The sequence below is a fragment of the Grammomys surdaster genome, unplaced genomic scaffold (genome assembly GCF_004785775.1).
Source record: "Grammomys surdaster isolate TR1022 unplaced genomic scaffold, NIH_TR_1.0 126298, whole genome shotgun sequence".
NCBI classification, from domain to species: domain Eukaryota; kingdom Metazoa; phylum Chordata; class Mammalia; order Rodentia; family Muridae; genus Grammomys; species Grammomys surdaster.
Genome location: NW_021621098.1, coordinates 8,202,681 through 8,329,317, shown reverse-complemented (window position 1 = coordinate 8,329,317; position 126,637 = coordinate 8,202,681). Strand labels below are relative to the sequence as shown.

Below are 126,637 nucleotides of genomic sequence, written 5' to 3'. Positions count from 1 at the left end.
AGAGAGAGAGAGAGAGAGAGAGAGAGAGAGAGAGAGAGAGAGAGAGATTGATTGATTTCATTGGTGCTCCAGTTGTTAGCAGTAGTGTCCAGACTTCCTGTTCATTCTCATTCATCACAGTGAGTTCAGTAGTGAGAGGGTTAATTTCTGGACTACTATGAGTAAGAATCTCCTCTGGTTTAGGCCCTCCTGTCTTTTAGGTTTGGGGTTGTTTGTTGTTTTCTGTTTATCTCTCTTGAGGTTAAGGTATTGCTTGGTAGTCAGGTTATCCTGGAACTCACTACCCAGGCCCGAACATACAATTCTGCCTCTGCCTCCAAAGTGCTGAGATTATGGGCATGTGTTACCACACCTGGCTTCTGTTATACTGGTATATTGTGTGTGTGTGTGTGTGTCCTGTTCCATGTTGATGTTTGTAGAGTACAGATATAGTCACTAAGCAATTCAATTGAGATCATTCAATTCAGTTAATGATCACATTGTTCTGTTACTCTCTGAAATGGCCAGTTTTGGTTGTCAACAACCACATCTGGAATTAACTAAAGCCTAAGCAGCTGAGTATACCCATGAAGGGTTTTCTATGAAGCAGGAAGCTTTTGCTTTTTGCCTGCTTACCCCCCACTCTCACTGCAAGTTCAGTCTTTCATTGGTCTTAGAGTACGGAATTCTGGCATATACTAAGGACCAGCTGAGACATCCAGCCTTGTGAACCAACAATTCTTGGATTCTTGGACTTCTATCAGGTACAACCATTGTTGGCTTGGGACTAGCCAGACTACAGCCTGTAAGCTACTCCAAGAAATCCCATCTTTATACATAGGAATCTATCCCATCAGTTCTATTTCTCTAGAGAAACCTAATACACTCATCCACCTTCTTAGTCTTACTCTTCCACCCATAGTCCCTTTCTTCCAGGGAGCCAAAGGTTTACAGGTATTGTTTCTTGGATTTTGTGTTTTAGTTATCTATTGCTATGAAAAAGACATCATGACCATGTCAACTCTTTTTTTTTTTTTTTGGTTTTTCCAGACAGGGTTTCTCTGTGTAGCCCTGGCTGTCCTGGAACTCACTCTGTAGACCAGGCTGGCCTCAAACTCAGAAATCCGCCTGCCTCTGCCTCCCAAGTGCTGGGATTAAAGGTGTGCGCCACCACCGCCCGGCCATGTCAACTCTTATAAAGGAAAACATTTAATCTGGGCTGGCCCACAGCTTCAGAAGTTCAGTATCATCATGGTGGGAAACATGGAGGCACACAGGCAGACATGTTGCTGGAGGAACCAAGAGTTCTACATACAGATAGCCAAGCAGCAGGAAGAGAGTGACACTGGGCCTGGCTTGAGCAGTTGAAACCTCAAAACCCACCCCAAGCGACACAGTTCCTCTAACAAGGCTACACCTACTCCAATAAGGCCACATTTCTCAAGAGTGCCACTCCCTGTGAGCCTCATGAAAATTCAAACTACTACATTCCACTCCATGGCCCCCATAGGCTGGTAGCCATTTCATAGTGCAAAAATACATTCAGTACAACTTCAAAAGTCCCCATAGTCTAACAGTCTCAACCTTGTGTAAAATGGTCTTGCCCCAAGGTAACTACTCCACTTATTCAACTTAGGATCAGGCTTTTCTTTAAACTTTCCCAGGTGCTCCTTTTCTCCTCAAGCTGTACATTTTATATTTTTTCCTTGCGTGGCTTGCTCTTTTCATTATAGATCTGCATAAGTGTGGCTGCTAATGACCAAACACCACAGTTAATAACAGGCTGTCTGGAAACCTCCTCTCAAGTCAATCTACAACTCAATTTATCCTCAGGCAGAGTTTTGTGGATAAGGGCAGAAAGCAGCCGTATTAGTCACCAAATTATCACAGGAATAGTCTTTAGGCCACATATTAATATTCTCCTCTGAAACCTCTTGAACTAGATGCTCACATTTCAAATTCCCCCTAGCACCACTGTTTTCCACGTCCCAATTAAGCCTCACTTAAAACATTCAACCATTTTTCTAGTCCAAAATCCACATTTCTCCAAGTAAAAGCACAGCCAGGCCCATCACAGCAATAACTCAGTCCCTGCTACCAACTTCTTTTTATTGTAAGGAGACACTATTGCCATGGCAATTTTTAAAAAGAAAAACATTTAATTGGGGGGCTTACTTACAGAAGTTTAGTCCATTATAGCAATGTCAGAAAGCATGTTGGCATGGTGTTGGAGAGGTAGCTTAGAATTCTACATCCCTATCTCTAGGCAGCAGAAAGAGTGACACTGGGCCAGGCTTGAGCATTTAAAATGTCAAAACCCATTCTCCAGTGATATATCTCTTTCAACAAGGCCACACCTCCTAACAGTGTCACGACCTATGACCCTATGGAAAGTACCCACTGAAAGTAGCAATTTGTTTTGCTTAGTCATTTTACTCCATCTTCCCCCCAGCCTGTTTCATGAGCCTCAAAATTCAAAATCTGCTTTTGAATTTTTCATTTCGGGTCTATGTCCATATATATGTGGTATCTTTGTGTGTGATACGTTTAGGAGGTATTCAGCCTTCATTATTTTTAGTACTAATTGATTTTTAAAAAAGATTTATATACTTCAGTCAGGGTTTCACTATGTAGCCTGTGACTAGCATGAAACTACATAGATCAACTTGGCCGCAAACTCAGTGACATACCTGCATCTTTCTCCAGAGCACTAGGATTAAAGGTGTGCACCACCAAGCCTGCCAAAGACTTTTTCTTTTATTCATGTGCATATGTGTGCACCTTTGTGAAGCGTGTGTTCCATCTCTCTAGTCCCTTAAGAGTATTTAACAGCAGTTTTGGAGTCACTAAAAATCTGTGTTAAGTATAAGAATTCCATAGGCCCACAGCATCAGTACTACCTAACAGTTCCTGAACTAGAATTGACAAAGCATTAGCTCTCCTGGCTAAAGGTGGGACACACTGGAATGCCATACTTTTTTTTTTTTTTTAACCATCATCTTAACAGGCAGTTAACTTTACTGCTGTGAAAATGCTCAGTGTTCAAGTGTCTCCCTCTCTCCTCTTGGAATCTTAAACACTATGTTGCCTTTTTCCCTTAGCAATATGCATGTTTCTTTTTTTAATTTTTCATAGCTTAATATCTTATTTCTTTTAGGTGCTGAAGAGTATTCTATTTCAAGGAGGTACCACCAATTCCATTAAACTATCCTGAAAGAGAAAGACTTGAGATACTCTTGAGAAATCAGTAAGTATCAGGAGAACTATCAGACTCCAAGCAGCATGCCAGATATTACAGAGGGAGTATACATGGAGTAAACACTCCCAATGCAAACTCTAAAGACACAACTGTCTATTTCACAGACGAACTCCTGAGCTGAGACAAGTTCCTGGGAACAGAAGGTGTTGTTTATATCAGAAAAAAAAATCAGAACTGAAATAAGTTATTAACTCAATAATACACATTAAATAGGCATTGGACAAACAAGAATAAACAAAACCTAAAAGCAGTATACAGAAAGAAATAATTTCAGGTCAGAAATAGGGCTAGGGAAACTAGGAAAATAGGGCTTAACTGACCAAGTGGAACATGGAAGCATGAGAACCGGAGTTCAATCCCTCGGTTCCCATGTAAGCAAGCCAGGCACAGAGATACTGCCTGGGACTTGATGGCCAGCTAGTCTAGACAAATTGGTGAGTACCAGGCCAGTGACAGACCATGTTACATAAATAATGCAGGCCACAATTGGAAAAACACCCAACGCCAATCTCTGTCAGCTCCAAGTGCTCCCACAGCCCCATCTCCCTCAGGTGGACTGTTAAATCCATTAGTTGTATCTTCCAGGAAGAGTAGAGAGAAATATAGAAGCTGTAATACATTTCTTAGACAACCTTGAGCTAGGGTTCTGGGTAAGACAATGTTTGGCCAAAGTGGTTTTTTGAGGAAGGATGGACAATGATTCACAAGTGTGGGTATTAAGTTCTTAAGTGGCAAAAAGTACAAGGTGCCAGATTGGTCTGTGGATGTAGCACACACTTGCAGCACTGTCAGGCACCAGCTTCTTGGTCCAGCATGCTCTGGCCATCACAGAACTGGAGTAGGCTGGGAATGTAAAGAAACAGTTCTTCTGCAAGCCAGCCTTAGGAGACCTTCCTCAGGACTCTCAGTTCTGAACACTGTGATGCTCAGACTAATATTTCATTAAAAAAGACACCTTTATATTCAGTATTAGCTGTATTACTATGAAAATAAATGTAGTATTTCATTTTTTAAAATTCCTTGTATTTGTATTAACTGTGCTGGCTGCTATTCAGCCTTGACATACTACTTAATGAGGATGGCTCTAAGAGTTCAGTAAGTGAACAGTCAGGTGATAAAGATTCCATACCCTGCAGCCCATCTGCAAGTCACAAGTTAAGTTTATCACAGTTCATAGTTCTTAGGAGACAATATGAAGCATGTGCATGACCGAGAGAAATGAACACTATTTTACTCACAGCAAGAAGCATGAGCTTCCTGTTCCACCAGCTCAGGGTGGGCAACGGAGCATAGCTCAGGTGGGTCATAAACTCAGGATGGTCTTGTATAACAGATGAGAGAACTACAAGCATAAGGAACCAATCTTTTTTGTTTTTAATTATGTGTATGTATGTATGTGTATGCTACCTTTATGTCAAAGAGACCAGAAGAGGGCCTCAGATCCCTTGGGAGTTAGAAGTTGTGAGCTGCCTGACATTGGGTGCTAAGAACTGAACTGGGTCCTGTTACAAGAAAGGCAAATGTGGTCTCAACCAATGAATGATCCCCTCAGCACTGGAATCTGAAATTTTTAATAATAAGCTTAAACAAACTGCCTGACCTCTATAGGGAAACAGTCTACCTTCTAAGGCTAAGGTGGTTGTTTGTATGGTATTTGTGATGGTCCAAACATAAGTTATCACAGCCTCTGCTCACAAGACGTACAGAACTGCAACAGACCCATGGAGAGTCGTTTTCCAACAAACACTGGCCATCTTTTTTACTTGAACAACAGCACCTATTGTTTTAGAGCCCAAGCCAAGTTTTATCTTTAAAAAACAATTTTAATCTATTTACAAAATTTAGCAAACATTTGTATACAATCACTGAATAATTTTTAGTATGCCATCTATTCATTCCAGCCATGAAAAAATACCATAGTAGTCAATATTAAAAGTTATCTATCCATAAATTATTTTATTTCTCATTAAATGAGCACAGAGCCATTAGCATATTAATAACAGATATGTTTATTATTACATATCCATCAGTGCGGCTTTTAATACCACTTGAAACATGCATATAACCCTAGAGAAGATTGGTTTTTTCCAGTGCTTACTTGATACACATTACTGCAAAGCCATTATAAATTACTGAGGAGGTATTTGGTTAAAAAAAATAAACAATAAATCACACTGCCCATACACATCAACTCTTGTTACCAGAGGAGAGGTGAACAGTATTTATATGGTAATTCCTATATTAACTGGAAAACATCATGGATGTATTTCATAATTCTTTACTATTGGTGCAACTCTATATGATTTTGCAGATAGTTTCATTATTGTAGCAGGTAGTTTGGTACAAAGGTTGTACTCAATTTATAAAAGTCTGGCAAACCTCTTTATTTTAAATTAAACCAATTACCAATGAAAAACACATAATTTTTTGTAAAATCTGTTTTCTGAAAAGTCTGTACTTATAAATTATGGCAGTAAGGAATTCTCTCAAATTAAGGCACTAATAGGGTAATGCAACTCCCACTGAAAGTGTTCTAAGAATAATTTACATTTCAAACAGTGCATACATTTTTATATGTTAACTTAATGTCTTTTCACTTAAAACCACAAAGAAATACATTATATAATTACAGAAATGATGTACCCCACAAAATGCTTTTTAAACTTGGTTCTCTTGTACAGTTAGTTCTTTATGTCTCTAGTAGTAAAATAAACCGATATGGCTTGGCAAAAATGCATAGATAAATGTAATCCTTTCATCTTCTCCCAGTCCCCAATCTACAAACTTGCTGAAACATATACAATATTTTGTAAAGCATAATGTAAGATATTTAATTTCTCCATAGAGCCCACTGTGGGCAATTGACAGTAAGGCTTTTAATTCTATAGTAAGGACACTGAGTGTCAAGTGACATCACTGTGTTCTTAAAACATTTCTGAATAGTCTTGCAAGAGCACAAAAAACTTAGTTATTAAAAACAAAACAGAAAAAAACTTGTCTCATTTTGAGATATGTTCTTTACTCCTTCCACGATCTGATCTTGACAGTGATGGCCATTCCACTAACAGTGAAAGTTCCTTCCTCTTGTTCAGATGAGGAAAACTGTTCTATCACAATTAAAAGGCATTTCCTTATAAATTCAAAAAGGCAGCACCTTAAAAAACTATCTAGCAAAGCTTTCCCCAATTGTACTTGCATTACATAGTAATAATTAATCTAATCTACCTGTAAGCAAACCCGCAAGAAAAAACAAAAGCAATCCTCAGTGTGCTTTTTGTGCTGAAACAAGAACAGAATAACAGCAATCTTAACCCTGAAAAGCCTGTGGTATTTGTGTCAAAAGAAACAGCCTGTCTGCTCCACACAGTTGAACAGCCTGCTTTATCAGGTAGCATCCCAACATGATTCCAACACAGCAGTAGGTCACATGGTTAGCTGTTGAAGGAAAAAAAAAATCTTGTAATTTAAGAAAGATGCTTGGTTCAAAACTACAAGCTACAACAAGAGCTGGAAGGAGGGGGAGAGTGTGGCTTAGTGGAGACTATTTGGCTGGCATGCATGAGGCCCTGTGTTCAAACCCCATCAGCACCACCCCAACTACTCCTAAAAACTTACAGAAAAGCAAATACGTACACTCACACAAAAAAGTAAGAAATGACATAAAGTTTAGTTAGAGAAAGCAGAGGAAAGGAAAAAAACACTTATGATTCCTCTTTGTATTTCTAAAACTTTTTCTTACTCACTTATTTTAAATTGTTTTACTCCTAGTTTATACCCTATAGTTAGGTGGCTGAAACAGCATTCTACAGGGTTCAGGTAAATGCTGTGATATAATATAATAGTATAGAGGCTTGAAAATACAGAAAAAAAAGGGTATCTATCATTTCATTACAGACAGAAGAGAGTGAAGAAAGTAAATGAGTTAAGATAGATTCAAGCCAAGTGTGCTGGCCCAGTCTTTCATCCTAGCACTCTGAGGCAGAGGCAGGCGGGTCTCTGGAGATTGAGGCTAGCCTGTTCTACAGAGTGAGTTCTAGAACAGCCAGGACTACACAGAGAAACCCCCTCAGTCTCAAAAAAAAAAAAAAATGGGGTACGGGTAGTGTTTAATCAGGTCCTGTAACAGTTGTAGCATATAAAATATTTTTGAAAAAAGTCCCACCCACCAAAGACTTAAAAACAGGGATTTAACTGAGTTCATTTGTAATACACTATTCATCAGTACTAACAAATGATGCTGAGTTTCAAAAGAACCCAATTCCAAAGCACTGTAAAAGATGAGGAACATTTTATAATGATTCATTTGCATTTAAAAATGTAATTCTAGTGGGTTAAAATAACAAGGGATAAAGTATATGTTACATACATCCTAACCTGTAACAGTAACTGGGTATGAAAGTGTCCTACATAGTAATTTCTAATAGGAATCAATTTAGCTTACGTATAAAACTCAGCAAGTCATATATTAAGGATTAAGGATATATAAATGATGTTTTCTGTGGTGAAAATAGTTGTTTCTGATTTTAGTATGTGTGCTACTAAGGGCTTTTAATTATTAATATTAGTAATGGTAGTATTTGTTTGTTGAGACAGAGTCTTCCTATTTAGCTCTGACTTAGAACTTGCTCTATAGACCAGGCTGGCCTCAAACTCACACAGACATGTCTGCATCTCTGAGTGCTGGGCCTAAAGGTGTGGCCACCATGGCTGACTAGATTTCTAATTTTAACAGACAGGTTCCAACAATTTTTATATGACTATAAACATTTTAATATTTCAGCTAGTTTTAACTTTACCTAGTTTTTCCAGATGTATTTTTGACTACTTTCCGGAAAGACTGATTTGCAGTGGATCTTGTTGACAGCGTTCGAGGAGAGGCACGGACAAAGCCAGATGGTGGGTTCTTAGGAATCTTCTTTACTAGATGAGTTACCCATTTTTTTTGTTCATCCTGAGAACATGCTAACAGCAGCATATCTCTTGCTGATGTTACATCGTAACTTACTACATTAAAAAACAAACAAGAAAAATCCATAAAGCTTTTATAATTAAAACTATAACATAATATTTAAAAAATTACATTCATAATTTTTCATGTTTTCTTTCTTTTTTTTCATGTTTGCTTTTCTGAGACAGGGTTTCTCTGTGTAGCCCTGGATGTCCTGGAACAACTTCTGTAGACCAGGTTAGCCTCAAATTCACAGAGATCTGTCTGCCTCTGCCTTCCAAGTGCTGGGATCAAAGGCATGTGCCACCAACACCTAGCAAGTTCGTAATTTTAAAGATACTGTACTTAATTATACTTAGAAAGTATCTCTGTATCAGTTTGACTAAGACTGAATTTTTTCCTAAAAAACAAAAAGATCAAAACCAATAGTCATAAACACAGGAAAAATAGTATAAAATTAGAAATATAAAAGATACAATAAAACAAACAAATATATCTATAGAACCTACATCTCTTATTTAAAAACAGTGTATGTCCGCTTCCTCTGGCTTACTGTCTGTGAGGGGCACACTGGTGAGATACATGGAAAATACGGAGGGTGAAAACTCAAAGGGGAGCAGTAGGAGTCACCCCAAGTTTTTCTCTCAACTGATAAGGTTTTCAGCGGCCTGCCTTTTGAAAAGGGGATGATTTGCTTTTATGACTGCTAAAAGGTGAACCACTAGCTCTGAGAAAAGACTGCGGCATAGTCCCTTAGGAGTACATTAGAACCCACCTGCAGAAACCGTAGCACTGAGTCATGTCACATCCCGCACCTTACCTTTGCACGGGGAAATTAAGTCCTCTTTCTTGTCTAGATGGTCCCTGTGGCACTTAACATGACATCTTCGACACTCTAGGGCAGGTGGTGGCTTAAAGACATGCCACAGAGGTTTGGCACAAGCCTCACAGTTGGCAGGAAAGTGGTAGAGTGTAGGAATGAATTCATGGCCTTTGTGATTCTGGAAATTAGTTTTTTCACCTTGCTGAACCGGTTCCACTTCTGTATCTTTTCTACATTCACCTTCATTTGCATATAGTATCTAAATTCAGGAGTGGTGAAGATTTAAAAAAAAATTAATCTGTAAATAAAAAATTCTACACGCAACACTGATACCTATTTCACAAAACACTTAATGGTTAGGTAAGAGAGCTTTAAAAATTATAAATATAACATTTGTACCTGGAATATTTTAGGAATTTCTTCAGTTTCAGCTCTGTACACATCTCCTTGGGTTACAGGTCGGACATGAAACAATTTACTAAGATAGAAATAAATGATATAAGCTCATTATAAGAATCTCATTGGTAACAAAAGACATACATTTCACCAAAGAGAATATATAAGTGGCAAAGAAGCAAATAAAAAGATGTTCAGCATCAATAATCGTGTGTGTGTGTGTGTGTGTGTGTAAAAACATGTCATGGTATACCTTTTAGAATTTTAAAAGAAACAACAGGGGCTGGAGTGATGGCTCAGTGGTTAAGAATGTATACTGCTCTTCCAGAAGACCACAGTTTGGCTGCCAGTACCCACATCTGGTGGCTCACAATTGCCACTAATTCCAACTCAAGAGGCTTAAAAGGTTCCTACACTCATGTGTACACACCCTCGCATATACACAATTAAAAATAAAACTCTAAAAGTAAAACAAATGTTGACAAAACTATATATAGAAGCTATATCACTCACATATTGCTGAAATGCAAGAGTACAAATCCACTTGAAAAACAACTTGGCTACTTGTTTTATAAAACTAGACTCATTCTTGTTCATCATTCATAACTAATACTTAAGGAAGGCAGTATGAAATATTACCCGAGCTTGCTCAATTTTGTTTACATTCTAACAAGTACTAGCTCCAAAAATATTTATGTAACATGAAAACATGTTACATTTTATGTATGGGTGCACATGCCATGGTGTTTGTGTGGAAGCTAGAGAACAACTGTCTGAGGTTCATTCTCTTCTTCCATCTTGTGGATTCTAGGGATCAAACTTATGTTATCAGGCATGGCAGCAAGCGGTGTTACCCACGGCGCCATCTTGATGGTCCTTTTATTAAACTTTATATTTGAATAGCACTTGCCAAGTCTCATTTTGAATTTATATTGTACACTTAAAAATTTTTAACTAGTTGTTTCTAAGGTTCTTAAATATAGAACCTAGTTTCTTTATAAATCATCTCTATAATATAGACAAATGGAATGTGAATGAATACACATAGAAAAATCCACTATATATTATTTAAAAAGAACAGCTATTTGTTTACATTAATTAACATTAAACCACTGATGATGTCAGCATGATGACCAAATGTTTAACTTAAAAAAAAAAATTGGGCATTGGAGCGATGGCTCAGCAGTTAAGAGGACTAACGGCTCTTTTAGAAGACCTGGGTTCAATTCTCAGCATCCACATGGCAGCTCACACCTGCCTATAACTCCAGTTCCAGGGGATTCAACACCTTCCCTCACACAGACATATATGCAGGCCAAACAACAATAAATACAAAGTAAAATTAAAACAACAAAGGATTTCCTGGAAGAAGTGTTTTGCTTGCATGCATATATGCGAATCATGTGTGCACCTGGTACTTATGGAGGCTAGGAGAGGCTGCTGAAGCCCCCAGAACTTCATCCATATAACCATATGGATGAGCTACCATATGGATGCTCTTAACCTCTGAGAGGCCTCTACAGCCCCCCAATTTTACTTGGAGATGCTCAGGGAACTCAAAACAATTCATAGAAATTTGCTTTTCAAAGTACATAAATCTTGTACATGTAATTTTTCTTCTCATGTTTTGCTAAGGCTAGACTTTATTTAAATTGTACATGTGTGCTTATTTGTGTCAATGTGGGTACAAACATCCCATGGTGAATATATGAAAGTCAGAGGAAATCTCTTGAGTGTTGGCTCTCATTTTTTCACCTTCTTTGAGACAGGTTGTCTGTGTCCCTGTGCAAGCCAAGCTAATTGGCCTTCAAGCTTCTGGAGATTCTCCTATTTGCCTCCCAACACTCACCTTTTACATGGGTTCTAAGGATCAGAACTCAGGTAGTTAGGCTTGTGCAGCAAATGCAAACCTTACCCAGTGGACCATATTGTTTAGAATAGGTAAACGGACAAGCAGTTCTGAAAATAACTCATAAGTAAAAAGTCAAACAATGAAAAAAATTTAATCAAAGGCAACTTACTCTATGTCTAACACCATAGATGGACTAGATTGTTCCTTATCTTGCTCATCATTATAGAACAAGATTTTTTTGCTGCTTACCACAACATACTGAAATGATAAAAAGAGAAGAACGAAAAGAGCAACATTAACTTGACTAGCATAATATTTTCCATTTGTGTTTACATTATACTGAATTAACTTAAAGTCAATTTTAGTAACAAAACAGTTAAGATTAACAACTGGTAGTAAAACATGTAACAAAATTATCAATGAGAAGAAATTAGATACATGGTACCTGTTTCTTCCAGCCATATCTTTTGATATTTCCTCTATTTGGTACAGAAAGCCAACCTTCAATTCTTGACTCTAGGAGAAAAAAAAATAGGTATAGTAGTCAATCTTAAATTTTAAAATCAAAGGTAAAACTATAATTGGTCTGATAGCATGCAGCAACAGGCAACAGAAAACAGATAAACAAATAAATGCTGTAATTTGCTCTTTCATGCTTCAATCACACACATTAGTTTTAATGGCCAAATAAAGACTGCAGAAAAAAAATGTAAAACCTCTTTCTCCATAAAATTAACATTTAGTACTCAATTGAAAACATATGAAATAACAGTGTCTTTAAGAGCCAGGCAAGACTGGAATGAATGACAGCTTAAATGGAATATGATATATTTTAAATATTACATGACATTCATATAAAAATTGCTCAGCAAAAGAAAAAAAAAGAAAAAAAAAAGCATCATGTTGAACAATGCAGAGCCATGATTTATGTACATAAGAGCAGGCAGAAGTACTGAGGTGTCCTATTACTCACAGAAGAGCAGAGGATAAATAAATAAGGGATGCAGGCAGAGTCAACTAGATACAAAGAATAAGACACAAGCAGTTTGTTTGTTTTCTCAATAAAATATTCTAATAAATAATTGAGTAAAACATGCAACAACTTCAGTAAAATTCTTCAAATTTGGTTGGGAGGCACTTAATTCTACATATAAGTCTAATTCCAAACCTTCTCAAACTAATAAAGTATGCTTTTATGCTTATTTAACTCAATAAACAGGAAAAAAGCAGAAATAAGTAGGTTAACTGCTAGTATTTATACCATAAGTTCATGACTATAATTAAAGGATTTTATAGCAACTGTTGCTATTATTACATAATGTTTATTCCTTTCGTGGTACTATGCATCAAACTCCGGGTACTGGGCATACTCAGCCAGTGGCCAGTGGTCTACCAGACTTATATCACCAGCTTCTAACTTCTTGAGACAGCCTCACTATGTATGTGGCTTAAACTTACCATGTGGCCCAAGCTAGCCTTGATTAATCACCTAGGTGTTGAGATCACAGGTGTTAATACCAAATCTGGTTAAATACATCTAAAGTTTATTACAAGTGTCTGAGAAATAAAGATGCTTCTTTTAGAGATGATTATATCAGGTTGAAGGTAAGAAAACTCAAGCTCTTTCTATATTAATCTTATATTTAACACATTAAAAAAAATAGAAAGAAGGTAGGGCTGAAAAGATGGATCAGTGGTTAAAAGCACAGACTGCTCTTCTAGAGATCCTGAGTTCAATTCCCAGCAACCACATGGTGGCTCACAACCATCTGTAATGGGATCCAATGCTCTCTTCTGGTGGGTCTGAAGAGAGAGAGACAGTGTACTCACAAACATAAAAAAATTCTCTCTTCACATAAAGTTGAAAGCTCAGTCTTACAGGAATAACAACAGGTGTCACTACTAAATATTTGATTGTCAAAATGCTTTCCAAGTGATACATCATATTTAAAATTTGTACAGTCTTGGATTATAGGATGTATTATTTTTTAAAAACTATTTATTTATATATATGCGGATTCTACCTTCACAGACACCAGAAGAGGGAATTAGATCCCATTATAGATCATTGTGAGCCACCATATGGGTGCTGGGAATTGAATTAAAGGACCTTTGGAAGAGCGGTCAGTGCTCTTAACTGCTGAGCCATCTCTTCAGCCCCAGGATATCATATTCTTACATATAGTTCTATTTTCACTCTCTACTTAAAAAATGGGGACACCAAGGCTTAGGAAAGGTGCCTCCTCTATCTGTATCTGTAAAATCTCCAGGGCTCAAACCCCCTATATCTTAATGTCTGAGTTTATGTTGCTAACATACAATCATAGTCTACTGTCAAACCAGTCTCACATGATTGTTACTGTAGTATTCCTGCTGTTGCCACTTCCACCAGTTAATTAACATCTCCAAGCCTTTGTCTGTATTAGTTGCCCTCATGAAAACTGTAGGGTTTTTTATTTTTAAGTTTTTTTTCAGATATATTTATTTTATATATGTCAGTGCACAGTTGCTGTCTTCAGACACACCAGAAGAGGACATCGAATTCAATTATAGATGGTTGTCAGCCACCATGTGGTTGCTGAAACTTGTAGTTCTTTAAATGAAATTGTGGTAAGTTAAATTCACGTTTTCTGTTTCTACCTGGCCTTCTCTTAACTGCTACTATTTACTTTCTCTAGCTCTACATTTGACTTGAGAACTGAACTAAAATCAGTCATTATAGATTTAAACTCACTCTCTCTCTCTCTCTCTCTCTCTCTCTCTCTCTCTCTCTCTCTCTCACACACACACACACACACACACACACACACACACACACACACACGAGATGGCTCAGCTTAGAGGCTAAGCTCACAATACAGCAATCATAACACTAGCTTCTGTTTCCTATCCTTATTAACAATTTGCCACAGAAGTATAAAAACAACCTGAATTTTATATAATGTATTTATAAAGTAATTTTAACTTAGAAAAAAAAAACCCATGTCTGTAGTACTACAACACCAATAACTGACTCTTCTATCCAAATGACAGACTGATGTAAAATAATAATTTACTAGATGTAACTTAACAGCTAGCAGAGGCAATTTAAATATCAAAGTCATTTTTAAGACTACCAAAGTTTATAATTTAATAGAGGTAGAGAACCACTATGCAGTGTTTTAGTTATATTCAAAAGTGACATACAAAGCAAATGCCATCAATTAATGCTCAAATACACAGAAGCATGGCCTCCGATTCACTGACTGGGTCCGGTCAGAAACTCTCATATACTTGGAAACTCACTAAGTGACTTATGAAAGTTACAGAGTACGAGATCCAAGAGAATGAAAAACAACATGAAGCAGATAAGAGATAATGAGGATTGACACCAGGTGCTTTCCTTTCCTTTTTTTTTTTTTTTTTTTGTTTTTTTTGAAACAGGGTTTCTCTGTGTGTAGCCCTGGCTGTCCTGGAACTCACTCTGTAGACCAGGCTAGCCTCGAACTCTCGAACTCAGAGATCCACCTGCCTCTGCCTCCCAAGTGCTGGGATTAAAGGCGTGCGCCACCACCGCCCGGCTCCTTTTTTTTTTTTTTTTTTTGGTTTTTTGAGACAGGGTCTCTCTGTGTAGTCCTGGCTGTCCTGGAACTCACTCTGTAGACCAGGCTGTCCTCGAACTCAGAAATCCGCCTGCCTCTGCCTCCCAAGTGCTGGGATTAAAGGCGTGCACCACCACTGCCCAGCCCACCAAGTGCTTTCCTAATGCTTTATACCCTACATATTCTTCAGATAACAGTCAACATTTCCAAAAGGTAAGAGAAAGACTGAGAAAGAAATCTTTTTTTAATGACTAATTTATTCTTATTATATTTGCATTAGTGTTTTGCCTGCATGTATGTTTGTGTAAGGGTGTTGGATTCCCTTGGAATTGGAGTTACAGGTAATTGTGAGCGGCCATTCAGATGTTGGGAACTGAACTCAGGCTCTTTGGACGAGCAACCAGTGCTCTTAACCGCTGTAACATCTCTCCAGCCCCAAAAGAGGCCATTATTACACAGAAGCTATTTGGTCATTTGGGCATAAAACAAACTGTAAGTCTATGGTAATCTCCATATTCACAGTCTGCCAGATGACCACCTAGGGAAAGGATGAAAGCAGAACAGAACAAGTACAGAAAGAACTTCAGTGATGAGAGAAGTAGCTTACTTTTCTAGGATTTTTAGAATTCAAAAATTTAGGAGAAACCTAATCTAAATGATGACAAAATACCCATGAAAAGCATTATAGAGGTTGAAAACTAGACATCTAAGAATTTCTGTATTAAATGATATTTCAGAGAAATAATGTCACATCATTCATACAACCATTTAGAATGCCAAATCATTTAACTAGTAGCCTGTACTTAACAAAAATGTCACTATTTTAACTTATGAATCACTATCCATTCAAAGTTTTCCTTTTATAATATGCAAATTCATTTACTGATCTTTAAAAAAAATGTATGTATGTATGTATGTACGTATGTATGTATGTATGGGTGTTTTGTCTGCATATATATCTACACAACAGAAGAGGTCATCTGATTCCATAGAATTCAGTTATAAACAATTGTGAACCACCACATGGTTGCTGGGAATGGGACTCAGGACCTCAGGACCAGTGCTGAGCCATCTCTCCAGCCCTCAACTACTAACCTGACATAGAAATAAAATTTTGTCATCTTTAGAAACTATCATAGACAAGTGAATGATACACCATCTATATTAAGTATGAATATTAAAATACTTTAGAGAATTTCTCCTAGATATTACTATAAAACCTTACTTTCTGTCAAAAAAATATTTTTAAACAAACAGTACATGGAAAATTTAGTATGAATGTTCAATAGCGGGGCAAAGAGGGTAAAGTAGTTTACCATTAAAATGCTGGGAAACAGATCCAAGTCCTCTGTACAAGCAGGAAGAGCTCTAATCTACTGAGCTATTCTCTGGCCTGGAGGGAAAAGGGATTTTGCTAAAGATTACCCTTTAATGTCTATAGCCAATAAGAAAGTCAGGATTTAGCTTGTTTTATTTTTTTTTTCTAAAGTTCCAATACTAACATAACAGTGATGATGAAGAATACCCAAAAGTACTTTGACATTGATACTCAGAAACAAAATCTTCAAAAAACAAAAACAAAAAATGTAAAACGGGGCCAGTAAAAACATTTAAATCCTTTTGTCGAATGATTCCTGTGTTTATCTACTAGATCAGGATTCTGAAATCAAAGTGGATTTCCTTTTTTTTTTTTTTAAAGTTTCAGATGTTTTTATTCAAAGGTTCTCAAAAGAAATAAAACAGAAAAAGCTAACAATCTGATCAAATGTACAGTTCAAAAATGTCTTTTGGTGTTTAACAAGTCCTAGGAAAGAAAACTACAGAGTCATCTTGAACCGGTAAATAAGTCACCACTGCCAAGTATGTAGCACTAGTAGAACAAAAATAAAAAATTAACTCTCTTGATCATATAGATATCTCTATGAAAATCTTTTTTTTTTCAATCTGTACAAAAGGTTTTTTTATAATTTAATGGCTGTCTACTATGTGATGGTAAACTTCCTTTTTTTTTTTCTTTTGTATGTACAGAGGTTGTTTCCCAAATCTGACCCAGATGAGTATGGCACTTAGTTCAGACATACCTAGCAGCAGATCTCCCCTCCCCTACTGACTGATATCAACTTTCTGTCTTAACTACTGGAAAAAAATATCAAGTAGTGAGAGTCTCGGCTGATAAACATACTTGGTCTATGGAGGGTGCTACCTTCAGTCTGGACTTCACAAAGCAGAATGTTTTAGGGAGCGTAGAATCAATAATACCACAACTTCTTAAAAAAAAAAAAAGAAAAAGAAACAAGAACAAAAACAAAAAACTACATTTCTTGTACGACTATGTAATTTCCACTAGAATCTACACTTTCAGAGCAGCAAGGACTTTTGAAATCAAAGTGGATTTCTAACATAAAGCCTGCCAATCAAACTACCTCATGTGTTTGGTCAGTCTAGATCTCACCAATTTATATTTTTTTTATATTTTGATTCAAGTCTTCTAATTATAGTCACTAATAACATATAAGTCTCTGAAAATTTAGACAAAACCAGTAAGATATTCTAAAGCTAATAGAAATGCATAGGATAAAGAAAAAGCCCTATTCAAGATTTAAATAGACACATTTACTCCATAAGTATCCTGTGTTTAATAAAAAAAAAAATGAGTTTGCAAATTTCATTTCAAAAACTAAATCACTGTTATTGTCCTGGCTGTCCTCCATTCCGTTAACTGAATATACACTAGAGTTATGTGTTAAGACGAACCCCAGATGAAAAAATCCTTCTGTTAGATTGCCTACAGTCAAGTCTGAAATGCAGTTTTCTTAATGAATAACTTCTGTGGGAGGGCCTAGCTCACTGTGGATGGCACCACTTCTGGGCAGGCAGTCCTACACTGTGTAAGAAAGCAGGCTGAGGCAGCCATGGGAAACAAAGAGTAAACAGTGTTCCTCCATGGCTTCAGTTCCTGCCTTCTGGTTTCTGCTTGATTGAGTCTTTCCCTGACTTCTCTCAGAGATAGGAGTGTGACCTGAGAACTACCAAAAATATTTTATTTATTTATGTAGGTCTAGGAATGTTTTGCCTGCATGTTATCTGTGTACCTCGTAAGTGCCTAGCGTCCAGAGTCTTGGAAACAGTGGGCTCCCTTGGGAGTGGAGTTACAATGTTTGTGAGGCACCATGTGTATGCTCTGAATGGAAGCCAGATAGATCCTCTAGACGAACCAGCTGCTAGCACTCGAAATCACTCAAACACTTCTCTAGTACCAAGTTGCTTTTGGTCATTTTTTTTTTTTTAAATCACAGCAATGAATACTTTATGGCAACAGTCAAAGACCTCTCTACAGTCATATTCTTTACTAAGTCTGACCTTAGATATTTAAACAGCTGAAGCAGTGGCTCTTATTAACCCACAGTCATCTTCCTATGAGGGAAAGCTAAAAGTTTCCAGAGGCAGACGCTGTATAAAAGGGGCAAACACAAAAGACAGAAGGAATTCCTGATTTTAAGAACATGAAGTACTGTTTCTTTCCACCTATCCTCACAGAAAGCTGATTTGGTGCGAGCAAAGATAGTAAAGCATGAGGGCAGAGATCACATGATATTAAGTACATGGTCCCTTGAGTACTACTTTCCTGAACAAACAAACAAAAATTCTAAAGTCTATCAACTTTATGAAAATAGAAACTATAGTATATTCTGGTGAAATGTATTACTTGTCTGGCTTAGTATATTTTTACTCATGAAATATACTAAATATACCTCAGAAAATATACTAAAATATATTTTCAATTACTTTGTTTAAAAAATATAAAACAAAGCACTTCAGAAACACTGATCTAGAAAGTTGGCATAGCAAATATGCATAGTATTTATAAATGTATGTTTCAAATTTTTTTAGAATCATCTTATTTGTGTGTATGTGTTTTGTTTTTTTTGCCTGCATATATTTTTGTGTACCCTGTCCAGGTCTGGTGCCTGTGCAGAGCCAGAAGAGGGTGTGTTAGACCCCCTTAGAACTAAAATTACAGATGGTTGTGAACCATCATGTAGGAATGCTCTTAGCTACTGAGCCATCTCTTCAGCTATACATTTTAGTATTTGTATCCTATACACTTCATCTGAACTCCAATTATGCCAAGAATGTGTATTTATTCATTTATTTTTTTTTTACTTTAATTAGAAAAAGAGAGGAAAAAGGAAACATTAGGCATTTATTTCTACTCAATTTTTCTTGTCCCCCACCCCCACGACCCACCAACCCATCTTCTAACTGTACCTTTTCTTTATTTTTCCAAATCTTGACAACCTCTACAGAAGGGTTCTGACTAATATATTGGATAGGCTTCTACTTATAGCTGCTATAGTTCTGGTCGGTCTGTGTGTGTGTGTCTGTCTCTGTCTCTGTGTGTGTGTGTGTGTGTGTGTGTGTCTGTCTCCCAAAATACATAAACATTAAGCACCGAGTACTCATAAAAACACATTAAAGCAGACAAAGTGGTGTACACCTTTAAGCTCAGGATGGGGGTTGAGGCAGAGAGGCAGAGAGGCAGAGGGGCAGAGAGGGGCAGAGGCAAAGAGGCGGAGGAAGCAGAGGCGGCAGAGGAGGCGGAGGCGGAGGCGGAGGCAGAGGCAAAGGCAGAGAGTTCTATGAGGCCAGCCTGGTCTACAGAGTGAGTTCCAGGACAGCCAGAGCTACACAGATAAACCTCATGTTGGCAAAGAAAACAAAACAATGTATTTTCTTTAAACATCTTCAGGGGTTTCCTCAGGTACAGCCTCTTAATACATTTGAATAACCTGTTTATTTGAACAAACCTGAGTGACAGATCACAATTCTTACCTGGAAGGTTTCCATCAGTCTCATCAGCACTAGGAAAACTAGCAATACTAGTTGAATCCGAAAGGTCCAAAAGTTTTGCACGCAACTGCTCAATATCACTCTCTTTGCTAGCCAACTGCATTTGAAGTTCATTTCTATGTGTACATTCTTCTACCAATTGCTATTGTTGGAAAAAAAAAGATAATAAAAATAATCAGACTCAAATAATTGCAACCTTAATAATTGAAATGTAAATTAGTAATTAAAAATTGTGAGTGTGAAACATGTTGTACACTATGGATGTTATTACTATGCTTGGGTTTTCTTTTGGAAATGTGGCTGGCCAGGCTGGTCCAGAATTTAGCTCAAGCAGTCTTCCTGACTGTTCCAAGTAGCTAGATCAGGAGTATGCTACTGTGCCTGGCAACTGCCACAGATGAAGATATTCTGTAGAAATTAGGTTCTTTCTCAGTTCAGTGCTAAAGGTAAACAAACTACTTTTCCCCTTATTTTTTTTAAAGATTTATTTTACCTTATGTGCATGAATGTTTTGCCTGCATGCATATATGCATACCACGTGTGTGCCTGTTGGATCCCCTGGAACTGGGGTTACAAATAATTGTGAGCCAACATACGCTAGGTATCAAACCCAGGTCTTCTGCAAGAGCAACAAAACTCAGAGACATCTTTCCAGTCCATAACCTTACTTTGTTAAGAAAACTTTCTTTCTTCCTTCCTTCCTTCCTTCCTTCCTTTCTTTCTTTCTTTCTTTCTTTCTTTCTTTCTTTCTTTCTTCCTTCCTTCCTTCCTTCCTTCCTTCCTTCCTTCCTTTCTTTTTTCTCTCTTTCTTTTTAAAATTATGAGGTATGAAAAAGTACTTAAAACATCAGTAAACTATTTTCTGGCTCCAAATGAATTGAATTAATTCTAAAAGCACAAAAAAGATAAAATCATAAATGACAGAATCAAAGCCTGGATGTAAATGAGTCAAGAGAATTTTATGTTATTGTCATATGTTAAATTAAATGTCAAGTATAACTTACTGGTATTTTGACTTTAGAAAAGTAGATATTGAATACTTATATCAAAACCTCTAAACTAAGCCTAATTGGTATAACAGCCATATATTTCAAATTCAATTGCAATTGAAAACCAAAAATATTTGAATGTCTCGTTCAAACTGGGGCCTCTAATCAAGCTAATTAATAAAAATAATTCAAGTCATGATAACTTAGAGGAAAAAAAGAGCATCTTTAAATTCTTTAAAGAGAAATGTTAGTATTAGAGCATATGATTAGAATGTAAACACGATAGATTAAAATACATACTTTACCACAAGTCTACTTTAAGCACGGCAGGTACCAAGTCGAGACTGACACCATGGAGGAGGTGATCTCCCCAAGCTTGTGCATATACACAGACCTTACCGCTTGCATGTCGTTCAGCTCTTTCTGGTGTTTCACCACCATTTGGTTAAATTTTTCTCTTTCTTGGTTAAGTTCCAGTTGTAGCTTTCTATTTTCCTTTTCTTTTTTTCTCAAATCTTGAGTATTAGCTTTCTTCCTATCAATTTTAAAATCTTTGCGATTCATTATTTCTGCCAACTTGTTAACAGCCTGTTCAAATATTAAAATAGTATTTGTAAGAATCAATATAGTATATTCAATTTTAATCTCTATTAAAATGTATTGGTTTTCAAAGTTATGAAGAAATTTTTTCCTTGTCTCTGTGTGTAAACTTATGTTTCTACAAATACAAAACAAACTAATCAAGGCTAGGATATGAATAATAGTTCAGATAACTAAAACTGATGTCTTATCTAGTACAATGTAAGAATCAGGCTTCTAAAAAAAAATCCATTGTTCAAAAATACTGTAGTATATTACTGCACACAGGATATAAAAGAAATATAACTATGCTCCAAATACTCTATAGTTGGTAAAGGAGGCAGACACATAAGCTATACAGAACATGAGATACACACAATGGTGCTATGGAGACAGTCTCCTATGAAGACCCCTAGAGAAGTTAAGAAAAGCTCCCTCGCCGGGCGGTGGTGGCGCACACCTTTAATCCCAGCACTTGGGAGGCAGAGGCAGGCGGATTTCTGAGTTCGAGGCCAGCCTGGTCTACAGAGTGAGTTCCAGGACAGCCAGGGCTACCTACACAGAGAAACCCTGTCTCAAAAAAAAAAAAAAAACCAAAAAAAAGAAAAGCTCCCTAGAATGTGCCATGTTTCCTTTCTTTTCTCTCTCATTCATTCCCCACCTCACCCTCATCACTTGAGTATGTAGGTAGTTGGCTTGGAACTTATTACACAGATCATACTGGTCTCAAAAAGAGAGATCCACTCGGCTCTGTCTATGAACGCTGATTAAAGGAGTGTGCCACTGCATTCAGTCCCACATGTTTCTTAAGAGGACTGAGAGATGGACAACCAAGCGCATATGAAGGCAGTGATAGCACTGTAAGCACAGGTTTAAAAAAAAAAAGGCCATAGAGATCGCTTTCCTTTGGGCAAGTAGGAAAACAAGGAGACCAATCACCTAATTAGGTCATATAGATATCTATTTTCTTTTGCCATATTTGTACTTGTGTGTATGTTCATGTGTATATACATGTGTACAGAGACCAAAGGTTGATATTCGGTGTCTTCCTCAATCATTCTCTACCTTATTATTATTATTTTTAAAGATTTATTTTTATCATATGTGTACCCATTTGTTTACTTGAATGTGTGTCTACCATATGCATGCACAGTATTCATGGAGGCCAGAATTCATGGCTTTTTTCTATAGGAATATAAAAAATGAAACTGATAGATCCCATCCCATTAAGAGAGGAAAAAGTCCTAATTTAGACCTCATCTAAATCAACTGAGTTCACTTTAGGATGAGGTACCCCTGAATAATTTTTAATGTATATTTAGAGTTTGCTATAATAAATCTAACACATACTTTAAAAATAAATTCAGAAACATATTATGAAGAATGAAAAAGTCAATGTAGCGCCACATTCCTCAAAGACAACCTCTACTAAAGCCTTCTGCATTTCTTTCAGTTTTCTGGATGCATAGCTAAGCTTCTTAGGCTTCCCATGTAGAAAAATAGAATATATTCTACAACCTAAATATTATGCCTAATTTAAATTTCTGAATATATGGCAGTTAGAAAGATGCCTCATTATTGTTTTAATTAGAAAAGCAGTCTTTTTATACATGCATGTGTGTCAATGTTTGAGTAGGAAAGTGAGTGTATGCAGAGACCACAGGTGTCAGGTCCCTTGAGCTGAAGTTACAGGTGGTTTTAAGTCACTCAGTATTAAGTGCTGTGAACTGAATCCAGGTCCTTTACAAGAGCAGTACAGTGCTGAGCTGCCCTTTCAGGTCTTGTTTAATTTCTGGTTCCTAGTTTATTATTAAAGTTAAGTATTTTTCAAATGTTTGCTAGACAATATTTTTCTTATTGTACTGGTGTTTTTATTTATAGATGTTAATGCTGGCAAGTACTCTCTTCAGTTTGTCTCACTTAACCTTCTGTTGATAGGTCCTCCACAGACACATGAATTTTTATGTGATAAATGCATCTTTTCTTTCATAGTCTCTGTTTTATACTAAAGGTTAAATCTATACTCGAGGGATTTAAAAACATCAAACACATTAAAAAAGATTATTTTTAGCTGCAATATAAAGGATCAATAAGGATAGATTAAGAAATGCTACTAGTAAAGTTCCCCTGAAGATGAGGCACCCACCTCAGTAATTTTAATACATATTTAGATTATTGAACAATAAACCTAACATGTACTTACTTAAAAATAAAATTATTGACTGTCCTCAATTATTTAATTAAATTATATTAAAAGCAGAGAAAAGCAATTACTGGTTTAAAAAAAACCCAAACAACTGAAGCACTCATTTCTGGCCTACTGGGTAACTTAGTATAATGATAAGACACATTTTTTGCCTCCCCCTTCCCTACCTTTTTTGAGATAGAGTTTCATATGAAGACATTAAGTTTCAATAATAAAATCAAACAAACAAAAACTGAGCTAGATGCATATTCAAATGCAAAACAAAATGATAAACGACCACCCTACAATTTGTTTCTTATTCCCAAACTATCTCTCTGGCTTTTGATCTAATACATCTTTTCTTCTTGTTTCCTTCTGTCAACAAGAGTCCACATCACATTCTTTCTTAGAGTGTTAAGGATGAAACTTAGGTCTTCACACATACTAAGCAACTGCCCTGGTACTGAACTGTGTCATGATACACTTGTCATAGACTAGTGATCACAGTCTGATATATACTGTGATCAATTATACGTCTCATGTAAGTCTTCTATAACTAACAGGGATACACTTTATTTGTTCTAATAAAAAGTTAAACCGTATGACTTTCATTTAGTAAAAACATACATAAAGAACAACTGTTAGTTTTCTGATTATATCATACTCAAATGCAAACCAACGGGAAGGGCTGATGGCACATGTACCTGTGTTTTAAGGGTCCGTTCGGTACTGATATTCTTTTCAAAGGCAGCCTTAAGATTATTTATTTCTTCCTCCTTCTTCAATTTATATTCTGCCAATAAATTATGTAAACTGTTATTGTGCAGCATTAAATACTTTTATATGCATTCCAAACTAAGAATGTCCTCAATTATTGAAATTACTATACACTACACAGTAATACATGGTACCTTTCAGTTATTTCATTATGGTAACTGGTTGATTTTGTTTCTTTTTAAATACATGTAAGCCCAGGCTGCCCTTGGACTCCCAATTCTCTTGTCTCTACCTCCCAAGTGCTGGAACTGCATGAATTTACTAATTGTCCAGTTCATTAATATAACCCTTAAGGGTACATAAATTAGTCAATATATAAAAACAAGCATTTAAAACCCCAAAGTAAGGGGCTGGAGAGATGGCTAAGCAGTTAAGAGCACTTCCAGAGGTCCTGAGTTCAATCCCCAGCAACCACACAGTGGCTCACAACCATCTATAATGGGACCCGATGTCCTCTTCTGGAGTGTCTGAAGACAGCTACACTGTACTCATATACATAAAATAAATAATTCTTTAAAAACAAAAACAAAGTAAAACATAACTACAGATTAATCTCAGAATTAACTTTACATTTCTTTTCTTTTTTGACAGGGTATCAACCAGGCTAACCTGGAACTCTGCATCATCATGGATGGCTACATTGTTTCATGAGCCCACTCTAACATGGAGCATTTGGAGACAATTAGAGAGGCCAGAAGAGGGTATCAGATTCCCTGGAGCTCGAGTGACAGGGGGTTTTAAGCTGTCTGATGTAGGCGCTAGGAACCAAACTTGGGTCTTCTAGAAGAGCAACAAGCTCTCTTAATGGATAAGCCCTCATACCATCTATTAAAAAAGAATAAAGTTAATTATCATAAACTTTAAAATTATTTTATGTGTATGAATGTTTTGTCTGCAGACATGTAACATGCATACGCCTGGTTCCTTCACAGACCATACGGAAGCTGTTGGATTCGAGCTGGACCTGTAGATGAGCTACAAATAACAGAATCCAGCATGTGGATGCTGGAAACTGAACTCAGATCTTCTTTAAGAGCAGTGACTGCTCATCATCACTGAGCTTTCTATCCAGCTCCGCACTGCCATCTGCTAAGGAAACTATATACCTTCTTCTGCTGTCCTCATTCTTTCATTTAGCTCTTCATTTTCTTTTCTTAGTCTTTCAATATCTTTGGTTAGCACACTGTTTGTTTCTTCAAGCTAAATAAAGCACACAAAGATTATTTCATCCTTAAAGCTAAACATCTTTAAAATCTTCTGTAACATCTTCTAGAGGTGAAACAGGTCAAACAATTGCTTAAGTATAGAAAATGCCTAGTTTCCAGTTAAAAATACATGAATGAGTCATCCATATGGTGACACACACCTTTAATTCTCAGCACACAGGAAACTGTCAGATTTCTGAGTTTAAGGTCAACCTAGTCTAAAGAGTGAGTTCCCGAACAGCCAAGACTATACAAGAAACCCTGTTTTTAAAAACCAAAACTAAACCCCCAATAAGAAACTGAATATATAATTAAGTTATAAATGTTTTAGGAACAATTAACTTCCAAAAATGGTATGTGTACACACATGTGTATGTATGTATGTATGTACGTGTGTGTGTGTATATATATGTGTGTATGTGTGTGTGTATGTGTATTAAATATGTGTATGTGTGTATGTATGTGTATGTGTGTTAAATAAAGTAAAAAATATGTATTATAAAGATTAGTAGATAGAAGACTAGGAAACTGCACTTATTTCCAACTCGACCAGTAACCCATGTGATCCTAAATAAGTCATTTTCCTGTGACTCAGTTTCCTCACTGAAAATGATGAAAATATCATGCCCAGCATCGTCTATTCTAAGTATATTGTTTTTCTTTAATCATTAAATAATGATTTATGGAAGGATATTATCTTCCCCCTCTTAGATTGGGTAAGGGAGGAAGTGGGGAGAGAACCAGTTAAGATAGAATCTAGTAATACAGTCCATTTTGGCCTGAAGCTACGTAACTGAGGCTGGTCTTAGACCAGTTGATCAGTCACTAGTTCTGGGAATAAAAGCCATACACTACTATGTTTGGTTTTGTGTGTACGTGTGTGTTAAGAAAATAAAAAATGAGTTTAAAATAAGTGGGCTGGAAAGATAGCTCAGCAGTTTAAGAGCACTGACTGCTCTTCCAGAGATCCTGAGTTCAATTCCCAGCAACCACATGGTGGCTCACAACCATCTGTAACAGCTTCCAATGTCTTCTTCTGGTGTCCCTGAAGACAGCTACAGTGTACTCACATACATACAATAAATAAATCTTTTTTAAAAAGGGCATTTCTTCACATAAAATATATCTACAGTAGGGAAAAAAGCCTAGTGCATCGGAAAAGATTTTTATCATTACCAACTGTTTTAGATAAAATAAACACAAGTATTGTATTCATGCACATACACACAACCCAATACTTTAAATTGTCACTTACCCGACTAACAGTATGATCTTTATCTGTAATCTCTTGTCTATTTCTTGAAGCAGCTTTCTTGCTTTCTTGAGTCAATTCAAAATACTGTTCTTCCAGAATTCCTCGAGCCAACTGCTCAGACTCAGCTTTTGTTTCTGCTAAATCCAACTGAGTAGAAAGAGATTCTCTGCAACAATTTTAAGTGAAATGAATAAAAACAAATTCAGTTTATTCTCCTTACTTGATCAGGTAAATGAAAACAATGACCTTGCTAGACATGGCAGTCTACATCTGTTAATTCTGACAACTGTGGTCTTAAGGCACAGGGATTGGGAATTTAGAGCCAGTCTGGACTACACAGTGAGAATCTCTCTGGAAACAACAACAAACCAAAAAGTACCCTTCCTGCTTCAAAAAAAAAATCCATACAATTTTCTCGAAATGACAGAACCAAGGATTTTACTTTTTAAAGTAAACTTTAAATCCACAATTTTTTAAATACAGGTAACAACTTAACTTCTTAAGTCATTTAATTTTAGAAAGAAGACTGTTGTGGGTTTGGAATAAAACAGCAAGGCAAGACTGAAAAGCCACTGGTACACCAGGAGGCCAGAGTCAAGACACTTTCAATCCCATTTTTACTTGGCAAGTTCCTTATACTTCCTGGAGCCTAATTTGATCAAGTCTGTAAACTAAGAGACTAAACTAAATTATCTGATATCTGAGATTATGAAAACATATAGATTAAAACCACTGTAAAAGATTTGGAAATGTTATTAGAAAATACACTTTGAAGCTTTTCAGAATTGCTGGAATATAGTGGTCATGTCTAGAATTCTATCCACTTGGGAAGTAGAGGCAGCAGGACTGATCAAGGCCACCCTTGAGTACAAAAGATTTTTGTCTCAAAACACTAACTTTTCAGAACTGGCATTTACACTGAGACTAGATTACTTTCATTTGTCTGTTTGTCCCTAAGATTCTCTTCTAGACAAGCCATCTTGGTTATCTGTACACTTCCTTCATTTTTGTAGGTCCTCAGAAATTAGTGAATTAGCCCTAATCACGACTACAACTACCTCCTCTTTTTTTGTTTTTTACTTTATGTGTATTATTTTTACTTTATGTGTATGAGTATTTTACCTGCATGTATGTAAGTGCACTAGTTGTTGCATGGAGCTCACGGTGGCCAGGAGAGCGAGCAGATGCTCTGAAACTGGAATCTTAAGGTAGACTAGTCTGATTTGATATCAGCCCAATAAATTAGCCCTATCAGAATGATGGCACCCTTACTCTTTATTTTTCAACTTAAATTTATGAATGCCTTTCCTGTTCTATTCCAAAAGAAAACAGACATACTTTTCACTTTGCAGCTCCTGTATTTTCCTTAAATTTTCTCTGTTTTTTTCTTCAATTTCTTCTTTAAGTTCCTTTACCTGGGTTTTATAAAGTGTCTGTAAAAACAGTGATAATTCAGGAATTAAGAGTTTGTGGTGAGTTATAAACTGTTCAGCAGTTTCATCTTAAAAGTTTAAAAAGTTTTATTATCTTAAAACAAGTTAAACCAGGAGTAGACAGTACATCAGTTTAAGAGCACTGGCTGCTCTTCCAGAGGACCCGTTTCAATTCCCAGCAACCACATGGCAGCTCACAGCTATCTGTAACTCCAGATCGAGGAGAATCAACACCCTCACACAGACATACATGCAGGCAAAATATCAATGTACATAAATCATAAAAAACAAACAAGCTGGGTGGTGGTGGCGACTTTAACCCCAGCATTTGTGAGCCAGGCAGGTGGATTTCTAAGTTAAAGGCCAGCCTGATCTACAGAGCAATTTCCAGGACACCGAGGGATTCCCAGAAAACCCCTATCTCAAAACCAAAAACAAAACCAAAAACGAACCAAAAGTCTTGAAAAAGAAAAACCCACAAACAAACAAAAAACCAAGTTAAATCCATGTATTTAATTATAAGGAATAAGCCTTGCAGGATAGATGGTACTAGAGGGCACAATCTGATATATATTATCAGGACCAGAAAACTCTAGGAACCCCATCATAATCCTACCTTAACCTCCAAGTGCTAGACATCAGGCATGTTATTTCCATGCAACAAAGTCTTTGCTTAAGTTAAAGTCTTACTCCGTAGCCCTGGCTACCCTGTATCCACCTGCCTGTGCTTCCACAGTGTTGAGATTAAAGGCCTGCATCACCATGCCCAGCTATTAAACTACTATTTACAGCTGTAATTTGAGGGAGAGTAATTGCTGAAAAATTGTACAAAAAAGGTCTTTTTTTTTCCCTCCTTCACAATTTAAAGACCACAAACCTTGAAAAGAAACATAGTTTGCAGAAAAAAAAACTCTAAAAGGTTCTTGTTTAAGTCAGTTTTTAAAATCTTTATACTAAAAATAATTTTCACTTACAGAAAAATACTGCTCAGCTTCAAGTTGATCTTGTAACTCCCGCATTTGCCCTTCATTTCCTCTGTATTGCCTTTAAAAGAAAATCAGTAATTAAATTTTCTTATTTATGACAGATTTCACTGAAGTTGCTAAAATACAAAAGGTTCAATAAAATATTTCAGCATCATGTTATTTTTCTAGCTCATCTGGTAAGGTTGTTATCTTGCACCTATAAAGTGATAATGAATCTACATTAACTGTGGGTCTCTCCAAACCATCAAAATGAAATCGACAGTGCTGTGGTTTGTTTGTAAACCATGTAAATAATTGCAGAAAAAGGCAGAAATACAGTTTAAAGGCAGAAACATCACAGAATATACTTTAATGTCTTGTGTAATAAACAAAAGCAGAGGTCATAAATTGTTTAAGTAAAAAATAAGGTGTAACATACTTTGGCGAGTATATAAATAAATACACAGGGAATATAAAAGAAAAGGAAGAGTAATAAACTGGTAAGGAGAAAGAAAAAATATGTATACATCACAAACGTACAGACCTTACATGAAAAAGGACACACTCAGGAAAGGAAAAGACTCAAACACACAAGAAGGCAATAGACTTCAAAGACCCAATTTTATCCTAGGCTGTAGGTTTAATATTATATACTAATTACTTTGTAGTTTAGTAACAAGCCATGTAGTTGATATAAAGTACACACTAAATGTCCACTGAGTGCTGAGAGAGTGAGTTGCTTGTGGGAACAAGTATTACGTAATTAACTGGCAAAAATGGGGCTAGTAAACGAAGAAAAAAGTTGTCAATATAAATCCAACTCAATAAAAACTGATAAATTATCCCAATCAAACAGGTCTAAATGATAGGTGTTGGTGGCAACACGCCTTTGATCTCAACATTCAGGCGGTAGAGACAGGTGAATCTCTAATGTATGATTAACATATATCTGGAGGAGATAAAACCACAACTTGGTATAAAGAGTATCTATTTCTCATACTATATTTGTAAAACAGGCCCATATATGTTCTAAAAGTAATGACACCCTGTCATTGTCTTGATCTCAAGTGAGCAGGCACATGACATCTTAGCAGTAACAGAAGAAATAAAAGACTGTACAACTTTGAAAGTAACCAAACTCCCACTCCCAAGATTATGTCTAATGTCTAAATCTCTAAAATAAAATGACCTGGAAAACTTCTTCTCAGGTAGGGTAGCCTTCTTATTGTAATGCTAGTCTTGAGAGATGTAATGATGAAAAGTTTGGAAAAACGGTTATTTCCATCATCAACAGACTGTAAAGCCAGCAGTCTTGCTTATCTATATTTCTTCCTTTAAGTATCTATAACTTTAACTTAATAAGCCCATCCTCCCAAAGCCTGTAAATTCTTTTATCATAATTTTTGTCTTTTTCATAAATTGAGATGATCTGAACATATAAAATATCAAGCATCTATAAGCCAATGAAAACACAAAAAGATATTTTTAAGACTTACTTTGTAAGCTGAGCTAACTCAAATTCTAACAATCTCTTTGCTTCCAATAAAGTATTTATTTCCTGTTTCATCTGTTTCTCTAAACCTTTTAAATTGTCTGCTTCAAATGCTTGAGTCTTCAATTCACTCTGTAACAAGAGCCGTTTATTTGATTCCTGTTCCAGCTGCAGGGTGAGATTCTTAACCTATGAACGAAAAAAAAAATTGGCATCTTAATCATTTTAATAATTTATTAGATACCTAAAAGAATATTAATCAATCTCAAGAACATTATTATCCTTTGTACCACTCTAATTTCTCCTTGTGTTTTTTACTAAGTGAAGATAGGATGTAAATTTTAGGTATCAAAATCTGTGGGGAAAAGAAAAACTAGTCTAAAAATTTGGAAAAATAATGATAAAAATCGTCTGAGGAAGATATTCCAAATTTTAATTTACCTGTTAACCCACAAATGTTTATACATTCTATTCTATATATTCATAAAACTCAGAACATAGTTAATATTAAGTACTTATTAGCCAATCAGAACTCTTGCACCAGTTTACAACATGCTCTTTTTAAAGATTTATTTATTTTACATATATGAGTACACTGTCTCTGTCTTCAGACACACCAAAGAGGGTATCAGATCCCATTACATACGGTTGTGAGTCACCACATGGTTGCTGGGAATTCAACTCAGGACCTCTAGAAAAGCAGTCAGTGCTCTTAACCACTGAGTCATCTCTCCAGCCCCACAACATGTTCTTTACCTGCTATCTGCAAAATGATTACCGTAGAAATCATCAAAGGCACAAAGTCCTTCACCCCTGTCTTGTGTATGTACTCCTTTCTGCCGCTTCCCTGGATGGTTGAACACTATAGAATGATTGAAGACTTAATGAATAATTTTAAACTCAGCCTAGTCTTCAGCTCCCAAATGACAAACTCATAGCAAGGCTTTCCTAACTTCACAGAATCCCATATCCATTGGAGTTCTTGTATGCAGTCTTCCTACAGGTTAAGTCTGGTGCCTGGATCCCCTGGAACTGGAGTTATAGATAACTGTGAGCTGCCATTGAGGGTCCTGGGTTCTTCTGAAGAGCAGTTGATATCCTTAATGTCTGAGTCATCTCCAGCTCCATCTTCCAAAGTTTCAATATATAGTTATTCTGCTTGCTAGTTTATTTCTAGTCTCTTTTTGTCAATTCTATATACAAATACATTAATTTTCCCAAGACTGTTTTCACCTATACATTTCTGTCCATTTTAAAAGAACACCAGTTAGTTTAGAGCCCAAGTGTCAGCTCCATGTGAAAGCTCCAAGTTATTTTTCCTTCTCTGATTTCACTTCCTCTTACACATGACTTACCTACCTTCTTATCAAGTAGACAAACTGTACTGACAGTCCACCAAGACAAGTCTTGGATACTACTTACAAATAATTTCTAAAACTCAGACAGTAACCACCAACAAACATCTTTTATCAATAATACTATAAATACATGTTTTCTATTAATGTAAGTCACTCCAAACAGCAGATAATTTTTTTAATGCTTTTTCAAGTAACATAGATAATCTTTGATAGTTTGCTCTTTTTTTTAAGCAAACAATTTCTTCAAGGAGGAACTAAGACATTTTGATACAGTTGCATGCACTGCTGTAATACACAATGGAACAGATCCTAAGGAGTGAATGTTTAACAGCTATTTGAAATGAAATTGTAAGTGCTGGGAACACATACTTCATTCAAATCTTCTTCTGTGTTTCAAATATACACAAGAGTTCTCCAGTTATAACCTAGAATAGTTTTTCTTAAAAGATGGAAAAAATTAGCACTATGTCTTACTTCATCCTCCATCCTTTCTTTATTTTCAGTCAAATGTTCGAGCTTCTGCTGAGATTGTTTCAGGTCAACATCTAGCATAGAACATTGTTTCTCAGTCTCAACAACTCTATTTTCAGCCTTCTCTCGAGCTTCTCTCTCTTCCTTCAGCTTTTTTTCCATTTCTGCAACAGAAAAAAGTTAGAAACATACATTTAAAGAGCACTTCAATTATTTTCACTTTAAATGGTTTGAAAACTGATCTTTAAAAATCTATGACTTATTCTACAACTGTAATAGATATTAATTTAAAAATTCTAAGGACATTTGAGTAATTTATGTAAGAATCTCTGAAGAAATAGTTACAAGATATAAAAATAATTTTTAAAATGCTTCAATCTAGCCCTTGCCCAAAAAAGATGAAAAATTCAATACCATTTAGACTAGAAGATTAAGGGAGTACTCGGAAAGAATAGAGTAATAAAGAAATGAAATGGCCGGGCAGCGGTGGCGGATGCCTTTAATCCTAGCACTTGGGAGGCAGAGGCAGGCAGATTTCTGAGTTCGAGGCCAGCCTGGTCCACAGAGTGAGTTCCAGGACAGCCAGGGCTACACAGAGAAACCCTGTCTCGAAAAACAAAACAAGAAATGAAATGAAGGTAAGAACAGAAACATATGACTGCAGTTATTAATCTCTATCTTGCATTGGTCTGGAAATTTTTCAAAGAGGCTCTTAGAATAGGAATTCTGTGCAACTCAATGACAGGATTCTATGGTAGCAGAACCCCTCTTTCAATTGTTATGAGAAGATTCTAGCCTTTACCAGGGTACCTGATTCTAGAATATTTTAAGTTTAAGAATTTTAGCATTTCCATAGTCATGCCAGTAGAGAGTTGCATAGTTAAGTAAGTCTTTTTGCTATTTTTGGAGCCTGCTCTTGAGGTGACAAAGTGGAAGTTTACTTTTTCCCTAACCTTATAAATTCAGCTGTACTAACATAATCATTACCTCCTAACTCCCTTCTTTCCAACCTAATATAAATTCATTTCAGTTATGCTTTGATTCCAGATACCTATCCTTGAGTTTCAGACTTACACTCCCATTGAGTAATATATCCATCTAGAGAGCCATCTAAAAAAATTATAAAAGTTGTTGTTTTTGGGAATATGTTGAGGTTTGAACTCAGAACCTCAAGCAGGCTCATCATGTGTTTTGCCATTGAAGCACATCTCTGACCCCCAAACTTAACATGTTGAAAGAGTTACTTTTCTCTGTCCTCGAATCACTTCTGCCCTACTTCTATCAACCTCTGTAAGCTATAACCACTGATTCATTTGTTCTAATTAAATGCCTGAGCCTTTCTTCCCTCCTGTACTGTCCACCTTTCATCACATTTTGACCTCTACGCTGATTTGCCTTCTGCTACCACCTACTTCCACTGCTCCTTTTTATAAAGCGTTCTCCAGATAACAAGAGTAGTCTTTTAAGAATATACACTACAATTGTCACTGGCGATAATATAGTAGACTAATATTGATCTTAAGGACATTTGAAATAATAAAATGAGGCAAATGGTTGGTCTAAACTGCAATTGTGACTAGAAGCCATATAGCAAATATAAAAAACTGAGGCAAAAAAAAGCAGTTAAGTAACAATGAGGTCCAGAATGGATAGTGAAGAAAAATCTATGGGTAGATTAAAAACTGGGAGAATAGAGAGTCTACTGACTTTGTTTTCTTCTAGACCCAAGCCCTATGCTCGAAACTGCCCTGCCTTAGTTTAGATTACAGGTGGGGGCTACCATGCCTAGTATGAGTTCACTAACTTTTATAGTAAAGACATAGTAGGTAAAAGAAAAAAAACTATAAAAGGTAAATTTGTGATAAGAGATATAATAAAAGGTATTCTCTTCTCAGATAATGTTTATTTATACTCTCTACCACAGAAGATCAAAATCAGACTTCTCTAAGTATTATTTAAACCTAATAAAAAATATGCTCATAAGTGAAACTTACCACACATGGCAACAGACTTTGCCTCTTCAATAGACTGGTGCTTGTCAGTTAGCCGTGCTTTGGTTACTTTGTGTTCATTTACTTCTTGTTCTAACCTCTGCTGTACAGACTTGAGCTTGTAGTTCAAATCTATCTCCAAATTATTCTTTTCCTAAGAAAATTGAAATAAGAGTAGTGTAATATAATAAACTGTCCAAGAGGCACAAAATTGACTCTTACGTTCCTCAATATTCTACTGGAGATGAACACTTTCCTAATCACCCTTTCCTGAACATACACCACAGCTGATGTAGAGCTCCTTGTGCTCCTGGGTATATTCAAGATAGTTTACACTACAGTAACAAATAAGTGCAACAATCATTTGTTATTCCATTTTTGTCTTTAAAAACCTCTTTTAAAATGTAAGAATCTATAGTTTTATCTAAATTCACATTTGCTTCCCCTTTAAAAGATGAAGCATCTTGGGACAAGGTAGTGAAATGTTTAGGTGAGAACAGTAAGAACAGATTCCAGTCCTTTGAAAGTTTATTCTTTCTTCATCCTATTTCACATTGGCTTGGCTAACAAAAACTACTCTGAAATAGAACATGCCAAAGTAGTTGCTTTAAAATCATTTTCCTGAGGGAGACACTGAAATTAAGACCGAGATCTATAAAGTAATTGATACTTTCTTCAGCAAGGAAGGTACTTAGCAGAGAATTTTTGATAACATTCTAAATAAATATAGAGTCAAGAAGAAAGACCCCACTGGGTAAAGACACTTGCCATTAAGCCTGATAACCCTAGTTACATCCCTGGAATCCATATGGTAGAAGCAGAGAACCGAAATTTGCCTCCCCCCACCAAGTTGTTCTGACTACAAATATGTGCCATGATGCATGACCCTATAGGAGGAGGAGGAGGGAGGGAGGGGGACAGAGGGATAGAGGGAGCCAATTACTTTGGCCTTTTTATATTTTACTTTTTACTAACAACATAGAATAAGCATACATGGTGTGTTAAGGTCCAGTCCTTTACTTTCTCTTTGTGTGATTTAACATACAAGGGTTAATTCCTTCCTTGGTTACTTCCAGACCAAAAGTAATATAATTACCTATTAAAAATCCATAGTACAAACAAAAATAATATGGTAACAAGATGTCAAATACATCATGAAAACAATAAAAAATAAACATTACAAATGAATGCTATAAAATTACCTTTTATAACCATAATATTCTATCATTAGGACAGTAAGTCACTTACCTTTTCTGAATGATTAAGCATGTCTTGAGCCTCTTTTCTTTCTCCTTCCACTCTTTCAAGATTATGTTTGAGATGCTTCACCTCTTCTTGTAAAGATGTAATTCGTGCTATGAAGGGAGGGAAAAAGTTAAAGCAAAACTAATTCATGGTATTATAAATCAGAACTGTGATTATTTGTGAGTAGGTGGATGATAGAGAAATTTGATGGGACTTGTTGGTGTTTGTTAATGTTTAGTTTTAAATTTTTACTTTATGCCTCACTTGTGTGCAGTGCCAATTGGAGGCCAGAAGAGGGCAACATGTCCACTGGGACTGAAATTAAAGATAGTTATAAACTGCCAGACGGGTGCTGATAATTTAACCCAGGTCCTTTTGCAAGAACAGCAAACTGTTAACTCACTAATCCAACGGTTTTCCTTAACCTTCTCCTCCCCTCAACCTTTCCAGACAGGGTTTCTCTTTGTAGCCCTGTCTGTCTTGAAATTCACTCTGTAGACTAGGCTGCCCTCAAACTCAGGGATCCACCTGTCTCTACCTCCTAAGTGCTGGAATTAAAGGCATGCGCCACCACACCCAGCCTCCTCAACCTCTTAATGCTGTGATCCTTAAACATGGTTCTTCATGTGGTAACTGGCAACCATAAAATTATCATTATGAATCATAATGTAAATATCTATGGTTTCCAATGGTCTTAGGCAACCCTCATAAAATGGTCATTCAACCCCAAAGGAGACCATGAACCACAGGTTGAGAACCACTGGCCTAGAAAGACAGTCAAGGAAGAACAGGGCTCACTCACTGAAAACACTATTAACGCAGGTGCAAAGGAGGATGACTATAATTTCACCTGATCACTAATTCGAGGCAAGAGTGTTTGGGCTCAGCAGTTTAAGGCTACCTTGGGCACTATAACCAGACCTTTTCTCAAAACGAAATGAAACACAAAACACAAGAAAACCTCAGAGAGAGAGAGAGAGAGAGAGAGAGAGAGAGAGAGAGAGAGAGAGAGGGAGGGAGGGAGCGGGGGAGGGAGAGGGAGGGAGGGAGGGAGGGAGATGAAAATAGCCTATAGTTCGTAGATTGGAAGAACTATAAGATGACAATAACTACATAAAATAATGAGTCAAGACATTGTAACACTTTTAGAATTCCAAAAGTATATTCTACAGAAATGCAAAAGTATATTATACAGAAATGGAACAGCTAAAATAATACTATGGAAGAACAATAATGTTGAATAAATCAAATCCCCAATTTCAACACCTGCTCTAAAACTACTGTGGTGCTGACCTATGGCAAAAATATGTATCAACAAGAGACTTAAAAAAACAAAAGTAAAGCCAGACACTAGAAGTGTGTGTGTATGTATGTGTGTGTGTGTCGTGTATACTCATCAGTCAAGTACACATCTGTGAGCAGGTGAGCATAGAATGTGTAAGCTGATACCAGGTGACTTCCTGAATTATTTCTCTACCTTGTTTTTTTAAAGACAGGTCTCTTACTGACCTTGAAGCTGGTCAGTGAGCCCCTGAAATGTGTTTCTTTCATCCCAGCACTAAGGTTACAGAAACATACCTGCCCACGTGGTTTTAAATGGGTGTTAGGGATCTGAGCTCAAGTTCTCATTCTTGCACTTTACCCACTATGCCACCTTCACGGTCAAATCCTTTCATTTATTAAAGGCAATTTTTTCCTTTCTTTTTCATTCACTCAAAAAAAATTTTTTTTTCCAATCTTGGGAATTAGACCTAGGCCCTTAATGATGAATGCTAGGTTAAGAATTCAACTACATCTTAGCCATGATCAATCAATATTTAACAAAAATGTCAAAAACCATTTAAAAAGAAAAGGACAGGGCCTGAGAAATACATTGAATTGACCTCTGGCCTCCTTAAGAGAGTATGTAGACACACTCTCTTGTGTACGTGTGTGCGCACATACACACACAAAAGAGACACACAGGGAGAAGCGGCCTCTTAAATGGTGCCGAAACAACTGGGTATCATATGCTCAACATCATTAACTCATTAGGAAATAAATTAAAATGACAGTAATACATGAGCTCATTCCTATTCAAACAGTTACCTAATTTTAACACTGTGGAGAAATCAGAATCCTAATTTCTTGGTGAGAAAAATGAAATAGTCCAGCAACTATAAAAAAAAGCTTAGCAGTTCCAGGAAAGTTAAGCACAGAATTACTACATGATCCAACAATTTCACACCTAAGTATACATTCAGAAGAATACAGATGACATCTTAGCACTCAGGGAAGCAGAGACAGGCAGACTGAGTTTGAAGAGATTAAGAAAATTTGGTGGTTTCCTGTGGCTAGATGGTAGGGGAACAGAGAAAGACAATTTAATGGGTGAAAGGTGTTTAGAAGTTAGTGAAAGGATTTTAGTACTAGATAGGGGAGACAGTTGTACAACCTTCTAAAGATAATAAATGCTAGACCTACAAAAATAGATGGGTACCATTTTGAAAATGCCCAGGAAAATGAACTGGGCATCTACCAAATGCTACCAATAAAACCAGCCAGATGTCATATGCTTCTTACATCTAACCATCACTAAGTTTTCTTGTTCAAGTCCTAAATGAGACACATGGAGTCATTAGACAGGTCAAGCTTTTAGATTTAAATCCCAATTTAAACTGCTATGAGTTTGGGATAGCATATTAAATTATACAGTCGGTTGCAAGCAGCAAATGGGGTACCTCGATCTTCAAAAAGCAAATCTCTTGAGTTCTCAGGCCAGCCAGGGACACATACTCAGATAGTTCAAACAAAACAAAAAACTCAAAGTAGGACTTAAGTAAAAAACAAAACAAAATAAGCAATGAAAAAAGGATAAACCTAATAAATCATACTATAAAGTTTTCTTAGCTTTCACAAATATTTAAAAGATTGTTAAAAGAAAAAAATTAATAAACATGATTACTGAGGTTTGGTTTTTTTGCTATGTCTTGTAATGCTAAATACTGGCCCCTAAGGTCTGGTTGTCCCCAGAGACAAGGAAATCTTCACATACACCCAGTGATGCTATGTAACCTTGCTCCTTAAAACTATTGGTTAAATAAAGATGCCTACAATCTAGCTAGGCAGAAGAGAGGTAGGCAGAATTTAGATTCCCACGGCTTGGGGGCTGAGGAAAGAAAGAAGGTGGAGAGAGAGGACACCATGGGGTGAACAACTGAGGGCTGGCCAATCAAAGTAAGAGCAGCTCAGAAGGAACATGGCAAGTCATATCTCAGGATTATTAGCAGGGCAGTAGACATTACAGCATAGAGGGTAGTTATCTGTACCACTCTAATGGTTAACTATAAATACAAAAGGTTTGCATATTTTATCCCAGAACTGAAAGATCTAAGGAATGGTAGAAACCCCCAACTGCAATTAAGCATATACTACAACACATGATGATGGTGTAAAACTTGGAACCCAGTAGTCCAAAGCTTAAGTCATTGGCAAAAGATAACAAACATGAGCAATTTTAAGAACTGGATTTTAAGAACTGGAAGGATTTACGGAATTAATCCTTGACCAATGAGATTTTCACATGGCTAATTTGCTGTATAAAAGCAGTGAGGAAAAACTAGACTTAAAACAAGTGTGAGGCTTTCCCAGTAATTACTTAAGAGGCTCCTCTCTTGGCTATATCTAGACCTATTTTAAGCCTGGTGCCTGAGAGATAAGACTGCACAACTCTCTTCAGCTATGAGCTGACGGGAACTCTTAATTTCCGTTTCCATAGTCACAAAAACTGACCTGATCCCTGTCCACAGAATTATAGCTAACCATCAAGTCTCATGAGACCCAAAATATGTTCCCTTCCATGACTAAAGTTAAAACATACTCCCTGCTCTCATCCTCCAATCTTTCCTGAGAGGCCTGGCAATTCTCATCTGTGTCTTTCATGTAGATAGTGTGGATACTGCTACTGAACAGCAACAAGACCCAGGAGAATATCTGGGAAGTGAAGGCAGTTATCTTCGGAAAACAAACCGAATGATATTAACCTTCTTAAACTGTTCCTTTTATTCACTGTCAGTTATGTTTAATCAGCTTTTTAGTTAAACAGAGAATGCTAATAACTAATCCCAACCTTTCCTAATACCCTGGTCTTTTTTGATAAGGGGCACAGAAAGTAGGATGCTGGTCAGAGACCACTGCAGGAAGGAAGAAATCTGAGTTATTATATAACAGGTACCGTATAGTTTGGAGTGACCAATATGGTTGGGAAATTTATGGAAACATGTACAATAATAATGTTAACTGCATTTGATGACACTGAAATACACAATTTAATATGTTTAAAATAGGGTTGACAGGATGGCTTTGAAGATAAAGGGCTTACCATGCAAGCCTACCAACCTGAGCTCAATCCCTAAAAACTAAGTGAAGATAGAGAGAATGAGTTAGTTCTACCAAGTTTTTCCTCTGACCATCCATATGTGCCTCATGGCAACACACAGCTCTCTCTACCACGTACCACACATCACATACCTCACAAGAATCCAATCCAATCCAATCCAATCTTCCAATGGTAAATTTTGTGACATATACTTCACATAAGAAAAATTATTGGGCTGGAGAGATGGCTCAGTTAAGAGTACAGACTGCTCTTCTAGAGGATCTAAATTCAATTCACAACAACCACATGGTGACTCATAACAATCTGTAATGGGATCTGATGCCCCCTTTTGGTGTGTCTGAAGATAGTGACAGTGTACTCACATACATAAATACATCTTTAAAAAAAAAAAAAGAAAGAAAGGAAAAAGTATTACCTTGAAGGTCTCCAATCATCTCAGAATCATGCCCTCTGTCTCTTCGCTCAGCTTCCAATACAGCTTGCAGCTGGTAGTAATCCTTGTCTGCTTGTGACTTGGAATTCTCTAAAATTCTGTTTCTTTCCTGTAATTCTCTGTTCAGGGACTCTAGCTGACTAATTGTCTTGCTCATCTCTGTGTGATTCTTCCTTAATCTGACAGCTGTGTCTGATTCTGTCCTAAGTAAGTCATTCGCTTCTTCTAACTATTAGAAAAGAAAAGAAGAAGTTTGACCAAACACGATCATGTTTCTTTTAATTAACTATAATTTTAAAAGAATCCTGACGAAGAACTGACCTGCTTCTGTAACTGTGTCACTTTCTCATTAGCAAGCTGTGAGCTCTGATTTGCTTTCCGTAAGTCTTCCAACTGGTCCTTTAGTGTAGAAACTAGGAAGTCAAAGATTATGTAGAAATTACATATTGTTAGAAAAAAAATACATCTTTTTAATAATAAAATTTATTCTTAGACCACAACAATGAGTGAAATTAGGTCCATTCCCACTCCCTAAACAAATTCTATCTTACATGTTCTTATATTCTAAATCTATCAAGAAGTAGAGCATAGTTTTACAATATAAAGTAAAACTGCTTTGTTTCCAATACTACAGTATTCCAAATTCTTTTATTGTCTTCATGGGACCAATCTATGGTGTAATAGTACAAAGCTACTTTTGCCAAGTGCCCCACCCCACACTCCAACCAGGGGTGATTTGATATTCCCTGCAGACTCTTCTCAAATATAAGAGCTCAAGTTATTCTCTTCCCTTAAATCCTGAGTACTGGGATATAGGAATGTACCACCATATTTAGTTATAAAGCTAGTTCTTTGACTTTGAATATTAAAATTACTTGAATAATTAAGTATTTTTAAAATGGTACAAAATTCAAAAGATAGTAAATGGTAGAATAACGAGGATTCTCCTCTAGTTTTTTCTTAACTGACTCTTCTACAACTACTGTTTTTCCTTCTTAGGTGAATCTATGAATCAATATCCTAAGATGAAACCAAATATATCATACATATGTTTTCACAAGTACATCTACAGAAATACATACATATTTAGAATATGTATATAAGGAGATGCTTTTTTCTGGTTTTTTTTTTTTTTTTTGGTTTTTTTTTTTTTTTTTTGGTTTTTCGAGACAAGGTTGCTCTGTGTAGTCCTGGCTGTCCTGGATCTCACTCTGTAGACCAGGCTGGCCTTGAACTCAGAAATCCACCTGCCTCTGCCTCCCAAGTGCAGGGATCAAAGGTGTGCGCCAACACTGTCCAGCACTTTTTTCTTTTGTTAAGCTATATATTTTTATGATATTTCAATATAATAGATATTCTAATATCTATTATATCACTAAACACATTGTTTATACTTTATCAGTTAGATATGAAGAACCTTATATGAGATTGCATACATATATATACATTTATAAAATAAACTAAAAATAAAATGATTGTTATCAAATGGTATAAAAAAACTTTTAAATGTAATATAATTGCAATATTGACATGAAAATATAAAATTCTAGTCAAAGGTGGTGGCACATGTCTTTAATTCCAGCACTTGGAAGATAGTGGCAGATGGGTCTTGAAGGCTAGCCTGAGCTATTACTGGGGGTGGGAGTGTGGCAACTCTAGCTTAACAGTTCTTAAATAAGCTACTTGTTAGAAACGTTTATAGAAATATTGTTGTCAATATCTGTATCAGGCCATGTATCTATACCATAATCTCTGGAGTTTGGGTGTGAATGTTCTGTTTTTAAGTTTTTTGTGTATGGGAGTTCTGCCTGCATGTATGCCTGTGTACCATGTGTGTGTACAGTGTGTGCAGAGGCCAGAAGAGGCCAGAAACTGGAATTACAAGTGGTTGTCACTTTATAGGTGCTGAGAATTGAACCTGGGTCCTCTTATAAAACAGCCAGTGCTCTTCACTACAGAAGCATCTCAGCAGCCCTGATATTCATGGTCTTTAATGATTCTCAGGTGATTCTGGTATGAACATAACTGTAACAATCTTAGCTAAATAACACTTAAAGGCTTTAGTAAGTTATAAATGTAACTGACGATTTGGGTTATTTAACTCGTCTGTATATTACTATAGTTAAGACGACTTCATGATAAAGATAGTTCACTATTTAGACAAAAACTTTGGGGACTGTGGTTATAGCTCAGTGGTAGTGTCTACCTAGATAGTCCAACATTTTCAAAAGAACAATTCACCTTCATTTTCTACATTTCTTCTCTTCTCATTTTCCTGTTCCACTTTTCTTTGGTACTCATTAATTCTATGTTGTAGCAACATCTTTTCTTTCTCAATTTGAGACACCGAAGATTCTAGATTTCTTCTTTGATTCCCCTAAAATTATGACAACAGTTACAATTGACACATAGTTTAGGGAGTACTTTGCTCTTTAAAAATATTTCAGATGAAATCCTAAGATTGATTTTTAGCTTAAAATCAGGTAGTATATTCTATTCTTTTCAGTTGTGCTTATGTGTACACAGTATATGTGTGTGAGTACGCATGTGTGTAGGAGGCCGGCAGCCACTGTCAGGTGCCTTCCTCTACTGTTTCTCTTCCAATACCACTTGAAATACGGTCTCTCACTGAACCCATGGCTTACCAACTGGAAGACTGGTTGGTAGTCAGATTTAGGTCTACCTATCTCTACACTGTTTTCCCTTGATAGGGTTACAGTCATGCTCAGCTATGTCCTGAGACCCAGGTAGTACATTCTAATGACACTCTTGCAGTAACAGATAAAATATGTCTTACAAAGTAAGACACTCCTACTTGAATCAGACAGATCCACCTTCTGTGTCTGAACCACCATCAGGGTATTGACACATTTTTTGTTGCTTTGTTTTTATATTTAAAATGTGACATCAGGAAATTCTGTTTTACTATGTGATTTTTCTACATCTTTCTATCTTTTATATAGAATCTTTATCTTTTATATCTATCTTTTATATATATACTATCTTTTATACAGATATTATCAGAGAGATCTGTAGAGGTGATATAGATCTCCGTAGTAGTTCAACTTCTCTAAGATTTTGTCATTTTAACTTTAAAATTCAATGTGCATATGTGGTCTGAGTATAACTCTCAGGAATCCATTTCCTCCTGTGACTTTCTAAGATGTAGGGGTAGTACTTGAGTTATCAGGCCTATACACAAGAGCCACTACCTACTGAGCCCCATCTTCTAACTTTAAATCTAACTTGAAGCTGGGCACCGTGGCATTCATGTGTAATCTCAACACTTCGAAGGTTGTGGTAGGATTAGAAACACGAGTCACCAACTCAAAGCTCTTGAAAGCTTTATACTTTTACATTTGTTTAAATCTACAATTAAGTTAATGATCACAAGGTATGACACATGAAGGTTCAGATCTTGGCCCACAATTGCTCCAGCATTGTTTGCTGAAGAATTACCTTTCCTCCACCAAAATGCTTTTGAAACTTTGTCACGAGTTAGTTGACCATAATTGTGTTTTGTTCTTTTCCTTCCTTCCTTCCTTCCTTCCTTCCTTCCTTCCTTCCTTCCTTCCTTTCTTTTTTTAAAAAAGATGTATTTACGATGTATACAGCATGTATACATCTGCATGTATGCCTACAGGCCAGAAAGGAACAGAAAATCTCATTATACATGATTATGAGCCACCAGGTGGTTGCTGGGAATTGAACTCAGGACCTCTGAAAGAGCAGCTAATACACTTAACCCTGAGGGCATCTCTCCAGTCCTATGTAGGTGTAGTTCTGTTCTTCATTCTATTTTCCTAATTTACAGTCTTAAGTCAATATCATGCAGTTTTCATCACTATAGTTATGATTATTCTAAACACATTATTGTGTCTCGTGCAAAAAACACAGACAGGCTTACTACTTCTTCTCTGATCTTTTTTTGGTTATATGTCCTGACTACAAGTTCTAGTACTAGCTGAATAATTATGAGATGAGAGATGATGTGCTTTTGTTATTAACAGACCTTAGAGGAAGTACTTACTCTTTTACAATTAGCTATAAAGTGAAATGTAGGTTTTGTATATGCTATTTATCAACTTGAGTTTTCTCAAAGTTTTTACTGTGAATGGACACTGCATTTTGTTTAATGCCTTTTCTGTATGGTAAGATCATTTGGTTTTTCTTCTTTAGACTTAATATAATGAATTAAGTGACTGATTTTAAAATATTAAATAAATCCTATATCTCTGAAATAAACTACAACTAGACAGGTTATCTTTTTATGTGCTGCTGAGATCTACGTTAGTATTTTGCTAAAGACTTGTAGTTGTGATAGTGATCTCTAGTTTTCTCTAAAGGCTATGTAAAGTTACTAGTCTAACAAAATGAGTTAGAAAGTATTATTTTGACATGCTGTAAATTACTTGTTTTCTTTAAACTTGGCAGAATTCTCTAGTGAAGTTATCTAGTCATTGAGACTCACATTTTTTTGTGCAGGTGGGGAAGAGTTTTAAAATTATAAATTCACTTTCCTTAGAGTTATATATAGTTATTGAAATGATCATTTCCACACTGAGTTGTGGCATGTTGGATTTTTCTAGCAATTCATTTAATACACTTAAATGATATGTTTACAGCTGTTCACATCATTCCCTCACAACTCTCTTTTACTCCTGACTCTGATTCTATCTTTTTTGTCCTTTGACAACCTTGCCAGAGATTTGCCAATTCTGTGGATCTTTTCAAACAAGTTCTTTTGTTCCATCCATTTTCTTCCTTGTCATTTCCAACTGCAGTGACCTCTATCTATCCTTTTCACTGTTTTTGTTAAGATTCATTATTATCAACTTTTCTTCTTCTAATATGAACACGTATGCTATATAATCTTTCCATTAGGAACTGTGTTAACTGAATCTCACAAATTTTGATTTTGTATTTTTCTTCATTTTTCTTACATTTAATTATGTATTTTCTTCTTTTAAATTTATTTTTTAATGATTTATTTATTTATTTATTTTATATATATGAGTATACTATTGCTCTCTTCAGACACACCAGAAGAGGGCCTAAGACCCCATTGCAGATGGCTGTGTGCCACCATGTGGTTGCTGAGAACTGAACTCAGGACCTCTGGAAGAGCAGTCAGTGCTCTTAACCACTGAACCATCTCTCCAGTACTGATTATGTATTTTCAATGATGAAAAGGTTTACATTTTTTTGAAACATAAAAGCTTGAAGATATAATCACCATTCTAATGTAATTTTATCTCTTTGAGCGTGCCTCTTTTTCTCATTTGACTTTTACATGTTCAGTTTTCCTGTTATCTTTCTGTTACTCCTTCTGGCCTGATTATATTTTGGTCAGGACACACTATTCATTCTGATTCCTTTAAGTATACTTCATGGCACAGGACAAGACCTATCTTGGTATGTTGTCCTTAAGCACTTGAAAAGGATGTATATTCTGCCACAGCTGAACAGATACAGTTAATGATGTACTTGTGGTCTATAAAGTCTACTCTTGTTATTTTGAGGGCATGGAAGGAGGGGCCCATAATATTCCTACTATTTACTTTATGTTCTGAGACAGGGTCTGATGTATTCTAGGCCAGCTCTGAACTTGCTATATACTTGAAGATGACCTTGAACTTTTGTTCTTCCTGCCTCCATTTCCCAGGTATTAGGATTATAGTTATATACCAACATCTCTATTTTATGAGGTTGTGAGAACTCAGGCTATGCAAGTACTCTATTAACTGAGAAACCTGTGGTGTTTCTTAGAAATCCCGTACCCCAGAGCTGGTCTGCTTTCTTCAACTTTTCAGGATCACATTTTTTCTACATTTAACGTACAGGAATTTTAGCTGTACTTAGTGATAGAAGAGGGAACAGTATTTTCACTTTGCGTCTCTTTAAGAAGGACTATATTAATTTAATAATTAAGACCTTCCTCTTGATCTTGAACTCAAAAGGATAAATAACTTAAACATACAGTTTATCTGAATTTAGGATTGATTCCTTAAACAATCAGAATGAAATACCAAATGCTAACTAAGACTAAGTTCATACTGAGGCTAATGGAAAAAAGTTGTCATGATCTTTAGATGACTACATTTATATCCTAAAGTCACAAATTAAAGAGAAAAACATCACTAACAGATACAATTACCACAGGGAAGAAAAACAGGACAACATAAAATTTATCAAAGATTAAATCTAAAAAGACAAAGGATATTTTACATTAGAAGAAGACTAGAGATTGTCTATTTCTGCCTAAGGGAGTAATTGCATACAATCGAAAGTTAACTAAGACTAAAAATATATCATATATTTTTGCACAAACATCTATCAGGAAATATTGTTTCTCTGCTAATTAAACCAGGCTGGTAGGAAATCATAGAAAACACAAATACTTCTAAACTCAATTGTAAGCCCCACTGATCATATGGTATCATGTGTATATCAATCATTTGAAATATTTCTTATTTTTCTTCCCAGTCTGCCCTTCTGACAAAGTTGCAGCTTCTATTTTTGATCTCTTGCTGGCTTTTTGTTTTTCAACTATCAAGTTGAAATTTATGTACTAAAATTTCAACATGGTCTTAGAATAAAGTTGTATAAAGGGAACTGAAGTATAATCTGTAAACTTAACCTGGAGTCTAAGGTAAAATTTTCATCTTAATCTCTCATTATGTTTTGTGATTCAAAATGAAATTGCCTCTAGAAACATACCAAAGTGAAAGGGGGAAAATGACACAATGAAAAATTACGTGTAACGTGTACTTAGTAAACTAGAAAGATTAAAAAGTACCTCTTCATCCAATTCTTTCATTATCTTGTCTAGTTTTAAGTTTGAAGTTCTGTAAAAACAACAACAAAAAATAGATTATAAATCCATTTATTTCCATTACCCAGTGTTAATATCAACAATCTTTTTCACTTGACTTTCTTAAAACCTAATGTGTGAGTTTGTGTGTGTGTTTGGGGAGGAGTGAGATGTGGGGAGGGAAGAAGGGATACAGGGATGGATGGATGGATGAAGGGAGGAAGGGAGGGAGGGAGGGAAGAAGGGATGGATGGATGGATGGATGGATGGATGGATGGATACGTCTTGGCAGGTCTAATGAAGACATGTGCTCCTGTGGAGTGATAAATATATTTTTTAAGGCACACAAATTATGTAAGATTAAAAGGTGCCAACTATACTGAAATACAGATAAAACATTTTAAAACATGTATAGTTCAGTGTTTCCTTTGTAATATACTAATTGGCATGGTATGGTAGCAATAATTTCAAAGTATTGATGAATATAATTGAGATAGATAATGCAACAATATCAATACTGGAAAACATCTTGACTTCTATTGGCAAAAAATCATAACTACAGTCTATTATCTGTAGATTGATGTTTGGGGAAAAGAAAAAGAAAAAGAAAACTCTGGGGCCAGCAGGATGGTTCAGCAATAACAGTGCCTGCTGCATGTATCACGATCTCAGTTGGGACCCAGTCTAACACCCTACACACACATACACACACATACACACACACACACACACCACAAAACACACACACACACCCCACAAATGCACGCCTCTGCACTCATACACACAATGCTACTAAAAAAAAATTTTAAATGTAACTTTTTCTCCTGTAAGTTTCTCAACTACCAGGTGGTGATGGCATGTGCCCTTGATCCCAGATGGTCTACAGAGTGAGTTCCAGGACAGTCAAAAATATACAGAGGAATCCTGACTTGAACCCCTAACCCCCAAAAAGTATTTCTGAACTACCTAATACAGTATGCTATCAAGGAAAAGCCACTCAGTCTATCATAAAAGATTACGTGAATGATGGGATAAGTGGCATACATCAAATGAGTAAATGCACTAGGCAATGTAGGCAAAATTCTGAGATCTATCCAAACTGCATTATCTCCACCACAATGGTCTCTAAGCTAATTCTGACTTCTAACACGGTGGTTCTCAACCTGTGGTAATTTCCCCTTTGGGGTCGCAGCATATCAAGATATTTACATTATGACCCACAACAGTACCAAATCATATTAATGATGTAGCAACAAAATAATTTTATAGTCCTATACAGCTCCCTTCAATACTAATTTCCCTTTGGTCTAGAACGTACAAGTACTTTATATCAACAGGGAATTATCCTTGACTAATCTTCCTTTTATTTTTTAACAACAACTTAGGTTAAAAAATGGAAAAGTCAAGTGCTACCTATTACCCAAGAAGTTATTTTTAATCTGTAGGCATGTACATGTGTACAGGTACACAGTGTAAGTAGAGTGAGGCAGCCTAAAGTTGACATTAAGGTATTTTCCTTGATGATGCTCCACTTTCTACTAAGGCAGTACTGGAATGCAGAGGATCCCTCTCTGCACTCGCTATACAGAACTGGCAGTATAGGCAGGTGCCATGCCTACCTGGCCTATAAGCTAGTGAGTGGATGACGGAAAATCACTTTTCAATTATTTAATGACCTTTAGTAATTCCACCATTCTTAAGGTAAATTTCATATCCCTTAGTTTGTCAAAAACAATGTCCTTTAATATGCTGAGTGTCCCTACTTTCTCAGGCTCATTTCTGTCTTTTCTTCTTATCTAACAGCTAATCAAGTTCCCTTACAAGGCCTCCACATATGTGTAATTTCTGGACTTTAACTCTTTCTTCTACTCTTCCCACTTCAGTCCTCTCACCCAACTTTTTGGCTCTGGGTTTTTAAAACATCCAATAAAGTGGTATAGGAATCTAATGATAAAATCCTCATTTTTTTTCTTTTCTTCCTTTCCCTCCCTCCTTCCTTCCTTCCCTCCCTTCTTCCCTCCCTCCCTCTCTTCCTTCCTTTCCTTCCCTCTTCCCCCCCACTTCTCTCTCCCCCCCCCCTTTTTGAGGGAACTGGCATAGTCTTATACATGTAGCCCAGGCCGGCCTTGAACTTGTGATCTTCCTGTTCCACCTCTTCAGTGCTGGGATTACAGGTGTGAGCCATCAACCATGGTGTTCTTCTAATACATTACTATATCATTTTATTCTTCCTAACTTACCATGTACCATATTAATCTATAATTACATTATCTTCCCTAATGTTTACAAGCTCCACATAAATAGGGACTATATGTTCTTTGATTTAATACTATATTGTTGGTATGCACATTATTTGGCACAAACTAAAATTTTTTTTAAGATTTATTTATTTTATGTAGGTGAGTACAGTGTAGCTATCTTAAGACACACCAGTAGAGGGCATCAGATCTCATTACAGTTGGTTGAGTCACCATGTGGTTGCTGAGAATGTCTCAGGACATCTGAAAGAGCAGTCAGTACTCTTAACCACTGAGCCATTTCTCTGGCCCCCAAAACCTTTATTAAATGAATGAAATTAAAATTATTTGAATGCCTGGGCTGAAAACTCTTAATCCTCTTGCCTCAGTCTCTTAAAGAGTTGGGATTAAGTCTGTCATTTCCATTTCTTGAGGTTACAAACTTTCCTATGATCACCTGCTTTGGCCATTTGATTTCTTCCTCAAACCCGTTATCAACAAAGTTTTAATTCTGTTTAAAAATTTTAAGGATTTATTTCAAAATATGTATATATATATGCCTGTATGCAATTGAGCACAGATGTCTACAGAGTTCAGGAGGAGGTGTCAGATGCCCTGGAGCTGAAGTTACAGGTGGTTGTGAGCCACACATGGCTGCAACAGTAGTAAGCACCCTGAGCCATCTTTACAGCCCCTAAATTTTTAAAGTAGCAACGTCTCTGTAATTGTATGTTTGTATCTACTCTTTTCTTCCCTTATTTCTATACTTTACTCTTAGAAATTCCTACCAAATCCTGGCTTCAGTTGTTTGTTTATTGCATTTTTTTTCTTTTTAATTTTAAATTATACAGTTAGCTATATAATATATCAGGAAAGGTAGGCAGGAAAAAACATCTTGATTATTTCCTATTCCTTTAGTACTCTCAAGTTTTCCCAATACCATCTGTTACAATTTCTTTTACTCAATAATAGTCATAAAATGTAACTATAAAATTATTTATAGCTAATAAGTTTGAACATTATTTTGGGCTATTTTAAAAATGCCTTTGATCATCGTCTACTTTAGTGATTTTCAACCATCTAATGCTGTGACCCTTTAATAAAGTTCCTCACGTTATTATAGTGATATCCAACCATAAGATTATTTTCACTGCTACCTAATTGCAACTTCGCTACTGTTATGAATTGGAATATAAATATCCAATATGCAGGATAGTCTTACGCAGCCCTTTTGAAAGGGTCATTGGACCCATAAAGGCGTTGCAATCTCCAGGATGAGAACCACTCTACTCTATGAATATGTTATCAAAAGAATTTGATTCAACCAGGAAAAAAAACTGCAAAACGAACATCTCAGTGGAAGTATGAAAATTAGTCATTTTAGCTCAAAAGATTATTTTGCATTTCAGAAATTCCTTTCAATTAGCTACTTAAAACACAATGGAGGGAAACATAATGAATGTGGTACCTAACTTTTAAAAGCCTGAAGGAAACATATATGTACCTAATGCCAACAACGCAAATGTTCCTTACTCTTCTTTCTGCAGTGCTAGGGATCAAACTCAGGGCCATGGCCATGTGTATGCTAAGTACCCACTCTACTATCAATCTACATGACAAGCCATTGGTATTATTTTCAATTCTGGCCAAGACACTTTTAATGGAGGTGCATAAGTAGCAACTTTGATATCCCGATCTTCCATATACTAGGTGTTGACAGAGTATACATCTAAAATACATACCTAACTTCTTTTTTTTTTTTTTTTTTTGTTTGTTTGTTTGTTTTTCGAGACAGGGTTTCTCTGTATAGTTGTGGCTGTCCTGGAACTCACTCTGTAGACCAGGCTGGCCTCGAACTCAGAAATCCGCCTGCCTCTGCCTCCCAAGTGCTGGGATTAAAGGCATGCGCCACCACCGCCCGGCCCATACCTAACTTCTAATAGAAGAGAGTATCACTGAAGGACAGTCTTACCTGCATTTCTGCTCCATTTCATCTTTTAATTGCATTTCATTATGCAGTTGTTCTTCAAGCTTGTAGATTGTTTTCTGTAAACTTTCCTGCTTTAATTTAAAAAAAAAAATCCTTCATACTGCTAACGTTCAGAGAAATTAAAAGTAACACCTTTTGTTAACATTTTATGGCTGTTTAGAATATGATTATTTACTTCAACCCTTTATCTTTCTGAATAATGTTAGTTTGTATTTTTCAATAATTGTACATAATTCATAGTATCAAAACATTATATATTAGCTCAATATATACATTTTTACGTTTTATATAACAGTTAAGAATATACAATAACCCAAAGACATAGGCCCAAAATATTATAATGTAGTGTTAGTAAGACTGCCTATACAATGTTCTAAAGAAAAGAAGCCACTTCTAATTTTACCAAAAATATAAATGCTTTAAGGTGCATCTAACAGATGAAAAAATTAGCCTAAAGGAGAAGAAATTAGAAAGAAAGCATTTTAGCACAAACAAAAAGGAGAGAAGAAAATATGATATCTGATAATGGGAAAAAAATCAAATACAGCACAAGATAAAATATCACTAAGGAATTAACTCATATCAAACTTTAAGAAATGAGTAGGACCATGATCCTTGTATGCACAATAAAACTTGAGCAGTTAATGTTCTAATTTGTAACATAATATTGACATCCTAAAATAATTAGTATTCTAGGACTAGGAATTAGTTCATCAGTAGTGCTTGTCATACAAGCATCCATGTAAGGAGAGGGTATGGTGGCACATGATTATAATCCTAGTGCTAGACAGGGAGGAGATAGGATGCCTGGGGTTTGTTGGTCAGCCAGCTTAGCTCATCACTGAGCTCCAAGATTAGGGAGAGATTGTAGAATCAAAGAAAAAGGTGGAGTAGCCGGGCGGTGGTGGCGCACGCCTTTAATCCCAGCACTTGGGAGGCAGAGGCAGGCGGATTTCTGAGTTCGAGGCCAGCCTGGTCTACAGAGTGAGTTCCAGGACAGCCAGAACTACACAGAAAAACTCTGTCTCGAAAAACTAAAAAAAAAAAAAAACAAGAAAGAAAGAAAAAAAGAAAAAGGTGGAGAGCAATAGAAAAGATACTGAATCTGACCTCTGCATATACACGTGTACACACAAACAAATAAAAAATATTATTTTTAAAAATGACCTGAACAGAAAAGAGTACTAGCATAGTTCCTTCCCCCTTCTCGCTTTCTCTTTTACCATATATTCTCTTATATTTAAGAAGAAATATATTAAAAGAAAAAGAATTGTATCTGCTTTTTAAAAATGGCTGCTGGGATGGGCTGGAGAGGTGCTCAGCGGTTAAGAGCACTGACTGCTTGCTCTTCCAGAGGTCCTGAGTTCAACTCCCAGCAAGCACATGGTGGTTCACAACCATCTGCAATGGTATCTGATGCTCTTTTCTGGTGTGTCTGAAAACAGCGACAGTGTATTCATATAAATTAAATAAATCTTAAAAAAAATGGCTGTTGGCACTGTAGAAGTGAAATTAGAAGTTCATGGTTACCATAGCTAGTAAGAGGCCATCCTAAACTATCTGAGACTACCTCAAGAAACCAAACCAAGTAAAATATAAATGAATACTATAGGGGAAATGGCTCAGTTCAGAGACTGCTTACCTAGGATGTATGAAGCCTAGCTTCTATTCTCCAGAATCACATAAACTGGATATAAGTGACCCATACCAGGAATGACAACACACAGGATTGAGGGTCACAAAGATAAAGTTCATGCTCATCTTTAACCAGACACTGAGTTTGAGGCCAGTAAGAGCTACACAGAACATTTCAAATGAGCTCAGTGGTTATGAGCACTTACTACTCTTATAGAGGACAAGAGTTCAGTTCACAGCACCCATATCAGGCAGTTCACAATCACTTGTAGCTCCAGTTCCAGGTGGTCTGATGGTCTCTTCTATCCTCCACAGGTATTTGCACTCACATGGTATACCAACATACACCCAGGTATATACACATATGCATTAAAATTTTTTAATCTTGAAAAAAATTGTAAGAAACAGTTAAAAAACATAATTATTACTCCTTTGCTTCTTGATTAAAAGCATATAATCAAGATGATGAGGATATAGCTTAGTAGTCGAGTTTATATCAGACAGATCTCCAGTACCACAAAACACACAACACAAAACAAATGTAAATAAAACCATCTGTGAGACAGGCAGTGGTGGTGCATGCCTTTAATTCTAGCGCTCAGGAGACAGAGGCAGGTGGATCTCTGTAAGTTTGAGGCTATCTTGGTCTACACAGCAAGTTCCAGGACAGCAAAGACTACGCAGAGAAACCCTAGCTTAAAAATTTAAAAAAAAAAAAAAAGGTGTCTTGTGTATACAAGATATTTTAAGGGTAACAAGATAATTATTCTTAGAAGGAGGGAAGGAAGTCAGGTAGGCTTGTTTTTCAGTCACATGAACGACAGAAAGAATTTCTAACTAGAACATACCAAGTTCTCAATAATATGCTTATTTGTTATATATAACAAATTCCAAAGAATGAAGAAATTAAGTTATGCTGGCAATACTAGTTATTCTCTATTTTCCCAACGGCTTTTCAGTCTTAAAGATCTACCTTCTACTATTGTCATAAAACCTACTGTTTACACTGCCTGGATCTGCTGTGCTATTCGTCTCAGACAATAAGGGAAAATAATAAAAATTAAAAAATAACAAAACTACAAGAAAGGTGGAGATATAAAGTTACTCTCTCATGTTTTTGTTTCTTGTTTTGGTTTTTTTTTGTTTTGTTTTTTCAAGTTACTCTCTCAACACCTCTTGTTCTACATTCTGTGTTCTTCTTTTATCATGCCAAACTTTCTCCTTGCTTTCAGTAGTATAAGACCAATAGCTTTCCACCGCTGTTAGCACAAAGGTGCTTTCTCACCCTTTACTGTTCTGTCTGATTGATGTTTGCAGCATAACATCCCTTTATTAACTCTTTTCATTTAATGAATGTATACACATAATGTGATAAAAATGTCCACTAAGATATTATTCAGACTTTAAAACGAAGGGATGTCTAGCATATACTGTAACATGGATGAATTTAAGTAAACAAAATAAGCCTGTCACATAAAAAAAAATGTGTCTAGTATCTAATTTTATGTATAGGAGGATAGTAGAAGAAACAGAGAGAAAGTAGAGCAAGTTATTAGGGCTTGAGGAGAAGGTGGTGAAATGAATAGTTATCATTTAATACAATTTCCAGCTTGGAATGATGACTTAAAGAATAATAATTGTTAATCAGTAGCAATTTATAATTTCTTAACTATTCATATATATATACATACATGTGTATATGTGTATAAAATTTCATTTACTACTGAGGTAAGAAATACTGAAGAGCAGATAACGACTTAAGTGTCATAAACATCTATACTAACTGCACATTCACAAGCAATTCATATGCTTACTTACAATATCATACACACAAATACATTATCTGTAAACTTAAAAATAAAAACCAAACTGAAAGCAACAAATACCTACCAAGCTTTTATCCACGTTGGAGCTAGATCTGTTCTCACTGGGATTTGCTGAAGGTAAGTATCTATCGGGTGAGAGTAAGGAATTTTTTAAAAAAAGCTTTTTAATATAGAGTAACAAACAATAAGCACTGATGTGCCTGTTTTATGGTCAGCGTTACACTAGCTAATTTTTTAAAAATTAAGTACATTTAATTTTAATTCTAAGTTTAGCTTTGTTTTCTGAATTCTTCAATCTTAGTATCATGAGAAAGAAGGGTTCCATATACAACATTAACAACACACTTTATGCTCTTTCACTGAATTCTGACTTCTATAGTTTAGACTTGCTATAAAATAGCACAAAACCCAAAAGTACCAGGAAGTTCCATAGTACCAAAAAATCCCACCAAGGACTCTGAACTAGACAGAGCGAGAATTTTCCAGATTTATTATGCTATATAACTTGCATTCTACAAAACTAATAGTAAAAGGCTCTCTGAAGGCAGAAGGAAAAATACAAGGACACCATCTATCCATATCTTCTCCACTTTTGTCTTCTTGTGTTCAAGAGCTCTTTGTGTTGCATATAGTGTTTCTTTTACATAAAATGTGGACATCTGAATAACTTTTATAACAGTCTTTAGGAATGTAGCTGAATATTCAAAGTATTTTGATAATCATGTTTTATAGTTACCCTTTAGAAATAAAGAGTTCTTGGATTTCAGGATTCACAGTTTTCTACCTCATACATACTTAACTACAGTTGAGATTATAGTAAACTAGTAAATATTTTGTTGACTGTTTCTAAGACAGAGTCTTGCTCTTTGTCACTTGTATAGTCAACACTATACAATACAGAACAGAATAAGTACAGAATAAGATACACTATATGTACAATGGGAAACTGTAGTGAGCCCAGACCTGCCTCTTAACTTTTGTCTCAGCCTTCCATGTGTTCAGATTATAGATATGTACCATCATGCCCAACTGTTATTCTTTATGAAAAACACCTGCATTTTCACCTTTTTATGTTATAAGCCATTACTTTTAAAAGGCACTACATTACTGTATACACGGTCTAGGTAGACATACACCCATGTCTACATACATACATATAAAATAAAAAAAAAATACTTATATTAGACAATAAGACTATGATACGTAACACAATATATCCTATTTTAAAAAAATATAAACGTTACTTAGGAACATGAAGCACGAATATAAAGGTAAATCAGAAAATACAATGAAGTGCATGATAATGTAGTACAAATTGTTTAATGATTAACTTTGTATAGAAGAAACATAAAGTAATTGCTAGACTCCATTCCATACAGAGAAAACAAAAATACTAGAGCTTGTTTATCAACATATAAATATTAGACTTTAGGAAAATCTATCTACAAGACCTCCTATTTACATAAAGTAGATACAGTATTATGTGTCAGAAGGAAGAGATTAACCAGTAGGCTTTTAATTTAAGATTTATTTATTTATTTATTTATTATGAATACACTGTAGCTGTCTTCAGAACAGGGCATTGGATCCTCATTACAGATGGTTGTGAGCCACCATGTGGTTGCTGGGAATTGAACTCAGGACTTTTGGAAGAACAGTCAGTGCTCTTAACCCCTGAGTAGGTTTTTTCATGGTCAAAGCTCAAGTGTGAGCTAGCTGGTAGTGATACTGCTCCAGTGCCCAGCATAGTTTTAAGTAAATCTTGGGGAAGTAAGTTTAGGAGGCAGGACTACACTGTCTTCTTGATTTCTACAGTAGACTCAAATCTATCATTATGAAAGTTCTGATTTAAATGATAAGACTCGTTAACGTAAAATTAGTTATATTCAAATTTAATAATCACCCCAAGTAAGTCAAATATTTAAAACCATACCATGAAAAATAAGTTGATGTTTAAAACAATGAAATTGATGTTTAAATCAATAAAAGTTTCAAACAATGAAAAATAACGGGTGTGCAGATTTAAACCAGAAGTGCTTTGTTGCATGGTACTGGTCTAGCACCTGTTTGTGTTAAGTAGAACTTACATTCTAAGTTAATTCTTTTCCTCATTGGACATGTACTGTATCATATTCTGTACCATAGTACAACCATCCATGTGACAAGGAACAAATGATCAAATATCTGTTGAATGGATGAATGCCCAACACAATGAAATACGCTAAAGGTTAAGCGTATACCTTATGTACATATAAAGATAGAAGCTAACATTAGATGTTATCAGTTAGGAATAACTAACACTGAGTGCTTACTTCATGCAAAGCACAATTGTGTTTTACTGTTTTATATTCACATAACCTTTATGACAACTCAGAGTTTAGGTAAGTTGTCCCCATCCTCAGGGGATGGAAACATAAAAGGCTACAGTTGTCAAACTGTAACTGTACAGTTGTCAAACGTAACATTATAGGTACTAGTGTATGTTACAGTTCACGGCAATGCTCATTAAATGTTTCATTTTTTAAGGGGGAAGGAGAACCTAATTTTTCTTTTTTTTTACAGTGATAGATTTTATTTTTTTCTTTTTCTTTTTAAATCAAATCGTAATTTTTACTTATTCATACAGGGGTTATAAACACAAAAAGGCAGGACACGGGGAAGGGGATGACACTGGAGCGTGGGTGTTCAGGGGGAGTAGAGATACCTTTCAGAACAAGGTATCGGCTGGGTGAAGAACCTAATTTTTCAAAACCTAAAAATTATGGGCTTTCAGTAGTATTAATACAGTGATCAAATGCTAGATAAATGTACTATGTTGTTCCAAAAATTTTGAGCAGCTAACTCTTTAAATAAAAACAGTAACTGAAATGTCAGTATTAAAATAATTATTTCGGGCTGGAGAGATGGCTCAGTGGTTAAGAGCACTGACTGCACTTCCAGAGGTCCTGAGTTCAAATCCCAGCAACCACATGGTGGCTCACAACCATCTGTAATGAGATCTGATGCCCTCTTCTGGTGTGTCTGAAGACAGCTACAGTGTACTCATATATAATAAATAAATAAATCTTTAAAAAAAATAATTATTTCATCAGTTATTTTCACTTGAAGATATGCTACATAATTCAACATAGATTTTCTTGAAAAACTATATTCTTAACATGAATGAGACTAAGAAAAAAACCTCAAATAACAAATACTAAAAATAAAAATTAGTATGCTATAAAAATCTAACTTTAGATACTGTCAAACCTACTTAAAAACAGTATTTAGTTATCTTTAAGAAAACATGGTGAATATAAAAGAATTGCCACTTACCCCTAAATTACTGCTTGGTGTACTTACCTACGATTGCTATAATATGTAAATCCTACAAAAGGTAGCTGATTGCCAACAAAAGCTTTAGGAATAGGAAATGTTTCTTCATCTCCTTTATCTTCTTCTAAGTCATCAAAATTACTAGTATCAATGTCACTACTTAAATCAGGCACAACTGGTGCAACAGCTAAAAACAAAAAGAAAGTAGTTGTTCTTTACAAACTTAGTATACAAATAAAGTGGCACAAAGATATAGCAGCCCAGCACTGCAGCATGCACCTATAGTACTGCTACTCAAGAGGCTGGTCAGGAGTGCTGAGCCCAGGAGTTCAGGGCTAGTTAGACAAATGGGCAACAAGACAGACTTCATCTAAAGCAAGCAAACAGGATCCATACTAAATACTGATGATTTCTTGCTTCTAAATATCTTGTGGATCACAACATAAAATGCATTAAATTCTACAATACTAAGATTTACTACATTTCAAAATTAAATGAAAACTATGTATTTGTAGTTACTTATGTTTCAAGCTTAAGTTGAATGCTACAAGTAAAATTAAGATTTGCTACATACAACATAGTTTAAAATTCTCAAAAGCATTTGGGAATGCATACATTAATTTTCAGAACATACAGCTTAACAAAGTGTACTTTTTTTTTTTTTTCCAAGACAGGGTTTCTCTGTGTAGCCCTGGCTGTCCTGGAACTCACTCTGTAGACCAGGCTGGGCTCAAACTCAGAAATCTGCCTGCCTCTGCCTCCCAAGGGCTAGGATTAAAGGTGTGCGCCACCACTGCCCAACAACAAAGTGTACTTTTAAAAAAGATCCATTTTAAGTACTGGATTGTTATAGTTGTTAATCTGCTATAGAGAAAACCGAAAATCAAGATTATTTCTTAGTTATCCTAGAAATAAAGAGGAGAAGGGAATCATACATGATGGGGAGTGGTTAAGAGGGCTTCTATCTAGTACGAGAAAACACTATGTGAAGCTGATGTTTCTAATATCTTCTAGAGCTTGAATATGATAGAAAAGGGCACATCTAAGTATAAAGCTAGGCAGAGGTGGTGCATGTCTTTAATTCCAGCACTAGGAGGGCAGAGGCAGGGTTCAAGGCCAGCCTGGTCTACAGAGTGAGCTCCAGAACACCAAGGGCTACATAGAGAAACCCTGTTTCAAAACAACAAACATCCATCCAACTGACTGATGGACCGACCAACCAACCGACTGACCAACCAACCAACCAAAGTATAAAGCCTTTTGTGTAAAGACAAAAACAACCAAGAAAATGCTGGATCACTACTTTAGATACGCTTACCTCACTTTCCTTTAGAGAAAAAGATGAATATGAGCAAAACCAATTGAACTTGTTTCATTGACTTACTTATACAAAGGTGCTATTTTTCTTTTTAATCACTGAGACCCACGCCAAAGGGGAAAAAAAATCTATCAAGTTCAATCTTAGGCACAGGAAACTATTTGGCCAACTTTGGAACAAAGCAACAGAGCTAGCCCAACAAAGCTGTTGGCATTAACCAACAGTAACAACAAAGGGGACAGGGGACCTTTCACTTTCATGGTCAAAAGAACTGCCTGACTACATAATGTCATCCCCTGACTGATTTATAAATCCCTGACTGATTTATAAAATGAGAAGTACATAAAAGATCACTGTTCCCTGACAAGTAAATTATGGTCTCCGCAAAATCAATCTTTCTTACCTGCTCGCTTTTGGGAATTCCACTCACTGTTTTGTTTTTGAGGCAACCTTGGCTGGCCTTAAATTCACTGAGACCTGTTTGCCTTTGCCTCCTGAGTGCTTCGCATTAAAGCTGTGCATCACCATGCCTGGTAAATACACTTCTTAAAACAATATATCCTTCAATCTGAATTTTTTATCCACTGAAATAACATTTGACAAAATCTATATACACTTGCAGCTATCATGAATAGGGGGATATTTGTTCAAAAGTTTATAATGCTAAGGACAATAGTCCCCCTTACCAAAACCCCCAAAACAGATTTATCCAGTCAATTTTCTGAAGTTTCAAAACTTCTTTTTAAAACTATCACGTAATATTTTAAAGAAGCCAACCAGTGTGGTATTTTCTCTTGCCACTATCAATGGACTCAATTTTCTTATGAGGTGTTATTTTAATTTTTAGAAAATATTTTATCATGTTTTACTTATGTGTGTATACATGTCCATGGCATGGCATATTATGAAGGTCAGAGGACAACTTTTAAGTACTCATGTGGATCCTGGGAAAAATTCTGGTATAGGGCTTTAACAGCAAGCACCTTCACCTAACGAGCCACCTTACCCACGCATAAGAGTAGTTTAAAACCTGATAAGGTTTTTCCCTTTCTTCTTCCTCCCTCCCTCCCTCCTCCCTCCCCTCCCTCCCCTTTCCCTCCCCTTTCCCTCCTTCCCTCGTCCCTCCCCTCCCTCCCTTTTCCCTCCCCTCTCCCTCCCTTCCCTCCTTCCCTCCCTCCCTTCCTTCCTTCCTTCCTTCCTTCCTTCCTTCCTTCCCTGGTAAACTGTTGCGATGTAAGTGGAAGATATCCTGAGAGAGCTCTGAAATCTCTGCTTCTGAGTTGCCATGTTTAAAAGACTGTGCATAAAAATGTCACCTAATCACGTGAAAACTAGTTGGTGAGGTGAGGACTACTTTACTGACTTATCAATAGTGTAATCAGATATAGACTTTGTTAATAAATAACCAATAAACTTATGAGCATCAAGAAAACAAAAAGGGAATCCTAAAAACACCTTTTTCTACTGAAGTAAACATTATGTTGGCAAAAACTGTTAGAGGCAATTTTCTTGAGAACTGTATAATAACCTTTAAACAAGAGTTGCTTAATAAAGAGAGTACCTCAGAGGACCTGGAGAGATGGATAAGAAGAGCATTTGCTGCTCTTGCATTAGATCCAAGTTCTATTTCTAGCACGTTCATCAAGTGGTTCATAGTCACCTCCAACTTACAGGGGATCAGATTCCCTCTTTTGGCTTTTGTTGATATGCGAGCGCGCGCACACACACACACACAAAGTTTAAAAAGTTAAAAAAAAAAAGAACAATCGAAACAAAGGGAAAAAAAAGAACAAAGAAAGAAACCAAACAAAGAACTCATAATGTTGGTATTTGGGAAATTTCTGTCATAGGCTAACAGAACAAAGATCATAGTAATCACACAAGGCAGGAGACATGTTTAAAAAATCAGTGCTCACAGCCCACAATAAACAACAACCTTTAGAGGAGCAATATGATTTTGAGAGTTAACACTATAACATTCAAAGTGTCACGTTCATAACAAAATATTACAAAGGATATGTATTTTGCTTAAAAAAGGATATATGGTTCAGTCACAGGAAATTTTTGGAGGGAAAAAAAAACCTCCACTGGGGAACTCCAGACATTAGTACTACTAAATACAATTTTATAATAAATCTTCTTTATGTATATAAACATTAAAGCATACTATGGGCAATTAACTATAAGGAAGCCAGAAAATGATGTCTTAACTGTCAGGTGATAAGGGAAAAAAAAAAAAGAAATAGAAATCCTGGCGCTGAATGAGAAAGTAGGCAGCCTAAAGGAATTGTGACACACTGTCAACTGACCAATATGCGCATCTAAGACATCTGGCACAAGAGGAGGAAAAGAGGCAGAAAGAGTATTTAAAGAAATACTGTCCAGAGCTCCCCAAATCTGATAAAATGTATCAATATACACATCTAGGAAACTGAATACAAAATAAAGGAAACCTACAAAAGAACCACTTGAAGATGCATACAGTCAACAGTGTAATCTCAGTCATGAGGAAAAAATAGGAAAAGATAACTAATTACATAGATGAATATAAAAGTCAAAATTATTGATAACTGTTCTTTCGCTTGTGTGATGATAAAAACTCCATAGAGAAATAATTAAATATAAAACTGAAACAATTAAAAATGAGGAAAAAATTTAAAATTATATAGATGGTCAATAAATAAACATGGAAGTGTTTAACTTTCATGTCATATCAATAGCCATTAGGAAACTGCAATCTAAAACAACTATGAGACAGCATCAGGGTGGGTAGTGGCTGATTGTTCAAAACCCTAAAAACAGAAACTCAAAATGATTCTTCAATTCCATTTTGTTGATAGTTACTCAAGTAGACATTTCTGAAAGTATCCATATATACTCTAATTATAAAATACTCATAACAAAACAAATATATTTCAAAATAAACATTGGTGGAAGAATAGCTAACAAGAGCTAGAGAGTAGAGAAATCTAAATGTTTAGTGACTGATAAATGGATTTAACAAAATGTCACACACATATAAACAATGGTTAACTATGATTAATGCTGCAACAAAGATGATACAGACAGATGTCTGCTGGGTCAAACAAGCCAGCCATAAAAAAGGTAAATACTACAGTGTTTACTTAAATGAGATACCCTAAATAATCTAATTCACAGAGACAGAAATTTACACAGTACTTATTGGGGGCCAATTGAGAAGAAGAAAGGAGAAATAGTATTTAATGAATAAAGATTTTTTAATCTAAAATGATAAGAGTTTTGGAGAACTGCAATGATGGTTGAATGGCAACATGACTATACGTGCTGCTAGTGACTAAAAGTTAAATATGACTCAAGTATAGGATTTTGTCATGCCTACTTTACTCACCAAGAAAGGAAAAAAAATATTTAAAATAAAAATGAATTCATTACAATGTTAACAAAGTCTAAACCTTTAAAGAGTTGCAAGCTAGGTCCTAAATAATCTTTGCCATGAAAATGTAAAATTCTGAGAGACTGTACTTGTCTTAGTAAGTCCATAAGACTCAGTACATGTTTGCTTTTTGCTAAACATATAGAACATAAGCAGAGCAGACAGACAAGATTGCCACTGATAGTATCTTATATATTTCTCAACAGCTACAAATAGAAGATTAAGCAAAGGCAGTCTTTTATTTCCAATGAGATGGTGAATAAAAAAATGTTTTGCAGGTCACATTATTGTTATTATAGGACTATTATATGTAATAAATACTGGACTGCATACTTTCATATAAAATTTAGCGCCAACATGTTGCTTCCTTACGTTTCTTTTAAATATTTTAAATAGAAAAAAGTCATTAAATGGTGTATAATATTACAATGCACAAGTGCTAGAACCTCATAGAGATTTAGATCTGAATGAATACCTGTGCTGTCACTAGCTCATAGAGTGCTGGTAGTGTGGTAAGGTTTTGAGGCAAAATCATTTCATTTAGTCTTCTGTCTTAATTTCACAACCCTGTTATTTCTTCAACTCTACCTCGAGTAAATGTAAAAGTAATTTTATTATCTTAATATTTTATGACTTTAAGTAAAAGGTGAACAGACTCAAGAGACGTGGAGAAAGTACTTAGTGCCCAACCAAGACTAATTGTCATGATGACTTTAAAACATTTAACTGATAAAACCTAGATTAGTTTTACTAAATTAGTAAAAGAGAGCATTTTTCCTGAAGAAAATGGAAATTCTAATATATTATAAGTATTAATAACTGACATGATAAAGATATTCAGCCATTGAGAGTATTGGCTGCTCTTCGAGAGCCTGTTTGGTCTCCAGAATCCACATGATACGGCAGTGCACAACTTTCTATAGTTTCAGTTCCTGGGATACAACACCTTCTTGTCACTGTAGGTACCAGGCACACACATGTTGCACATACATACGTGTAAGAAAACATCAAAATAATAAAAATAAGGAAATCTTTAAAAGGAATTATGAGCATTCTAATGTAGATTAGTCAGTTCAGTTCAGAAGAAATCAAAGCATTCTTGGTATTTTAGGAGTGGGCTGTGAAGAAAGACCAGAAGAAAGAAGGAGAAGAAATGTGATAGTAAGTTCTACAGCTTTTTGTTTTTCAATAATCACAAAGCAGAACCAATGAAGTTTAGGAAAAACTTCAAAACAAATAAAAATGCTCCTAAGTCTGTTGCATCTAAGACCACAACAAAACCTTAAGGGCAGGCATATGGCTCAGTGGTAGAGTGCTTGCTCGGAAAGCATAAAATCCTGAGCTTGATTCTCAGTATTTAAAAAGACAAAAGCAAAAAAAAAAAAAAAAACCACAGCAAAAAAAAACCCGCTAAGAAACAGAAAACAATGAAGCTCTTTAAAATATAAAGAGATAACGATACTAATAAAAAAAATCACAAAAGACAGTAATAATCTTTAATTTAAGTATAAAGCTCACTTGATTTAAAACCATAAATTGACTTTTTTCATAAGCAAAGGCAGTTTTATTAAGGACATATAGGGTTATAATAAAATGACATGAATTTGGACCTCAATTTCCACACAACTATGAGCTTCACAAGGAAAAACTTAGTTTGACAGTTATTCTTCCAACACCTGGAATAAAATCATGCTTGGCCTGCAAAAAGGGGCTCAAATATCTCACTTCATCTATTTACTATCAATTTTTCAAGGATATATATAATATTTTATATATAATAAATATAATCATATATTTACATATAATATTTATATATAAAACCATCCTATTTTTAGAGTGGTTTACTATGCGGTTTATTGTTATCTGTTGCACATTTCTTGACTGGATGTAATTGTTAATGAGATCTCAGCTTCTCTATTGATCTCTGGAGCAATTAGCTTTCCCCTTCTTCTTGAGTAATTTTATAGTATAGAACAATATATACTATGTTGTAAGCAATGTACCTGTTTCTTTTAGTGATCATTGACAACTACAATATATCACTAAAACTAGCAACTCTACATCATGGACTTCAAAATTAATTTAAAAATTTTCTCTTCAACTAAGAATTACCACTCATTGTCTCAATGAATTCCACAATCCTAATGTTGCTAACACTATCCAGGAAAGCTCATTTCTATTACTGTTCATAGGTGATGGGCTAGCAGCATCATCCTTCTTTTGATAAGTAAAAGGGAAAAAATAAAAAAACCAAAAACAACAACAAACAGAAAACTTCTAAAACTTCAGTATGGAAAAAGATGAATTCTTATTCTTCTAAGTCTGGGTCATCTTGATGCTAATATACAATATAATAATCTTATAATTATGATATATACTAAAATATACATTTAATATACTTTAATTATAGATTAGGTAATATACAATGATTATTATATATTATATAGCATATAATATACATAATTATAATAAAATATACATGATTCTAATATAACTGTGTTATGTAAAGTTTCCTTCAGATCACCTTATAATTTAACTTTGATTTATAAAAAATAAAATGTTCTGTAATGACTGAAATTAAATTCTAGCATACTGCTTTTACTTCTTAACTGCATTCTGCAAAGCCCTAATCAAGTATAGCACAAGTTCCAATATAAACATAAATAAAACTGAGTTATATTCTGGACTTAGCAGTAACACAGCCGCCTTACAGCTTAAGTTTTAACTGAAATAGGAGAAAAACTCGTCCATTTGTTCCTACTTATTATTTTCTTACAGAAATAACTAAGCCTAAAAGAAGAGCAGCTCAAAGATGCTCAAGTATCAACCGTTATTTGAGTTCAACTCCATTTCCATCAGTATGATATGTTTTGCAAAGGACATGAGGGGCACAGCTCCACAAAATTCTCCAGAATTATCAAATGTTCTTTTTAACTAGGTTTAGAGAATTTATGAATTTATTTTCATCAATTGTATGCAAATATTTTGCAAGGCACTTTCAACTTACTATAACTACTTTCAAATATTCTTAAACATCCAGAGAAAAAAGAACTTACTGTCTCGGAGCGTTTCCCAAGCCCATTGATCATTTTTGAAGAAGAGATGACGTTTGATTTCTTCTACACCATTTCTGCCCAATCTCACCTCTCTAAATTGAGGGAAAAAGTAATCATTTAAGATCTTATTATAACTTATACTCATGACAGAACACCAAACCTGAGCAGTCCTGTCACCTACAAAATCTATTAGCAAGACTTTCAGAAAACAAAGCACAGACTGACTTTAAAGAATTTAAAAAAAAAAAAAAAAACTGAAAAATACATAAGGCACAGACTTGTTCCTATTTTTTAATGTTAATAAAATCAGATGAACAGGCTTATATGAGTCAAACACAATAACTTTTAATTGTTTTTAAAGCTCATGGTAAATGTTTTATGTAGACAACTTTAATCCATATCAAATTCTACCAAAAATTCCAGAAACGTTTAAAATTTTAATTTTCACTTTATTTTCAAAAATTATTCAGCATTTTTTATCAGTTAAAACCTGATATTGGTAAAGCAGGGCATGGGAAAAATGACTACATCCTGATAGTATGTGTAGAGAAGCAGGAGGATTGAAAGCTCAAGACCAGCTAGAGCTATGCTAAAACTGTAGTCCAGTGACATAGCATTTAGAGTCCTGGGTTCAGCCTGCAGCCAAACAGTCACTCACTACCATCTTAAAATGAATACAAACAAAACCCAAAACCATCAGTAGCCCCTTTTTGGAAAGCATCATGAACTTGCCTTCAACAGAAGTGAAAATGAGGACTTGGTGCCAAATGTTATCTATCAGAGCTTAATTGGAATACCATCAAATCCAAATTTTTCAAAAGTTAAAAATATTGCTTTGTATGTATAACACTTTGTTAGCAGCTTTTACTGAGTCATTTTTAGGCCAAACTCTCTGACACTACACCTCACTGTAATTACCACTGTATAACATCTATTTTCTCACAAGAGAACTACGAGATGACTTGAAGCCGATGCCATGTAACTTGTTAATTCCTATATAGCTAGCACCAAATATACAGCACAAGATAGTTCCTTTACATTAAATGTGAAAATCTAGAAACTGTGTCTTTCAAACTCTAAACCACATCCTGAGGATAAATTAATTTTAAATAAAGTTATCCTCAAACTGAAATAAATACTAGGCTTCTACTACTACTTACATTAACAACATATGATCAACATTAAATGTTATCTTAAGTCATTTGATTCTGTTTTTTGGTTTTTAATTACTTAATGCATAAATTTAAAAGAATTAAATCCAAGTTCTTATATAAGTAAGCAACTGAACTAAACTCTCATTTTCCCTGTCCTGTGTCTTAAGTCCTGGATTCAATTTCCAGTGCTGTTACATAAATATTACAGTAAACTACAAAATTGTATGTAATGTTCCACTTTTTAAATTTAAAAACCCATAAATTCATAAGCACTTGTTGTAGCTAGAAGACACAACTATGTCTACAAGAACGGTACGCATTTAAAAACTATAAATTACCAAATCAAATTGTCATAAATTGAAGAAGTGTCATCACTTTTACATAACTAAGGGAAACATGCTTTCCATTAGTGTAAATCAGTGATGAAAGATGCACCCAAATTCCAGAGGTTTTAATGCATCAAGAATAAAAAGAAAGGGGGAAAAAAACCTAGCTGGATGTGGTGTCAGGTAATGTTAACCCCAGCACCTGGGAGACAGAAGCAGGTTGTCTTTGTGAATTCAAGGCCAGTCTGATTTACAAAGTGAGTTCACTTACAGTCCTGGCTGTGTGGGAAGAAACAAAAAGAAAAAACAAAACAAAAACAAAAAAAACCCTAGGATTCAATAATTATAAGTCTGATAATTAACCAAGTTAAAAAAAAAAAAAAGAAAAAAAGAAAAAGATTATCTGGTCATCAGCTGACTGCTTATGTGCACTAAGCTGACAGGCAGAAAAGATATCAGAATACCCTAACCTTTTATCAGGCTTTATTATCATAAACTTTCAAGACATCGGCTTTTATATTCTAATAGTTCACACACCAAGAGAGGTAAAGTATAAACCTTAAAAACTGAGCAGCAGCCGGGCGGTGGTGGCGCACGCCTTTAATCCCAGCACTTGGGAGGCAGAGGCAGGCGGATTTCTGAGTTCGAGGCTAGCCTGGTCTACAGAGTGAGTTCCAGGACAGCCAGGGCTACTCAGAGAAACCCTGTCTCGAAAAACTAAAAAAAAAAAAAAAAAAAAAAAAACTGAGCAGCAAAATGAGAATGCCTTAGAACTTAAAGAACTGTATAAGCTGACGAGATGGCAGAGCGGGAAAAGTGCACGCGGTGGGAGCAGAAGGGCTAACTGGTATGCTGGGGCAGGAGCACACATACTGTAATAACAAAAGCAAACTCAGTGTCTAAATTATTTACCTGTCCGTAAGGAAGGCACAAATGAGATTTTTTGCCTCTTTTGATATGTCATTATCATCAGGGAAAGTAAGTGAATTTTTATGGTTCATAATTTTACTGTAAGTCCCAACCAAAGAATCTGCATAAAAAGGTGTATCACCTGAAAAAAATTGACAGGAAAAAAGACAACCAAAGAAATACATTTACAAATTTTAAAGGAAGAATTAGTTACCTGGTTTTTTTTAAAAAAAACAAACAAACAAACAAACAAACCAATAAATACTTGTTAAACTAAAAGTATACACTTAATATAGAAAAATGAACACATCACAAAATTAGCCTAATAGCTTTTAAAAGAGACAAAACAGGTTAGGGATTTTGATCATTTCCTATAAATTTAATATTATAAGTATTATATGATAGAAAGCCAAGTGGTGGGTTTGGGATGAAAAACATTTGATACTTAAAACAAAAACAGGAGTTAGAGAGATGCCTTAAGACCACTTGCTGCTACACAGGACCCGGGTTCTGTTCCCCACCTTCTTCTGGACTGTGCAGACACTAGGCATACATGTAGTACACAGACAAACTTCAGATAAAAAAAACCCATACACATAAAATAATATTAAAGCACGTGCGTGCACACACACAAACACACACACAAACACACACACACACACACACACAGACACACACAAAACTAAAACAAAACTCTCCTTTACTCACCTACAAGCATTTCATATAAAAATACCCCAACTGACCACCAATCACACTCTCGTCCATAATAGCCATCACCACCTTGGGATTTTAATACTTCAGGTGAAATATAATCAGGTGTTCCAACAGCTGTATCACAGCGTACCATACCTTCCTAAAAGAAGCAGCAAGCCTGGATTAGGACTTAATCATTTTCAATGGTTTTCTTCTTAATATAACCCAAAGAAGAACTGTGCCTTATCAAAAATTAACACATTATTCATAATTGCTAAGAAACAGAGACAGTCTAGAAGTTCATCATTAGATGAGTAGAAACAATACACTAATAAACAATGAAATTTATCCAGCTATATAAAAGGATGAAATCATGGCATCTTCAGGGAAATGAATGATCTAGAAGTTATGTGAAGCAAAGTAAGTCAGACTTACAAAGACAAATGCATAAATGCATTCCTTCTCTCACACGTTGAATCTAGATTTAAGCTCGTGTACATACACACACACACACAAATACGTGTGTACACACATGTACACACACACACACACACAAACACACCTGTGTGCAACGTCAAGGCAGAAAAGAGACCATGAGAATAAAGAAGGCAAGGGAGGCAAAGATTGATAATAATGGAATACATGTGCCATGAAAACCACACTAGTCACAGAAGGGGGCCAATAAGGAAGCACAGGGTGTTGCAGATGAATACAAAGGATAACACACGGAAACAGCACAGTAAAACTCACTTCTGTGTGCTAACAAAAATATTCTCAAAGTGCAAGCTTGAAAAATCCTAAATGTAAATATAGACTGCATACACAACGTAATTATATAAATATCAGTGAGTACACAAATTCATGTTTTTGTTTTACAGTACTCACTAGATGCCCCCATTTCTTATTCTAACTGCTAATATGATGACTGCATAGTAATTCCAGAGATAAAAATCAAAGCAAACAGATTGAGATTACATAACAAATCATTTTAGTGCATATAAATATGATTTCATTATTTTTTAACCAAAATATCTGACTGATTTAACTATGCTAGAAACTGTGATAAAAATACACAAACGCTAGCTGTACAGATATGAAATAAAGCAGTACATAAGGCAAAGGCCTGACAGTGTTAACTCAAAGTAAACTATCGGATCCACATTTTAATGTCTTCTTCCAAAATTATTTATTTTACCTACTTTATTAGTGCAATTGAATTAAAAATAAATGCTGACACACTACTTTGCATGTAATGTTCCCTTTTAATCAATATATCTTTCAAAATAATAACATTTCTAGCTATTCTGTTGTGAAATAATACATAAGCCTTTACAACCAAAGAAAAAAGGCAGCATTTTTCTCTTTCAGCTGTATGTATAAATTATTACACAAACAGTGAATGTTTCTTAAAACCCACTTTTAAACTGAGTGACAAAATTTTATGTATGTTAAGACAACTAAAGTCTTCATAAAACATTTCTAAGACATCTAAATCTAACTTTTATGACATTCTTAATTTTAACACTTAGTGACATTTACACCGATTCCATTTCTAGTTACCAGTAATGTGTATGACTGAGTTGTGATGAAAGTACTAGTCAATCTGGCAATCTATATTTACCCTAAACAGAGAGGATAGACTACTGACTAGTTATGAATACAACACTGAAACTGTGGTGTTAAGAACAACAAATATATTGATTTTGGACAAATCCAGATATGATTAGTGAATTCTTTTGTTTGTTTTGTTTTTTGAGACAGGTTTCTGTGTAGCCTTGGCTGTTCTGGAACTCTGTAAACCAGGATGGCCTTGAATTCAGAGAGCCACCTGCCTCTGCCACCCAAAGGCTGAGATTAAAGGTGAATACCACCGTCATCCAACTGATTAGTGAAGTCTTTTTTTTTTTTAAAGATTTATTTATTTTTATGTCTATGAGTATATGTGAGTGCTCTATGTGCATATACACCTGCTAGATGGTTGTGAGCATGTAGTTGCTGAGGATTGAACTTAGGACTTCTGGAAGAACAGCCAGTGCCCTTAACCGTGAGCTATCTTTCTAGCCCCCATGGTTAAGTGAATTCTTAATAGAACTTTCTAAAGAAATACTATCTGGAATTAGAAGACAAAATTAGAATTTTAAAGTTAACCTTATTCATCTTCATACAAGTACCAAAATCTGCTAACTTCAAATGTCCAGACTTATCCAGCAGCATGTTATCAGGCTTTACATCTCTAAGGGAGGGAAAAACAAATAACAAAATATTGCTAAGACAGATCAGACTTCGATAAAAGGTATGAAACAGTTATTTCAGATCAAGTCCTCTTAACCGATCTACATGTGCTCCCTTACCCACACCTAGAGACTCAAGTACAACAAAACACTCCTTTACATATGGGCTTTTTTTTTTTTTTTTAAAGGCACAGTTTGGTTTAGTTGTTTGTTTTTCAAGACAAGCTTTCTCTGTATAGCCCAGGCTGTCCTGAAACTGTAGAACAGACAGACTGGTCTCTAACTCAGAGATCCATCTGCCTCTGCCTCTCAAGTGCTAGGGTTAAAGGCCTGAGCTACAGTTTGATGGTAAGAAAATGAGTAATTTGAGAGATTAAGCACAAAAATATGTATCATCTAAACATAAATGTCAGACAAAACATTGTAATAAGAGATTATATGAATGACCCCAGGACAGAATCTAACTCACTTTCATTTGGGATCCCAGATATGTAGCACAGTAGCTGCACATAAGACTCAAGGGGTGTTTTCAGAATAAATTAATCTACAATGAATGCATTTCTAATTATTCATTACTTTAATAAATTGTATTTAAAACAAATCTCAGCCTCAGTCCTCTACGGAGCTACTGGTAGATAATGTTTGCCTGGGGAATGAAAGGCTGTCTTCAGTGGTGTTGCCACTGTAAGTGCTTATATGCCTGAAAATAACCCCTCAGCCTCACTCCTATAAGCGACCTCAGTTAAAGCGGTGTTTGCTTATATTTTATATATGAGTAGTTCATGATTTAAATCACCAAAATATGAAATAGTATTTTCATGCAACTTAAACACATCCTAGAGTGGTTTCATGACCTTGTGCTTGGAAGTAAATTTAGACACAAATAATTTTGTAGAGAACCTACTAAGATAAACAATTTTTTAAAGATACAAAAGTTTTCTAAGTGTAATATAAAATTTAATTAGTCATTTGTCTGTATTTTTTCATTTTTAAGGGAGTCCATATAGGGAGACCATGACAGTCTATATACAGTATGGATACCAGAAAAGTCAGAGGGGTGTAAAAAGATATTAAAGTATGAGAGAGATTGATTGGGTACAGGAAGATGAGTAGGAGGGGGACATGAAAGGATAATGTGTGGTAAGTATGATCAAAATACTTTATGTACATGTGTAAAACAGAACAAACCTATTACATATAATATGACAACAAAATGTTCACACAACTTTTAGAAATCACTTTACAATTTTATTTTTTAATGTACAGTATGTACAAGCTATAAAATTAGACTAAGATTATTAAAGAATATTATTTATAACAAGATTAAACTAAATGCACTACAATTCTAAAATGCCATCTGTGTTACAGGGTAGGAAATTAGGTAGATTGGAAGTAGGAAATGTTAAGTGACGTTTACATTTTCTTTCAACTACTCCTTTTAAAAAATAAGAAACGGAAAGAATTGCTAACTTTACCTATGAATAAACCCCATGGAATGGATTGCATCCAATGCAAGAACTACTTCTGCGGTGTAGAATCGTGCCCATTTTTCAGGCACATCATAGTTGCTCATCAGGTTTACAAGGTCCCCACCAGGCATGTACTCCATCACCATGTAGAGATACCGGTCATCTTGGAATGCATAAAAAAGCTACAAAATTAAAAAAAAAAATTAGAATGATTTTTGCTACATTTTGTTTTCATATAAAACCTGCCAAATATATTAATGTAAAATAGAAGGAAATGATTAATGTAAGTGCAAGCTAATTCACAGGGCAAGCATAAATGCCACAAGGACCCTAATACACACCAACAGCTATAAACTGAGTATCCAAGAGGGAACTGGAGTCACTTCCTCTTCACAGCTCTCTATACTACATCTAATCTTTTTATACTGAGAGATTTTTATTTCTAATCGTTTCAACAAGGAACAAACACATTTCTTTCTTTTTTAAAAAGATGTATTTATTTATTATATATGAATATGCTGTCTTCAGACACACCAGAAGAGGGCATCAGATCTCATTACAGATGGTTGTGAGCCACCATGTGGTTGCTGGGATTTGAACTCAGGACCTCTGGAAGTGCAGTTAGTGCTCTTAACCACTGAGCCATCTCTTCAGCCCACAAACAAATTTCTTAGGCAAACAAATACTGTACTTCTGGTTTGTAAGATGCAATGAGAAGATTAGTGTTGACTTTACAATGAACATCAGAGCTCTGAGGCTTTGGCTCCACTGCAGTGCATTAGCTGCCTAGCTCTGGAAATCTGCTTAGCGTCTCTCCATGTTTCTGACTGACTGTAATCTCTTCTACAAGAGTACTAGGAACTAAACTGTTTTTACTTACTAACCTACTACTCAACTAGCATCTGGATGCCTGGTAGCTGGCACAGGTTTACCAAATTTCTAGTAAACAAAATAATCAATCATTAACCTCTAACTTGGAATGTCTAACAACAATTGTCTTTCTCGACTGTTAAAAAGAAGACCAAATCACTAGCAAGAAACTGTTGAGAATATCAAGCATTAGTCTATTATGTGTTCAGGGCTGAAGTTTAAAAACAAACAAACAAATTTTAAGTAAACACAACTTTAGAACAAAACTAAAAGCAAACCCCAGGGAACAATAACAACAGATGTACATAGATTTCCTAAAGCCTTCATGTTTCATTTTCTCAACAGTGTTTAAATTATTTTAGTTATATGTTTATTTTAAATTATTTCACTTATGTTGTATGTTTATGTTATGTATGTCTGTGGTGGTAGAGTCACATTAAATATGCTAATGCTGAGGTCAGACCATGACACAGGATATCTTCCTCTATTCCTCTGCCTTATGGCATTGAGATAGTTTCCCCCTGAACTAGAAGCTTTCTGTTTCATTGGCCAACAAGTTCTTAGGATCTGCCTGTTTCTGTCCCCTACTGCTGAGAGTACAGGAACAGGCAGCTATACTCAAGCTTTCTTTCCCTCTTAATTTTTTATTTTATTCTATTTTAGATTTATTTATTTTATGTATGTGAGTACACCATCACTCTCTTCAGACACACCAGAAAAAGGCATCAGATTCTATTACAGATGGTTGTGAGCCACCATGTAATTGCTGGGAACTGAACTCAGGACCTCTGAAAGACAGTCAGTACTCTTAACCGCTGAGCCATCTCTCCAGCCCCCCTTAATTTTTATTTTATGCATATGGATTTTGTCTGAAATTAGCCTGTGCACAAAATGCATGCCTACTGTCTATGGAGGTCAGAAAAGGACAAGAGATCCCTTGGAACTAGAATTATAGATGGTTATGAGCTGCCATGTGGATGCTTGGAACTAAACCTGGGTCCTGTAAAAGAGAAGCTCTTAACTGCTGACATGGGTGCTGGGGATTTGAACTTAGGTCTTCGTGCTCACAAGAACAAACGCTTTTCCTCACTGAGCAGTTTCAGCAGTCCCACTTACTAATTTAAAACCTACACAGGAACAAGATAGCTCAGCTGGTAAAGCACTTGCCTTTACAAATACAAGAACCTGAGTTTGACCCCTAGAACTCATGTGAAAATGCAGGGTGTGCTGGCATTCACTTGTAATCTCAGTACTGGAGAGATGGAGACAGGATAGTTGGGACTTTCTGGCCAGCCAGTATCAATTAATTGGTGCACTTCACACCAATGAGAGATCCTGTTTCAAAAGAGGAAGACAAATGGCACTTACAGTTCTCATTCTGCTTCAATGAATACACGTGCACTTGTATACATGGGCACACACATGTCCACATATATCATTAAATTAAAAAAAGAAAACTAAACTAAATTTTGGAGTAAGGATAAGAAATAGAAGTATCATTTCATGACTGTCCCAGACTAAATGTAAAAATTTTCACTTAACCATCATAATTAAAGAAGCATTGTTATTCTGGTGGTAGTTTACCCTATTTATATACAGTATAATAAGTAAAACAAAATTCTAAGATATCTAAATTGCAAACTGAACAATTATGACATAAATATTTTAATCTTTGACAGATATAATACTAAGCATACAATTTTCAGAAGTTATCAACCAAAGGCAATACTGCCTCCCTGCTCTCTTGTTCCCTACCATTCAAGGAATATTCAACAATGTTTAAATGCAGTTTTAGTTGTCACAATTAGTATGTGGAGTAGCAAAGAGTTGTCACTGGTATATCCTAAACAGAAAATAAAAATGTTCTCAAATATCGTAAACATACTAGCAATAGAAATAATACATAGGCCGGGCAGTGGTGGCGCATGCCTTTAATCCCAGCACTTGGGAGGCAGAGGCAGGCGGATTTCTGAGTTGGAGGCCAGCCTGGTCTACAGAGTGAGTTCCAGGACAGCCAGGGCTACATAGAGAAACCCTGTCTCGAAAAAACAAACCAAGAAAAAAAATAATAATAATACATAGGATAACTGTAAAGGTTTGAATGAGAATGCCCTCCCCATAGTTCATATATTCTCTACAGTTTGGTCAGTTGTTGGCCATTTGCAATAGCTTGGGATATGTGGCCTTGTTAGAATATGTCCCTGGAAGGTTTTGAAAATTTAATGGTCCCCATCATTTCTAGTTTGTTCAAATCTGCTTTGTGTTTGCAGTTCGAGATATGAGCTCTTACCTCCAGCCACCATTCTCACCTGCTGCCATGCCTTCCCACCATAATAAGATGGACTCATCCCTCTGGAACCATAAACCCAAATAAACCTTCCAGCTATGAGTCGCTTAGTCATGGTGTTTTATCACAGAAACAGAAAAGTAAGTAGTTCAATAATTCTTCATAATAAAGAATTATCTAAAGTCAAATATGGTGGCACATGCCTTTAATGACCCAGTTTGAGGCTGGCCTGACCTATGTAGAAAACAACCTTTCCAGGGGGTGGGGTGGGGGGAATAAAAAGCATTATCTGGTATACAAATAGTAAAGCTGAGGAACCCTGACATAGGCGGGTAATAAAAAATGGAGACTTCAAGTTTAAAATGTGGGAAGCTAAAGAGATGGTTCAGTGGTTATAAGCACTTGTTGCTCCTTGCAGAGCAACTAAACTTGGGTTTAAGTTTCCAACACACACATGGTAGTTCACAACCATCTGTAACTCCAGTTCTAAGAGCGCCAACGTTGTTTTCTGGTTTCTAGGGGTTCCTGCAAGCATGTGTTACATATATATTCAAGCACATACATCCACAAGAAAAATTTTTTAAATGTTATCATATATATAAAACCAGACATTTTCCAAATTCTTTTATTGCAATGCTTATTTAGTCTTCAATATATACTGTAAGTAAACAATAAAATACATGTTAGGAATTTGGAAATGATATAGCTTAGTTTAAAAAGACTTCAAAATCAAAGATGAAAAGAAATAGAGGTGCCCTAATTAAAGCACATGTGGAAAACTCAGAATAATTTAGTGGGGACTTTATTTCACAATTAAAATTACCAATTAGCCAGAAGTGCACCCATCTATTATTTCAGCACTCAGGTATAAGTAGGAGGATCAGAGTTCAAAGCTGGCCTAGCATAAGATCCTGTCTGAAATTTAAAAACAATCAAAAAAATCTTAAAGACTGTTTCATATTTATAAGCAAGGAAATTATATAGCCCATGAGTTTTAAATAATTTGGCCAATGGCAGTCAATACTACTATGACTTATGTCATTCCCTTTGGAAATAGGGTCTTGCCTGGAACTCCAGACCCTCATGCCTCTGCCTCCACATTAATGTGGCATGACTGTGCTATACCATGTTGACCTTAGGGTATATGTTCCTTGGTATTAAAAACTTAAGTCCAACACAAGATATTTGTTGACTTAGTGAAACTCAATCTTCTGATTTCCCCTTTATTTCATTAAGAGACACATTTGCATAATTAGGCAGGTTAAACTAAGAGGACCTCATGTTTACACACAAAAAATATCATTATTAAAGTTAATGTAGAATACTTCCCTTAAAGCAAATTAAATTCTACAAAAAAGTAATTATTTTGTTCTGACTTTTCTAAACATAATTCAACAAAATAAATTTTATGACTTTAAAAATAATGACAGACAATTTTATAACCACTAAGTTACTACTGTTCTAAAAAATAAATTTCTCAGATACATTTTTACAAACTAGTACAACATTAAAAAAAAAACAGAATGAAAACCATACCTGAACAACCCAAGGACTATTGGCAAACGCCATGATGTCCCTTTCTTCCCAGAAAAAAGCAGAATCAGATCTCTTAATCATTTCAAATTTGCTGAGAAGCTTCATAGCATAAACCTTCCTGGTGGATTTATGCCTTACCTTTAAAATGGAAAACAAACCATTAGTTAACACATAAAGCTCAATGCTTCATTGACCAACTTACTACATGACTTTAATATTTAATAATTTAGCTATTTCTGTTTCTTCTCTTTTGCTTATCACAATTAGGAAGTGTAAAGACTTTAATTACCAGATCATAATTAAAAAAAAAAATCAACAAACTTCTTGGTTCCTGTATTTGCCAGTCTGTCCCATCATGTGTGTTGCCATATTCATAAAACTTTATTCCATAGTATTCTACACAGAATTAGGAGCAAAGATTTTTTTCTGTGAGACATGAAATGTTTATTGAAATGCTTGGGAAAACACTTTCCTACTACTTTGATATCTAATCCAAGACAAAAAATTTTCCCCTAGGCAAAAATGTCAGAGCCATTTAAAGAAACAGTTCTATGAAAACAATTATTTTCCTAAATATTATGTTAAATGGGGTAGTGTTTTTTCACTTAAAAAAAAAAAAGGTTGTTTTTTAAAAAAAAATCTGAGTAAGATAACCTACCAATTGAACTTCTCCAAATGCACCTCTGCCGATTACCTTTACTACTTCATAATCTTCAGCTTTCATCCGTAAATCTCTAATTTTATTTATTGTGTCTTTATCTGTATGAAAAATATAATTAAGTCACTAAGGCATTATTATAATGAACACTACTTATATTTTACAATCAAATTACTCAAAAACACAATTTTATAAAACCACTTCATTACAAATTAGGGCTGGGATGTAGGTCAATGGTGAAATACTTGCCTCTTTCAGTATGCGGTTTAAGCCCCAGTACTCTATCACTTGTAATAACTGATATATGTGAAATTTGAAGTTATAATATAGAAATACTTAATATGCTAAGAATTGTTTCAAATTATGTAATGATTTTACTATCATACCAAAAACTTTTATAAAAATCTAATGACAAAGTTTTAAACACAAAAGCTGTTGTGCTTTTAGTTTTTAAAGAAAGTATCTCATGCATCCTACATTTATGTGATATTAAAACCCAGGGCTCTGTTTATGCTAGGCAAGTATATTTACCAACTGAACTACACCCCCAAGCTAAATATAAATGCTGTAATACTAATAACAATAATAATAACAACAACAACAATTATTTCTTGTATTTTAGGTAAATATCTCATTTTATTAAGGAAACTTAGGTAGATGTTTTATGCCAACAAAATAAAAATTTCTGTTTATGTTGTTTATGTGAAATCATTTATGATATTCCTTTAAAAAATATATAAATTCTGGCTGGGCATGGTGGTACAGGCCTTTAATCCCAGTACTCAGGAGACAGAAGCAGATCTCTGTGAGTCTGAGGCCAGCCTGGACTAGAGTAAATTCCAGGACAGCCAGAGCCACACACACACACACACACACACACACACACACACACACACAAACCCAATCCCGAAAAAAAAAAAAACACCTAAAAACCAAATTCAATATATCAAAGGCACACATACTAAGGAATAAAAATTAAATTTCTAACTGGCAATCTTTAAACGTACAGCATTAATCTGAAGCTAAACTTTAATGTAAAGCATGCAGTGGGGAATCAATGCAATTATTTATACTATCCTGTCATGCTACAGATGATGAAAATTTACAAATCTCCCCGTGGATAGTTGTCTCCTAATCTGGTCATAGATTAAAAAAGGGCTATTTTTTTAATCCCTATGGGTCAACATTGGAATGAGATTGCATGGAAAAGCTTCCCATTTCAATGTTGTCTATACACATAAGACTATTATATTAAAGTTCTAGTTCCTAATAAAAGTAGCTATAATATTCTTGCCTTTCTGTTAAAATACTCAAATTAAAATATTTGTATAGGTTATGACCAACAGACATATGCAGTGTTAATAAATATCTATACAAAGATAAATATATTTAATAACTTCCCAGGTCACAGTACTGCAAGTGCACAGACCAATGGAATAGAGGACTCCAAAATAAATCCGCACAGACTCAACCACAGCGGTTTTATCAGGACTAGAGAGACAGAGGGAAACAAGAGAAAAGGGGGTGGGGGGAAGAGAGAGAGAAAGAGAGAATGAGAAGCAGCCAGAAGATTAGAACATAATGCTACAGTTAGCATGACCCCCAAGCAGAGCAATTCAGAGGGTTAAAGAGAAGTCAGATTGAATCAGTCAGTTTGCACAGGATTCAAGCCAGAATAGCAGAGTTGAACTAGCTAGAGTTCAGAAAGAACAAAAAGGGGTAAGCTTATTCATCAGTAAATATTAAAGGCTGAAACATTCTATGCCTAGAATGTACAAAGGCTAGAAGCTTCTAGGACTAGGACTAGGTTAACAGACTGAGGCATTAAATCTTGGAGATGACAATTACATTAGGTGAGTAAGTTACTTAATACACATCCCAAAACATACATTAGAAAAAGAATATAACAGCCTTCCGCCCCTGCCTGGTCCTTTGGGCTGGAGCAGACACAGAGTAGGTCTGCTCCTGTCCTGTGGAGAAACTGAATCCTGAGTCATCGAGGAGCCACTGCACTCAGAGCAGCTGGTAAGAACTCCATCTCACTCCCTAAGCCCCAGAGATACATCTGGGAGCCAGGGAAATTCAGGGCACAGCAGCTACCCAAACCCCGCCCCTCCGGAATTCCACTTCCCTTCCGCCCTTGCCTGGTACTTTGGGCTGGAGCAGACACAGAGTCAGTCTGCTCCTGTCCTGTGGAGAAACTGAATCGTGAGTCATCGAGGAGCCACTGCACTCAGAGCAGCTGAGGAGCCACTGCACTCAGAGCAGAAGGATTTCCAGATCCAAGAGGTGGCCTGAGTCCCAGGAGTTCTTCCACCCAGGAGATTAGGAGCATAAGACCACAGAGACATCTGGACTCCGAGGAGCTCTGCAATAAGCAAGATAACTGGAAATACAGACTCCAGCCTTACACAATGAGGGAAGGTAACACTAGAGTTAACCAGATGGCAAAAGGCAAGCGCAAGAACATAAGCAACAGAAACCAAAGTTTCTTGGCATCATCAGTACCCAGTTTTCCCAATATAGCAAGCCCTGGACACCCCATCACACCAGAAAAGCAGGATTCAGAATTAAAATCACTTCTCATGATGATGATAGAGGATTATAAGAAGGAATTAAGTAACTCCCTTAAAGAAATACAGCAGAGTACAAGTAAACAGATAGAAGCCCTTAAAGAGGAATCACAGAAATCCCTTAAAGAAATGCAAGAAAACACAAAGAAGGAATTAAACAAAAACATTCAGGATCTGAAACTGGAAATAGAAACAATAAAGAAAGTTCAAAGGGAGACAACCATGGAGATAGAAAACCTAAGAAAGAGATCAGGAGTCATACACGCAAGCATCACCAACCGAATACAAGAGATAGAAGAGAGAATCTCAAATGCAGAAGATACAGTGGAAAATACTGACACAGTTGTCAAAGAAAATGCAAAATGCAAAAAAATTCCTAACTCAAAACATCCAGGAAATCAGGATACAATGAGAAGACCAAACCTAAGGATAATAGGTATAGATGAGAATGAAGATTCCCAACTTAAAGGGCCAGTAAATATCTTCAACAAAATTATTGAGGAAAACTTCCCTAACCTAAAGAACAAGATGCCCATAAACATACAAGAAGCCTACAGAACACCAAATAGACTCAACCAAAAAAGAAATAACTCCGGTCACATAATAATCAAAACATCAGATGCACAAAACAAAGAAAAAATACTAAAAGCAGTAAGGGAAAAAGGTCAAGTAACGGCAGACCTATAAGAATTACACCAGACTTCTCACCAGAGACTATAAAAGCCAGAAGAGCCTGGACTGACATCATACAGACACTAAGAGAACATACTTGCCAGCCCAGACTACCTTACCCAGCAAAACTCTCAATCACTATAGATGGTGAAACCAAGATATTCCATGACAAAACCAAATTTGCACAATATCGTCCCACAAACCCAGCACTTCAAAGGATAATTGATGGAAAACGCCAACACAAGGAGGGAAACTACAACCTAGAAAAAGCAAGGAAGTAATATTCCAACAACCCCAAAAGAAGATAACTATACAAACATAACTTTACCTCTAATAACAAAAATAACAGGAAGCCACAATCATCTTTCCTTAATATCTCTTAACATCAATGGTCTCAATTCCCCAATAAAAAGACGCAGACTATCAGACTGGATACACAAACAAGACCCAGAATTTTGCTGCATACAAGAAACGCACCTCAGTGACAAAGACAGACACTACCTCAGAATAAAAGGGTGGAAAATAATTTTCCAAGCCAATGGTCCCAAGAAACAAGCTGGAGTAGCCATTCTAATATCAAATAAAATCGACTTTCATCCAAAATTAATCAAAAAAGATAAGGAAGGACACTTCATACTCATCAAAGGAAAAATCTACCAAGGTGAACTCTCAATTCTGAACATCTATGCTCCAAATGCAAGGGCACCTACGTACATAAAAGAAACTTTACTAAAGCTTAAAACACACATTACACCTCACAAAATAATAGTGGGGGATTTCAACACCCCACTGTCAGCAATGGACAGGTCATGGAAACAGAAACTAAACCGAGACACTTTGAAATTAACAGAAGTTATGAACCAAATGGACTTAACAAATATCTATAGAACATTTCGTCCTAAAACAAAAGAATATATCTTTTTCTCAGCACCTCAGGGTACCTTCTCCAAAATAGACCATATAATTGGTAACAAAACAACCCTCTACAGATACAAAAAGATTGAAATAATCCCTTGCATCTTATCAGATCACCACGGACTAAGACTAGTCTTTAATAATGACAAAACCAATGGAAAACCCACGTGCACATGGAAACTGAACAACTCTCTACTCAATGATGACTTGGTCAAGGAAGAAATAAAGAAAGAAATAAAAGACTTTTTAGAATTCAATGAAAATGAGAACACATCATACCAAAACTTGTGGGACTCCATGAAGGCAGTGCTAAGAGGAAAACTCATAGCTCTAAGTGCCTACAAAAAGAAACTGGAAAGAGCACACACTAACAACTTGACTGCACAACTAAAAGCTCTAGAACAAAAAGAAGCAAATACACCCAGGAGGAGTAGAGGGCAGGAAATAATCAAACTCAGGCCTGAAATCAACCAAATAGAAACAGAAAGAGCAATACAAAATATCAATAAAACCAGGAGTTGGTTCTTTGAGAAAATCAACAAGATAGATAAACCGTTAGCCAGATTAACCAGAGGGCACAGAGACAGTGTCCAAATTAATAAAATCAGAACTGAAAAGGGAGACATAAAAACAGAAACTGAAGAAATTAAAAAAATCATCAGATCCTACTACAAAGGCCTATACTCAACAAAACTGGAAAACCTGGATGAAATGGACAATTTCCTAGACAGATACCAGGTACCGAAGTTAAACCAGGAGCAGATAAACCATCTAAATAGTCCCATAACCCCTCAGGAAATAGCAGCAGTCATTAAAAGTCTCCCCACTAAAAAACGCCCAGGACCAGATGGTTTTAGTGCTGAATTCTATCAGACCTTCAAGGAAGACCTAATACCAATTCTCTTCAAACTGTTCGACAAAATAGAGACAGAAGGAACACTACCCAATTCGTTCTATGAAGCTACAATTACACTCATTCCCAAACCCCACAAGGACCCGACAAAGAAAGAGAACTTCAGACCAATCTCCCTTATGAACATTGATGCAAAAATACTCAATAAAATTCTAGCAAACCGAATCCAAGAACACATCAAAACAATCATCCATCATGATCAAATAGGTTTTATCCCAGGAATGCAGGGATGGTTCAATATTCGGAAATCCATCAATGTAATCCACTATATAAACAAACTTAAAGGAAAAAACCGCATGATCATCTCACTAGATGCTGAGAAAGCATTTGACAAAATTCAACATCCCTTCATGATAAAAGTCTTGGAAAGATCAGGAATTCAATGCCCCTACCTAAACATAGTAAAAGCAATTTACAGCAAACCAGTAGCCAACATCAAGCTAAATGGAGAGAAACTTGAAGCAATCCCACTAAGATCAGGGACTAGACAAGGCTGCCCACTCTCCCCCTACCTATTCAATATAGTACTGGAAGTCCTAGCCAGAGCAATTAGACAACAGAAAGAAGTCAAAGGGATACAAATAGGAAAGGAAGAAGTCAAAATATTGCTATTTGCAGATGATATGATAGTATACTTACGTGACCCCCAATCTTCCACCAGAGAACTCCTAAACCTGATAAACAACTTCAGCAAAGTGGCTGTTTATAAAATCAACTCAAACAAATCAGTAGCCTTCCTCTACATGAAAGATAAACAGACTGAAAAAGAAATTAGGGAAATGACACCCTTCACAATAGTTGCAAATAATATAAAATACCTTGGTGTGAATCTAACCAAGCAAGTGAAAGACCTGTATGACAAGAACTTCAAGTCTCTGAAGAAAGAAACTGAAGAAGATCTCAGAAGATGGAAAGATCTCCCATGCTCATGGATTGGCAGGATTAATATAATAAAAATGGCCATCTTGCCAAAAGCAATCTACAGATTCAATGCAATCCCCATTAAAATCCCAACTCAATTCTTCACAGAATTAGAAAAGGAAATTCTCAAATTCATTTGGAATAACAAAAAACCCAGGATAGTGAAAACTATTCTCAACAATAAAAGAACTTCGGGAGGAATCACCATCCCTGACCTCAACCTGTACTACAAAGCAATAGTGATAAAAACTACCTGGTATTGGTACAGAGACAGGCAGGAAGATCAATGGAATAGAATTAAGACCCAGAAATGAACCCACACTCCTATGGTCACTTGATCTTTGACAAAGGAGCTAAAACTGTCCAGTGGAAAAAGGACAGCATTTTCAACAAATGGTGCTGGTTCAACTGGAGGACATGTAGAAGAATGAAAATTGATCCATTCTTATCCCCTTGTACAAAGCTCAAGTCTAAGTGGATAAAGGACCTCCACATAAAACCAGATACACTGAAACTAATAGAAGGTGGGGAAGAACCTCGAATACTTGGGCACAGGGGAAAAGTTCCTGAACAGAACACCAATGGCATATGCTCTAAGATCAAGAATTGACAAATGGGACTTCATAAAATTGCAAAGTTTCTGTAAGGCAAAGGACACTGTCAATAGGACAAAACGACAACCAACAAATTGGGAAAAGATGTTTACCAATCCTTCATCTGATAGAGAGCTAATATCCAATATATACAAAGAACTCAAGAAATTAGACTCCAGACAACCAAATTACCCTATTAAATAATGGGGTATAGAGCTTAACAAAGAATTTTCAATGGAAGAAACTCGAATGGCCGAGAAGCACCTAAAGAAATGTTCAGCATCCTTAGTCATCAGGGAAATGCAAATCAAAACAACCCTGAGACTCCATCTCACACCAGTCAGAATGGCTAAGATCAAAAACTCAGGTGATAGTAGATGCTGGCGAGGGTGTGGAGAAAGAGGAACACTCCTCCATTGTTGGTGGGACTGCAAGATGGTGCAACCACTTTGGAAATCAGTCTGGCAGTTCCTCAGAAAATTGGACATAGCATTACCTGAGGATCCAGCTAGACCACTCCTAGGCATATACCCAGAAGATGCTCGAACATATAACAAGGACATATGCTCAACTATGTTCATAGCAGCCTTGTTTATAATAGCCAGGAGCTGGAAAGAACCCAGATGTCCTTCAACTGAGGAATGTATTCAAAAAATGTGGTATATTTACACAATGGAGTATTACTCAGCTATTAAAAACAATGAATTCGAGAGGTTCCTAGGTAAATGGATGGAACTTAGAAATTATCATCCTGAGTGAGGTAAGCCAATCACAAAAGAACACACATGGTATTCACTCACTGATTATTGGATATTAGCCCAGAACCTTGAAATGCCCAAGATGCAACTCACAGGCCACATGAAGCCCATAAAGAAGGAAGACCAAGTGGGGGTGATTCGGTCCTTCTTAGAAGGAGCAACAAAATACTCAAGGGAGCAAATATGGAGACAAAGTGAGGGACAGAAACTGAAGGAGGGGCCGTCTGAAGACCATTCCACCTGAGTATCTATCCCATGTGCAGTCACCAAAGGTAGATGCTGATGTGGAAGTCAGGAAGTGCATGCTGATAAGAGCCTGATATGGATATCTCCTCAGAGGTCTTCAAGAGTCTGACATACTCAGAGGCAGATGCTCACAACTAGCCATTGAACTGATCATGGGGTTCTCAATAGAGGAGTTAGAGTGAAGACTGAAGGAGAGCTGAAAGGATTTGAGGCACTATGAGGAGAGCAACAATACCAACCAACCACAGCTCCCAGGGTCCTAACCACCAGCCTGGGAGCACTTAGAGAGGGATCCAGCTCTTCAGTTGAATATGTAAGAGTGGAGGGCCCTGCTGGGCATAGGTGGAAGAAGAGAACCTTCACCACATGAAGGCTGGATGCCCCAGGGGGTGGGAATTTTGAGGGTGGGGAGGTGGGAGTGGGGGTGTAGATAGAGGTTACATCCACAGAGAAGAAGGAGGAGGGGTGAGGGGATTGGGGGTTCCTGGGTGGGTGGGGGATGGGGTAAGGGGACAACATAGGAAATGTAAATAAAACATCCAATAAAAATTTTAAAAAAAATAAAAATCAAAAAAGAAAAAAAAAGAAAAGAATATAACAAATAAAACTAGGAAACTGAATATGCACATACAAAAGAATAAAATATAAGTTATAAGTTTTATTTACTGAGGTAAATTTCTTTCACATGATATTTATGAATATAAATTTTATTTCATTGTTTTTCTCCATCTAACAATATATACATTTCCCTTATTAATACACTAATATCACAAAGTAAAATGATTTTTATACTACTGGTAGAAACTCTTCCTTATTTGTGATTTTTACTTATCAATAACATATGATTTGTTAAATTTTTGTTTTATTATTACCACTTGCTTTTCTTGCATTTTTCTATAGCTTAATTTGCCAAAAAAAGCTATACAAATTTAAATTTAAAAGGTTACTTTAAATTTTTACTTTCATTTGATTTCTCTTATTTCTCTCCTAGCTAATGTTTCTATTTATAAAATGTAATACATGGACATACTTAATAAATATTACAAAAGCAATTAAGTAGTAAAATTAAGTTGGATGTTGTGGCTCACACATAGAATGCTAGCTTTCAAGAGAGTGAGGCAGAGCACTGTTGTGAGTTCAAGGTCGTCTTGGGCTATGGTTCGAGAAAAAGGAAACCAAATAGAAAAAGAATAGTAGATGAAGAAGCTTATTTTCTCAGTATCTGTCATACTATATCAAAACTCTACTCTCCCTTCTCCGCCTCTAGACTAGTCGTCATCTCCTGCCCTTTGTCTACCATCAAATAAACAGTAGTCCATCTTTGGCTATTTCACTGTGTTATCTAGTACAGGGATAAACAAATATCAACTAATATAACTGTTCAATTCTTTCAGTAGGTTACAAGACATTAGCAAGAATTTTATACTTAAAATTTCCCAATTCATAGACATAGGGATGTAGCTCAATGTAGACTACTTTCATGTGCAAAGCACTGGGTTAAATTTTCATCACTGAGGAAAAAATGATTCTCAAATTAGAATCTGGTACCAAATTCCAAGACAAAATTAAAACTGATTTTGAAGAAAAATCTGACAAAAGTACAAAATAGGTAATTCAAACTCTACTGTGTAGAAATAACTAAGAAAAATTACAGCAACAACAAAAAATACAAGTATTTTATATGACTAGATTACGGCTTTGGAACAGAAATAAACGGGCTGGGAAGGATTTTATAATCTACTTCTTGCTGCTAATTTTTTTAAATTCCAAACTATTTTAACTTAAGTCATATTTTTAAGTAACTTCAAAATCTAAAATAAACTTTTAGAAAAGAACATCTATAATAAGCATATATAAAACAGCTGCAGAAAACCTTTTTATTTTATGATGGGTTGTCATATGTAATCAATTTTTACCTGTAGGTTTCCAAATGTAGTAACTAATTCTTTTATAAACAAAGATAGGGATAAATATAGTATTAAAACTTGAATATGCACATACATGCATAGTAAAATACATATTTCTATTTTAGCTATATACTTTTCACCCTTTCCCCAAATTACTTTGTACGCATTCTTGATAGGCATCTAGACTTGCTTCTAAAATTTCATTCACAAGGCGCTTTGTTAGTGCAGCAGCTAGTGCCAGTCTTTGTACTAATATTACATAGAATTCACTGATGAATAGTAAGAACGCAACAGAAGAGGAAAGAGGCTTGAATATACAGTTACATGTACAGCAACATTAAACTTTACAGAAAGTACTTACATCTGCTTAGAAAGTTGTCAATATTTTTGTTTTTTCTTAAGGCAGGAAAATCCAAATCATAAACCAAAGCATCCAATCCATCCTAAAGAAACAAACAGCTAGTGTTAGCATATTAGAATATTTCCTGGTTTGAACACTGAATGTCTTCTCTTCAATTTATCTTGTGCTCATTTAATACCTTTTACAAGGTTACATAAATAATAGGAAAGAACAAAGTTCTATGTCTTTTATTTCATATACACAGTTTTTTTTTAAACTTCCTAAATCTTCCAGTGGAGCAGGAAAATTACCAGGCTGAAATCATGTGATTATGATTCATATACTCACTTTACAAGGATATGAAATTGTACATTTCACTTACCATTACTTCTAAATTTATCTTCATTTCACAGGTGTTCAGTAAAAACCTACATTTGTGACTATAAGTGTTTTACAGGATAATAGCTAAATAATATTTAATGAAGCATAAAATTTAAACTAAATCATACGTAATCAAATATGCAACCTGTACACATATTTAATTACAAAAATATACTATGTGTTCACAATGCTCACTCACTTTCTTAATGCACTTTCTAGGACAAGAAATGGGAAAAGACAAATAGAAGTTTTTTGGTTTTCAAAACTAGGCATGTAAATATGTAAGCAAGTGCTGGGCAATGTGATGGTCTAGTAATCCATACAACCAAGGGAAAGCTCGTACTCAGACTGTATCTTGCTATACGATATAGTAGAACACAGAGTCAGGTAATCCTAAAATGTCTTCATTACAAAGAATTGCTCTTTCTTTTTATGCAGTTTATATAACGATTAGTACTATAGAGAACAAAGACTTTGGATCATACTAATAAAGTGATGAATCCCAGACAGGTAACAATTTTTCAAGCTTAAAAAAAAAATCAAACAATTACATTCCAAAGAAAAATACACTCGTACTTATATGCTATTGAGAAGACAAATGACATAACGTTTTTCAGCCTGTGTTCTCTTGACTGTAAAATGAGAATTTGTGTGTTTGTGTGTGTGTGTGTGTAAAACTCCTATCAGATTTGAAACTAGGTTAAGTATGTGAAGTCCTGAATATTCCCATTTTTATTTTATTTTGACTATAGTTTGTCTCCCTATTGCTAAGAATAACAACTTGTGCATTTTAGACATGTAGTTATAAAATCTATCTCAGGTCATATTGTTAAATGAAGCAATTCCACCTGTCTTTTGCTAGATCACTGAGCTTGGTAATGTACTTATTAATGAAAATCTGACCAACTCTACTAGCTGCATCTGTCTACTAGATGTTTGGACCTATCATCAAATATTTTAACTCTATAAGTAAAGAAATAAAATTAATGGAAAGATAACTAGTGTGATCAAAGCACACACCAACTAAGGCACTAGAGTAAACACTAGAGTTAGGATACTAGAGTAAACAACAGGGGTTCAGGCTTCCACTTTGATACAGTAGAAAAGCTGTACAATACAAGCAATGTGAATATTCAACAATAAATTAGGGCAAAAAAGCCTCCAAATTTTTATTAAATGAATATGGGGCTGCAGAGATGGCTCAGTGGTTAATATAATTTGCTGCTCTCCCAGAAGACCTGAGTTTGATTCCCAGCACCCACATCAGGCTTGTTACTCCAGTTTCAGGGGTCCTGAAACTGACCTCCGAAGGCACCTGCCCATGTGTGGTACATATATGCATAAATAAATTTTTAAAAATTAAAAAAATAATGATGAATTCTGCATCTTAAAGGTGATATCATTTATATAAACCAGTCTTTTCTTCTGTTCAGAACTAGAGAAGAAAATAACAAAAACTCCTCTCTCAAAGTTCAGAAGTAAAGCATAAAAGAACAAATATAAAGTACCTACCAACTATTTTAAGTAGGTCTACATAAACAGAAAAGACTAATTTTGAGGGCTTTACAAAACCTAGTGTGAGTAAGATGAAGACAGGGTAAACCAAAGAAGAAAAACAAGGACTTAGAGGAAAACTAAGTGTTCCTGACCAGAAAGGGTAATAACATGTTGGAGGTAAAACTGAAAAATAGGTTAGGGGACATTAAAGTATTAAAGCAGGGTAGGAATTTGATTGTTTTATCTTCAATACCCATTTGAAAAAGGAAGAGTTTAAAAGGAAAAAGTAGAGTGGCAGAAGACATCTTTAATTTAGAAAAGTCTGGCAATAAAATAAGATGATGAACTAGAACCAGAAGACACAGGTGGAAAGGAGCAATTAGGAGGATGCTGTAAAATACAGGCACAACCAGATAAAAGACTGAAAACTGAGTGCAGACAAGAAGCAAAAAAAGCTCTATGAATAACTAACAGGCAGGATGAGATGAGAACGATTATGTGTGTTTATGAATGTTTATTCTATATCTTCTAGCCTACATGGTGGCTTCACTAACAAATACACAAAATAGAAACTAGAAAAATGTTTTGGACATACTAAATTTAAGGTCTCCATGGAGCTTAAGTTAGGGATTTAAAAAATGGCAGCTAACAATTTGAGTTTTACTTCAAACATATTTTTCCCACTTTTGAGTCACATTTGGAAGTCATAAGAGTATTCATAGCTCCTGCAGTTATCCAACAAAAGTAGATGAAAGAAAGAAAAGAGTGAATAAAATCCTGAGAAATGACGGCATTTGAGAGTTAAACAATGCAAAAATATATAATGGGAAATAAAGACAGGAATAAAGACAGAAGAACCTCAAGAAAACTGAAGAAAACACCTGGAAGGAACTTAAGAGCAAGTGAAATGCAACAAGAAGGCAAGTTGATCTAAGAATGAAAAACAAGCCAAGTCATTTGAAATTAAATGGCGGACAGTTGTACATGTCTGAATGACTTAGTGCCAGGGAACTATATATGTTTCAGAAATAATAAAAATATTAAGTTTTATATTTATACACATATTTCACTGTTTTGTTTTTCAAGTTTGCTGTTTTTGAGATAGGGTCTTACTACATAGGCCAAACTGGTCTTTAACTTATGAGCCTCCTGTCTCATCTTCACAAGTGCTAGGATTATAGGCACACTTCACCATACCCTGGTTCAACATATGTTTAGTTGGCAATCTGGGGAGCTCTAAGTTCCCTTCTCCCCATAAATATTATTAATAAGCCATTAAACAAATAAACAGATATAAACTGGACAGTGGCTGAAGTAATTTTGTATGATTTATGTAACACCAAGGCTTACAGACAAGTAAGAAGTCATCCTAAAACCTGCAGGAAGGAGCCTCTTTAATTACTTGCTTTTCTGACCTACCTCTGGGCAAGGACACCCTGTAGGCTTGGGCAACTAGCAGAATGAATCTCATTGAACCCAAGGCTGCACAGCAGTAAAGGTATATTGTTTTTGTCTGTTCCTATGTATATGAGAGATAAGGGGCCAAGGGCCTCATCTGTTTCACATAAGGGAGAATGCAGATAGGTAGGCAGCAGGTGCTATTCATAAAATTTTCTGTGTGGAAGGCTACAAAAAACTCCACTGAGAACCAATTTCTGATACAACACGATAGACCACCTAGGTCCAGTAAGACTATTTAAGGTATTTGTATTCTCAAAAGCAGCCATGCATATAACAGTATTTGGAAAATCACTCCACCTGCACATCAACGCAAAAAAAGCATGTTTAAAAACAATCAAACAACCAACCTACAAAGCATTAACATTTTCACCACAAAACGAGCCTAGATAGCTGGGTGGTTAAAGAATATGCCAGCATAAGATAAGTTCAAAGACTAAGATAGGTAAGTAGTTTTCTTTTTTGTGAGACTCTTATGTGGTTTTGGTGTTTGTACATCTAATGATGGGAGAAGACATTTCCACCCAAATAGCTGAAGACAGACATCAGATGAGTAGAGTAATCACTAACAAAGAGGTACTGTAATCATAACCAAGCCAGGACTAGGGATGTAGCTCAGTTGGTTGAATGATTGTGTGGTGTGCAGGAAGCTCTATGTTTGATTCCCAGCACTGAAAAACTGGCACAATGGCTCAAGCCTATAGGGAAAACGAATCAGAAGTTCAAGAGTCAGTCTGGGATACATGCAAAGAGAAGTGACCTTGTCTCAAAAAACAAACAAATAAAACAAAACAAAGATAACATAATACTCTGGAAAATGGAGAAAATCTAAGTTGATTTCTAAGTTAACATACTGTAACAAATAGCTAATTTTTTATTTTAAAACTCACAAATAGACAAAGGCACAGGAAAACATGCCTTAATTTAGAAGAATAAATAAATGTACAAAAACCATCCTTCAGGAAGCCTAAACATTGGGTTTACTTAGCAAAGAAAAGAAATTCACTTCAAACTTAATACACATTAATCTGAAAGATTAAAAGATGAGAGATTTTCTCAGCACAGATTCAACAAATGAGTCACATCAACACCTCTTAAAAGTTATTTTGAAAGAAAAGTGCAAAAATGACACTGTTAGGAGTCAATCCACCAGAAAGACAAAGCTATCTTAAATGTGAATGCACATAACAATGGAACTAGAAATGAAGAAGCAAAAACTGATGGAAACAAAACTACACAATTTTAATTGGCAACCTAAACACTTCACTTTCCACAACTGATAGACCTAGGCAAAAGAATAGCAAGAAAAATTCAACACAAAACAACAAGATCTGACATGAAACATTCCATCCTAAAACAGCAAGTATGCATTCTTTTTTTAAAAAATGATTTATTTATTTTACGTGTATAAGTGCTTTCCATGCATGAATGTCTGTGTACCACAGGCATGTCATGTATAAAGAGGATGCTGGATCCTAAAGAACTGAATTACAGATGGTTATAAGCCACCATGTGCATGCTAGAAACTAAACCCAGATCCTCTGAAAGAACAGAAAGTGCTCTTAACCACTGAGCCACCTCTCCAGGCTAGTATTCACAGTGTTTATAAGTGTTCACAGGTGCTAACCAGGATACTCTGTCTCCTTTGCATAACAAATCTCAACCACTTAGAAGAATTAAAAACATACAAGATATTTTCTGGTAAAACTGTAATCAAACCACAATAAACAAACATCCAAATACATGGAAAAATAACAGATTTCTAAGTAATTCACCAAAGAAGTCTCAAGGGAAATAGCAATCAATATATATTGAACTGACAAAAAATTGGAGACATAACATACCAAAGTATGTGAACTGCTGCTAAAGCAATGATGAGAGTGTGTACTACTAAATGCTTTTATTGGAAAAGAGCTGCATAAAACAAAAAGTAAAAATTTTCAATCAACGACCTGAATTTCTTTCTCAAAAAACAAACCCAGACAAAGAGCTTACTAAACCTAAAGAAAACCAGAGAAAGAAACTCAGTGAAACAGAGAGCTGGTTCTCTGACAATAAAGACCAACTAACAACCTAGCAAGTTCATCAGAAGAAAACTGACAACACAAAGTATTATTATCAGAAATCAAACAGATGTGATCACAGAAGATCTTGAAAACACAGGAAATGTGGCACAGAAATAATAATAAAAACAACACAAATATGGCAATTTTGATAAAGTCAAAATTCCTTAAAAAGGACAAAGTAAGTCAATATGAATATATTAATTGTATAACTCCTACCAAAAGGAAAAGAGATCTCTGGAGCCTGATGATTTCTCCAGAAAATTCTATAAAACCTTTTAAGAATTAACACCAATTTTACACAATCTCATCTAGAAAACAGGAAGAAGAATACTTTTAACTTGTTTTGTGTAGCCAATAATAACCTGATATCAAAGCCAGATGAAGCAGAAAACTACAAACCAGTATATTTTGTAAATATGGCTATAAAGTATTCACAAATGTAGACAAACAACAAATAAAAAAATGATATATAAAAACAATTAGAGCTTATTCCAAAGATACAAGACTTAAAAAGTATTTAAAAAGGAAATAGGGCCTGGCCAGATAGCTCAGTGCATAAAGGCACTTAAGACCAAGACTGACAATCGGTGTTCAATCTGAATGACCCAAGAGCTGGAAGGAGAAAAATGACTACCAGAAGTTGTCCTACGATCTCCACACATGTGCTGAGACATAGCACATGCCCACACATATTAAAAGCAAATTTTAAAAATGTAATTTTAAAAAGATTTTCTAAAAAATGTAAACCACTATAATTGAATACTATGAGCAGCCTAATCCTGGCATTTGGGAGATGGAGCAGTTAAGATCAGAAGTCCAAAACTGTTGGGAGCCGACTCTGAGCAGAAAACGGCTATCATCTTTGCAGCCATGTCGAGCCAAATACCCTGACAAGAGACTTGTTTTCAACAGCCTACAACAGCTGAGTACACTCTGATAATTATCTTGCTTTTCTTACATATCTTGTTTTATTGTTTATTGCCCCCAGCTGCAGGGTGCACGTGGTAAAGCGTCTTCAGCTGCGTTCCGCTGCTTCTGCTTATATAGACCCATGATTTCCTTTCAATAAAGGCGAGACTCAAGGCGAGACTCGAGGAGAGACTAGAGGAGAGACTAGAGGAGAGACTAGAGGAGAGACTAGAGGAGAGACTAGAGGAGAGACTAGAGGAGAGACTAGAGGAGAGACTAGAGGAGAGACTAGACCAGACTCTGTCTCCATTCTTCGCGTCTCTCCGTCCCCACTCTCTCTCTTGCTAGACCCTGACCCACAGATTGAAGCAGCAGCTCGGGCAGATATAGGGTGACCCCCGAACGTGGGGCGGCTCGGGCTGTTACAAAGTGGCGCCTCAACGTTGGAGCTCCAGTAAGCGGGGTACAGTGAAGGACACAGCGGGAATTGGAAGCGTGGATCCTCACTCATGCCCTGGAGACCCTGTTGACTGACCCCAACAGGCCGCTACACAAAACTAGCTTCTGCTCCCTGCAAGGGAATTCAAGATCAGGGTCTAGAGAGAAGGCACAGACATCAAAAGCAATCACTGTCCCTGCAAAGGTGTTGGATTTAGTTCCTAGAAGCCATATGGTGGCTCACAACCACTTGTAACCAGTTCCAAAGTATATGATACCATCTTCTGACCTCTGTAGGCTCTTGCACCTATATGCTGTACATACACATTCACTCAAGGCACATACATATACACATTAAATTGTTTTTGATTTTGTTTCAGTTTTTCAACACAAGAGTTCCTCTGTGTCCTGAACTTGCTCTGTAGACCAGGCTAGCCTCAAACTCGGGAGAGATCCATGCACGGCCCTTTGCCTCCCATGGCCTGGGATTAAAGGTGTATGCCATCACCATCCAGCTTGTTTTTTAATGACTATTTTATTTTTATTTTACATGCACTGGTGTTTGACCTGCGTGTATGTCTCTGTAAGAATGTTAACCCCCATGATCTGGAGTTACAGTTGTAGGGGTTGTTTTTGTTGTTTTGGTTTTTTGGTTTTTTAATTCAAATCTGTCCAAGGCTACATGAGACCTTGTCTCAAAAACAAAATAAACTTTTTTTCTTTTTTGCCCTGTGTAGCCATGGTTTGCTCTGCAGACCAGGCTGGCCTTGGACTCAAGAGATCCACCTGCCTTTGCCTCCCTAGTGCTGGGATTAAAGGCCTATATCACCACCACAGCCTGGCTCAGAAAGTTCAGAGAGAAAAATCACATGGTTATGTTAACAGATACAGATAATGCATTTGGAAAAAGTCCAGCTGGGCGGTGGTGGCACAGACCTTTTTAATCCCAGTACTTGGGAGGCAGAGGCAGGCGGATTTCTGAGTTGGAGGCCAGCCTGGTCTACAGAGTGAGTTCCAGGACAGCCAGGGCTACACAGAGAAACCCAGTCTCGAAAAACCAAACCAAACAAAACAAAACAAAAAAAAAAAGGAAGGGAGGGAGGGAGGGAGGGAGGGAGGGAGGGAGGAAGGAAGGAAGGAAGGAAGGAAGGAAGGAAGGAAGGAAGGAAGGGTGGGTGGGTAGGTCCAATACTCAAGAGAAATTCAGAAAACTATAGCTGTTTTTCTCAACTTGATAAAGCATTTTTTAAAGCAAACCTCCATTCATACAAATGCATTCCTTCAAAGTTCAAGAGTGAGACACTTCAATTATCAGTTTTGAAACTTGTGGCCAGTTCAATAATAAAGAAAATTAAAAACACATAGATTGAAAAAGAATTAAGCTATTCACATTTACAGGTGACCCCCAAACACAGAACTAGTGGTCACAAAAGATTAACAAGCAAAACCTAACTGCATTTCTAAATATTAACAATGAACACTTGAAAATGTAATATCATTTACTGTACATCTGCTCACACAAGAAGGGACTACTTTAGTATTAAACAAATCCAACCGGCCAGAGTCTAAGAGGACTAAGGTTCAACTCTACTCCGAGAGGATTCCATGGGCTCTTCTGGCCTTAGAGGGCATTGCATGACAAACATAACATGCATACAGGCAAAATACCCACATACATTTTTTAAAAGGATGTTTAAAATTTTTAAAAATTTAAATTTTTAAAAGTTTTTTTTAAAACAAAACATATACAGGATTTACTCTAAAAATCACAAAACACCAACAGAATAAATGTTTAAATAAATATGGTGTTCATAAATCAAAAAAGAAACAGACCTCAATGCTCCCAAAATAGTAATCACTATAGATCTAATGCACTTCCTTCAAAATCTTAACAAGCATTTTCACAGCAATGGTCACATTTTAAAAATAATATAGAAAGGCAAAGAACCATAGAGTATCAATAAAATTTTGAAACTACTTTAGCCAAGTTTAAGATTTACTGCATAGCCATAATAATCAAGAGTCTATACTACTCATAGAGGGACAAAGCTGTAAAATAGATGGGGGTTAGGGGAACACCAGAAAAAGACCAATAAAGCATAGCCAAATCATTTTGCAGTAAAGCAATTTAATGGATGACTCTTGATATAGCCACAGGGAAAATGAACTTCAACTTCACAATTTATATTAACTCACTGACTTAAATGTTAAATTAAACCTTTAGGGAAAACTAAGGTAAAATCTTTGAGATCTACAGTTTAATGGGGACATCTCAGACATCACAAAAAGTATGACCCACAGAATGAAAAAACAAAACCAACACACCAGTCTTAAAATTAACACCACCTTTCTGAACACCCAGGTTAAGGGGTTTTAAAGAAGCATTTGAAGGCGGAGTAGTGGTGCATGCCTTTAACCTCAGCGCTCAGAAGGCAGTGGCAAACAGGAGTTCAAGGCTATCCTGGTCTACAAGAGTGAGTTAGAGGACAGCCAAAGCTACACAGAGAAATCCTGTCTCGGGGAGGAAAAAAAAGTGATGAAGGAGGAAATGGGAAAGGATTGGTTTTACTTAGGAAGAGGGGACGATAAATACAGAAAAAAAGAAGAAAGAGGTAAAATAAAAAAATAGAAAAGAGAAAAGAGGATAAAATTAAAACATTTTACTGTTGTAAAGATGTCTGAAAAGGAAGTTTTAAGGAATCATATTGTCTATATACCTAAAATTATATATAATAAAGTCTGTATCTATATAGTTTAAATAAAAATTTCCCATCTGGAATGAAAATGCTCCCCACAAAAGCCACAGATTAACAAAACCCCAGTAGCAGGCTGAAACACCCCCCTTTTGTTCATCAGGTTTGTCCAAGAAACTTCCAAAACATAAACTACTGCTGTTGCCTTTGGTTGCCATCCAGGGATTAAAGGTTAGTCCCTACTGCTGAAAATACCATGTACTTCAAACATATGGCTTATTCTGACCCAAAAGTCTCAACCCTGAGGACTAACTTGTTACCAGAAGGAGCCATAGAAGATTCCAAAGAAGAGAAGCAACAAATAGTCCCACCCAGCTGTATTGGCTATAACCCAGCATGGTGCTTGAAGGATGCAACAGTGGCCATGCATATCTTGGTGGTAACCAACTATTCTCTATCTGGACTTAAGTTATGCTCAACAGGAAGAAAACAATGTCTGGAAACCTAGCCAACTACTTGGAACTAAGTCATGGATCTTGGGAGGAGAACCTATAACCTCTACTTTACTAAATCATCATAATTCCTAGTTACATTTTAAATATTTATCCTTACATCCACAAATAAGTATAGGTCTCACTGTCCCCACTTTCCCTCCCCTATTGTGTAGGCAAGTCTGTAAGGCATCTCCTTGATTAATGATTGATGTGGGAAGGCCCAATCCACTGTGGGCAGTGCCACCCCTAGACAGGGAGTCCTAGGAAATGTGAGCAATGTATCTAAAAATGAGTTTAGAGAGCAAGCCAGTAAGCAGATGTCCTCCATGGCTTCTGCTTTAGTTCCTGCCTTCAGTTTCTGTTCTGTTCTGACTTCCCTCAATGAAATAAGCCCTCTAAGCTGAAATAAACCCATTCCTTTTCAAGTTGCTTTTGGTCATAGTGTTTTATCACAGCAATAGAAAGTAAACTAAGGTACACCCTATCTTATTTTACCTAAACTTGGTAACATGTTACTACTATTTAATATTGAATGATATGCATGATATAGTGTCATTAATCATCATTCCAAAACTATTCACCATTATTCTTAAGAACACCAGACTTCACACTTCATAGATTACTTATAGTGTCTAGCAATAGACTACAAATCCACGTTTTAGTAGAAGTTTGTGAGTATGTGTCCTGTGTATATACATATGTATGTTTAAAGGTCTATTTGCTTGCCCAGGATAAACTGGAGGACTGACCATGCATTCATCACCAGGCATTTTACTAGGAAATCATGATCATCCTGAATTAGAATCTGCAGGATGAATAATGTATACACTACCTCTTCAACAATAGCAGTCATGATACACAGCTAGTATCAGACTTATACTAATCAACAAATGATTTCAACAAACCACAGCAAAGAAGATTATCACTCAATATAACAGGAAATTCATCCACAGTGTGGTCAAAGACTAGTGATAGCAGATTTCCCAAGCATACACACACTATAGAAGACAAGTTCTGTAGAAAGTAAAATTACCCTATATGGATTATCAGATCATCTGCAAACATACACATTCCAATCTTTGATAGTTTCTACATCAAATTGACAGTAATGGCAGCCTGATGTCCAACTATTTGAAACCCAAGAACATAGAAAGAATAGCTGAGCCTCAGCACATTCCTCCAATTGTTTGCTAATACCCATAAGAGACATTCTTCAAGGTACCCAAATGTCAAGATGGTTAATGGCTGTGTCTGCACTCAACACTGTATGTCCTTGAAACTTTTCTATCTGTAAAACATCTTTACTGGAGCTCTAATTCCTTGATGTCCTTCTATTTAAAAAAAAAAAAAAAACCCACAAAACAATAAAATGGGTTGCTTTGTACTGAGTCAATGCACTGGAGACAACACATATATCCACATTCCAGGTACATGGGGTTTTCAAGTAATTATGCAGACAAGACAGCTATTTGTTTCCCAAAAATGTTCAGGCATGGCCAATGCCTCTCTTCCACTAGATTCTCTCCTGCTGTTTCCACAGGCAGCTCAGTTCTCAGTAGACAATTATCTTTTTTCCTGGAATCAACATGGTAGGAGACAAATGACTCCTGCCAAACTGTCTTCTGACCCCTGCCTCCACAACACACACCCATATACATAACAACATTCATGAGCATACACACAAAGTAAAACTTAAAAATCAAATCTATGTAATTTACTTGGATTCTGTATCAAATTTAATTCTCAGAACAAAACACAGATCTACCAAGCAAAATAAAACAAACCAGTCTTTTCTGCAAACAGAATATGCTAATCCTCTCCAACATAGCCTAGTGATTAACTATTTTTCTCTTTTAAAAACAGTATCTTCAATGGGGGGAGTAAAGATTTCCTACTTTGTTTTGCTTTGATTTCCCACCAGCAGTTTCCCAAAACAGATGCAGGAGGCATAATCTCTAGGAACTCATACATACATTCACCTAAGCCCTACTAAGAATACAATTCCCAGGCTGGAGAGATGGTTCAGTGGTTAAGAGCACTGACTGCTCTTCCAGAGGTCCTGGGTTCAGTTCCCAGCAACAACATGGTGTCTCACAACCATCTGTAATGAGATCTGATGCCATTTTCTAGTGTGTCTGAAGACAGCTACAAGGTACTCACATAAATAATTGTTTAAAAAACAGAAAAAAGGCCGGCTGTTGGTGGCGCACACCTTTAATCCCAGCACTTGAGAGGCAGAGGCAGGCGGATTTCTGAGTTCGAGGCCAGCCTGGTCTACAGAGTGAGTTCCAGGACAGCCAGGGCTACACAGAGAAACCCTGTCTCAAAAAAAACCAAAAATAAAATAAAATAAAATAAAATAAAATATAAATTTAAAAAAAGAAAAAGAAAAAAGAATACAAATTCCATTACTGTCAACGCAAATTCCAAGAGATGCATTAGGTTAATAACTTCTACTTAGTAAGACTGTTGATGTACTGAAGATGCATCTGAATAGGGTACCCCCAGAAGGCCAGTGAGCAACCTGCAACAGCAAGATAAACTCCCACAGGTAAAAACCCTTTGCAGCCAGACCAGGTGAGTATGTGACACGTTGGTAAAAAGGGTCAAAAGCCAACTACTTATTAGGTTACACCACTGTTTTTACAAGGTTTCAAACACTGCCTTGGAAAACATCTAAAGTTTATCTCCTATCATTCTCATCACTACCTATTAAGTACATTCTTAATTCCATTTTATAGACTGAGGAAACTGCAGTTTAGGAGAGTATAAGTTACTCAGCCAACATCTAAGACTATATGATGAACATCTACAGTACCATCTACCTTATCCCACCATTGTCATTTTCCTAGAAACTGTTTGGCCATTCCAATAGTTCTCATGTGATCCTCATCATAACTGATTAGTTATACTTAAGTTGGTTGCCCACTTAATTAATCAATTTTTCTTTCTAAGAGCTAGACTTGACAGTCAATGATTTGAAGTTAGTGGTCAAAGACATTCTGGTGTTCTGAGCAGTGGTGTTTCCATGTGTAACTAAATCCAGTCTGATGAGAAAGAAATGATGCCAATATAACAGAGTTAGAGAAAAGAAAGAGTTACTGAATCTTCACATTTAATCAGGTCAGTTTTCTCTGAATCTATAAATTCATTTTGCATGCAAAAATTCAAACTGAGTTTTATCACCTACAAACTAATCCAGAAAATAAGTATGTGAAGGATAATTATTTACAATGCACAGATATTAATAGAATACTCAAAATTCAGCTGAGATCTCAGTCTCATTAAACGTAAAGTTAGCAAACAAAACAGATACATACAAGACAGCTATATAGATGAATTCTAAACTATACAAGAGGAATGACAAATACTATAAGAGCTCAAAACATAAAAATCCAACATAGTTATGATGAATGTTGAGATCATAAAGATGAAAAAAAATGGTGAAAAAACTCAAGGCAAGAAAAAGACCTTGGAAATATGTGAGCAGAATGGTAAAAACAAATGAAATACTACAGAAAAGTCTAAGTCTGTTCTGGGAAATGGTATAAATGAAGACAAAGCAAACATGTAGGGCTGAGATTAAGAAAAAATATAGTACTGATTACAGAAAACTGCTAGACTAGCCCATTAGTCTAAAAAGGCTGAGTTAAAATTTGGACTTTTGGGATGGAGGAAACAATAAGATTATAGTCAAGGAACATTTAAAATTAAGTACCCAGCTAGCCAATGTGGTGGCACAACCTCTTAATCTCACTAACCAGGAAGCAGAGGCAGGCAGCTAGAGTTCTGTGACCCCTGAGCTAGCCTGGTCTCTATAGACCACAAAAAAGTAAATATTGACACCAGTTCATTTCATCTGCATAATTAAAATCTAGGAAGTATTATGATCCTCAAGTTTACAAACTATGTACCTTCAGGCTCAAATAAGTTAGATAATTTGCCCAATACTGTAACTAAACAAAAAGCTGAACTGATGAATGGGAGGGGTGATAATATTCACTTGATCAACCAAAAGTCTTTTCCACAAGGACAAAAATAAAGATATAGAACAACATGGATGATGACAATGATAGCTAATACTGACTCAGTATCAGGAACTACATAAGCACTTTCTAGGCATTTTCTTTTCTAACATTCCTAGGAGTTCTAACAAAAACTATGGTTATTCTTACTTAAAGATGCTGTGCTTGAATCTTAAAACTCATAGGAAATTTGCCCAAATCATCAGGCTAATAAGTGGCAGACTTCGTTGGTTTCAGAACCAGTCCTACCCTTACCCACTGCATAACTATGAGTCTATTACAACCAAATAATGAAAACAGAAGTAGGATGAGATGAGTAATCCCTTTTACTCTTTTTACTATGTCTTATACTATAGAAAGGGGACTAAGATTATTAATATATAAAGAATTCTTAAAATGTAGGGGGGAAAGTTGTAAAGCTAGACAAAAATAAGTAAAAATTTCAAAATCCATAACAATATTGGCTCACCAGCACTTGTTGAGGACCCTAGTTCAGTTCCCAGCACCTACATGGTCACTCACTATCATGTCTAACTCCAGTTTCAAAGAAACCACCTCTAACCTCAGAGGACACCAGATATGCAAGTGATACATGCAGGCAAAACACATACATTAAAAAAAGTAAATTAAATATATACATATATATTTAACTCTACTTGTAAGAGAAAAGGAAATTAAAATTACACTAAGATAATACTTGTTAACCTACTAAAGTTAGAAAGTGTTAATACTATTGGTAAGGACAATGGATAATCTCACTTATTACTATGGGAATAGTATCATTCCTAGAAGACAGACTCATAAAATAATGAACAAAATTATGTATCTATATACCTTTGACAGTGCAATCTCACTTCTAGAAATTAACTTAAAGACACTCTGGATTATGAGACTAAACCATTCCTCATGCTATAACATGCAGAAGAATCTTTTGAGGGAGTAGAAAATGGATGTTCATCCATCACACAAAGCAAAGAGCATTATTCCAACAGCATCCATTCTTGTTTAAGACTTCCACTGTAAATAGCTTTGAGGTAAATTTATAGATACCAATTTTTAATTTATAGCACAAACAGGACAAAACATGATCATATGTTTTACGCATTTAAATAAAAAAAATGGTCTGTTCTTGTCCACAGAGAATTTGAAGTTGGAAGTCAAACACTCTGTATTCTAAATAAGGGTTTCTCATATTCTCTAACTCTCACTTAAACTGTTGGGGCAACTTGGAACTATTAGTCTATCCTGACTATTTAATATAGCATTGAATAAATGATCCAAATTGTCAATCGACAAGTGATCAACTAATACTTCCGTCAGTAATGGATTTTTAGTTCAGTAAAGTTGCACAAACCCAAGTGTATGTGTTTGTGTATAAAAATGGTAAAAATATGAACTCATATACAATATTACTAATAGCAAAAACTTAACTATAGTATTCACTGATATGAGACTGAAGAAACAATATTAACATCCACAAAGTAGGGCACTATTCAACTATAAAAAGAGAATGAAGTTCCATTCCACAGTTCAATATTTTTAAGAGTCAGAAAAGGGTAGAAATATGAATATAAACTTATACATACAGGTAGTCCATGTGTATTTGTCTTTATTTATAAAAAGAAATGTTAGAATAAAAATTTTAAAGCACAAAAATAGAAGGCTAAGGAGATGGTTTGGCAGTTAAGAGTACTGGTTGCTCTTCCGGGCTAAGATTCCTAGCACCCACACAATGGCTCACAACTATGTATAACTCTACTTTCAGAGAATCCAACACCCTGGTCTCCATAAACACCATGCATGCATATGGTGCACAGATATACATCCAAGAAAATATATATATAAGATGAAAATAAATCTAAAAATTTTTTCACATAAAACTAAAAAAGGAAAAAGCAGGATAGAGATGATATATACAAATGAGAATTTATCAACTATATCTTGAAATGAGGGGGGAGAAGAAAATAAATTCCTAAATACCAAAAACAACTTGCATTAAAATAACCTAAATTAACAGTAAGCTCTTTCAAATTCAAAAATAAAATATTACAAAGCTCTATTGACCAAATAAGGACAAGAAACAACTACAGGCCAGTAGCAATGATAATTCAAAAATATCACCAAAATAAGTTTTCTTGGAATAATAGCTAATTTTCAAGCCTGCAAGAAACCTGCAAGATGAGCTTAAGCATCTTATGGCAAAAACAAGGACTCTGTCAAAACTTATTAGGATCATACAAATATGAAAACATCAAGAGACTACTATTAGTCAAAATAAGTCAAACTGTCCAGTCAGCTGGATTGCTCATCAGGGAAAGATGCTCACCACTAAGCCTAGCAACCTGAGTTTTATCCATGCAACCCAGATGACAGAAGAAAAAAGCTACTCCTAGTAGCTTTTCAAGTAATGAAAGATCACAGAAGACTTTAGGGCTAAGAAGGCCAGGAGACATCCCCTGGACTCCTTTATTGCCAACTGCTGTATCAAAATGCTTGTTTCAACTTAAAACATGTGAGCCCTTTCCATAAAGCTTCCTTCCCCAGTCTCTCTCTTTTTTCATCCCTTCAGACCCTATGACAGTGGCAGGTAGTCCCAAGAGTACGGCATCATCACTTCACTGAAAGGTTTCCTTGAGAATTATCTTAGTTTTATAACAGTTTGTCTGTGCCAAGTCTCTCACACCAAGGCTCGAAAAATAGCTTCCTCTGCAAAGTAGCAATTAAAAGTTGAAGCATTCATCCTTTGTATCATGAACTGTATTCAAGGTCAACAGCAACAGGTAATGACAAGTTTTTCTTTTAACAGAATTATTTAATAAATGTGAAAGGAATACTAAAATTATATGCTTCTTGCTGTGATACAAAAGAAAACAGATACATCTATGGAAATATTTACTAAAAAGTCCAACATAGATAAACCAAGGTTTCCGATTTATCAATTTATCCAAGGAACATGGTGAGTATAGGAATAGAAAAATCTAGATAGTAAAACAGACATAGTATCACTGCCCTGGTCTCTTCAAAAAGACATCAGATGACAAGCTAGAAGTTGAGATAAGGAGACTCTACATTTAAAGACTTTAAAAGACCAAAAAACAAAACAAAACAAAAACAAACAAATAAAAAACCAAACCAAAACAAAACAAAAAAACCAGTAATATCCCCAGGGGGCAATGAGAAAAGACACTTTGTTGGTGGTGATGTTCTTATATCAGTTGGGCAGATGGTAGTCCTTTGTTCATCCTAGTTTGATGCCTGGCTTAACGGCCAAAGCTGTCTTATGCCTACAACTCATAAAAATCAAATCTAGGCAGAGCAGCACCAGAAGAGGAAGACAGAGACCTGCAAACTACCATGCCACCCACAGACCTGCCCTCCAGCACATGGGGCATGGAGCAAGTGGTGAATGGAGTGGAGAATGTCACCCAAGAGCCCACCAGCTGTGTGGCCAGCCTGTGCCAGGCAGGAACCACCACAAGATGTGAGTATGTGGTGGGCAGACGGAAAAGAGCAGCTTAAGTATTAATGAAGAGAGATGGAACTGGAGACTCAAAGATAGAGAGAAATAGCCTCTTGTGTGTGGCCAGTCCCACCATCTGGAGCCACAATGAGATCCCAGCTTGAGCTGCCACTAGGGGCCAAGTCTGAGTCCATGGGTATGCAGCAGCAGGGGTCAGTGTCAATGTCTATGGCTCATATTACCACTAGGGAACATGGGGCTGTCTCTAGCCAGGACAGCCACCGGGGACCATATGGATGTCCAGGGGCTGTGCATAACTGGCCCCATTTCTCACTTGGAAGAGCTGGCATCTATCTCTCACTTGAGGCCAGCACCTCATCCAGGCAGCACAGTGGAGCTGACGCTGGTGGTGGGCATGAGCCAGTCCCAAGTACTTGAGTCTGGGAGAGCTGACCCCACTGCTTGTCTGCTGCAAGGTGGCACAGATGCAGAGGTACAGAGATGATGCCTCTTCCTACTGCCATCCCTTGACAGATCTGGCAGTCAGAAAAGCTGCCCACAAGGTCATGAACTTGGGAGAGCTAGCCCTGCCCCTCACCAGCTGCAGCACTTGGTAAAGTGGACCCTGCACCTTGTCTTAGCAGCACAATAGAGCTGGTCCTGGTGGTAGGGTGCAGGTGAGCAGACCCTGGACATGAGGGAAGGAGAACTGGCTCTGCCAACCTCTGCTGTGAGGTAGCCCTGGGGGAGATGTCCTTTCACCCCCTCAACCCTTGCCACCTGAGGAAGGAGGGTGAGGTAGCCCTGCCCCTCACTGGCTGTAGCACTTGAGAGTGGACCCTACACGGTGCCTGGGAAGCAGAGTAGTTAGTGAGGGCCCTTGTTGAAGAGAGCAGGGAGCCAGGCCTGAGGACAAAGCGAGGGAGAACTGGCCCTGCCACCCGTCTGCCGTGAGGTAGCCTGAGCCAAGGGAGATGCCCTCTGCTCTTTTGCCCCTTACAACCTGAGGCAGTCAGGAGAGCAGACCCTGGGGTCATGAGCAAAGGAGAGCTGGCCCTGCTGTTCCTCACTGGCTGCAGCACTTAGAAGAGCAGGCCTGCATCTTGCCTGGGTAGCACAGTAGGTCTAGCCCTGGTGGGGGTTGGGGGGAGGGCACAGTTGAGCCATCCCTGAGGGAAAGAGGACAAGGGAGCTGGACCCATCACTCAATCTGCTGTGAGGCAGCAGTAATGCCCTCTTCTTCACCCCTCACCACCTGCAGTAACTAGAACTGGCCTTGGGGTCATGAAAGCAAGAGATGGGCAACACAGTTGGAGCTGGCCCTGAAGGAAAATGCATGAGTGTGCCAGCCCAGAGGGTATGAGATCAGGAAAGTTGGCCCAGCCCCTCACAGGCTGCAGAATTTGGAATAGTGGGTCTGGCACCATGACTGGACAGCATGGTGGAACTGGCTCTGGAGGCATGGGAGTAGGCAAGCCAGCCCGAGAGCATGAGAGCAGGAGAGCTGTGCTGCAGAGCCTGCCCTGGTGGTGCAAGAAAGAGGGATCTGGTGGACTGACTGACCAATTAGTTGAGCTACCACCCAGGCCAAAGGCTAACCTTAAACTCACAATGTAGCTAAGGATGACTTTTAACTCCTGATCCTCCTGCCTATACCTCCTAAGTGTTGAGATTACAAGTTTGTACCACCACTCAGAGCTCACACATATAAGTGGATATAAAAGCAAGTAAGTATCTTTTTTTTGTTGTTGTTTTGTTTTTGCTTTTCGAGACAGGGTTTCTCTGTGTAGCCCTGGCTGTCCTGGAACTCACTCTGTAGACCAGGCTGGCCTCAAACTCAGAAATCCGCCTGCCTCTGCCTCCCAAGTGCTGGGATTAAAGGTGTGTGCCACCACTGCCTGACAAAAGCAAGTATCTTGATTATCATTTTTGTTCAAAATGCACAAATCACTAGAGCAGTGGTTCTCAACCTGTAGGTCACAACTTCTTTGGTTTGGAAAACAACCCTTTCACAGGGGTCTCCAAGACCACTAGAAAACATAAGATATTTATATCATGATTCATAACAGTATCAAAATTAGTTATGAGGTAGCAATGAAAATAATTTTATGGGTAGGGGTTGGGAGAGTCATCACAACATGAAGAACTGTATAAAACAGTCACAGCATTAGGAAGGTTGGGAACCACTGCCCTAGAGTTATAAAAATAAGTTATGAAATACAAAACCAAGTGACAAATAGAACAATTAAAATCAGTTTAGGAACTACTTCCAAAAACTGCATGACCCAAAGATAGTTCGTACACTTGTATTCCTACCAACATCATTTAAATCTGTAAATTTTATTTCTTAAATAAACCAATGATAAATTTTCAACTTTTTTTTTTTAGATTTGATGTGTAGGACTATTTTGCCTACATGCATGTATATTTATGTACCACATTGTTCCTAGTGACCTTGGAGGTCAGAAGAGGGTATAAGATCTCTTGGAACTGGAGTTACAGATTGTTATGAACCACAATTTAAATGCTAGGAACTAAAACTGGGTCCTCTGCAAAAGCAACAGGTGAACTTGAAACTGTTAAGACATCTCTCCACCTATAAAGATAATTTAAAATTATAATGACTTATAGACTACACAGATACAAAGAACATGATTAACGTATTTGATCCAACTCTGTTATTCTACAAAAAAGAAACTGACAAGAAAACTGGTTACAAAGAGTTAATAAATGATGGGACCATGAGAAAGCCTTGAACTTTCAATCCAATATTCTTTTTATTACATCATGCCAACAATGTCTTTTTTTTTAATTTCCCATTATAGACTGCAATACTACCTAGATGTTCATCTTTTTTTTAAAAAAAAAAAAATGTAGACTATTTCGTATGTGTCTATGTGGTCATTGTAATAAGAATGGTCCCACAGATTCATGTATTTAAATGCTTAGTCTTCAGGGAGTGGCACTATTTGAGAAGGGTTAAGAAGCATGACTTAGCTGGAAAAACTGTCACTTGGGGTGATGTGTTTATAAAAAGATAAAAAGATATAGAATTTGTTCTATGAGTGTATGGTGAGGTATGGGAGAAGGGGATGTCTCAGCAGACCCATGCTGAGGCATCCCTTCCCCCTGAGGGACCAGCCACACAACTGTATAGTATAGAGTTTATTCAGGGCCTGGGGAAGGAAGTTAAGAGGGTACTAGAGGCAGAGAGAGACAGAGAAGGAGAGAGTAGAGAAGTAGAGGCTGGCCATGAGCATATGGAGAAACGGGGAAGGGAAGGGGGAAAAGACCAAGAGGGCAAGAGAGAGCAAGAGAGCAAGAGAGTAAGAGAGGAGGGAGCAAGCAGCCCCATTTATAGTGGGCCAGGACTACCTGGCTATTGCCAGGTAACTGTGGGGGTGGAGCTTAGACAAAAAGCTAACATGGGGTAGGTTTTGAGGTCTCAAAAGCCCAAGCCTCATTCTCCTTCCCTTCAGATCAGGATGTGGCTCTCATGTGGTTACATTTCCAGTACCAAGCCTGCTATGCCTGCTACCATGTTCTCTACCATGATTATATTAAGCCTCTGAAACTGTAAGCAAGTTCACAATTAAATACTTTCTCTTATTAAAGTTGTCATAGTCATGGCATCTCTTCACTGCACTAGAATAGTGACTAAGACAGTTAAGTGTAGGCAGGCATACATACCAAAAGTGGAGGTCAGAAAACAATTAGCAGAAGTCAATTTTCTCCTTCCACCATGTGGATTTCAAGTATATAACTGAAGTCATCAGGCTAAGTAGCCACTGCCTTTAAGTGATGAGCTAATAGCTCATTGACATCTATCCTCTTCTTACACATGAACATACGTACTATAAATAGCTATACTATGGACTTCAACTAATTGGATGGTCCTTTTTGTGTGAGTACCAGAATAGGAAAGTGGTGTTAATGAATCTTCAGTAACAGGGCCCCATTTGAATACTTTCTGACATTTAAGCTTTTCTGTAATTTCTACTATAGAATTTGTAGTTTTCACTGTCTATATACCAAGATTTATAACCATGACATATAACTAAACTGTAACAGTATAAAGTCTAATATAATTTAAATTTTATATGTAGTTCTTTCTTCTGAGTTAAAAACATTTCATAGAGTTAAAACTTGATAAACGGTGGGCTGGAGAGATGGCTCAGCAGCTCAAAGCACTGACTGTTCTTCCAGACATCCAGAGTTCAATTCCCAACAACCACATGGTAGCTCACAACCATCTGTAATGGGATCTGATGCCCTCTTCTGGTGTGTCTCAAGACAGCTACAGTGTACTCATATACAATAAATAAATAAATGAATAAATGAATAAATAAATAAATAAATCTTTTTAAAAAAATGTAATGAATGACCTGATTCATGTCTTGACTGTCACTGTGAGCGACTGCTCTATATACCCACAGTTTTCTTGTAGTGCAAAAAGGCCCCTCTTTTACAGAAGACATACTGAAAGTACAGAAAACACAAAGAGAGAACAAGGTAACTAAATCTTAACTAATTAGCTCCCAACTGCCTTTCATACTAACCTAAAACCGTAGTAAAATTAGGTACTGTCTTAGTCAGTATTCTGTTGCTGTGAAGAGACACTATGACCACAGCAACTCTTATAAGTGATTGGAGCTTCCTTACAGTTTCGGGGGGGGGGGGTTAGTCCATTATCCTTAAGGCAGGGAGCCATTGTAGCAGGCAGGCAAAAAATGGTAGCTGAGAGCTCTGCAGGTCTCTGGGTTTGGAGTGGACTTTTTGAAACCTCAAAAACCCACTCCCAGTGACAAATTTCTCCAACAAGGCCATACCTCCTAATTCTTGTCAGGTAGCACCACTCCCTAATGACCAAGCATTCAAACAGATGAACCTATGGGGGCCATCCCTATTCAAACCATCACTCAATCAGCCAAATCCTGACAAAGGGGCTGAAGATGTAACTCACTTGTCATGAAAGTACAAAGTCCTAGGTTTAATGCCCATAACTACAAAATAAAACATGACTAAGTAAACAGTCTCCAAAAACTTCTCCCCTAATTGAATCCATCTAATATCTACACTTTCAGTTATATTTGGTTTGGATATTTCAACAATACATTATCTGGATTATAGCCTTAAGTGTCCAGTAAATTATTCTGCACATAGAGAAGACAATGTACCAGTAATAATACAATATGACAATAATGGTTACCAATTATCAGGTTACTAACCACCCTATACTATAACTTAAATTATTTAATTCACATAACAAATTAGTACAATAACCTCTCTCATTTTCTTGAAGCTAAAATGAGCTTTCAAGGGTTAAAGTAACTCACCTAAAATCCTCCAGCTCACACACAACAAGGCCTAGATTTAAATTCACATTTAGATCTATAGAAACATTTACTAAATGTGCAAATCAAAAAAGATTGTTTCATAAATGTCCTAGCAATAAACTAATAATCAGAACAGCCTAGTCTAAAGTATGCATGCTTGCAAGGATGAAGCCAGAATTTCATTGCTTGAGGCAAGGAGTTCTTAGGGCCACCTTGAGCATCACAGTGAGGCTAGAATAAGAATGTTCCCCATAGGCGCATAGAAGGGTTAGGAAGTGTAGCCTTACTGGAGGAAGTGTGTCACTGGGAGTGGACTTTGAGTTTTCAAAGCCCAGGCCAGCTCCAGGTCTAGTGTCTCTCTCTGTCTCTCTGTCTGTCTGTGTCTCTGTCTCTGTCTTCCCCCCCCATTCCCCCGCCTTGCAGATCAGGATGTGTCTCTCAGATACATCTTGAATACCAGGCCTGCTAGTCTCCATGCTCCCCACCATGACTGTGAACTAAGCCTCTGAAACTGAAAGCAAATCCCCAATTAAATGCTTTCTTTTATAAAAATTGTCTTAGTCATGGTATCTCTTCACAATAATAGAACAGTGACTAAGACAGAGTCCCATCTCTTGAAAACAAAACAAACATACAAACAAAAAAGGCTAAGGAAAAAGGTTTGGTCTTACTAACACTAGTAAAAACCATAACCTTGAAATCATGATCCCTAATGGGCACACAGCTATGGACAACAGAAAACACATAACTTTGAACATCAGTAGGCAGACAGCTATAAACCAGTAAGTACTGAGGTCCAAAGACTTAATTGTTTTCATTCTACCAACAGGAGCATACTTTCAAATGTGATTAATCCAACTGGTAAGGAGATGGAGATTATGCACCATCTACTCAAAGTCTTTTTTTAAGAATTCAAATGCATAGACTAGTATTGCCAAAAACTTCACAACAAAATGTCTAGTTTAGTGAGAGATAGTAGTGATACTAACAACACAAATAGTTTATTTTAGAATATAAGAAATTTGTGTTGTGATATGATATTCAAGTAGAGATACCTAAAAAACAGTTGAATGTTTATGATTTAGAATAAATTAAAAAAATTAAAGGGCAAATGAGATGGCTCAGTCAACAAAGATGCTTTCAGCACATGCCTGGCAACCTGAGTGAGTTACTTCCGCAGCAACCACATAAAGGTAGGCAAAAGAACCAACTCCACAAAATTTGTCTTCTGACATCCAAATGGCAAGCACAGATATACACACATAATTAATAAATATGTAAATAAAATTATTTATAGAAAATGGAAAGAGTGATAAGTAACTGATGCTTTAAGGTTGGAATGAATTGTCCATAACATTCAAGGTAAAGAGAAAAAAATAAATCTGCAATGAAAATATGGGGAAGGTACTAGTTAAAAATACAGAAAAAGAGAATTTCATGGGGGAAAAAAATGAAAACCAGCATCCAAATCTTCACTTTACATTTGCCTTTCACATTCTGCTTAAGTAATATGATTTCCTTCCTCATCATCCACCCACACATCTTACACTTCCCCAGAGAGAAGAAAACTGAAAAAAAGAAAAAAGTCATGCTCTTGAAGAAATGGTTGGACAGCTTCTTACTAGTGTTTCTTCCAAGTAAACTGATAACATTATTACTCCCTCAGACCAAAAAAAGTGTTTTCTGAGTAAAATTAGACTTAAAGACATTTGCCAGCAAAGTTTAAAACCTTTCATTTAAGAGTGATCTATAAGCAAACAATCTCACAACATACTAATAATGAGATTTTAAAAGACTATAATGACATGTGGCAAAAATCATGAACATAATATCAGCTAAATCAGTCAGCAAGGGTAAAAAAAAATCTAGACAGAGACTAGAGAGCTGCTAAGAGCTCTTTCTGCTCTTACAGAGGACATGGGTTCAGTTCTCAGTACTCAAATTACACACTCTTACATACAGCCACTAAGAGATCTGACACCCTTCTTCTGGCCTGACTGCACCTATATGCATACGGCACAAATAAACGCAAAGCTAGAGAGGCAACCAAGGTGAAAGGAGTATTAAACCTCCAGTCTAAAACAGATCCAACTCCACACAAAACAAAAGGTATAGGGATCTGATTAAGTCACTGTGAATAGTAGAATAAGGGAATGAATGAATGAATGCTCAGTGATAAACATAAAATATCATACAAAGAAATTCATGCTAGACATTATAAAACCGGGAAGTAGATTTGTCTCTAAAGAAAATTCCAATCTTTCAAGTTCAGAGTGACCTGACAGTAAAATTTCAATGGTCACCTTCGATAATGGAATTTTAAAAAGATCAAGATTATAAAATTAAAACAGAAAAAGTAATCAAATTCATTCTTTAAATGTTCCTTTAAGGTCTTGTTCTCCTCATACCTGGCTACCTTAACACTGAGGACCTTGAGCGGTTGCTTCTCTGACTCCTCTTTATTCAACCTTCATCTATCACCCTCAGAGCTCTCTCTAGGATACTTCTTTTCATTTATCAGTTACGATTTGTACTCTATAGAAATGATTTCCAAGTTACTATTTGTTATTTTAAATTAATTCCACATCTACAATAGTCTACAGGCCATTTCTCTACACTGATCCCACTATCTTGTCAAATACGGTAAATTTAAAATACATCAGGTCTATTATAAAGCAATTCCCAAACTTGACTATTTTCGCCATTCTTACTATATACAACTCAGGCTCAACATTTTTGGAGTCATTTGACTAATGCCGCCCTGGTTCTCCTCAACTCAATCACCTCCCATCAACGCTTCCTTCTTCACTTTCACATCCTAGCTCAGGGTTCCAATTGAGTGAGGACTATTAAGGTAATCTGAAAATTCTCCAATCTCACTTTATTCCCAGTCTTTTTCCATACAAACCTATCTTACATAGAACTACTGGATTAATCTTCATTCATTCTGTGACAGCCCAATTACACTCAAATCCTCCAAACCTAACCTCATCCTTCCAACTATGTCTTGTTTCTCTAAACAAGTCACAGACAGTCATGGATGCCCATCCATCTCTATTTGTTATCCTCAATTCAGTAGCCAATTCATCATAAAGCACACTCTGGCACTCTCAACTCATAGCAATTTTTTTCCTTCAGTTTCCATTATATAGACAGATGATTGACTGAAAAATACTGAATAACCATTTAGAATTAATCAGTTGTTTTCTCAATCTGTAAACTGCTTACTTTGTTTCTATATATGTATATAAGAATGTTTTCCTAAGGCAGGTAGTGGTGGCACAAGCCTTTAGTCCCAGCACTTGAGAGGCAGAGGCAGGTGGATTTCTGAGTTCGAGGCCAGCCTGGTCTACAGAATGAGTTCCAGAACAGCCAGGGCTATACAGAGAAACCCTGTCTCGAAAAAAAAAACAAAAAACAAAAAACAAAAAAAAAAAAGAATGTTTTCCTAAGCGGATTCAACTCTCTAAAGAGTCCATGTAATGTGTATACATTTCCTTTGTACTCTCGACAACTCTATCAGGCTCCTACTGAATGGTACTGTAACAAAAGAGAAAACTAGCAACAAAACAAACCAAACAAACAAACAAACAAAAACAACAAGCTCCAAAACCTCCTTAACAGGAGGAATGAAAAGTAAAATAGGATGAGCAGATTGATGGTTGAGTGCTTGCCTAGCATGTGCTGGGTTCAACTGTCAGGACCACTAACAACAATAATAAGCCTAAGAACATCTTATGGAACTACTGAAAGACATATCAGACATGGAATACATTAGAAATGTATAGTTAAATATGTTTAGAGCAATTCCTTACTTTTTGGTGAGAAACCGTACACATTGAAAGTATAGAGTAACTGGATGTACTTTAAAATAACTGAAATACACACTAATATTAATCTACAAAATTTCCTGATTCAGTATGACATTTTAAAACGTTATCTCTCTGAATGACATTATTCTGAAATCTCCAAACTACAAAGTATACAAAGTTAATTGTCTGAAATCTCCATGTTCAGAAAGTCACTAAAACATGATTTTAGAGATCTTGTGATTTTGTTTAAAAACTAAATATATTAATATATAATTTTTAGTTGGTAGTAAACGGAAAAATTGTTGATAACTGTATTATTGGCAGTACTCAAGCGCCTATTATTTACAAATAATTCTATTTGCTACCAATAACTGGTAATTTTTATGGTAGGATTTTGGCTTTTTGTGACCTAAAATCTTTAGAATGTTTTTAAAGTGACAATAATTAGTTCACTACCACCAAAAAACGGTTCTTAATATATGTGAAATATATTTACTAACAGTGTTTTAAAAGGCATCAAACTTGTGTTGGCCTAAGATTAATTGTTGTGGGTGTTTGCATTTAAAGTTCAACAGTTTCTTTAGCCTCAAGACACCTAAAATTTTATCTTAAAAATAATTTCCTCTGTATCAATTCTCCATTATCATTTCCAAGTCTAAACTCCCTAATTCCATAAATAGAAGGTAAATTTTTCAATCCTACTGTCAAATTAATCAGGGAAGTTAATACTAAGATTGTCTTTCAACGAGCTATACAATATAAACTTTGACATGTTGACGTTCTGATACGATGGCTGTAATCGTAGTTTTTAAGTATGCTCGGTGGACTGAGGAGATGAATCAAAACCAGGAGTTCAGAGAAGCTAGCATAGAACCACTGAAATTGCTTTTAAAAAGGTAGTGGTGGGGAGGTTGAACTATGAGATTTACTGGTGCTCCAAAATTCTTGCAAAAGCGAAATCTGGCATCGTCCCAAGATGACTATGCACACCTGAGACTCCAGTTAACAGACTGCAAACAGCAACCTAGAGGAAACAGCAGCACTCACCAGCAAACAATCTGAATTCACTTCCGACTTAGGATCCCGCAGCAGGTTGTCGATTTTTTCAAACCGAGTCTCAAAACTGTCCCCAGTCGACATGATGCTGCTACTTGTGACGATACCTTAGTACCCGCAGCGGAAAGCAAGTTCAACCTCCGCCGTGGGTTTGTAGCCGCGGGGCAGAGGAGCCGGAACTTCGGGGTCACCAGGTGCTCCCGGTTCCCCCTCTTCCCCCTCACTGAGGGGACCTCTGCTCTTCAGACCCCAGGCTGGGGGTGACAGCGACCCGCAGCCGCTCAGACACCCAAAGTCGCATCCCACCTGGCAGCCCCTCGCGACAGCCGACAGCGCCGTCGCCAGCAGCCTGGTCGCTCCGGCGAGGCACCTCAGCCTAGCGGGCCCCGGCTGCCTTCGCCATGGCGGGTCCTAGTTCAGAGAAGGGCAGCGGCGGGAAGAGGGAGCACAGCAGGGTGGAGACTCCCTCGGGGCAGCCAGGGAGGGCGAAGAGGAAAGGCGAAAGCGAAGGGCGGGTGAGAAGCTGCGCCAGCTGCTGCTGCCGCCGCCGCAGCCGCCGCCTGGGCCCCGGGCCGGCCCCGCTCTGCTCTGAGGCGCTAAAGGCAATCTAGCCCTGCATCCCCGGTTCCACTCGGCCCGGCACCACGCACTGATTAGACTCGGCCAAGAACTGGTCCCCACAGCTCACTCTCCCATTTTATCCGGTCGCGGCTAGGGCTGCTAACGCGGTGTCCGGCGGGTCAAGGCGAGGTCGGTGGCCCGATGGAGTCTCAGGGGAAGACGAGCTGGAGCGGGCTGGTGAGGAAGACGACCGTAGGGTCCGTGCGACTGCTGATGCGGGAACTTTTGGGAGGGGCCGCGGACCGAGCTGGGAAAAGGGCGAGTCGCGGAGGCGAATGCCTGGGGGGTGGGGCGAGGAAGGCTCAGAGGGACTAATATGTCCGCCTTCCTGTTCAAACAAACGGAGCCCGACGGCTCACAGTGCGCATGCGCGGCGCGGGCGTTCGGAAGGGGGAGCGAGCTGGGCCTCGCGCACGCGCACGCAGGTGCCCGCCAGGGCGGGGCTGGCCGGTTCGCAACAGGGAGGAGGGAAGAGAGGCGGGGCCGGAGGTGGGCGGAGCCTGGCAGACGGGCCGCGGGGCGGAGTCGGAGACGCGTTGGAGGACCGAGAGGAGGGGGACTTTTCCCAGCTTCTGGTAGAGGAGTTGGCAGCCGCCCCAGATTTGCTTCCTTTGGGCCTCTAGTCAGGAGAACTCTGACAAAAAAAGAAGGTGCTTGTTATTACTGAGATAGATACTTTTTGCGGGCTAGGAGGGTGCTTTTCTTCTGGTGGTACCAGAGAGTTATTTCAGCACCAGTGGAGTTTGGATTTACCGGAGCACTATGGTGGGCTCTCCTTGATGCCCACCACACAGAATCTGTTTAGGATTCAATGGGAAAATCACCACGCACTCAGCGTTCCCAAGCCGAGTGTATCAAGGGAACCTTAAAATGTTGACACTAGAAGACAAAATCAATAGAAGTCAAAAGCAGTTTAATTAAAGAGGAAACATTCATAGGAAAATCAATGTTTGTAAGCCATTTCTATTCATTTCTCACAACAACTTGTAGTTCTGTCCTGTCTGCGAGATGCTGCAACTTCAGGGCATTTAGTAAAACTTAAAATCGTGGTTTTTATTACAACTAAAGTGGGATATGAAAATAATGAGCCTCTCCTAATTCTGTTTTTCACTGACTGTAGGATGACAGGCTGAAAAAGGTTTCTGATTATGTTTTTCACTGCCTTCAGCAGGAGTCCAACCTATATTTGTTTCTAATCAACACTTGGGTTTGATCACAGGTCAAAGGAAAGATTTCTGGTTGAACACATGGGTACGTTTCACAGCACACTGGAAAACACTACAGATGAACCAAATGTCCCCATATTAAAAAAAGCAATGCATGACCTCTAAACTACTGTTCATCAGCAAGGGAGCCAATTAGGAAAACACTACATTGTTGGAAAATTTTTATTTCTTCTTTTCATTTTATTAGGTACAAGAAATGTTTAGCTATAAAGTCCACTGTGTAATCAAGATAGGAAGTAAGTTTTCACAGTAAGTTATAGCCAAAATAAAAACCAGGGACAAACCAGGTATTTCATTAAATGCTTTTGCAATGACTTTTCTTGGCTCCAGTGTTTTAAGTTAGTCATGTGAATTAGATTTATTTTTAAACATAGGGCTTAAAATAATCTGGCAGTTTCCCTGAAATAAATTTCCTAAACCCTGCTTGTCCTTTATTTTATTACCATTTTTAGGTATTCTTGGGGTTTTTGGTGTTTTTTTTTTTCTCAGAGAACTGAACATTATGCTGTTTTCCATTTGGAAACACATGAAAAAGTACAGGTAATTAAGACAACAAGATACCAATAAAAATAAGTCATTGACAATGCTACTGAAAGTATATGTGAAGTGTATGTACTTTATTTCCTTACAAGGCTATTCTGATAATTGAAATATGCTATTACTAATATTCTAACATAAGATGCTTGTTTTTGACCGATCAACTCTCCTAAATAGCCCAAACTACAGGCAAATGCCATGGCACCCAGCTAAATTTATTTCTATGTTAAAAAGTGTCCATGTGTAATAGAACCATAACATTAAAGTCTCCATCTTTAAAATTCTATTAGGGACAGGAGGGCTCGAGAAATGGCTAAGTGGTTAAAGACTGCTTGCTGTTCTGGTAGAGTACCAGAGTTGGGTTCCCAGCACCTGTGTCAGGCTCAGGATTCTCTCTTCTGGCCACTAGAGCACCATTCTTATAAGGCATATACTAACACAGATATACACACATACACACATGGCCTCTAGGGCACCATTCTTATAAGGCATACACTAACACAGATATACACACATACATATAAATAGAAATAGAAATCTTAAAAAGCTAAAATCTACTGTATAATTATGTCTATTTTTTCAAAAGAATTATAGTTTAAATCACTCTGAAGGATATTAAGATCCCCAAAAGCAATTGCAAAACAGTAATACCATGTATGACTATTCATCATTGCTTTCAATATATAAATGTTATAGAATATATTAACTTTTTTCTTAGAAGCAAAAGTAATAGAGGATGATGTTCTATATTAAAAGTTAATATATTACGATGCATACAAATAGCTTACCAAGGGCTAGGCACTACTCTACAAACTTTATATATTGTCTAATTAAAACTTAAGCAAAAGGGTCTAGGCAGTGGTGGCATATGCCTTTAATCCCAGCACTGAGGATGCACAGAGACAGGTAGATCTCTAAGTTCAAGGCCAGCCTGATCTACCAAGCAAGTTCAGAGCTACATAGAGAACCCTGTCTCAAAACAAAAACAAAAACAAACAAAACAACAACAAAAAAATCAAACAAAAATTTGAAGGGCTAAAGAGATGATTCAGAAGTTAAGAGCACTTGCTGCTCTTCTAGAAGTTGTGAGTTTTGTTCCTGGTACCCCATTTAAGGCCCCTTACAACCACCTGTATCTCCTTCAGTGAGGGATCTAACATCTTCTGGCCCCTGTAGATGTCCCCCACACATGGCATACAGACATACATGTGAAAATAAAGATGTATATAATAATTTCAAAGTCTGTTATGCTTAATCCTATAACACAGATGGGGAAACATGCGCTCAAGATCATAACAAGCTTACTTGCTCACTAATCATGAAGGAACCAGAATGGAGCAGAGAAATATTGGGAAGATTTGCACCTACTGACTCTCAATCTGAATGGAGAACCAATAATACACTGTATTGTTTGCATCAGCACAGATTTAAATGATTCTTTGTAAGAGAAGGATCAACATGATTATGGTCCCTAGGGAAAAATGTAAAATGATTTTGTAGGTTCAGAGTAAAGAAGGTCATCTTGACAGTTTAATAACATTAGATTGGCTAGCCATTCCTAAATACTGGGTCCAAGAACCAATGGCATCCCTTGGAGTTTCCATGATTTGTAGCAAAGTGAAAAAAATAAAGATGTAGTCATCACATTAGCAGTTCACATATAACTAAAACTGAAGTGATGAGAGGTACAGTGACATGGGTGCAAGGAGAACAGGCATGTCCATGAAGTACTACATAGTCATCTTTTAAAGGATGTAATGTTTTCATAAACAGAAGCAGTTAAAAAGAGTACCTTATTCTCAAATTTTTACTGTGATTTGAAAATTAAGCACGACTTTTCTTTAGGATGAAGAATAACAATATATGGTCTGTGGATTTGCTGGCTTCCTTGAGGTTAGTTTGTTTTGTTTTGTTGGTGTTGCTTGGAAATGGGGCTGAGGGCTCACATATGCTAAGCATGTCTTGCCACTAAGCTATAGCCCCAGCTCCTGGGAATAATTTTCTTAATGTTCTTAGTCAGAAATTAAAGATCATAAACTTGGTAACTCTATGCAAACATATAGTCTACGCTGGTCACATATTTTAATTTTTCCTGAACTTAGGGGTTCAGACATCTGGAAAATTTTCACTTAGATGACACTCATGTTTGAACCTACAGTGAGGAAACTAGAGCACTGGAAGAATTGGTATGAGGCACTGTTGGGAGAAATCATGGGGAAATTAGATTGGGGTATAGACTTCAGTAGAGTGAAACAATGTAGATGCACATTCCTCTTATTCGTTATTTGGTAGAAAATACACTTGGTCAAATGCTTAAAGAATTTCTTTCGTAAGTATCAGGGGAAAATGTTGTGAGAGGTAGCCTCCAAAAATGGCTTCCCATGAACTATGTCTCTTGAAACACTCTGATGGAGTTCCCATCCTCACTGAAGCAAGGCTTCAGTAGAATGCAGCATAGGTACTATGCCAGGCCTAAGTTGTGAGAGTGTCTGGCAACTAACATATTTGTGCTCTGGGAAGTTATACTAAACAAAATCATGGCACAAAAACAACAACAAAATAAAAACAACAACAACAACAGAAAAACAAGTTTATTGAACACCAAAAGAGATCACATGAAGGGCACATGAGAATCCATCAGACTTTGAAAACACGTAACACAGGCTTGGCCTGCCTGTTCCAGAAGTCCAACTTCCTTCCCCAACTCAGGCCTTTTATATAGCTCAGGCTGCACTTAAATTTGCAGCCTTCCTTCCTTAACCTCTCAAATACTTAGGTGCCTGCTAACCCCAGCTTTTGATGAGACAGGGAATAAGAAACTGGCTGATCCCTCAAGCACTGCTTATACTCCAGAATGATAAACTAATAGAATGATTCTTGCTTTGATATACTGTTTTGGTGTAGTTTCTCACAAAAAGAAAACAAAATGCTATATCCCAGAAAAAAAAGTTTTATTCACAAGTAAATATGGAGAAACAGGAAACAGTATATACTTTTTTTTTTTTTTTTTTTTTTTTTTTGGTTTTTCGAGACAGGGTTTCTCTGTGTAGCCCTGGCTGTCCTGGAACTCACTCTGTAGACCAGGCTGGCCTCGAACTCAGAAATCCACCTGCCTCTGCCTCCCAAGTGCTGGGATTAAAGGCGTGCGCCACCACCGCCCAGCTCAGTATATACTTTTTAAATATTGCCTATACAAAATATCTACAGTGGGGCATTTAAAGAAATAATAGATTGAAGCATAATACCTTTTATTTCCAAAAGAACTTTATAAAAAAATTAAATGTTTTTAAACAAATTAAGGAATTCAGGGTTGGAGAGATAACTCAATTGGTAAGTTCAATCCCCAAAACCCACATTGAAAAGAAAAACAAAAAAGCCAAAAAAGCTAGACATGGTGTTGTTTGTAGTCCCTGTGCTGGGGAAGTGAAAAGTCTGGTCCTTGGGGTTTTCTGCATTAGTCTAGCCAATCAGCAAATTCCAGGGTAGTAAGAAACCCTGTCTCAAGAGCAAGGCAGATGGATCACAAGTAATTATGCCAGTATTTGACCTTTGATCTTCATAAACATCTGCGCAGGCATGCACCTCCACAAACATGAACATGTAAACACAAATTAAGAAACACTTCCAGATTTTTAAAATAATTTTAAAGTTACTTCAAAAGTTTCTATAGAATACATTTTACTTATACTTTTAAAGGGTTTACTTATTTTATGTATATGAGTATATACCTGCATACACATGAGTTCCACAGGTATGCCTGGCACCTAGGGAGGCCAGAAGAGGGCATCAGATTTCCTGGTATTGGAGTTCTACATAATTGTGAGCTACCATGTGGGTGCTGGGAATTGAGCCCAGGTCCTTTGTAAGAGCAGCAAGTACTCTTACAAAGTCATCTCTCTAACCCCTTAGCTATATTTTTATATTTCCTCAATTTTAATCATTTTTATCTTCAGAACACATAAAATTTACATGATAGATACATACTATAAATTGAACATCAATTGTATGTCAGTTTCATAAATTACATGTTATCCCAAAAATGCATGCCATAAATGTATTAAGAATGTGATATAGATAAGTTCCTATAGAAACCTTAGCCAACACTTCCAGGAAAGTATGATATTTATTATGGTTAATGTAGCTTTCCAAAGGGCATCATAGTTTTTAAAATGTATAACTTCTCTAGATTCTAAAGAACTTTACTAAATAGAAAGTTATGAGAATTTAAATTCTGTTCTGTTTCAAGAGGTTAGTTTTATATGATTAATAATTTACCCCAAAGTAATTTATTTTTAACATATTTTTCTAGGTCTGACAAGTCAATCAGGAAGAAAATATTCCTTTTTTTAAGAGTATTTCTTTTGAGATCAGCTGAGAGAGAGACAGAGACAGAGACACAGAAGGAGAGACAGAGAGACAGAGAGAGTTGTTTTCGTTCCACAGAACATTAAGGCTTGGGAATAAATAGAGTTTGATATTTTTAGATCTACTACAGCCTTGGTTCTGCCTAGGCAGACTTGGGAATTTGGGAATCTGTCAAGATCACAAGGAAAGGATAAGGCAGCTGTGAGGACACAGTGCCCTTACGCTTCTCCTGATTTGCCCTAAAATATTTCCCTCTAACATCTGTTTTGTATTTCTTAGAAGCTGCTATTCCATTCAACTGCAAACATACTTGCATTGACCCTAGAAATAGGATGGAGAAATAGAAGGAAAGGGATCTCTGTAAACCAATTACTCCTCTGCTTTATGTCATTGCTATCTTAGAGACCTCACTGCTACCACATCCCCAAGCCCAAGAATGCAAATGCCTACTATTCCAATGTATACCAAAAGTAGGATATTTTATATTTGTGAACATTCTGAGGTGGTCTATTTGTGACCATATAAGCGAGGGAAACCCAGGTCAGGGCAGTGATAGTAACACACACACAGTTGGCTACATGCCTTCCTATTTTTTTTCCCCAACTCTCCAATCTAGATTTTTTTTTTTCCTTCTTGCCTAAAAGCACCACTCCCCTGAATTCCAAGGCTAAACTTGCTTTCTGAACCATGGCTTTTCAGATTTTTACATCTTTCTCTTTAAGGCCCTTAATTTGGTAAGTGACCAGTTCTCAGTCAGTATTCACTTTGCTTTTATCATTTCTTTCTTTTTAAAATTATTATTCTTTAAACTTTGTTTACAGTCCAGTCTTTATCACCCTCCTGGTCTGTCCTCTGACTGTTCCTCATCCCATACCTCCTCCCCCATCTCCAAGACAATGTCCCCACCCCCACACCTCCATCCCATCAGACCTTCCCACTCCCTGGGGCCTCAAGTCTCTCCAGGGTTAGGTGTGTCTTCTCTCACTGAGGCCAGACCAGGCAGTCCTCTGCTGTATATGTGTCAGGGCTTCATATCAGTTGGGTATGCTGCCTGGTGGTGGCTCAGTGCCTGAGAGATCTTAGGATCCAGGTTAGTTGAGACTGATGGTCTTTCTGTGGGGTCACCCTCCTCCTCAGCTTCTTCTAGCTTTTCCCCAATTCAACAACAGGGGTTCTGTCAATTGGTTGGGTGTAAATATCTACATCTGACTCTTTCAGGGCTTGTTGGGCCTCTTAGAGGGCAGCCATGCTAGGCTTCTGTCTGCAAGTACACCGTTGAAATCATATGGGACTTCAGACATGTATTGCCCTGGTTAGCAAAACATTTTAAATGTATAATTTAATTTAGACAGAGTTTTGTGACATATCATCTTCTCAATGAGTAATTGGTACCTCCATACAAAAATTTTAAATATAGTTCTTAGATTTTATCAGCATGGCCATACATATTTCTCATTGCATTTTTGGTTAATCTATAAATTTTGCTGCCACTCTATCTGAGAACTTGGTTTTGGCTATATCATGATCAAATAAAAGTATAGTATGGAACATATGCTTAATACTTTTACCCAGCCATTCTGCTGATCTGCTATTACATCCATAAGCTCTTAATTATTTTGAAATTCTTAAGTATACTGTAACTCATCATAAATACAACAGGATCAATTATAGGATATATACTTATTTTATATAATACTCTAACTTATTTTGTGTGCATGTGTTTAGATGAGTGTGTGTTACAGCATGTGTATGAATGTCAGAAAACTACTATGTGGGAGTCAGTTCTCATTCCTACAATGTAGATTCTGGGGCTCAGATTCAGGCTGCTGGACTTAGCAGCAAGTGCTTTTACTCTGAGCCATCTCAACAAATGCCCTCTGACTCTTCTCTGGTTCTTACTAATGTGTTTTGGTTTTCCTCAAAAAAGTTGGCATTAGACTTTGAAGCCTAAGTGAGCAACAGCAACAGAATTTTATAGTATTCTTTTGTGTTTTGCTTTTATGGCTGCTTTTCCCTTGTGGAAAATAAATTTGTCTTCCCACATTCTGAAATAAAACAGCTCCCTTTTTAAGCAAAACTTAAGTCTAAAATAAGTGACACAATTGAAAAGTGTTGTTCAAATAGAACCACATGTCACAATAGGCATATTAATATTGGATAGATATTAATACATCAATGAAGAGAAAGGCACTGTCTTTATGTGAGAGAGGGTATTTTATATCAGAAACTGGCAAATTCTTTAAGCTGAATTATTTCTGTGCAAAACTGGCAAAGAATGAACAGAAATGTTAAAAATGTATGTTAAAGCACCCAATTGAACCTCTCTCCTGTAATTAGATTACAAAGAGAATTGCAATAAAGGTTGTTTATTGTAAACTGATATTTTTATTTATGATTCTATTTACCAATACAAATCTTAGTTGTTATAACAGCCCAAATGTGGAAAAAAAATTACAATGGGGGCTGTTCTAACTGAGGTGGAGGCTACTAGCAGCAAGATCACTCACAGCAAACTATTTTTTGCATTGAGAGTGTTCCATGGAATGCCTAGCCTAGAGCTCTGAGTAAAATGATTTCTGAATCACTATCCTAGACACCATGGACAGATATTTATGCAAAGCTACCCCTTGAAGAGGAGTATGAGAAAATATATCAAGACATCATAGCATAACTAGAATGTTTGTGTCTTGACTAAAGTCAGTTATTTTAAGAACACACTTGATTAGTAGTGTCTATACATAGCACTTACCCTTTTCCTCCCCTGGGCAACCAACTGATGGAGTTCTATTGAACTCTGTGATCTCCCAAAGCTTCATTATACTAATTTTACAAATCTCTACATGTATCCTTGGCATTTCATCTTACATTAAATAACAGAATGCAACTCCCAGTTTTGACCAAGACAGAGGACATTGACAGTAGCCTCTGTCTCCTGCTAATTACAAATCAAAACTGGATAAAATGTATATTAAAACACTTCTCAGGCTTTTACAAAGTGAACACAGTGGACAAACTGCAGGATGGACTTGAAAATGAAAGAAACAGCACAGGAGTGGAGACATGGTGTTCATGGTTAATAGTACTAGCTGCTCTTTCAGAAGACCTTGGTTCAATTCTCAGCACCCACATGGTGGCTCACAACCATCTGTAACTCCAGTCCCAAGGATCCAGTGCCTTCTTCTGGCCTCCACAGACACAGTGCACTAACATAAAACATATATACATGTGAAACATAGAAAAATGAGTTTTCTACCTTTTCCCTCTGTCGCGAGCAGGCTATGGATAAGGGATTAGAATCCCCCCTCGGGAAGAGGAGCGACAGATCCTGCTCCACTCAGGGGACGTATACTGGTTTTGACTGTGAGATCATCAGCTCCTCGTGAGGGAAGAGAGAGTACGTCAAGAGACAGAGGGTTTGTGATTCAGTTACTTTTTAATGATGCACAGCAAGCAAACACAAACACAAATGCTAAGGCTGTTGCTACAAGATATTGCCACATTTCCTATGCATTGCCTCTAACAATATGCACAATGAGCACAAATAATAAATTGCTAATTACCAAAGAAATAAGCACATCATTCATTCATGGATTATAAGACCTGAGTCCTTTTGATGGTGTCAGGGAAGGTGGGGGTCAGGCTGCTGCTTTCAGATAGTTGAATTGCTAATTTGACCTTGCAGGGTGCTTGACCAAGAAGCTGGGGAGCTGTCGGCTTGAAGTTGGAGGTGTAGGTCTCTCGGTTAACCGGTTGACCGGGTGCTGAGGAGGCTTTGTTCGGAGGATCACGTTAGCCAGTCATGGCTACAAGTGTGATGAAGTGCTCTGGACGGGCTCCTCTTTTATGTTTGATTGAGCATTACTGGTGACTTGTACAGCAGATAACCACTCGTGTCTGGTTATCTCCAGGCTCTGACCATTTCCAGACTTGTCTTTGCAAGTACCAGACATGCCTTTACAAGTACCAGACATGTCTTACAAGTTTCCTATTACAAAATGGAGTCAGTCCTGTTTAAGGGCCTCCTCCTTACACCCTCTTTTCTCCTGTGGCCAGAAAGGAAAACTTCTCTAAAAGGAACATTGAACTGCAGAACTTAGTAGCAAAGGTACAGGGTACTAAAACTTATAAAGGAAACTATCTCTCTGCACAGAACTGGGAAAAAGTGACCTCTATAAATGAGTGTGACAAGAATCCTAAAAAACAGTGAACTGGGGAAGAGAGAGAATGACCCAAAAATGTAT

General features: G+C 36.6%; 1 protein-coding gene across 2 annotated transcripts; it reads right to left on the bottom strand.

Annotated features, from left to right (window-relative positions):
• Positions 1–5,167: 5,167 nt before the first annotated feature.
• On the bottom strand, positions 5,168–116,622 carry Rock1 (Rho associated coiled-coil containing protein kinase 1). 2 transcript variants are annotated; one of them, XM_028759484.1, is made up of 33 exons: positions 115,639–116,622; positions 88,044–88,125; positions 78,185–78,285; positions 77,527–77,664; positions 72,840–73,015; positions 71,282–71,366; positions 69,149–69,293; positions 68,444–68,582; positions 66,052–66,143; positions 58,290–58,449; positions 55,012–55,072; positions 51,469–51,557; positions 47,245–47,293; positions 42,687–42,822; positions 40,767–40,858; positions 40,428–40,674; positions 35,638–35,744; positions 34,393–34,543; positions 32,402–32,562; positions 30,574–30,758; positions 29,087–29,156; positions 28,018–28,112; positions 26,680–26,845; positions 25,326–25,419; positions 24,147–24,235; positions 21,078–21,266; positions 19,672–19,831; positions 11,703–11,773; positions 11,427–11,515; positions 9,409–9,487; positions 9,007–9,268; positions 8,035–8,242; positions 5,168–6,673 (listed from the first exon to the last, which is right to left on the bottom strand). In XM_028759484.1, the coding sequence occupies exons 1-33, from the start codon at positions 115,729–115,731 to the stop codon at positions 6,670–6,672; spliced, it is 4,065 nt and encodes a 1,354-aa protein (XP_028615317.1). In that variant the 5' UTR covers positions 115,732–116,622; the 3' UTR covers positions 5,168–6,669. The 2 variants fall into 2 exon arrangements, with proteins under 2 accessions (XP_028615317.1, XP_028615318.1); XM_028759485.1 differs by having other exon boundaries at positions 51,469–51,554; positions 115,639–115,985.
• Between the last annotated feature and the right edge of the window lie 10,015 nt (positions 116,623–126,637).

Coding starts and splice junctions, on each gene's coding strand:
- Rock1 (XM_028759484.1), bottom strand. CDS start 115,731: ATGTCGACTGGGGACAGTTTTGAGACTCGGTTTGAAAAAATCGACAAC. Junction 66,144..68,443: donor TGTGCCTTCCTTACGGACAG/GTAAATAATTTA, acceptor CCCTCAATTTAG/AGAGGTGAGATTGGGCAGAA. Junction 42,823..47,244: donor TGAAAGAATTGGATGAAGAG/GTACTTTTTAAT, acceptor TCATAATTTTAG/GGGAATCAAAGAAGAAATCT.